General features: G+C 39.1%; 4 protein-coding genes across 5 annotated transcripts; 3 read left to right on the top strand and 1 right to left on the bottom strand.

The window, feature by feature from the left end:
• The first annotated feature begins 38,066 nt into the window (after positions 1-38,066).
• Positions 38,067-54,966, top strand: col8a1a (collagen, type VIII, alpha 1a). The gene is made up of 3 exons (XM_084724686.1): positions 38,067-38,205; positions 51,503-51,806; positions 52,535-54,966. Exons 2-3 carry the CDS (start codon positions 51,512-51,514, stop codon positions 54,469-54,471), a joined length of 2,232 nt encoding a protein of 743 aa, XP_084580812.1. The 5' UTR covers positions 38,067-38,205; positions 51,503-51,511; the 3' UTR covers positions 54,472-54,966.
• Positions 54,967-59,590: 4,624 nt separating this feature from the next.
• jagn1a (jagunal homolog 1a) lies at positions 59,591-62,575 on the top strand. Its single transcript, XM_084724025.1, has 3 exons — positions 59,591-59,680; positions 60,243-60,343; positions 61,534-62,575. Exons 2-3 carry the CDS (start codon positions 60,255-60,257, stop codon positions 61,994-61,996), a joined length of 552 nt encoding a protein of 183 aa, XP_084580151.1. The 5' UTR covers positions 59,591-59,680; positions 60,243-60,254; the 3' UTR covers positions 61,997-62,575.
• A 1,300-nt stretch (positions 62,576-63,875) lies between these two features.
• tfg (trafficking from ER to golgi regulator) lies at positions 63,876-89,031 on the top strand. Of its 2 annotated transcripts, none has more exons than XM_084724685.1 (8): positions 63,876-64,033; positions 66,685-66,898; positions 67,152-67,235; positions 71,082-71,228; positions 76,259-76,426; positions 76,567-76,713; positions 86,023-86,103; positions 87,665-89,031. In XM_084724685.1, the coding sequence occupies exons 2-8, from the start codon at positions 66,715-66,717 to the stop codon at positions 88,072-88,074; spliced, it is 1,221 nt and encodes a 406-aa protein (XP_084580811.1). In that variant the 5' UTR covers positions 63,876-64,033; positions 66,685-66,714; the 3' UTR covers positions 88,075-89,031. The 2 variants fall into 2 exon arrangements, with proteins under 2 accessions (XP_084580811.1, XP_084580810.1); XM_084724684.1 differs by having other exon boundaries at positions 86,023-86,118.
• A 2,197-nt stretch (positions 89,032-91,228) lies between these two features.
• abi3bpa (ABI family, member 3 (NESH) binding protein a) lies at positions 91,229-134,949 on the bottom strand. Its single transcript, XM_084724683.1, has 23 exons — positions 134,576-134,949; positions 123,956-124,135; positions 123,758-123,826; positions 123,503-123,635; positions 120,973-121,163; positions 119,650-119,693; positions 118,385-118,433; positions 115,641-115,706; positions 115,364-115,441; positions 110,033-112,438; positions 109,472-109,549; positions 108,892-109,080; positions 108,038-108,103; positions 104,788-104,844; positions 102,522-102,644; positions 101,302-101,391; positions 99,737-99,946; positions 98,899-99,004; positions 96,946-97,025; positions 96,325-96,354; positions 94,965-95,123; positions 93,913-94,035; positions 91,229-92,728 (listed from the first exon to the last, which is right to left on the bottom strand). The coding sequence occupies exons 1-23, from the start codon at positions 134,682-134,684 to the stop codon at positions 92,613-92,615; spliced, it is 4,752 nt and encodes a 1,583-aa protein (XP_084580809.1). The 5' UTR covers positions 134,685-134,949; the 3' UTR covers positions 91,229-92,612.
• Between the last annotated feature and the right edge of the window lie 5,243 nt (positions 134,950-140,192).

Below are 140,192 nucleotides of genomic sequence, written 5' to 3'. Positions count from 1 at the left end.
AAAAGTAGAAGTACAACAACATAAACAACATGGATGTGCTGTACTGAGTGAATAAAGTTACAGTTTATTTAAAGATACAGTTCATTATCATTTCCAGCACTGACCCCTTTCAAAATAAAGGTCTGATAACAGTTTAATTTTTGGTATTTCCATGATGACCTTGCAGGCCACATGAAACCTGTCAGTGTGCTGCATCCAACCCCCCTGACCACATTTTGCCCAGGTCTGCTTTAGTTTATTGATATGACAATATGTTTTACACACCATAACAAGATATATTCACATTATTACAACATCATGTTATAATGTTATAACATATTTTTCTAACATCACATTATGACATGAAAATCTTTACGTTTTAACAACATAAATAGTTAATTGTTACTGCCAGAATGTTTCTTGTAACAAAATATCAATACACATGAGTATCACAATTTTATGTTTTGTGATACTGTATTGATTCTCAAAAACACTATATATTGTATCTATACGTTATATCATAATACATGCAAATAGGGAATTAAAAAACAAATTGTATGCAATGTGCAGGTCAAAAAATCGTAGACAGATGCAACAGCTTCTAACTTTGTTCAACATTTGAAGTTTCACAAAGAACTGTAAGTTGAGGCTTTCTTTTTAACATTACACATCATGAAGAGTGCATTATGACTTGTTTAGGATATGAAACTCAAATTTCGTACTTGGGACTTGGCTCGTGACTTGCCTGTCTTGAGTTGGTACCCACCAGACTAACTCTAGGTAATTATTCTTACACATTTTCACATTAATGAGTCCCTGTAAATACCGGGGGTGGAAAATGAAAAGTCCTGCAAAGAGGACTTAAGTTTTAAAAGTGAAATGACTGTGAGCCTTTTTTTTACACAAGAGATTTTGACATGTCACAGTAAGAAAAGCACAGGTGTAAATAATGACATAATGACACTGAATTCCATTTAGCTAGTTTCAAGGTACTGGTGTTTTTTATGCTGTCTCACTGTCACACTGTCATGACTTATTGGGACACATAGAGCAGAGCCATTGTTAACACCTGCACTTTTCCTACTATGACTTGTCTCTGCATGTCTGCTGTGAAAAAAGGCCCATTGTCCCAAATCCTATTTAAACAGTATTTTAATGTTGTCTGTAGTCCAATGGGTGCAGGGTTTTATACATGACCATAAAATTCTAATATAATCCTATCATTCTTTATAAACGCAGTTCATCATTATTGTTATTGTTACTGAATGTTGTTTATTTTAATAATTCTGGAGTTTATTGTAGATTATTATGTGCATTGCCACTATCTATCTGTGATGAATGACATGGCAGTAAAATCACCCTCACCACTGTGTTTTTTGTCATTCACTTGGACTTATGTAATGGCTCCTGTGTGTTCCTGGAATTCAGCGCCTATAAAGCATAATGATCTGTGTGAGCTTATTAAACCTCTACCCACCCACCCTTCATCATTCCATTAATGTGTTGTTGTCCTTTCAGCTGTGAGCCTTTTGTCTGTGAGCCCAAATCTGGCTCAAGACATTCAATGTACCAGGATGTTCAGACAAACTGTGTCTGATGAATAGCTGGGTGGCACACCTCATAAACACCAAGGCTTCAGATGAACATTTCAGAACAGCCAAGCGGTACATTAATGGGAAGAAATATTCACTTATTATTGTTCAACAATACACCCTCACTTGGCAAAGAGCTTTGATGTGATGCAACTGTCAGAGTAACCAATGGTAACATGTAGCAACAAACACAGTTTTTAGCCTGTAGCCTCTGAGTAATATGTCGGGTGATTCAGAGATTTTTATTCTGGATGGATGGGCCAGCGTGTGTTTGTGTGCACTTCTACATCTCTGTGTGCAGACTGCAGGCAGATGTTCATGAGGGTGTAAGAAAGTGTAATGTTTGGAGAAGCAGCCAGATAGTCACTCATGCTGAAATTGTCCTACAGTTCTACATTCTCTCCCACACACACCCTCTGCCTCAATGTTTCTGTTTCACACTCTATCTGGATTTCTATGACACATTTGCATGAGGGGAACTCCAGTATATTCACACCAGCGTGCAGGCTGGCTTATCAAGATGTCCTGCAAGGGGACATTCTTGCAGAATCCATTAAAGGTCAAATATAGATAACATACTATTATGCAGGCTTGGGAAAAATAATATAAATGCATGTTTAAAGGGACAGTTCTACCCCCAAATAAAAAAAAAAAATACATGTTTTTCCTCTGGCCTGCAGTGCTGTTCATCCATCTAGATTGTTTTGGTGTGAGATGCCAAGATGTCTGCCTTCTTTCGAATATAATGAAACTAGATGGAAATCGGCTTGTGGTGCTCAGAGCAGGAAAAAGAAAAAAATATTTCAAAGCAGCAATGTCTCTTTGCAGTAATCATGACCTGATTACTCAAGATAATCCACAGACCTGGATGTGAGTGGTTACATGTATCAATTTATAAAGAAAAGAGGGTAGCACTCTGAGTAAAATCATTTACAATCATCATTAGCTTTTACTTAGTTATGTCTGACAGGACACAAAAACAGGTGAGTTACCAGACGCGAGCAGCTGTTGATCACTGTGACCTTAATGGAGTCACATATTCCAAACACAGATATTCTTCTGATTTTTTTCTGTCAGATATTGTTGATGAACACAATCACCAAATATAGTAAAACAACACAACGATGATGATCACTGTTGACATCAGGTTCTTCACTGTTCATAAATCAGGTCTGATCAATAGTTGGCCAACATCATATTGTTACAGACTCTTATAATTTCCAAATTCATTTTTTGTAATCTAAATATTTTTGTACAATTGATATTTTCAATAATTTAGACATTTCTGAAAATCATTTTTGTAATAATTTGTAAAGAATATTTTTAAATAATTTGTTAAAAAATAGATTTTAAGAAATATATATTCTAATGCCTTACATGTCGTTGCTGTGACAACCATGTTTGTTGATTATGTTCATTAACAATATCTGACAGAAAAAAGAAGAATATGTGTGTAGAGTTTCATGACTCCATGTGTGAGGTCACAATGATCAACGACTGCTCTCACCTGGTTACTCACCTGACTGAAGCAGTAACTGAAGGCTTGTGCAAACATTGATGAGGGCCAGATGGCCAAAATCCTTTTATGTGTTTTTCCTGCCAGACATGACCAAGTAAAAGCTTGTGCGATGATACCGCCTCTGAATGTGAACCTGTTTTCTTGATACATGGATATACACCATTAAGATAACGCACCAGACGACTGGAGTGCAGTGGGAACCCTGCAGATAAAGCAGCTTTTATGTAGAAACTACTTCCCTTTACTTGCTTAGAGTCCCATAGACCCCAGTGTTGTACTGTATGTGCAAAAAATCACCAAAATCAACCATTTTCTTTCCTTCAAATGTTTGTGCCAGCTGTGGGCAGCACTCTTGAATATAACCCACAGAGGGCGCTATATTGATACCTCAGGCTCCACACACATACATGTCCCAAAAAATGTAAAAAATATTCTAACAGTGATTAACATTAAGTGATAATATAACACATAATGTGAGTGTAGGGGATTAAATAATCACACTTGAGAAAATCACCTTTTTGGTGTAGAAATACTGCAACTTGTTGCTTTATTGTATTTTTTTTTTCTACAGATGTATATAGTCTTTTTGCTTAGTTTTCTTCAAGTGTGATTGGTTATCTGAGAGGTGGGACCATAGTTTGAACTGTTTAAATTAGTTTTAATGTTTTAAATTTGCATTTTTTTTGTATGTTAAGGTTAATTTGCCTAAATAATAAATAATAAAAATAAAAGCATTTTTCATGATGGAGTGTGCAGAATGAATTTTGTCTCGGTCTGAGGAAAGGGGTACAATGGCGGTACAATTTCTTTTTGAGGAAGTATGTAAGTTTAACATTATATTTGTCTGGTGTCATTCTGTTTTTTTTTGTGATTGGTTGGATTACTTATCTTTCGAAAACACAGGAATGTAGAAAAAAATTGTGAGATACTGTGATATTAGTAATTAAAGTAAACTAAAGAACACCTGTCAGACCAGCAATCCTAGCTCTGCAGTGCTTCCCTCTCCTATTATGAGCTTTCATGTTAAAGTTTTAATCAGACTGTATTCGTTTGTACAGATGTACCTAATAAAGTGACCACTAACTGTATATATTCTTTTTGATTACCAGAAAAGTCATTCATGGAAAAAGAAATGTACAGTAAATAATCCTACATAGATGATCAGTTTTTAATAATTGGGAAAAGCCTGAGGCATCAAGCTGATAAAACAATGATAATGTTTTTGAACTGTTAAAGAGAGTATAGGAAGCAGAACATTATGGTTAAAACTGTTGATTCAGCAATACTGTTACATTGTGTTGATTTTCTAATATTTTTCACAAATGAAGTTTAATCAGTACCTTTCTCAACAAATAGTGTAATCTTAGCAGGACTACTGTATTATGTTATATATAAACTGTTGATTAAATTAACATTATGTCCACACATTGTAATAGCAGATGAATGGAATTCTACCATTACTTCAGACCTCATCTTAACATTGTCATAATGGTTAAATCATTTTCATCCCTGGAGGTTTTGCCAATACAAGACTAGTCTTTGTCTGATACTATTTTACCATAATCCAGTTATTATTAATGGCCAGAGTTTTTCCTTTGTTTTGGTGCTACACAAAGGGATTACCGAACCGGTTAATTCAACAATACTAGCTGAGAAAGTTTTTAAACATTAATATTTTTTGCTGGTTGTCCTCATAAAGACTGTGACAAACTGCAACAGTGAGGACCTCTGCTGGAAAGCTGAATATTTTGTGAGGCACTGCTGAAACTAGATTTGGGCCACTCGGTGGTCACAAAGTATTATAACACGTTGCCAACAGCGGCCTGTTTGGTGTTACTCTTCCATGTGGCAGGGGTGCATTTGCTCTAATATCACTATTTCTATTTGCCTTTGTCACCTTCAGCAGATACAGACCATATTCTACCTGAACTGAGTGTTACTCATAATATATCTGTGTTAATGCATGTCTTGACACTATGTATGATTAAATGTGTTTGATAGGGATGGTTCATTGATTATGAAGAGATCTTTTCTTTCATTTCCCATGGCAGATGATTTGATAAGGGCTTGGTGCGGTCTTTTAGGGGAAAAAGACAGTTAGTGAGAGCTGAGTCATCACATGCCTGGATCATGTCTGTACCTGCTGTACAATCAACTCAGGAGGCAACACAGGAAAAAAAAAGGCACAACCAAGCTTCTTTACAGTGTATTTTAGGCGACACCACAAAATCTGGCTGTGATCAGGGCAATTATCACCACTATTTATACTAAAAGTTTTTATTATTAGAAGTACTCATGTACTTTCAAGTATAGAGGAGGACTGTGAGTACTTTATAAATGCCAGAGGGAAACTTACTTCAGCATCACTCATAAAAAATAAGGAGGTAGGTGAGAAAGGTGCTGTTAAAAGTAGGAGTGTCACAATTCATTAAATCGAAGAAATAAATGAAAATGAGCTTTCAATTTCAAGTATCAAAAGTATCAAAAAGAAAAATGGGCATTTCTCCCATTATTTGTGTGTCTCCTCACTGCCACCTAATTGTTGCATCCAGTTAGTGTTCAAAGAAAAAAAAAAAACAACACTTAAAGGTGACACAGCGTAACTTACCAGTTGTTATATCACAATTGATACATTAGACTAAAGAGCTATTTGAAAATGTAAATGCCACTTGTCAGGAGATAAAACCAGTGATCTCTTGATCTTTACAATAAAAACTCAATGGTCTAACAAAGGCACAGCCATCAGTGGAAAATAAAAAATGTTTAAACTGAAAAAGCAAATTGAATTGTGACCTTAAAATCAAAAGTCACATCAAGTCGTTGATCTTCAGAATCATGACACCCCAAATTAAAAGGCCAAAAATATACAACAACTAAAATAGACTAAATGAAATGTGAAATAGTAATAGAAAATAAATTGAGAATTCCGACTAAAGATAGGACTATAATATTACTGAGTCTCTACTGTGACACTGGTACTGCATATACACTGTGACAGTAATATACTGTAAGATAATCAGTGGTGGACAGTAGTGAAGTACATTTACTTGAGTACTGTACTTAAGTACATTTTTTGTGTATCTGTACTTTACTTGAGTATTTGTTTTTTGGAAACTTATTACTTTCACTGCACTACATTTCAAAGACAAATATTGTACTTTTGACTCCACTACATTTCTACGAAGGTTGTTGTTACTTTTCAACTATAAGCTTTGAAGTCAGCTGTTGCTGTTTTTTCTTTTCTAAAATGCAATTGGTCACAGGCTGTGTTCCTCACAGGAAGAAACCAATCACAGTCGCGCCTCTCAAATAGGATTGATGTAAAAGCAGAAATACGTCCAGGCGCTCTCTGTAACAAGAAAAAGCAAGCTCTCCCTCTTTCATTCAAACAAAAAGCGGTAATGGTGACAGCAGGAGAAAGACAAAATTAAATCTCAAGATGTTATTATAATTATTCATTATTCCAGGTAGCTTTTAAAGTTGGATTGTTTTTATTTGGGTGAAAAATACCACATATTTCATGTATATACTGCCTCTGAAGCCAGAAAGAAATCTCAGTTATTTAACAGACTTGGAGAACTCCTTACAGTTAACTTCAATCTAATTTTATGATGTGATTTTAATACAGTTATATCAGAAAATGACAATAGCTGTCCCTTTTGGTTTTGACTGTATTTTTTTTTTCTATCTAATAAAAATAAAATAATAATAATAATAATAATAATAACAACAACAATAATAATAATAATAATAACAATAATAATAATAATAATAATAATAATAATAATAATAATAATAATAATAATAATAATAATAATAACAATAATAACAATAATAATGAATAAATAAATAAATAAATAAAAGCGGTGCAGCAGGTCCCATCTTACCCTAAGACCCCCCCTTTGCAACCCGCCCTTGACCTTCATCCTGTAAGGGAACAGGTTGCGTTCAGCCAGAGGAAGGCTTAGACCTTCCTGGTGCAACAGGCCCCTATGAGTGTTCTACACGGAACACTCAGGCTACGAGTACGAACATCGTAGCCACGGGGCCTGTTGGCAACCCGCCCCCCAAGTCATCCTGTAAGGGAGCGGGTTGGCTTGAACTTAGTCCATAATCATCTGCTTGACCTATATATACTAACTTTTGCACCTGTGACATCACTGTGACGTCATCAGCTGTGACATCATCTGTGATGTCATCATCTGTGATGTCACAGCACATGCTGATGCTTTTGAACTGGTGAAATCATCTCTGAGCTCATATAACCTAAAAAAAAATAGGTGAACTGTAACGTCATCAGTGAGATAATAAAATAGGCCAACCATTTTATTTGGTTGGGCACCTTGTTCTGTATTAGGCACCCTGCAAAAAAATTAAATAAATAAATAAATAAAAATAAATAAATAAATAAAAGCTGCCTGTATGGCTGTTTCTGACTGGGCGTAGGATTCACACCTGGTCTAAGTTAGAGGAAGGAGAAAGATAAAATTAAATCTCAAGATGTTATTATAATTATTCATTTTTGAAGGTAGCTTTTAAAGTTGGATTGTTTTTATCAGGGTGAAAAATACAACATAATTCATGTATATACTGCCTCTGAAGACAGAAAGAAATCTCAGTTATTTATAAGACTTGGAGAACTCCTTACAGTTAACTTCAATCTAATTTTATGATGTGATTTTAATACAGTTACATCAGAAAATGACAATAGCTGTCCTTTTTGTTTTTGATTGCGTTTCTATGTTGAAGTTTTTATAGGTGTTTCTATAGGCTTTGTGTAGCAGAGTGGTTCTACAAGCAAGTCAGTGCATCATTAGATGGTTTCAGAGAGTTACAAGCTTCTGTAAATGCATCATGAAAACAATACAGCATGTATTGATATTAGAAAATGTACTTTGTAATTTGTACTTTTGAATACTTAAGTATGTTTTAAAACATGTACCTTTGAAAACTTAAGTATTTTTAAAAGCAAGAACTCTAGTACTTTAACTCAAGTAAAATTTTGACTGAGCAACTTTCACTTGTAGTTGAGTAATATTTGACCAGGAGTATACATACTTTGACTAAAGTACTGGGGTTGAGTACTTTGTCCACAACTGGACCTGCTGCACCAACAATGTTGAAGCCTTCCTCTAACTTAGACCAGGCGTGAATCCTACGCCCAGTCAGAAACAGCCATACAGGCCACTTTTATTTATTTATTTATTTATTTATTTATGTTTATTTATTTTATTTATTTTTTTTGCAGGGTGCCTAATACAGAACAAGGTGCCCAACCAAATAAAAGGGTTGGCCTGTTTTATTATCTCACTGATGATGTTACAGTTCACCTATTTTTTTTAGGTTATATGAGCTCAGAGATGATTTCACCAGTTCAAAAGCATCAGCATGTGCTGTGACATCACAGATGATGACATCACAGCTGATGACATCACAGATGATGTCACAGCTGATGACGTCACAGTGATGTCACAGGTGCAAAAGTTAGTATATATAGGTCAAGCACATGATTATAGACTAAGTTCAAGCCAACCCGCTCCCTTACAGGATGACTTGGGGGGCGGGTTGCCAACAGGCCCCGTGGCTACGATGTTCGTACTCGTAGCCTGAGTGTTCCGTGTAGAACACTCATAGGGGCCTGTTGCACCAGGAAGGTCTAAGCCTTCCTCTGGCTGAACGCAACCCGTTCCCTTACAGGATGATGGTCAAGGGCGGGTTGCAAAGGGGGGTCTTAGGGTAAGATGGGACCTGCTCAATGGTGGATAGTAGTGAAGTACATATACTTGAGTACTGTACTTAAGTACATTTTTTGAGTATTTGTACTTGAGTATTTGTTTTTTTGGAAACTTATTACTTTCACTCCACTACATTTCAAAGTCAAATATTGTACTCTTGACTCCACTACATTTCTACGAAGGTTGTTGTTACTTTTTGACTAAGCTTTGAAGTCAGTTATTCATGTTTTTTCTTTTCTAAAATGTGATTGGTCACATCCTGTGTTCCTCACAAAAGGAAACCAATCACAGTCGTGCCTCTCAAATAGGTTTGATGTAAAAGCAGAAATACGTCCAGGCGCTCTCTGTAACAAGAAAAAGCAAGCTCTCCCTCTTTTATTCAAACAAAAAGCGGTAATGGTGACAGCAGGAGAAAGACAAAATTAAATCTTAAGATGTTATTATAATTATTCATTATTGCAGGTAGCTTTTAAAGGTGGATTATATTTATTCGGGTGAAAAATACAACATAATTCATGTATATACTGCCTCTGAAGACAGAAAGAAATCTCAGTTATTTATAAGACTTGGAGAACTCCTTACAGTTAACCTCAATCTAATTTTATGATGTGATTTTAATACAGTTACATCAGAAAATGACAATAGCTGTCCTTTTTGTTTTTGATTGCGTTTCTATGTTGAAGTTTTTATAGGTGTTTCTATAGGCTTTGTGTAGCAGAGTGGTTCTAAAAGCAAGTCAGTGCATCATTAGATGGTTTCAGAGTTACAAGCTTCTGTAAATGCATCATGAAAACAATACAGCATGTATTGATATTAGAAAATGTACTTTGTAATTTGTACTTTTGAATACTTAAGTATGTTTTAAAACATGTACGTTTGAAAACTTAAGTATTTTTAAAAGCAAGAACTCTAGTACTTTAACTCAAGTAAAATTTTGACTGAGCAACTTTCACTTGTAGTTGAGTAATATTTGACCAGGAGTATACATACTTTGACTAAAGTACTGGGGTTGAGTACTTTGTCCACAACTGGACCTGCTGCACCAACAATGTTGAAGCCTTCCTCTAACTTAGACCAGGCGTGAATCCTACGCCCAGTCAGAAACAGCCATACAGGCCACTTTTATTTATTTATTTATTTATTTATTTATGTTTATTTATTTTATTATTTTTTTTGCAGGGTGCCTAATACAGAACAAGGTGCCCAACCAAATAAAAGGGTTGGCCTGTTTTATTATCTCACTGATGATGTTACAGTTCACATATTTTTTTTAGTTTATATGAGCTCAGAGATGATTTCACCAGTTCAAAAGCATCAGCATGTGCTGTGACATCACAGATGATGACATCACAGATGATGTCACAGCTGATGACGTCACAGTGATGTCACAGGTGCAAAAGTTAGCATATATAGGTCAAGCAGATGATTATAGACTAAGTTCAAGCCAACCCGCTCCCTTACAGGATGACTTGGGGGGCGGGTTGCCAACAGGCCCCGTGGCTACGATGTTCGTACTCGTAGCCTGAGTGTTCCGTGTAGAACACTCATAGGGGCCTGTTGCACCAGGAAGGTCTAAGCCTTCCTCTGGCTGAACGCAACCCGTTCCCTTACAGGATGACGGTCAAGGGCGGGTTGCAAAGGGGGGTCTTAGGGTAAGATGGGACCTGCTGCACCAACACTGTTGAAGCCTTCCTCTAACTTAGACCAGGCGTGAATCCTACGCCCAGTCAGAAACAGCCATACAGGCCACTTTTATTTATTTATTTATTTATTTATTTTATTTAATTTTTTTGCAGGGTGCCTAATACAGAACAAGGTGCCCAACCAAATAAAAGGGTTGGCCTGTTTTATTATCTCACTGATGATGTTACAGTTCACCTATTTTTTTTAGGTTATATGAGCTCAGAGATGATTTCACCAGTTCAAACGCATCAGCATGTGCTGTGACATCACAGATGATGACATCACAGCTGATGACATCACAGATGATGTCACAGCTGATGACGTCACAGTGATGTCACAGGTGCAAAAGTTAGTATATATAGGTCAAGCACATGATTATAGACTAAGTTCAAGCCAACCCGCTCCCTTACAGGATGACTTGGGGGGCGGGTTGCCAACAGGCCCCGTGGCTACGATGTTCGTACTCGTAGCCTGAGTGTTCCGTGTAGAACACTCATAGGGGCCTGTTGCACCAGGAAGGTCTAAGCCTTCCTCTGGCTGAACGCAACCCGTTCCCTTACAGGATGACGGTCAAGGGCGGGTTGCAAAGGGGGGTCTTAGGGTAGTATGGGACCTGCTCAGTGGTGGATAGTAGTGAAGTACATATACTTGAGTACTGTACTTAAGTACATTTTTTGAGTATTTGTACTTTACTTGAGTATTTGTTTTTTTGGAAACTTATTACTTTCACTCCACTACATTTCAAAGTCAAATATTGTACTCTTGACTCCACTACATTTCTACGAAGGTTGTTGTTACTTTTTGACTAAGCTTTGAAGTCAGTTATTCATGTTTTTTCTTTTCTAAAATGTGATTGGTCACATCCTGTGTTCCTCACAAAAGGAAACCAATCACAGTCGTGCCTCTCAAATAGGTTTGATGTAAAAGCAGAAATACGTCCAGGCGCTCTCTGTAACAAGAAAAAGCAAGCTCTCCCTCTTTTATTCAAACAAAAAGCGGTAATGGTGACAGCAGGAGAAAGATAAAATTAAATCTCAAGATGTTATTATAATTATTCATTTTTGAAGGTAGCTTTTAAAGTTGGATTGTTTTTATCAGGGTGAAAAATACAACATAATTCATGTATATACTGCCTCTGAAGACAGAAAGAAATCTCAGTTATTTATAAGACTTGGAGAACTCCTTACAGTTAACTTCAATCTAATTTTATGATGTGATTTTAATACAGTTACATCAGAAAATGACAATAGCTGTCCTTTTTGGTTTTGATTGCGTTTCTATGTTGAAGTTTTTATAGGTGTTTCTATAGGCTTTGTGTACCAGAGTGGTTCTACAAGCAAGTCAGTGCATCATTAGATGGTTTCAGAGAGTTACAAGCTTCTGTAAATGCATCATGAAAACAATACAGCATGTATTGATATTAGAAAATGTACTTTGTAATTTGTACTTTTGAATACTTAAGTATTTCTTAAAACATGTACCTTTGAAAACTTAAGTATTTTTAAAAGCAAGAACTCTAGTACTTTAACTCAAGTAAAATTTTGACTGAGCAACTTTCACTTGTAGTTGAGTAATATTTGACCAGGAGTATAGAAACTTTGACTAAAGTACTGGGGTTGAGTACTTTGTCCACAACTGGACCTGCTGCACCAACACTGTTGAAGCCTTCCTCTAACTTAGACCAGGCGTGAATCCTATGCCCAGTCAGAAACAGCCATACAGGTAGCTTTTATTTATTTATTTATTTATTTATGTTTATTTATTTTATTATTTTTTTTTGCAGGGTGCCTAATACAGAACAAGGTGCCCAACCAAATAAAAGGGTTGGCCTGTTTTATTATCTCACTGATGATGTTACAGTTCATATATTTTTTTTAGTTTATATGAGCTCAGAGATGATTTCACCAGTTCAAAAGCATCAGCATGTGCTGTGACATCACAGATGATGACATCACAGATGATGTCACAGCTGATGACGTCACAGTGATGTCACAGGTGCAAAAGTTAGCATATATAGGTCAAGCAGATGATTATAGACTAAGTTCAAGCCAACCCGCTCCCTTACAGGATGACTTGGGGGGCGGGTTGCCAACAGGCCCCGTGGCTACGATGTTCGTACTCGTAGCCTGAGTGTTCCGTGTAGAACACTCATAGGGGCCTGTTGCACCAGGAAGGTCTAAGCCTTCCTCTGGCTGAACGCAACCCGTTCCCTTACAGGATGACGGTCAAGGGCGGGTTGCAAAGGGGGGTCTTAGGGTAAGATGGGACCTGCTCAGTGGTGGATAGTAGTGAAGTACATATACTTGAGTACTGTACTTAAGTACATTTTTTGAGTATTTGTACTTTACTTGAGTATTTGTTTTTTTGGAAACTTATTACTTTCACTCCACTACATTTCAAAGTCAAATATTGTACTCTTGACTCCACTACATTTCTACGAAGGTTGTTGTTACTTTTTGACTAAGCTTTGAAGTCAGTTATTCATGTTTTTTCTTTTCTAAAATGTGATTGGTCACGTCCTGTGTTCCTCACAAAAGGAAACCAATCACAGTCGCGCCTCTCAAATGGGATTGATGTAAAAGCAGAAATACGTCCAGGCGCTCTCTGTAACAAGAAAAAGCAAGCTCTCCCTCTTTCATTCAAACAAAAAGCGGTAATGGTGACAGCAGGAGAAAGACAAAATTAAATCTCAAGGTGTTATTATAATTATTCATTATTGCAGGTAGCTTTTAAAGTTGGATTGTTTTTATTTGGGTGAAAAATACCACATATTTCATGTATATACTGCCTCTGAAGCCAGAAAGAAATCTCAGTTATTTAACAGACTTGGAGAACTCCTTACAGTTAACTTCAATCTAATTTTATGATGTGATTTTAATACAGTTATATCAGAAAATGACAATAGCTGTCCTTATTGTTTTTGACTGTATTTCTTTTTCTATCTAATAAAAATAAAATTAATAATAATAATAACAATAATAATAATAATAATACTAATAATAATAATAATAATAATAATAATAATAATAATAATAAAAATAATAATTAAGGCTTAGACCTTCCTGGTGCAACAGGCCCCTATGAGTGTTCTACACTTTGACTAAAGTACTGGGGTTGAGTACTTTGTCCACCACTGAAGATAATGTAGTTCAGTGCAAGTCAAGTGGAAATTGCTGAAAGCTCAAGAGTCAGGTGCAGAATTGTTTTATTTATAAGATGTACAGATATGAATAAAGATGGACAACACATCTCAACTACTCCCTCTGTACAATAATTAAGCCAAAATATCCCACGTATGAGCCTGCCATCTTGCACCCTTGACATCATTTGAAGCCAGAGTCTGTGCAGTAGTGACCTGTGTTGGAGCTACATTTTCAATTTCCCACCCATACAGGCATCCAATCTGGTGGCAAGCAGGTCTCAACTGTCAATCATGATATGAAACCCCCTTTGTAGAACATCAAATAACTTATTAAAATCAAACTGATCAGAAAATGAAAACTTGAACAAACATTAGCATGATATGAACTACCTAAAGTGACCAGAGTCCATCTTTCAGAAAAGTTTATTTATTTATTTTATGACCTGTGCTGCAGCCAGCCACAGTCAAGATGCTCTGGCTTCACTTTTGAGGAACTGTTTATGTTTACGTTATTTCTACATAGTATGTCAGTGATACTTATGATAATCTTGTGGGTCTGAAGAACAAAGAAAAATGGACAGTAATATTAGAGACTTGATGAATAAATGCATCAGTCCAAGTGAAAAGTCTGTCCTTGTTATATGACTGCAGCAAAGAATATTGCTCACAGACTGTTAAAAAAAAACTTAACAACATTTTGCGGTACAATTTAAAGGTGCTGTAGATGACATTCACTTCCACTAGAGGTCTCAGTGGACCACCAGCATGTCAGTAAAGTTGGGGGGGAAAGAAAGTGGCATCTGAACACACACTGCTCACAAAACTCAGGTTAAACTGTCAAAATAAGCAGTGCTGATCAAATATCACTCAGGATTCTGTTACTGCATTATTGCTTATTTCTTGTCTTTGTCATCTAATTATCTACTTTAAAATAAAGTGAAGCCTTAGATTGCATAATGTAATGTATACTAAAGTACAAGTTAAATTACAGACAACAAAATATTTATAAAACTACAAGTACATGCGCTCTTCCAGTGGACAAAACATGGTAAAAGTGCCCTCTGTGTTGCCCTTCTAGTAGACAAAATGTGGTCAAGTGCCCTCTAGGGTACATACTATAAAGCCTTTAAGTGCCTACATGCCTCTGTGTACAGATGGTACCCTTTTTATTTTTTTTGCCCCTGTCCCTCAGAAAGCCTGTCCACCTGTCCATCTGTCTACAGATGAACTTTTTGATGACATCTCTGTGGAAAAAAAATGAATGTTGCTAATTGTTTGCTTGAACGATTAATCACATAATTATGGAGTTAGATAACACTTGAAAATTAGCTTTATGTTCAACAGCAACCACTGAACAGCAATTAAAATCAGTTCAGTTAAATGTTTTAAAAATAAATAGTCTTCAGTTCTTTCAGTTGTTCAGTCTTCAGTTGTTTCCTGCTTGTTGTGATGATGAGTAATGCATTATATTAACAGTCTGCATGTATTAGAGGATGTGTGTCTGCCTTGTTGATAAAACCACTTTGATCTGTGTGGATTATGGATGCAATGACTTTTTCTATTCTACAAGCATGTGTCTCACTGATGATTTTCATATCCACATTTATGAGAGAAATTGGACGGTACCTTGACGGTAGGGTGGGGTCTTTATTAGGCTTTGGAGGGAATGAAGTTAGGGCTGTGTTCATGTTTGCTGGAAATCTTGGATTTTGTTTTTTTCCCAGTTATAATTTTGTTGAAGAGTGGGACTAGAATGGACCAGCATTGTTTGTAGAGCTCAGCAGGGAAGCCATCAGATCCTGGTGCTTTGTTATTAGGCATTAGAGAGAGAGTGATAGAGAGGTTATTGTGTGCAATTGGTAATTCATGTACGCTGGTTTGGTCTTCATTAAGCTGGTAAATTGAGGCTGTTGAGAAAGTTGATATCTCCTTGACTTGGGTCTTTTTCCGTTGAACATAGATTTGCATAAAAACTTCTTAAGATTTTGTTGATTTCCTCGGGTGAATTTGTGGGCTTCCCTGCTGAGTCTATAATCACAGTGATTGTTGTTTTTTCTTTATTAGGTTTAATTTGATTTGCTAGATATTTACCTGATTTATTGTCATGGTGGACATTTTCTTGACAGTCTATGTATCAGAAATGTATTATTTTTTATTTATAATTTAATTTAGTTGGAGTTTATGCTATATTTCAGAAGCAATTAAGAAATGGGTGTTTTCTGTTGGATTACTTGCATTAATATTTTTGAGTTGTTTGATTTTTTTGTTTAAGTTCAGCCTCTTGTTCCTTTTCCTTCCTTTTCTTGTAAATGGAGAATGAAATTATTTTACCTCTCAGTACAGCCTTTCCTGTTTCCCACAAAAGAGTTGGTGATGGCTCTGAGGAGTTTCTCTCTTGTGTTGCTTTATGTTGTCCTGTTAATGTTTTGTATGCTGGTATGAAGTCTTGCAATCAAAAAAAGAAAAAAGAAAAGAAATTGCAACCTGTGTGACGCAAAAACCAATAACCACACAAGGTCACAAGGTTATAAAAGACATTGATCTGTTGTTGGAAATTAATGGAATTTCCTGCCAACGTTTGAAGTCTCAGCATGTAGCTGTTCTTGACCGGTCAGCTTGAGAGGGTCAACAGAGGCAGGGGAAAGCTGATTGGTGTTTTAACACACTCAGTTGTAAAAAGAGGTTTAGACTTTGAAGAATTCAACCAAGGTCCTGTCAGTGACCACAGGGTCAACAGTTTCCATGCTGACTCAGATCAGCAGGTACTGTCTGGACCTTCATGAATCAGTGTAGCCTCCAGATCAGCTAATCTGCACAAAATCAATGAATTAGAATCAGTTATTATTATTAGTTTTCAATTCAGTTTAGTTTAAGTTTTAGTTTCCAGGGGAGAGCCATGAGTCCTGTACTTTTGCAGTGTTACAGCAGCTACTTCACATAAATCACAAAAACACTAAAGAAGTAGGTGAGAAACAAGTGCAAAAAAGACTAAATGAAATATAACATAGAGACTAGAACAGAGTGTTTGCAGTTGGGGCTCCGAGGCTCTGGAACAATGTGCCAGAGGAAGTCAGGCAGACCGAGTCAGTGATCTAATTTAAAAGTTATTTTGGGGGCTTTTTGCCTTTATTCAGACAGGACAGGTGAAGATATGACAGGAAGGGGGGCAGAGAAGGGATGACATGCAGCAAATGTGCTGCAGGCAGGAATTGAACTGGCAGCCGCTGCAGAGGACTGACAGTCTCAACACATGGTGCACACGCCCCACCAACTGAACTACAGGGACGCCCCAGTGATCTAATTTAAGTCCTTTATGAAATCATACCTTTATTGGAGGGCCTTTCCTAATTTTAACTAAGTTACCTGTTTTCCCTTGATTTTATTTTCCTATTCTTGCCTGTCACATTGTTTTTTTATATGCAAAATTATTTTTTTATCTGTTTTCATAGAAAACCTGATGATTTTACAACTTGTCTGATTTAATTTTCTGCCTCCTCGGAGTTGTTGTGTTGATAAATTTGATCAAATTGATAAAGACTAAACTTAAAAACATTTCATGCATATTTTTATTTTATTTTAGTCAGTTTTATAAGTACACTCATTTCAGTTTTTTTTCTAAAGTCTAGCTTTTATTTTCATTTCAATTAAGTAAAATGTTTGTTCCGCTACTATTAGTTTTTTAGTAATATTATAACTTTGCATGAAATAAATTATATATAGCGAGAGTGATGTTTTGGGTTGCATGACACCATTCAAGGATAGGACATGTTATGTGTTTAAAGGTATTGTTAGTCTAGTGGCTGAAAGACTGCAAGTAAAACCTCATGGTGTACAGTTTGAAATCAATAAAGAAAATTATACAAAAAAAGAAAGAAATTATATTTAATGTCTCGTTATGATCATTTTTGTTGTAAGCCACAACAGTTGTTCTGTTGGGAGAAATGTGTGTGTTACATAATATCTCCACTGGGAGTCAGTATAGGGCACAGATAAGTGCAAAGCAGTCACCTGAGCACAAAAAGAGAACTCCACAGGCATGTTCATCACTGGGTTCATCAGCATCATGTGTATGTGAACTATGTGTATGTGTGTGTGCACAGACATGTAAAGAAACAAAAAGAACATATAGGGCCTGTGCAAGTGTTCTACTCAGAGGTACAGTGAGCAATTCTAGAGAAAGATACTTGATTTGATGAGTCTCCTTCCCAGATTGTCAAAAACATTTTGGGAATGAGACTGAACCATCTTCTCAACCTGTGATTGGCCAAAGTCTCCTGTTACAGGCTAGATTTTCTAAAGCCTGAAAACAGAGCCAAGAGGAGGAGCAGAGGTCCAGTCTTCTCTTAGATCACTTGAATTACATTATGCTTAGAGGTTACTGTGGAACCTCTGCCAAGTGACACCAAAAATAAACTACCAACCTTTAAATCCAGTTTTGAAATACTTGTACATTACTGGGGTGTTTTACACTTTGAGCATCATTGTTTTCAGTATACTACATAAACTTCTTACTTATACACGTGTGAAAGGGAAGGTAGGTTGAGCAGGAAAAGTGACAGAGGTATAAAAGAGGGTGAGAAGCTCACCTGGGCCTTTCTTCTTGCACTGAGACGCACCTAAAAGAGCAGCTGAGACCAACCTTTGTTTGGTGTTTGATTTGGTAGAATCCCTTTCTAAAAAATCAGAAGAATCTGTGGAGCCATGAAATATTTATTTTAGCTCATAGTATTGAAGATTGGATAAATAATGGTTAAAAATTTCTCTTCATTTTCTTCATTCAACTGGATGAGGGGACAAAATAGTTTTCTCTTTTTAGTTGTTTCTTTAAGTTTGCAAACAAAGGCATTTCTTTTCACATTTTTTTTTCAGTTGTTTTTTCTGTTTGACAACTGGTTACCATTCACTTAAATTGTTTGGGTGATTCTGAGTGATTTTCCTGTTGAAACTCCAGCAGTGTTTTGTGGACTAACTAACTAAACCCAACCTTCAGCTGGCATGACAGTGAGTAGATAATGACAGAATTTTCATTTTCATTTTGGGGTGAACTATTCCATTAATCTAATCAAGAGTTACCATAGGATGCCCGGTGAAAGTACACCTTCTGCTTGACTTTGGTTTTGAATGCCTCGAGGGTGATATTGTATAGCAGCACTGATCATGTGTGTTCCAACTCTGATTAATGTGTGTGTGATTATTTTCCCCCCTCAGATTTATGTTCAACGTAATCAATGCTCAAACAGTAGAAGCTCTGTGTGTGTGTGTCCGTCATTGACTGAATCAGCAAGTGTTTTCCATGCGTGTACCTCTTGTTTGTGTGCATGTGTCTGAATATTCACATGAGAGCATGTGAGTTATGTGTCATCCTTCCATCCATCATCACAGACATTAGGCAGAAAAACAGCACAGTTTAAGTGTCTAAGGGTCTGCGGTTGTCTCTGGAAGGAAATGTGGTTTTCTGGTTACCGGTTTTTTAAATATATTTTTTGCTCCGTTAAATAAACACGTATGACTTGATGAGTCAGTCTCAGTATCCTGCCCAAAACCTTATGGAAGATCATGGCTGGTGGTCCACCACTGTATAACCATTAACCACAGTGTCTGTTCGCACCACAGCACTCTCCAGTGGGACAGTAGACATGTGAACATACATCACACACACAGCTTCCGACGTACCTCCTCACACAAATAGACATTTTACGGAAGACATACCGACAGCAGTAATCAGACCCGGACCCACACAGATGGTTGTCTTTTTACTGGGAGAATTAGCTGTAGTTTTCAATGGGGAACTTTGGGAACAAGCTCTTTTTTTTATCTGAAGACTAAATAATCAGCAGCAGACCCTCCAAACCAGGGGTGACTGTAAATGATGGGTGTCATTTTGCCTCATCTGGGATCTCATCTTCATTGGGAATACATGCTAATAAACAACTGAACAAGGACTTCATTCATTTAACATTATGTGCACACAAACACATGCAAAATCACAAAGGAGACATTATGGAATCATAAATGATGTACTATGGGCAGTGTTGTCAAAACAGGAATAAAATTATATGAATTTTATTATTTCATTCCCCGTCTTTTTAGTTAAAAACTGGAAAGTGGGGGAAACAACAGAGCATACTGTTGCAGCAGCTAATGCTACATATTATATATTGTTTGTGTAATTGTTGCAAAAAGCTAAAATGTATAATAGGTAAATGACAACGTGTTTATGTGCAGGACTTCCACAAGTCTTGCATTATGACAGAGACATCAGGAAGTCACTGCACCCAAAGAAAAAGTCCTGTATGTGATCTGATGTAAAAGTGCAAATCGTTGTTATTTCCCCCTGTTTACCAGCTTTATGCTAAGCTAAATGTCAAACAATTCCTTTAAGCTCAGTTTGATTCACCTGCATTAGAGAGTCATCTTGGCTCTGATTGGTTGTTTTCATTCAGGTGCAGTGGATTCTTGCAAATGCCTTTAGGAGCCCTAGAAGGAGCCAAAAGAAAATGATTTTTTCACATATTTTCTGTCTCATGTACTACTGTTAGGGAACAGAGACAGATTCAGCAAATATGACAAAAACTAATTTGTCATTACATTGGGTTCTGAAATCTATGCACTAGAATATCAAGATCTAAAAGCGTGTGCAAGTGCTTTAGTTTGGTTTGTTAAACACTTACCTGTCCTCTCTTATATCTGCTACTGGGTGTTTAACACAAAGTATTCCCCAGGTACACACACCTAGATAAATGTTACAGGAGAGACCAAGCAGGAGGATAACAGAGGGGGGATTTGGTAGTTCTGTGTATCTGCATATTTATTTATTGTAATTATTTTCGTGTGTTTATTTAGGGGTTAAAAAGCAGTCAGTATATTTTTGTAAATATTATGTTAAACATTTTCTTAACATGGTTTATGGTAATTCAGCCAGTGATAAAATTTTGATGCCTAGTGATGGAATCATCCAGTGTCACAGTGACACAGTAATGAATATGCCAGTTTCCATTTGTCTGTGTTCCTGGTAAGACCTCACCTGTGTTGCGGCCATGTTGTACTGCTGCTGTTATTTCTGTAAATAAACACCATATGACTTGGAACACCTTACCATCACCTTGGCATCTTTAACTGCATCAGACCAGAAAAATAGATGCAATCAAACGTTTCCTCTTGAATCCATGATTGGGCTGTTTTGGTGCCCCCTCCTGCACATGGTATCCTATGCACAGCACATGATATGCATATACATAGCATCGGCACTTGGTGTAATGATGGATTACATTACACACGTTTCTATGTTTCTGGTCTCTCAGTCTACAGTTATGTGTACATTTACAGCATGTGATTGTGGTAAAAGTTTTACAAGCTGTGGTCCTGGTTTGGATCCCAAAAAGGAGTTGAGCTTAAAGCATCTGAAACCAGGGCAGATTTTCTTAAACTGCAATGTGAACGCAATGTGTTCTGCAATATCTAGTCTTGGTTCAAGGGCCAGGGATTTTCTTGTGGCTGAGATAATTGGACTTGAGATGGACTTGCTCTGTCTGACTGCCCAGGATCCAGCCTCAGTCTTCTGGACACATTCCTTGTCCAGGTGCTGTGTATTTTCTTTTTCATTCTGCATGAGCACCCCATGTAAACTTTTCCAGGCCAAATTCATTCATTATTTAAACACACAATAAAAGGTTTCATCTCCCTGGCACCCAGCCCAAGTTTTTATCCTTTTAAAGATATTCTAGTCTAACCTTTAACGCTCCCCATTTAACCAGCCTCAGAAGAAGAATGCAATACTTCAGTTGAGGGAAAAATCGGTCGTATTATTTGTTCTGGTGCCAGTTTTTAATGGGGGGAAAGAAGCATATTTTTCATCTTCCACGACAGAGTAAATAAACTGCAATATCTGCACTTTTCTGAGGTTCAAAGGTCAACTTGTAGGAGGTCCGTCTGGCCACACTCAATTCCCTTGTACTGTATATGGAACATGTTTGCATGTGTATGTGTGTGTGGTCTAATGTTTGCATATATGTTTCACAGAGGCGCCACTATACATTATTTACAATGCAGGTTTTACTGTAAGGTCTCCCAAGTAGCAACTAGCAGTCAAAGAATACATGAGTGACTGATAGAGAATAAGGACAAAGAGGCAGTCAAACAGGACCCTGCTGCTCCTGGTATAGTGTTAAATTTTATGTCCAGTATAGCTCCATAACTTACCCCACACTTTCTCTCTCTACAGTAAATGTGTCAGTTGTGTCAGGAATAGAGTATCAACATGTAGATCTCAAATAACTTGAATTTAGCAGTAATCAACCTGACCTTTAAATATGTTGTAGAAAAGCAAGTGTATTAGTAAGGAAAACATGGAGAAGAGTCTTTTATATGGAAGACTTCAAAAGATCTGAAGTAAAACAAATATGTTTTCGTTTCGGCATTGACAATGCATTTCCATTTTTAGAAATAAAAATAAAAATAAAAAAGTTTATTTGCACGTCCAGTGATGATGGCGGTTTGCATTTAGACAGATGGAGATTCCTTGATAATGGTACCAAATGTGTCATGGTCAATCGGTCATCATATCTGCACATCACTGCTAAGAGTGGTTGAAAGACCACAAAGCGTTCAGGAAATATGCCCTTTTTTGTGATATAAGCTGAGCCCACAGCATTTGAGCAAACTTAAAGGTCCAACTGCAGCAAATTGTGCAGAATATCTAAAATCCAACAAAGTAACTTTTCCAGAAAGGTTATGTACCACATCTGGTGACAGTTTTTATGCATAGGAAAAAAAAAAATTGGACAAAATCAAAATGGCATAAATCAGTCAAGATGAAAATACAGTAGGCATGGCTTATTTGGATAGTTTGTTTTCAACCCACAGAATCAAGGGGAAAAAAAATGTTTGTTTGAGACTTGCATTTCAAAAGTTACAGGCCAAAATGTAAAGGTTTTTTGTTTCAGTACTGTCATGTGGTCAAACTGCACCAAACACTTCTTCTTCAGGAATACACCCACTAAGTGTGAAGTCAATCAGAAAACTGTCCTCAAGAAAATCAAAGGACATACATACATATAGACAGTGCATGAAAGATTCATGTCACAATTAAATACAGCTGATTCCATTATTCAAGTCAAAAAGCTAAATAACTGTTATTGACTTAATCTTTTTTATTATTATTATTATTTAATTATGACAGAGTAAATGCATGAATAAAAAGGAAATACATATAACAATATGTATATTTTTTTTATTCCAGAGAGTGAGACTTTAAAGGTCAGTCAGCTTTGCACATAAACAGCTCTCAAAAATGTTGTTCAGAGGACGATTTTTCACTTTTATACTTTCAGTACATTTCAGAGCCTGTACTTTTTCACTTTTACTTGAGTTGAGAAGTTGAATCAGTGCTTCCACTTTTACCAGAGTCTTTTTTTGTACACAAGTATCAGTACTTTTACTTGAGTACAGAATGTGTGTACTTTTGCCCACTTCTGATGCAGAGGTTGAAGGTGACAGCCTGCCATGACTTTATGAATATAACCAAACCGAAAAACTGAATCTTACTCTGACAGTGACCAAGATTTTGTCGCATGTGAATTGGTCTTGTCTGGAGGATGCCTGTCCATCTGGTCTAACTTGGTTTCTCCAAGCTAAGATGTCTATACAAAATAAATCAGGCCTAATGTTTTCCAGCTTTATCTCTGATGCTGTTGTGGTGAAGACAGCACCACTAGCATAATGTTTCTGTAACTTGGGCAATATTGTGGTTTACCTCTGTATGAGTGTGTTGATGCTTTCCAGAGGTAGAATCAGGCCGAAGAGACAGTTTGGTTTTGGTGGTGAGATTGCACTCTGAGGGAAAAGGACAGTTACAAGTGTTTACAGAACATGAGAACCAGAGAGCGTTTTTGGCACTGACATCGGTACATTTGGGATTGGTTTTGTTCAGTGTGGTCTTTTCTTATTATTCTTGACACCCGACAAAGATTTCAATAAGTCTCAAACTGATTTCATGCCTGCTTGACAAGCTCTTAACTGATAGTGCCTGAAGTGTTTGGCACAGTTCTATAGTTAAACTGCTACATCCACCATTTTGTCAGATGTGTGACCAAAGAAATAATGACAGGGATTGTTTATCTACTCCCCAAATTGACCAGTTGAATCCTTATTTGTTGGTACTCCATTTATTGCAGTTATTTGTGTTTGTTTCTATTAGTTTGATTAATTTTTCTGTGATCAGTTTAGTGCTAAACAAGCCATTAATTATGGCTTAGTGTAGTGCCATGCTGCCTTAAAATGGGGTTGTGTTTACTGACCTCCAATGTGGAAAGTTTCTGAAAGGTCACTAGTTGAGACGCATTTGCTGATGTTGTCAGAAATGGTTGAGGCCATGGAAGTTCATATTCAAGTGGATGCTAAGTGAAAATATTGTAATTTTAGTTGTATGTAGTTTCTCGTTGTAGTTTGATAATATGTTAGAGGAAGGGCCTCATCATTTCATAATTTTTTTCCTACATTTACTGCATTGCTTTACCTGTTCACTAGCTTGCAAAACTGTTAGACTAGGTAGCTTTTAGACGTCAGAGATTTTGGCATATATAAGCATATATTATATGTGGCTTTCCATGCTGTAAATGTAACAGGTGAGGTGTTCTTTGTTCTTCCTGCCCACTAAATTGTCACCAGACTGCAAGCAATTACACACCGGCACCCTAATTACAGGTTGGCACTGTTCAGCGCTTCATCTAGGCAGGTCACGGCTTCTTGGATGTGTATTTCCTACCTTCTCTTGGAACCTAGTTGGTAGTGATCTCTATAGTTTATATGCATTGTTATACATATATTCCTTCACTCCCTCACTTTGCAGCATAGTTTGCTTGTTACTTGGCTGCGGGTGTGGGGTGATGCTATTTGAGTCTTTGCTTAACATAACTTTGCTTTTGTTGATGTAGGCAGGCTCATTTTATTCCACACACTTTAGTTGTCAGTTGCTCAGTTGAATGTAACTCTTTCCCTTGGTCTCTGGTCTGTTGTTGATACTGAGCCTTGCAGCTCTGACCCTCCCGCTGTCTGGGAAGCTGCCCCTCTGCTCTGTGGTGTGAATATGCAAGTTAACATTGCATTACTGTGAAATATATGACGTGTAAAATGTGTGTGCATTAAATGTAAACAAGTAAACTGGCACAAGCTAACTATTTAAAAACAATTCCATGTCATGGTTTTGAAAATGAATCTGCTGCGTTTCTTCCGAGCATATTAGACCTGGCATGCTTGCCTGCCATGTCAGAGCCCATGGTTTGACATTTAATGATGGCAACAGAGTGTGTAGGGTGGAATAACAGAGGGTAGTGCGGTGGACTGCCTAATATATGGACCATTAGGGACTACGGACTGTACATGAACTGTTCTCCCCTGCTACCAGGAGTGCCAACATTTACAATCATTATACAGATTATTTCAATGTGCTTTCAGCCACAAAACAGGCATTAAATAGTGCTTTTGTGTAAGCATACCATCTGACAGAAACCCTGATGGGTGAGTTGATTTCACAGTATGAAATGTATCAAAGTGAAGCAGACTGTAAATTCACTTATTGTGTGTAGTTTTGTTGTATTGTCAACATGTGCCACTCTTTCTGAGTAAAAGTTGTTCTTGGGTACAGAACTTGCTTTATCTAACTTGGATCAGTCATCCAGATTAAGTCATTTGTCATCATGTTATGATGCTCTATCAGTAAGATTGATACATGTATTATTGTCCATTAATTCATCACTTACAGGATGTATCTCTTTTTTTGCACCAAATTCATAGATACTTGTTTTTTCTTAAGGTAATGATCCCGCTGTCTTAGAAAAACTCTCTTTCTGGCTTCATTTTGTCAGTGAGTACCACACAGGAGGCCATGACAAACTGCTGAAGCCAGAGCTGTCCTGTCCCCATATGCTGAATCCCAGCATGCTATCTGTTTGTCCCGGGTCAACATTGAGTCCTAAGAGCATTCCACACATACTAACACCTCACTGCAGAATACCCTACCCACAATGCCCTTCAGCAAGCACCTGTGTTTATGGCCCAATACCATACCCTTTCACCTAGTGAGGAATACAGCTTCATGTTTTTTAGAGGAGAGTCAGCATCATAAGAACAGCTTGTATCTTAGGACCAAACTCAGAGTGTATGTTCTGCAGAACGTTTACAAGACCCAAACAGGCATATGGAGATGTACAGAATATGTTCTGTGTGCCACTGTCTCTAACATCTGTAACAATCTGTTACATGGCAAGTCAAAACTAGCTGTTAACCCCAGACCTCTCAGTGCCTAAATACAATAATATAGCAGTGATCGCGGCAAATACAGTTAGAGATGCCAGGGTGCGTAATCGTCAGCATACTCCTACAGCATACTGTGTCTGTACTTGCACTTCAATAACATTGATGGACTCACAGAAGACATAAAGTGTGTCTCAATTCATCTGTGCATTTTCAATTTGAGTATAAAAACCAGTGTCACTACTGCATTATTATATGAGTACTCAGTGCTCATGTGTCAGGCCGCACCCATCTTCAAACTCTGCCTTATAAACACCCCTGTGGCTCAGTTGGTAGAGTGTACACCCCATATACCTCAGCCATCAATCCTCTGCAGCGGCCACAAGTTTGACTCCCACCTGCTGCCCATTTGCTGTGTGTCATGACCTCTCTCTTTACCCCATTTCCTGTCATATCTTCAACCATCCCTATCAAATACAGGCAAAATGCAAAGAAAAAATAACATTAAAAAAGAAAAAAACACACATAATAGTGCAACGGATACTACATGGGCTTGAAAATCATCATCAATATTTAGTTTGTTACCGTATCTACAAATGCAAGTTAAGTCTCAACCATGCACAGTGAAAGCCACATAGCAACAACATCCAGAAACACTGCTGACACAAAGTGTAAAAGTGTGCTGTGGTCTGACGAGTCCACATATCAGGTGGTTTTTGGAAATCATGGATGTTGTGTCCTCTGGGCTAAAGAGAAGGACTGTCCAGATTACCGGCACTAACCGGCCAGCACTATCAGCACTAACTTCAAAAGCCAACATCTGAGATGGAATGGGGATGTGTTAGCGCCCATGGCATCATGGGTAACTGTCATATCTGTGGAGGCTCCATTAATGCTGAACAGTACATACAGGATTTGGAGAAACATATGCTGCCATCCAGTCGACATCTTTTTCACAGATGTTCCTGCTTATTTTAGTAAGACAATGCCAAGACACATTCTGCATGTTACAACAGTATGGCTTCGTAGTAAAAGAGATCAGTTACTAGACTGACCTGCCTGCCCTGCCCTTTCCCCCTGAAAATGTGTGGTACACACAAATGTGTGAAGCACAAAATATGACAGAGATACCAGACTGTTCAGCTTGTAAAGTCATATATCAAGTAAAAATGACAAAGTTTCAAAACTTAAACAATTTGTATACTCGGTTCCCAAATGCTTCGTGAGTGTTATTAAAAGAAAAGGTGCTGTATCACAACAGCAAACATGCCCCTGACCCAACAGGCCATCAGGCATCAAATTCAGAATGAGTGTATATTTACAAAAAAACAATAAAGTTAATCACTTTGAACATTAAATATCTTGTCTTGGTACTGTATTAAATTAAATACAGCTTGACATTTTTTGCAAACCATTGCATTCTCTTTTTATTTATGTTTTACACAACTTTTTTTGGAACAGAGGTTGTAAATAAATGTGACTAAAATGTCTAGTGAGGCTTCTGCACCACTAAAGAGACAAAAAGAAATACAGCGGATGAAAACATCAGGTTTGTGAGGATCAAAGATGCTGTAACCTTCATCTAGTTTATTATACACTCAGATGGCATATTTCAATATTTTCCATTATTTGAGGTCTTAAAGGTGCTCTTTTAAACATGTCATCTCGTCACACACTCTTCTTCTGAAATTGTTTGCAAACAAACTATAGTATAAGACAATAAGTATGAAGAAGATCAGTTAATTACAAGCACCAAAGGAAAGAAGGACAGACAACAAGGCAACATCAGAGGACAGGGGCAGTGATCAGAAGAGAGGAAAAATAGTACAGGTTTTTTTCTGTCCATGTACGACATGTATGACCCTGTACTATACCATTTTATGCCTCATTCCCTCCTGTACCGCTGTAACTAAATATGTTTATCCATCACTCACTTATTTCTCCCACGCTTACCAGTAAATCAAATGTGACATGCATCTACAGACTGTCTGTCTCCCTCTGACATTTCTCACAGTATATCACTCATATGAGACCGTGTCTTTGCCAAGTTGTGCGTGCCACTCTATAGGAACGAGGCAGCAGTACAGTGTGATGAGGGAGTATGTGGGGTTCTGTACATTTGTGTGACTACAGGGTGTTTTGCATTACCCAGCAGGTGTGACTTTACACTCCCATAAAGAGTCCCTATGATAACAAAACTTGTTCACAGGGGTCACATAAGGAGGGACACATTATAGTTCACAGTATGGGACATATGCTTCTTTACTATTTTCCATCACAATGATTTTTTTTTTATGTCTTTTCATTAATGTTGCATTCACGTCATGTGGGATGGACAACACTTCTTTATGCCTAAACAACAGAAAAGGTTGATTTTTGATTACTACCAGATTTACTATATAAACAGTGGACACTACAGGCAGCAACAGGTGTACTGAACTGATGTTTAACACAGTGGAACAGTCATAGTTTGGTTATGTTTATACAAGAAAACTACTTGGTGAGGTTGAGGAAAAGATCATGGTTTGGGTTAAAATAAGTATGTTACATTACGCAAGTCACATGACTGAACTGACAGAAATCACAGAAGTCACATACTCAATATTATAACTTAAAAGTTCATGTTGACATTTGGTTTCACAGAAGATGCTAACTCCAGTCACCTGGGTGAAACTCCTGGTTTTGTTTGAGTTATCCATCCATTCCATCAGCGACATATATGGACTATCTCAGCTTAATATTCCTCATTCCTCATAATTATTATCCTCATGGCCACTAGAAGTCGCCACCTAAAAATAAACCAACATATGGGTCGTAATAAGCTACTCACACAGACGAGCTATACTGACATTTTTCTGTTAAGGATGGGATGGGGATGAAAGATAGAGATGACAAAGTATCATGTGACATCATCGAGCAACTCAACATGGTTGTATGGTTGCAGTGTTGGTCATGTGAAGGCTAAAAAATATTACCATGGTCAAAATGGAGCTGTATGTATTAAATCTGCATTTTAAGTACCTTGAGCATTGACAATTTTTAATTTTAGGTAAACTTACCTAAAATTAAAAATAGGGCTTTTAGAGCTGTAACAATGTCTTGATTTCACGATTTATCCAGCCACTCTCACATCTGTCTCCACAGGCACAATGGCAGAAAACCAGGCAATGACTTTGAGATGCCGATCACACAGTCAGTATGGGTTAAGAAAGTGAGATACAATATGCTAGTTTTTCATCATAATGATACACACAATCTTCTTGTCTTTTTCTCATCATAGGTTAACAAACATTTCGTAGAGGAGCCGAGTACATACGTAACCCACCACTGACTATGAGCGCAGCGTTTCACCTGATGCTGCCCAATCAGAATCTCAACAAAAGACACTGGTGTCAAAAAAATGTATTGAGAGGAAAGAGGCATGAGAGAAAAGGGCCAAATCAGCTGGGGGAGTGTGAGCGGAGCAACAAGGGCACTGTGGCCACACATTTAATTTTTTGAAGGGCAATGGCTCAGACTGAGGGGGGCACGGCAGCCATGGCTGTCTTGGCCACCGTGAAATTCCTGCCCTCATAGGTGCACTTTTTCTCTTTAGAGAGAACTAAGCTAGCCGTTTCTCACTGCCTAAGTTTAATGCTATGCTAGGCTAACCCCGTCCTGATTTCAGTATTGTGCTTGACTTACACATGAGATTGGTATCAATCTTTTCACCTCAATCTTAAAAAAACAATGTTTTAAAAAGTGTTCTTGTGAACGATTTCTATAAAATAGGCACTCCTTACGTACATCACACATGCTCACATTCCTCTCAGACAAGGGCAGATTCCTTTAACTGTTTGTTTTTGATGTCCTGTAAAATATTTCATTTGGATAAACTGCTGTTTTTATATGAGCCCATGAGAAAGAGAGCCTTTTGAATCAGACTTGACCCACCAAGCCACCTCATACCTTGTAAACGGTGTGCCCGTCTCTCTTGGTGGAGTGATGTCATCGTTGGACAGCCCCGGGTGAGAGAGTGGAATGTTACAGCCTGTTGATTGAGGGAAAGGACTGTGGGCCGGGTGCTGTGTATGTGTGTGTTTTTTAACGTGTGGAATGAAGAGACTGTGGAGGAGAGACTGTGCATGTGTTTGTGCATGTGTACGCCTATGGTGCCTGTATGGGGGCTTTGCTGCAATGCCGCTGTGTGAAGACTTGTCTCTGCACAGGCCAGCTGTGAGCGGGGGAGTGTGTGGACCTCCTGTACATTCACAGCAAACTCACAAAACTAAATAAGCCTACCACTCACTTCGAGGCACAGACACATGTCCAGAAGGATGAATACATCATTGTAGCCGGAGGGTTTGTGTTGCTTGTAATTCCCTGGGAGTGGAGACCGTGGTGTTTGGGGTCATAATGACTGGTCATGGTGGTTGGGCTCCAACCATGGGAGTCTCCAGTGAGGGATAAATTAGACATTTAGTTCTGCTTTGGGAGAGAATTAGCCAAAATATGTGATCAAGTAGTTTGTGTTGTCGTCAACCCAAATTCTGTAGTAGATACAAATACTGTACATATGACAGATGGCTGACAATTTTGAGATAAAGTAAAGGTTATGGGATTTTGACCTCATTGGAATGGCTCAGTTCTTAAACACCACAGAGTGCATTTGTTTCATGGAGTGGAGGTCTGTGAGAGAGGGAGGTGGTCATATAAGTCCTGGGAGCCCCACTGCGTGAGCAACAAAGTTGTTTTCTTAAAAAACTGAATAACAAACCTCTGGCCTTGTTGGTGTTGAGAGGGGCATTTTTGAAGTGACACAGGGGACTCTTAAACCCAGTGATTTATTGCTAGACCCACAGTAGGGGGCAAGAAATGAAAAGTACCCACCCTCAGTGTAGCAGGTGTGGGCTGAAGGCTGTGGCAGTATGGTCATCATAACCAATGATGAAAGGGACAGGACTGAACAAACTTAAAGCCAACTGTAGATCTACGTATCTGTTAACATACCATATATTTTATTGCTTGAATATGCAGTTTTATGTATATTTAAGATATCAAATAGTAGAAAGAAACAACCATTACCTTTCAGGAAATACCCCATCTGTGAATATGATGATGGTATTATCAATGGCCACGCTATGTGGTATTTGGCAGATACTAGATAAATAAATTAATTAATTGGAGTCCTTAAAGATAGATTGTTTTAAGTGAACATACCTTGCATTGAGATTATTTCAACTCATTGTTCATTTTTTAATTATGGTAACTCTTCCTAAGCCCCGCCCTTTTTTGCGCTGTGCTCCAACGACAGTTAAGCAGGCTTGGTACCCTGCAGAACCTCTGTCAACTTGGTCCTTTTCTCTCTCCTGTATGCTATGTTCTAGGCTGATCTATGTTGAAAAGAAAGCCAAGATGATGAAGATGGTTAAAAGATGTTGCTGGGGGACATGTAAAAGCAAAACTCTAGCAAACTAGCTTGCTAACAATTGATGTAGCATAGGTTAAAGCTCACTAGCTAACTAGCTATTGAATGATTGATAAAAAAAAAATGTTCACCAATTAACCAGTATTTAGCTTTGAGATGGAAATTCATGTAGATTAGCTAGATAGTTAATTAGAGTTTTGGTAACATTTAGCTAATGTGACTAGGCTTTTACAGACTCCACAGGTCTTCTATGATCTTCAAATTTTGTTTTTCTTTCGAACATAGATGAGCCAGAGTGCATCCATCAGGAAATTGGACAGGAGAAAGTTGACTGAGGTTCCAAAAGAGACGGGGCTTAGGGAGGGCCAATTAGCATTGCAATCTTGAAGAAGACAGAACAGTGCAAACTGAGGCATGAATGATTTTGATTCTTAAAAATTCTTTAAACAATTTTATTAGTATGATTCTGGGAAAATATAATTTTTAAGATTAATAACAGATGTGGAAACAATGGTCTACAACCATATAGTGGCTCTGTGAGACTGTACTGTACTGAGCTGAATGTTAATGTCAGCATGCTCACATTTTCTTGTACGCATTAAACACAAATTACAGCTGAGGCAGATGGGAAATAAAATCAAAGTCAAAGGATCCCCAAAGTAATTTGAATTCATCATTCTGGACATAGAGAATGACTGAACCTCATTTCATGGCAGTCCATCCAACAGTGGAGGACCAACCATCCTACATTGCCATCCCCAAAGCCATGAAAATGAAATGAATGAAAATTACTTGATAAAAGTGAGATTTATGAAGTGTTGCTGCTTTGTGCATGCAAGCATGATTTGTGCAGAATACTTTAAATACTCTTGACATAGTTTGGAGTTTTTGGTTTATTGCCTTCCATTGTTCATTTGTGGGGTTGGTTCAGTGTGACCCATGGGGTCAGAGAAGGAAGGTCAAGGTTCACGGTTGTGGGCACTGGGGCAAAAGTTCAAAATAGTAAAAGTCAAAAAAGAAAGAAGCTGATCACACACTTGTTGAAAAGCATTGTGGGTATAACCCTGATTTACTCTGCCGTAAGAATCTCCCAGCTGGGACACCCGTGGGTGACATCATGAAGAGGTAAATATTAACTCAGTTGAGATCAGAATCTGGCAAGAGGGACACAAATATTTTCAGGCTATATTTAGGTAATTATGAAGTGTATAGGAGTGCTCCTTAAAAATAGAGAAAAAGAAACAACTGGTTCCATTGCTGATGAGGTAAGTAATATAAAGCCTGTCATTCTTCTCCAGGAGACACTGATTGGTTAATAGATCACCAGTATTTTTGGTTTCTGCTTGGTGGTAGGTCTAAATTCCACAGCTCTCTGTCCCTATGGTCGAGGTGACATGGACACTTTCCGATGTTTACTCCTGTTTGCACTGCAAATTCCAAGATTGCCTCATAGTGAAGAGAGAAGGAGTAAGGAATGTGGAAGCCTTACAAACTCAGATGCCATAAACTCATCTGAATATGTGACAGGACTATGGGATAGCAACTCTTAAACTGTTAAAAACAGATTCTTAACAGCGAGTTACTGTGGTGACGGGCCGATTGTCTCTGCTTTATGACTGTAAAATGTAAACTCACAGCTGTGCAAATATTAAAAATGCATCTACAGTTGCTGTGAAGCGGAGACGTTGAGTTGCTGGGACCCTTTGAACGCCATGTGCATGCATTCACAACACAGACACACACAGTTTGAGGCCACAGAAAATGGTCCTTGAAAGTTTGAGACTTAATAGAAAGAGACAGACAGTGATAAATGGCAGAGTGGACGCAGATTGCTCTGTAAGTTACTGATACATCTAATTTATACACTCTGACATGCAGACTGCATCTTCTGTCTGAATGCCATTTTGCCTGCCATCTACTTGTTTTGATTATTGATAAGCAGCATTTATAGTACCAGCAAATGAGTGTTTTCAGACAGCCTCTAAGTAGTGCTCCACGGGAACTCTGAAGCAAAAACACAAATACCTAGTGTAACTGTCATCTGGGGTTCTGGACAATGTCATGCATAATACGCATCATAAACTTTCTCAAGTCACAGAGGAGGCGTGCCAGCTGGCGGGAAAACAAAGACACTCTATAGTATGTACTGCGTGCAATTCTGTATTTGGGTAAGAGCGCACAAATATGCGGGTGATAATTTATGTGTGTTTGTGTTTGTATGTGAATTCTGGGTTATTCATGCTCACTGTGAGCAGTGAGGAATCATAATCTTATTTTATTGTCATTTAGCGGGTAAGAGCATCATTTGTCTGCCTGCTTCTCTTGAGGACTCACTCATGCTTTTAATCCCCTGTCCAATGCAGCTATACAACAAAGTTATATACTAGCTGTGTATTTTTGAAAGTATTAGTTCAGTCCCTTATACTAATGTTTTTTTTCCATTAATCATTATGAAAATGACCATAATCAAATGACTCAAGATTCAAGATCAACTTTATTGTCCCACAGGTTGGGAAAATTGTGTATATTTGTCCTTATACAAGAACTATACGGTCCTGATACAAGAGTTTAATATTAAAACCTGCTGGCCAGTATTTTCCCATGCAACCAGAATTATCAAAACAGTACAAGCTAGTCATATAATACAGTATGTTAAATGTATTAAACCTAAGTAATACATTTTTTGTCATTTACTGGCAGTGCAGCAAGCAGTTCTCACAGAACTGATATATATAACTGGCAAGGACAGTAGATTTTCTTTTGGGGGGGGGGGGGGGGGGGGGTATAGTAAGCGGAGGTCCTCCCCCAGGAAATGAGCATCAAGCACTTCTTTTCCTGCATTCTGATAATTTTCCATCCATCCATCTGTCCATGGTTCACTGCAGGAAAATGATGTATTTCTCCCTCTGGATGGGGAGTGAGTTGCTGCCCCAAGTGAAGGAGTTCAAGTATCTCGGGGTCTCGTTCACAAGCAACAGTAAAATGAAGTGTGAGATCGATAGGTGGCTTAGAGCTGTGTACTTGTGAGTATCACCATGCCTGCCCAGCACCTCTTACCCTGGGCAACTCCAGAAAAGGAGAGTACTGCCCCTCTCCAGGAGTCTGGTTCCAGAGCTCACACTCTGAATAGAGATGAGCCCAGTTATATCTAGTTGGTATCGCTTCACCTCCAGCAACAGCTTTGGCTCCTTCCCCACTTGAGAGGTGACAATCCATGTCCCCAACTTTACGTAAGCAACTGGAAATGAATGTTAATTATTGCATTCTTACAACAAAACAAGTGTGCATTACCTCTTTAATGTAATAATAATGGTACAGCTTTAAAGGTCAACTATGCAGGAATTTTCCCAAAAAACGATCATAGACTCGACTAGACAAAAGTAATCTCTCTCAGTTATCACTCACAACCCACTAGAAGTGTGTGGCGACGCCTGCATCCACAGAGACCCTGCCCTCTGTCCATCCCCTCTTATTTTCTCATCATTTTGCTGTACTCAGGATGCTTCACCAACAAACTATCTTTATGTTGCATTTGCAAATAGAAACAGACGGATTCTACTTATTCTACCTTTTAGTTATCTAGAAGTTGTGATCCTCATTTGGCACAAGAACAAACTGAAGAGTGAGGTGGGTTGAGTCAAAGTCTAGGGTTTTAAAGTGGAAAATACAGGACTGAATCAGTGCATAGGGTCTACTTTGACATGCAACAGCATACAGTGAAACAGGTGCAGGCCGGATGGTGAGAGGTGGTTGCGAGGCCCATTGAGGCTTCATTAATGGAACAGGAAGAGAATTGAAGCACAAGGACAAACACACACAACTCATTACCCCCTGGCTATCGTGTACCTTTCACACCACAACTCAAAGTGTGTGCCCATGTGTGTGTGTTGCATTTATTGTATTTGTATGCGTTTTGTGTTTGAGTGGGCGGGTGGGACAATTACAACAATTACAAGCTGTGCTCCATAGAAATGAAAATTGCATTATAGTATTAGGTGGTAAGGTTGTGGGTTGCATTAGATGTACAAACACTGTAGCAACGAAGCTAACAGAAAGATGCTTTCAAAGGTCACTTCATTAATGAAGGATGATGTTGTTGCAGCTTTTTCACACAGATATAAGAAAATTAAGCAAAATGATTACTGTGCTACATACACTCGACATGGAAATAAAAAAATTGAGAGCATGATCACAAAAGACTGACAGTCCTCAGCTCGGTCGCACCAAGAGCAGTAAGCTGACTAAGCTGACACTTGGCTGTTGGAGATATGACAGGACATCCACCCTTTTACACCACTGTGTCACTTTGGAACTGTCCGCACCCACTATCCCTCATACACACACATATTATGCCACCCTAAACCTGGACACAGTGCTGGCCTCTGTTCTGTATCTAAAATCACAGGAACAAGGAGCAAAGCGATTGACGCAAAGGAAATAAAGGAGAAAACACACAGTCATAGCTGACATACAGTATAATGGCGTCATGCTGTATGTACATACTGTGTAATAGTTGAGGCTGGACATGTCAGAGTTACTAGGTGGGTGTAGACAGGTGTTAAAACTGCCCTGGAAAGTGTCTGTCATCACAGACCAACAGAGAACTGAGAAAAACAGAATCTTTAGTCAGTGGTTGTGAATGAATGCTTCCTCTGAGTGCTCATCAGACAGCTTTTCACCACATTTCATTTTGACTGAATGTTTCACACTGTCACTATGACAGGTGTAAATGTAAGGATAGACAAATGCAGATGTTGACCTTATACTGATGGAAGATGAACCTCAATTGAAAGAAAAAAAAACTGTTAAATTAACCTTGTATTTCAGTGTACACATATAGACAATGATAGAGGAAGCTCCCAAAGTAATACACTGAATCACAATGGAAAACAGAATATGCTACATTATAGTCTGACATTTGAACGTTTCTGTGCTACTAAATATTACAGAAGTATCAAAAGTAAATATGCTCATCTATCAAATTAAATACTATTGATGCACTGATGTATAATCAGTACACTAGGTGTTCAAAATGGCACCCATTCTGAATACATTATACTGTTAGATGTGATAAACTAGATAAAATGATTATGTGTCTTTAGATCACTGGTTCCCAATTGATGTGTGGTAAGGCAGTCCAGGTGTACCATGGAATTTTGTGACAACCATACGCTATTATTTCAACATACAATTATACAATTTTTTTAATGAATTTTTGATGTACTGTATCAATATTGTGTCAAATTCTAAACCCTGAAAAAAAAAGATCTTTAAAAACCTTGTCCCAAACTCAACCGCAGTTTCTGCTGTTCATGCAGTCTCCAGATAATGGGAATTATTACAGTGCCTGTTATTCTTGGAGAAGTACTACACTACCCACAGTCCTAAATTGTAACAGCGACATCTCTAATTGGTGGAGCTCGTTATTACCGTGGAAATGTGAACTGCCCCCACAAACAGGTAGTTCTACTGGCAGGCTGGGTAGTCAGCCTGATAGCTGAAATGAGTTTTAATAATGATGTTGTTTTGCTGTTGGGAGAATAATTCATATACATGGAAAACACAAACTGCAACATATTACAACACTGATTTTAACAATATAAACACTATAATAATGACAACAACTAAATTTAAAAAGCAGTATCATTCGCGATGGTTTATGGGATGTTCCTTCACTTCAATTTATATTTACACAGTTTTATACCTTTGTTTTTTTTAGTCGTTTTCCAATCTTTCTTCCTCCAAATCAAATTTTAGGGTCACGATTCATTTCATAGTTTGTTGGTTTGGTTCCAGGCTCAAAACTCTTAATATGAGGATTTTCTGAAATGTCAATGGAGTGAATGAACAGGGAATTAAGTGGGTGGTCGCTGTTGAGCTCTACATGGCAGAAACAGAATATAATTGTCACAAGTATGCTTTTATTACTGTATAATCACCTGAAAATAAGAATAAGTGATCCTTAGAATGATAAATCTATAGCTGCAGAGGCCAGAGGTCACACCAAACACTGGCTCTTGGTATGATCTTTTCATTTTTTTTGCAAGGTTCTCCTACAAGTTTGGAACAGAAGTATGAGACGAGGTGCTTGCAATCCACAAGCCCATCACTAGAAGCCACTAAATCCTACACACTAGTCCTTTAATTATTGCAAAACATTATATTATATTCATTTAGCTCATATTATTGATATTTAATTTATAATAGAATGGAATGGAAATAGTTTTAATCTATAAAGTATCTTAGAATTACAGCTGTCAGGAAAAAAATGCATTATTGAAATTGTATATGTACTTGACGCAAACTACAAGTCTCAAAAAACAGACATACCGAAGCATCACTAAGCATCATTACCCAAGAGGCAAATATATTTGGTTACTCCTCAGCTGTAAATATGTGTGTATGGGTGTGTGTTCATCCTTGGCCGTTTTAAAGTGTTTTTCCCAGGTGTGTGCCAGCAACAGGACAGGTGATCCTACACAAGCAGGTCCAGTGTGTCTGGGCTCAAACACCATAATAATGAATCACTCTGCTTTTTTTACTGCACACAGTGGCCACAGATCACAGTATTAATGAGGGAAACATTCCTGTTTATCATTGTCATCCACTGTGGGCACTCAGGAGGGGGATGTGAGCGTGTTTTGCCACTATAAATTATGGGTATAACTTTTGGGAGGTTATATTTACTCTCAGTCAAGTCTTCATCCCTCCCTTCCTCTCTCTCTCCCATCCACCCAAGTGGCTCCACCCTCCAGTAGATATAAGCTGTGTCCACAAGGTGTGCGTCTGTTATGAGCACATATCCCAGGGTTCCCTCTGTGTGGTTGTCTGTCTGCCTGCTATTCTGTCTGCTGGTCTGACGGCAGTGATTATTTCCTCATAAACGGCCACTCACAAAGGTAAGCACTGTCCTGTTCACACTATAGCCGGTGTTTCTTTTGATTTTAATCTCTATTGGCTCTTTATTTGTGCAATTTAAGTATTTTCTTGAGCATCTGCATGAAAGTTGTTGCCTTTATTGAACTGAACTCATTTCTCTAGTGTTACAAAATGACATTCAATTCATACAGTACATCTTTTAATGACTAAACTTTGACTATAATTTGTAATGTGGCAGGAATGCACGGTGAAAATAGTTGATAGGATGAATAGCTGATCACAGAGGGACCCATTACAATATTCAAAATAACTTTTTCCCCAATGTTTTGAAGTGGGATGCTTCATTTTAAAACAACATACCCAACTTCAGCATTGATTTATGCTTCACAGAGAAGCTCTTATTTAATTATATCACAATAAATTTGCTTGAGTGACAGAATTTAAATGTGATAGTCAGGAAGGCCTCATAAATGTGGCCTTTAGCTGTGGAGCATCATCTCTGCACGTCATCATCCTGAAGCAAGCAGAACATCTTAAGCTAGAGAGGTGTTTCCCAGGCTGCTGCATCCCCAGTTAGTCTGCTTTCTCCAGAGAAAGAAGTATGTGCTGTACATCCATCTGTGAGAGGATGCCTGTGCTGAAGGCAAATATGCATTCAAATGTTTTGTGTGCATGTGTGTGTGTGCATATATGCAGAAAGCTGAAGCCAAACTGTTAGATGAATGTGATGGGGGCAAGAACAGCAGTTTGGTGAGAAGAGACTGCAGAGCAAACACTGTCTTTTTCTCTGAGCAGCTCTGTCTCTCCGGCCTGAGTTGCTTTTTAATACTCTTCCTCTGACATTACACGTCAGTATGGTGCTGTGTCAGTCACAGCGATCGATCAGTGATTCATTCACTAAAGAATGAAATCTTCATGACTTGGACAAATTCAGAATTCATTCTTCTGATCAGATATTCAGATGGAGAATAGAAACCAAGGAACTGATCCTACAGTAAGTTTAGCCTGAGCAATGATAAATTTATGTTTTAGTAGGATGCTACAGCCGAAATTGTGTTTTACTGATCGGTAATACAACACGTCTTTATTAGACAATGAGAGATTTCAGCCATCCATACAATTGTGCCTGACATTTGTTTTAAATTTAAAAAGTTAGTGTCTGGGCTGCTGTGAAAACAAACAACTATGACTTATCTTAAAGTGAGTTAGAGAAACACAGCAACTTATCATCATATATTTTCTTATAAAATAATAATAATATGATAAATATTAAAAGGAGAGTCTCATGAGTGTTTTAATTCTCTAACAATACATGCTGGGAAGTCTGCTAGTATGCTTATCATGTTTCTTAAGAGACTTAAGTTCGAGAATAAATACTAGAAAATTTAGGTTTAGCTTGAATGAAGATTAGTTGATTCCACTAAATTCAAGCAAACTAATTTAAGGAAAAAATATTTTGATTAATTTTGGTCATGTGGATCGGGTATGGACATGTGGCATCAATACAGATCTTCCAGTGTCCTCAGAAAAATATAATTAGTAAGTATCCATGACGCTCTGTGCTGTTGTGGTACTGATGCTTTGTTAGGATGAAGATATTTTTTAATCTTGTTTAATTATTAATATATGGTTTTGTCTTTGCTATACTCTGATCTGATGTATTTGCATGATGTTCAGATACCTGTATAAAATACCTATTATTATACTGTGTGCAAATAAAACTATAAACAAGTTTCTAAGTAAGGGATAATGTACAGTAAACGGGTAATTATGGCAAAATAAACCCAGACAAAGAGACGCTGGGGTTTATTTTGCCATAATAACCCTCTCACTATATATTATCCTACTTATTGTGCAGCTACTTACTAAAGACATCAAAAATCAATAATTTGACAAAAACATTGACTTAAAAACACTTTTATTGATTTAAAAATTATTTTATTGCTCCTGCTAAGTTCTCCAAATTCTATCATCAGGCAGCAGAGGGCTGTAAGTGACCAATCAGAACTGAGTACTGAACAAAGTTATAATTTGTGATAAAGAGTTTCAATGTTCCCCATCTTTTTTTCAAACACCGATTAATTTTTTTCTCATTGTTTCACATAAAGATTCTTTCTTTCTCTCTCCCTGCATCGATCTATGCATTGGATCATAGTTAAAAAACAGTGTATGGCCACTGCAGTGACCTTTGTGTGTGAAAGGGCTTCAGGAGACCCTTAAATCTGGCTGTTACTGTGCACAAGAAGTAACATTTTGAATGGGGTGTGTGTTTATATTTGTGTGTGTGTGTGTGCTGGGCATACAACATTGTACACTCCCGTATGTATTATTTGACAAACTAAAGGAATAAACAGGACGAAAGGGCCCAGTGAAAACCAAGAATAATGGTAGAGGAAAAGAAGCAAACACTTTGGTCATTTAGCTGCACAGCTGTGGCAGTGTGTCTCTGTGTGTATGTGTGTATGTGTGTGTGTGTGTGTGTGTGTGTGTAGTGTAGCTGTATTCCTCCAGTTTGTGTACGAGGTTTGTTTGAACGAGGACGTTTGCAGCGCCGCTTGAAGAGGTGTTAATTTTACGAGGTGTGCTTTGTGATAAAAGCTGCGTTTAGGGAGCGAGGAGCTGCAAATGTTTTCCTCTTTCACTGAGAAACCACAATGTCAGGGCACTTACCAAGATTGAGTGCAAGAGCGCTCCTGGCTTATGGTTGAATTTGTAAATGGTTTGCGGTGCAGGGAGGAAGGCAGAGCGGTTTGCCAAACATGTTCAGCGGGATTTAAACACTAACTTTTGGTCAAGCTGCCTGGTAGATGCAGTTGGAGACACTCAAAGACCTAATATGGCAAAATGAGTGAATAGTTCAGGTGCTAAATGCTTCTATAATGCTTTCTTTCTACACACACATAAAGCACAAGCAAAGTGAGTATATATGCATGTGTGCTCATGTAAAAACACTTTAGGCTCAGCTGCACTAAGACAGATTCATTTTTAAGCCTGATTAAATCATGATGTAACTTAAATTATGTGGTGCTAAACTTTTAAACCATCTTAAAAATAAGAACAATTGGGGCACTCCTATTGCTCAGTTGCTAGAGCGTGCACACCATGCATTAAAGCTGTCAGTCCTCTGCAGCAGCAAGTCCGACTCCCACCTGTGGCCCATTTGCTGCGTGTCATTCCTTCTCTCTATCCCCTTTCCTGTCATATCTTTAAGACAATCCTTTATTGATTGATAAAGCAGCAAAGGATAGAAATGATACAGTTAAGTAAAGAAATGTGTGTGCCTATCTTGGTGTCTGCTGGTTGGGTCTAGAAGGGAACCCCAAATTTGTGAGATTCTCATGAGATTTTTCATGGTTTCTGTCAAAATGTTCATTCTCGCAAGATCTTGCACATCTAGGTTTCCCTTCTAGACACTGTGTCTACTGTTGCTTTAACAGTAACAGCACAGATAAATGGACAATGATGACAATTGAGAATGATAAACAGCGGCGCTCAGTAACTGATGAAGGTATCTTTTAGGATGCCAGTGTTAGTGTTCTTAAATTTTCATATAGTAGTTAGATGGTGGTAATGATAATAGCCAGAAATGGATAATGGAGAAGTGAAAAAACAGACCACCTCTGCCACATTTAAGTGATGATGTACTGTGTAATATATGTTTAAAAATACATATGTATTCACATTTTTCATCAGGTATTCAAGATTTTCAGGAACTAAGTTCCTTTCTGTTAAGATTTTTGATCCACTCTGACACATCATGGTCCTCTGTACACTCAGTGAATCTCTGTAGGTTAGAGTGTATGATCGCAGACAGCAGCACTTCTTCATGAACTAGAGGTTTGTGTATTTTGCAGTCTGTTTTTTTCAAAAGCTGAAGGTTGACACAGTTGTTGGAGCAGCCGAACTGCAGAGGTTCTTACCCGTTGCACATTGTTGTCCAAAGTAACATTATATAAACATTAAATCAGAAAATTGTAAACTAGACAGCTTGCATTCATTTGTGCTCATACTGTAGGGAGATGCCACCACAGAAATAGTGGCTCATTAACTTCCAGTACTTTGCTGGATTCGTCAATATACAATGAAAATTAGAAGAGATTAAATAGCAACAATCAAACTCAACTGACAGGTAATAGCAGTACACATATAACCAATTGTATACAGTCTTTAATCTGTCCAGAATGTGATTGATACAATTTGATCTATAACATCTCATCACTACAGGACTTTTCTGTAGTTCCTTCCCCTGCTCTGTTAGCAAGGTGGTTTAAAGAGACACACAGTCTCACCCTCTGACCTCCACCGCAGTCTGCAAGGTCACTGAGTGGCTTCAGGTCACTGAACCGGGATGTTTCCAAAGGGAAACAGGGGCCAGCAAGGCCAAACAGACACAAACGAGGCCGTGAGTGAAGATGGTGCAGAACAGGCGTTGCTCTGTTCACCCAGAGACACAGGAAGAAAAAGAGACGGTGAGAGGAGAGCTGTCTGTCTCTGACAGAGGACAGAGAATAGACAGATGTGTCTGGAGACACAGGGATAGTAGACACACAGCTAATATTTCCATCTCAGTCTAATGCATGAGAGGAGGGATTAAAGGTGCTTTTGAGAAGGAATGTTGCACACCAACTGTGTGCCGAACATCCCATCAGCTGAGCTGTGTGTGTGTGTGCGTGTGTGTGCGTGTGTGTGTGTGTGTGTGTGTGTGTGTGTGTGTGTGTGTGTAAGTGCCTGGTTTGGTACATAAATTCAGGACACTGGAGATAGGTGCGTCTCTATAAATGTGGAATCAGCCAGCAGACACTCTGCATCATTATCTTTATCTCTTCTTTATTCTTGTGCAACATTTATATCATTGGGTGTTGACATGATATTTTTGGCTTTAATTTGTTTTTCTTACCCCTTTTTTCCCCACAAAATAACAATATCTCAGCTTTTTTTGAAGAAATAGATAAAACAATTTCCTGTTTCACAATAAACCATAGAAACATCGTCTATGATTAGTATTGCTGTGCATTTTTTTTTATTATCATGAAAACCATGTTTGATTACTGCGCTCTGAAAAACTTCAGCTGTCAGAAGTCAATGACATCACAAAGGACATGATGCATTTCAAAGAGTTGGGAGGTTTTCAACATAAAACATGGTGAAATGATTGTGTATCAGCAAACTTTGAATATCTTCAGCCCGTTTTAACAATAACACAACAATGCTGATAACAGTGATAATTTTGGTCACTATAATTGTAAAATGAAGTTTTCATACTGCTTCATCTTTAAAATAGATAAACTCTTGAAACTAAAGTGAAGCTACACTTCAGAGCTCAGTAAAATATTGTAATGGCATCCTTATTATCATGTATAATGGTAGTGCTGACATCACAAAAATAACATCCTATGATATACGTATGTAAGTCTTTTTAAAGCATTTAAACTTTCTTCGATAACTTTATTGAATACAGCAAAAGTTAAATTTTTTTCATTTTTGAAGCTTGAATAATTTTGCAATGAGCCTCTTCTACATATACAAGCATCCATTAGGTTTCAGTCTGCCTAATGTAAATCTGTCTGTTTTAAAGGCTAAATTTAAAACAAATTTTAAAGTCCACTAAAGTGCTTGTTTTTGCCACTAACAGCTTAGATTGTTATTGAATGTGTCTGACAACATTATGGAAAGGACTGCTGCAGAGATAGACCTTTTTAAAGAATAACTGTACATTTTGTCTAACCAGAAACAGCTGTTTTAATGCTCTTGTCAAACTAACCAGACTCCCTTTACCAAACTGTAATTTTGACATCATGAAACACACTTCATTCAAACTCAACAGTAACAAAATAAAACTCACCAAAAACATCTCGGCTCATTTTTCCACTGTTCCACTAATCCTCATCTCTGGTTGTTTGTTAAAATAAGCCCTTTATTCAGGCTGTCTGTGTCGTTTCTCCATGCTGATTCTCCTTTCCTAAAATTTTCACATTGACCACCGTAAATTAAGGGTTTATTTTGACCAAACCAGAGCTGGTGATTGTTGCAACAGTGGAACGATGAGCCAAGACATTTTTGGTGAGTTTTATTTGTTTCTGTTGAGTCTCTATGACGATGACAATGTTAAAATGATAGTTTTGCAAGTTTGGCAAAGGTGATACGGCTGTTTCTGGCTAAAAATGTATCTTACTCTTTAAAAAAAAGTCTATCTCTGTAACAATGCTTTTCATAATACTAATGTACTAATGGACTAATGCACTTAGAATAACAATCTGAGCCTGTTAATGGCAAAAAAAACACTTTTAGTTGATATCCTTTGATGACGTGCAGTTGCCCAAAAGGATTATGTTTTAGCTCAGTTTATCTTCTGCCTGCTGCTGCACTCTGCCTCAATACTGGACCAATTTAAAAAACTGTTGTCTGTCCCTATTAGTCACTTCACCAACATGGGGAAATAGCATCCAGGTTGAAAAATACCAAAGTTACCATTTAATGTTCCCTCAGTACTTTCCTCTTTGCTTCTAACAGTAAATCAGAGTTGTAAAGGAAGCTGAGGTTCATTTCAACATACTGTGGTTTTGATAACCTTATTCTTTCTTTACACTACGTTTGTTCAGGAGGTTGCACAGCTGCTGTGGTTTTAATGAGATTCTGGAGATCGCAGCTTGTATAAAGTGCAGTAGCCAACACCTCAGCTTCCGCTGGGTGAAGGTTGACTCAGCAAAAACAACATCTTACAGACACACAATGCCCAGGAGTCCTCTCACGTCGCACACCTGACGGTCAATATACTGTAATACGTTTATGTAAGATGTCAAAAAGATGGACATCTGGAAGTAGTCGGGGAAACAGACGCGCACACACACACACGCACACACACGTTACATTCATTGTAGACTACTTTGAGGTTTGCTTATTTTTGAGACTGTCTGGACCAGCCAGGACATGCTGAGAGCTCAGTGGTGTATGACCAGCCACACATGATTTTGGCAGCAGATGTTGAAAAATTAGGGTCCGATCTGTAATTTGTAATTGTCCCCCTGGGCTGGTGTCTTATGGTTAATGTGTTGAATTAAAATTGAGTGACAGAACCCACTGAAGAGATGTGGAAAGTATGAAAAAAGTAAGGAATAATTCTGAAGATTTTTGTAGAACTTCTAAGCGACAGGAGTATAAAAATATGTTTACTGAAAAATCTATACATATTTTAGCAGTCATACACTGATGAAATTTGCAATTGTTGTAGATGGGTTTTTCTAGCCAAACTAGCAGTGTTGTTCTAGGGATGGAAATGTCAGTCTGGCTCTGTCTGTCAGCGGTTCATCTCTTTTTTCCAGACTGTTTCATGTTTCAACAACATTTGGATTGTCATGAAAGTTAGTACAGACATTCATGGTCTCCAGTGGAAATCTCCTGGGTTTTCCCTTAGCGCCACTATGAAGTTTACATTTGTGGTTTTGAGTGAAATAGCTCAACAACTATTTCATGGATTGCCATGAAATCTGTTTCAGACATTCGTGTTCCCCTTGGGATGAATTGTAAATCACTTTGGTGATTCTGTGACTTTTCCTCTGGTGCCATCATCTGGTCAAAATGTTGCTCTGTTCAATAATTTGGTTAATGACTACATACAAGGTAAGATGCCCCCCCTCCTTTCTTTTTAACATATATTTAATTTGAATATCAAATAAAATATAAACACAAGAAGTATGCATCTTCCCTCATGATCCAGTTTAAGGATAACGTTATTTTCAAATTAGTTACATAGCTAACACATTTGTTACATCAGTAACACTTTTGGAGCATTTTCAGCATATTAACATTGTCATTGTGAGCATGTCAGCATGCCGATGTTGGCATTTAGCTCAAAGCACCACTTTGCCTAAGCACAGCCTCACAAAAGCGCTAGCATGGCTTATTGTGCAATGTAGGCAATTATCGAAATCAAAATTATAACAAATATACCATCCATTCAAGGAAAGTCATGTGATTATTCATTTATACATGGCTGAACACACGTAAGAAAGTGTTCAACTAAGTCCCATCCCCTTTTGCTCTGTGCTCCAATAACAGATGAGCAAGCTTGTTACCAGGGGAACCTCGGTCAACTTTGTCCCCTTCCTGTTTCCAGCATTTAGATTGCTAACTTGCTGGCTGGATAATCTACATATATCATTAGCTTGCTAGTTACATCTGATAGCTAATGTTAGCAAAACTCTTGCTAACAAGATAGCTAACATATATCAGTTGTTAGCTAAGAGATGAGATGTGATACATGTTGTTTTCACAGGTCCCCCAGCAATATATTTCTTCAGAATTGGTTTTCTTTTCAATATGGACAGCTCCAGCACATAGCATATCAAAGTGTTAGGAACAGGAAAGGAGAAAGTTGACCGAGGTTCCACTGGATGCAAAGTTTACTCAACTGCTCTTGAAACACAGAGAAAAAAGGAGCTGGACTTAAGATAGGGTCAGTAGTACAAATGTATGTCCATTGCACTTGATGTTGTGTTTGTTCTGTTGTTTTTCCCCAATATATGAGCATGTGTGGCCTTTTGCTGCCTCATAAACAAACGGAAAGGGTGTGAACTGAATGAAACATAACATGGGTGACATCTGCCTGGTATAAAAATGTAGAACATGGTTGCTGTTCCTGTTAAGTCATTCATACAAATGTCAGAGAGTCATCACTGAGGGTGCCAGATTGTTTTACACCAGCGTGTGAAAAATTAAACTGTAAATCTTACAAATGTGAGAAACAGCTCACGACACATTTACTCACGCCATCACGACTTCTCACAGCTGCGGCACATTTATATGTGATTTCATGTCTAACATCTGTGTGGGTATAAATGGAGGGATGACACCGGTGTTTTAAAATAAAATCCTTCAGTATAATAGACGTCTTTATAGTCACCTTGTTAAGAACTGCAACCCCTCTCTCTGTCTGTTTTCTCTAGTAACAAGTTAAAATGTGGAAAGTGCTGGTTAATGTTTATGTCAGAGCCTGAAAGTGGTCCTCTGGAGGCAACACTTAAGCAGAATAATGTGTCGGAGAGAGGCACACCAGGTAAAGACAGGAGGTGTTTCCATCACCCTGTGGTCGCTATGGCAACATTTTGGTGTTGCTTTGTGACACTGAACAGACCCTCGTTGTACAGTCCCTCTGATCTGTAGTTGCAAGTTTTGTCAGAATTTTTCCACCCCTTTAGAAACACCTTTACCCACACACACACACACACACACACTGACACCGAGCTGGGACGTTCCTAAAAGGTAGTAAAAATGTCACACATATGTACCGTCACTGACAATAAGCCAGTTTTCTCTTTAGTTTGTTGCTAACAAACTTAATTTTGTAAATAAGCTTTCTGCAAGAGAAAAACCTGGTTGACCAGAATTTGTCATCTTATTTCTCCAAATGGAAAACTAAGACATTTAAAGGGACAGTTCATCAGCCACAAATCAAAAAGAGTGGTATAGTTTTCCTCTTTCCTGTAGCACTGTTTATCCATTTAGATAGTTTTGGTGTGAGTTTCTGAGTTTTGGAGATTTTGGTCTGCCTTCTCTTGAATATAATGGAATGGAACGCATCCTGTGGTGTTCAAAGTGCCCAAAAAAATGCATTTAATAAAACTCAATAGCAATGACTCTTTGCAGGAATCATGACACAGTTAGTCAAGCTAATCCACAGACCTTGTTGTGAGCTGTTTCATGTAGGAACTATTCTTCTACTAGTCTGCGAACTGTGTCACTGAGCAAAAGGAAGTGTGCATCTACTCACAGATGAGAGGTTTAGGATTAATGGGGTTCCTCGCTAAACTGTAACTTCATCTATGAGTAGATGTGCAGTGATACAGTTGGTGGGTGTAATTTGGTAGAAAGAAAATACTTCCTACATGAAACTGCTCACAAGTTCTGTGGACTGTCTTTAGTAACTGGGTCTTGATTTCTGGAAAGATACTGCTGTTAGGTTTTTTTTTTGTTGTTTGTTTGTTTTTTTATTATTATTATTGTTAATAGCACTACAAGTAAGAGTGTCCATTTAAGGTGTTCCTTAAAGTGTCCCATTCATTCGCTGAGTTTTCTGTTTGGAGAAATTAAGTTGATTGGTGATCTTGTATAAAATAGTGTCAAAAGTGTATCTTCTACAAGCTTCCTCTGTTCCCTCATTAGTTACTCACATTTATGTGCCCAGAACAGTAATAATTTCACCTACCAGATCTAAACAATATTTCAAAAAATAGATTTCTGTAAGGGAACAAACATGTGAGATTAAGCCCGAGTTGATCAAGTGTGTCAACACTGTTAATTTACTCTGAACGTGTATGTGTAATCACACATCTATGTGCACATTTCAATATTGTTTTGGAAAATTTCTTAGATCAAATCAATTTTTTAAACATCATATTATTGCCATCCTCTTATTAAGGGACCAGTGTGTAGGATGAAGTGGCATCTAGTGGTGAAGTTGGAAATTGCAAACAACTGAAATCTTCTGCCCTCACCTCCCCTTTAAAACTTGTACAAGTTCTTTTACACAAATAAAAGCATACTTAAAAATATTATGTTCCACATATGCCATATTCTGCCAACAGATCCCATTAAATCATACACACAGGACCTTTAAAAGTATCATTTAGTTGCTATAAAAGTTTCTGTTATGTTCTGGGAAATAAAGAAGAGCAACTGTGCCTCGTGTACCATAAGATAGTGGGTGAAAGATTGTACCTTTTTCACAAAACTTTAAAACACTTAAGGCTCTTGAAATATTTTAATCGAAGTACTTGACTCAGACTATTTGTTGGCAAAGGTGTGTCTGCATATTTTCACCTGACAAATGTCCTGGGATCAATCCACCTCTTTCTTCTAACCCCCTCATCCAGACCCCAGCTATTACAGGTCTTTCATTTGTACCCTACAGCAAACAGCATAGTAAAAGTATACAACAACCATTTGCTTATTTATGTCCTCAGGCCTTGTCTTGCCATTTTTCCTTTTGCATTCTCACATTAGACTCAGTATATTTCTGCCTGGCACCATCAACACAGCCTCACAGACACAATAGAAAAGGCTTGATGCTCATGTTAGTCTGTCACATGTTAATCTCAGATCAACTTTAGATCTCCCAGATTAGTACTGCTGATTAAGATATGGTTAACAGGCCACAGCTTCCACTCAGTAGGCAGAAACAGGCTCCAATTTTTGTTGGGAAAACTCAGTGGCATCTGTCTGGACTCCTTGGCATGTCTGGCTTCAGTCGCCGTGAAAACTAGATGAGCTGCTTTCAAAGGCCAGCACTCATCAGGAGAGACAGTGGCACAGCCATGTCAAAATCACCAGTCGACTGAGAAAAGGTCAAAGGGCGGAAGAGATCCAAAGAGCCGGTGATGAAGTGGACACTGAGGATGTGGTTTAGGATGTGAATTAGAACAACCACATATGATGTTGTTATAAAAATTTGGACTGGAATTGCTTTTGAACCTGGATGGGGAGTGTGGCAGGAGGTGAGTAGACTGAGACTGGATGGAAACAGCGCTCGTAAAGACAATGACTGAATAAAACAAGTAGACAAGTAGATTCATTGGCATGTGGAGCCAAAGAAAACCACTTTGCCTTGCTCTGTTACTGACCATTTAAAGAAAGGTTTGAGACATATGACATAAATAGGCGGCCTGAACTGCACAGCAGGACTTCAACTCTGTTTGTACTTGTTGGACCGGATGTCTGAATGCAGGCCAAAAGGAGGAAAAGACATCAGACAGGAACCATCAAATTAATGGATTCTTCTTCAGCAGTGTTAAACTGTTAAGACAAGTCCTCTTGGGCTTCTGTATGCCCTCCTGTGTCATCTTCTCACTTGTATTTTTATGTCAATAATGAGAATTTTTATTGGTTTAGGATTTTTTTTTATTCCTGGCTTAATATGTTGCAGTAATGCAGGAATGACAAGACTGCTCTTATTAATACTAGGAGTGGTGTGCACACCAGTGAGTTAACTGGGAGGTGGCAGAAATACTTCACACACTCGTAAAAAGACTTGAGTGTCAGGCAATGTTCATACAAATGTCACCACACATGTTGTTCATTTAGAGTTCAAAATCTTCTGACTGCAGTTTTGTATCGGTCTGAAACAACTGTATCATAGCGGTCAAAGCAGGATTTTGAAGATGTCCCATTTGTATTCAACTTTTTCTCGGTAGAAATAAACAGGAAAGGTCTACAAAGTTCAGTCAAAAATAGATTAAATTGAACTGTGAGTGTGAGCCCTGACAATTGTGCAACTGAAAATTTTCCAAGTTTGCTTTTGTTGTTTCTGCTGACATTCTGTTAGGCACTAATTCTGGTATTTTCAAACCTGGGCTCTATTTTTGACAAATTTTGGAGCTAAATGAATAGGAATAGACTAAGTATTAAAAGATTTGGAATTGGTCTAGTAGATCGCCTCTACCAGCAGCCACAAAATGGCTGCAATGGCTACAACATGATTTTGGGGGGCAAATGCACCTGTCAAAGTATTTTGTTTTTGATACTGACAAGCTCAGATTATTATTCTAAGCATCTGACAAAATTATGGAAAGGATTTCTACAGAGTTAGACCTCTGTCAAAGAGTAAGATCCATTGTTGTTTAAGCAAAAGAGCCATTATATTGCACTATTCAAAACCACCAGCCTCTATTGACAAAACAGTAATTTTACCATGCAGAACACAAGAGTTGCTAGATTTTCCCCCAAAGATTATGTTGCAGCCAATTACAAATCTGTTTGTACTTATTAGTCATTTAGACCCCAAAATTTGTAAAATAGATAAATAAATAAATAAAAAAAAGTACTGGAATTTTCCTTTATCTTTCTATTTATAATATTCTTAGAAAAGTACTTAAGAAAATAACAAAGTCAAGGCTGGCATGATTTAAAATATTGATAACAATTTGTTTAATGAAAATTGCTTAATGGTTTCCAGTCAGTGATACCATTTATGGTGGCTTTATAGAACACCAGAATAATGCCAGCTTAACTCAGTTGCAAACAGCATTAACTAAACCGCATTTACTCCAAAGCTGAGCATAAATTCTTGTCTGCTCATGACAACAGATGACGCTCACACACATTGTGTAGTTCCAATGTCTATCCAGGAGAGGGAGACAGAGTGTGGCCTCACATTGCTGCTCTTGAAAATAAGTGTCTCCACTTGACTTATACACTCCCAGGTTCATCATTTTTAAAAAATGCTAAACTGCTACCACATCAATATTTGATCTACTTACTATTGTACAGGTTATAAAAACAGATGCAGCCCTTTCTCATATCTTGTCTTTTCTGTCTGCAATACAGGCCTTGGCCATGCCTCCCCTCCCTGTCTCCCTCTTCCTTACACTGCTACAGCTTGCAGCACTTACTTGTGTGAGTGCTGGGGCATACTACGGGCACAAGCAACACCCTCAGCCATACCAGCCGATGCAACACCTCCAACACATGGGCGTGGGCAAAGAAGGCTTTCCCCAGCAACAGTACCTTGGAAAAGAGGTGCCCTATATGCAGTATCCCCATTACAGGAAGGAGCTACCCCAGATGCCCATGCATAAGGGCAAAGACAATGCTCGTAAAGGGGCTGGTTATAATGGTGGCCAAGACAAAGGTGAGAAAGTCAACAGTAGTTTCGTAACCAACAATCTTCCTAGGAGCATACATTTAGATCTTGAACACATGTGGCATGCCCTTATAAAATCACAGACTGTATATTAAACAGTGGGAGGAGCTTCTGGATCTTAAAAGTGAAGCCAAATGCCTTAAACTTGCATTCTTTTTAATGGCCAGCAGGAGACCACCCCACTGGCAGCAAAAAGAAGCCTAATTGTACCTTTATGACAAACTGACCCTCTGACTACTCATTTTATTTCTGACCTCTTTAGACAGTTTCTTAATGAGTTTATGGTTTCAATTGGGTTTTTTTTTTCATTTTGTAAATCATTGTCCCATTTAGAGTGTAGATGATAAGGCACGCTTTACTTTAGGGCGTGGCTACCATGTGATTGGGTGATTGTTTCAGGAGTCCTGGATGGACTCACTGACAAAGGTTAAACTGTAAAACTAGGCAGCATTCAAATATGGCTAAATATTTTGGTACTACACTGCCTATTTCTTGCCTAAAACGCTCTCAGAAACATATGGTGCATTGCTTAGTTGTAATACAACAAACCTCCTGCCAAGGCAGTCACCATTATTTCCTGCAAACTGATAAGCCATACTTTTATACTGTTTCTTCAAGTCCCAGAGAAGAAATATAAATGAGAGGTATATTTACATCCAACTGTGTTTGCACATGTGCATTCATAAGTGGTTAAATATTTATCTCAATCCTCACAGGCCAGACAGTCCCTAGTGGTGCTGAGGGAATTCCCCAAGGAGAACCAGGCCCAGCGGGGCCACCTGGACCAGAAGGACCACCAGGACCTCCTGGACCTCCAGGTAATGGACAGCCAGGACCTGTGGGACGACCTGGACCTCCTGGTCCACCAGGAGTGCCAGGAGTTGGCAAACCAGGCTTACCAGGACTTCCAGGCAAGCCAGGAGGAAATGGTGATGCTGGACCCCAAGGAGAAATGGGCCCTAGGGGTGAAGAAGGGCCTGCTGGACAACCAGGGCCTCAGGGTCCCCCAGGACCACCTGGGCTACCAGGAATAGGTAAACCAGGGGTGCAGGGATTACCAGGCCAACCAGGGCCCAAAGGAGAGCCAGGTCACAAAGGTCTACCAGGGCTTCCTGGATTACCAGGACCTAAAGGAGACAAGGGGATGGGCTTGCCAGGACAACCTGGACACAAAGGGCTCCCTGGGCTCCCAGGACCTGCTGGCCCAAGAGGGCTGCCTGGTTTTGGAAAACCTGGATTGAATGGTGCACCAGGACCACAAGGACCACCAGGAGACAAAGGGCATCCTGGAGAGCCAGGACCAGCTGGGCCACCTGGTGAAGGAGGACCACCTGGCCCACCAGGTGTACCTGGTCAAGGAAAGCCAGGCCAAAATGGCCTGCCAGGACAGCCAGGCACACCAGGTGTGAAAGGTCATCCAGGACCACCAGGTCTGCCAGGAAAACCAGGACTGCCTGGATTTGGTAAACCAGGACTCCCAGGACCAAAGGGTGATAAAGGCATGGGTGGCCCACCTGGACCTCCAGGACCAAAAGGAGATAAAGGCCATGGAGGTCTACCTGGTATGCTTGGACCCCCTGGTCCAAATGGTCCACCAGGTCCTCCAGGCCCTATGGGACCTCCAGGTGGTTTAGGTGCACCTGGTCCTAAAGGAGACTGTGGAGAAGGAGGACCTAAAGGACTTGATGGAGCCCAGGGTGACAGTGGTCCTCCTGGGATACCAGGAAAGGATGGCCTACCTGGGGAGCGTGGAGAGCCAGGACCAAGAGGTTCCCCAGGACCAAGTGGCCCCAAAGGAGATGGTGGCCACAAAGGTCTACCTGGTACCCCTGGTCCTCCAGGACTTCCTGGACAAAAAGGACAAGGTGGATTGCCTGGTGAAATGGGACCCCAAGGTCCTAAAGGAATCCCTGGAATGGATGGTGCAGCAGGACCAATTGGGCCTCCTGGTCTTCCAGGAACAAAAGGAGATATTGGTTCACCAGGTCCACCAGGCATTGCAGGTGAGGGGATTCCAGGTCTCATGGGCCCAATAGGACCCCCTGGAAAAGATGGCTCATCAGGACCCCCTGGACAACCAGGTCTGCCTGGCCCTCCAGGCCCACCAGGCCCACCAGGAGAATCTGGTCTGTCTCCTGACATGGCTGGAGTACTCTCTCAGATGGGCCCTGGACTTGATGGTGTGAAGGCTGGTAGTTATGGTAAGAAAGGCAAGTATGGAGGCAATGGGGCAGAAGTGATGGGTGCCAGTGGGTTGGAAATGCCAGCATTCACAGCTGTAGTAACGACTCCCTTTCCTCCTGTGGGCACTCCAGTCGTATTTGACAAGCTCCTGTACAATGGTCGCCAAAACTACAACCCCGAGACAGGAATTTTCACCTGTGACATGCCTGGCATTTATTACTTTGCCTACCAAGTTCATTGCAAAGGAGCTAATGTGTGGGTGGCTTTAATGAGGAACAATGAGCCAGTGATGTACACGTATGATGAATACAAAAAGGGTTTCCTAGATCAAGCATCAGGGAGCGCAGTATTACCTCTACAACCTGGGGACACTGTGTATATTCAGCTGCCCTCAGATCAAGCTGCAGGACTGTATGCAGGGCAGTATGTGCACTCCTCCTTTTCTGGGTATTTGTTATATCCAATGTAAAACCACAAACTCCAGGGAAAGAGAGGCTTCAGTGAGAACACAGTGGAAGCATATTTTTGTACAATATAAAACATGACCATAGACCACCTTAGACTGAGAAGTATTTGTAATGTAAAGTCAATAAACTATTGATCTTGTCAGCAGAGATGAGAAGACAAGGAAAAAAAAAAGTATGATGGTCTGTATACAGTTGGGTACCAAACTCAATACTATTAAAGCTACCAACCGAATCACCTTGGTACTATCAATTCACCTTAAACCAATCTGTACCAAGTATTTTTACCTGGGACCACATCTGGGCAAGAGAGTAATAGAAAGACTAGAGAAAGAGAGAGTGTGTCGTGCCCCTGCAGCCTTAGTATGAAACCAATATTTATGAAGTGCATACAATTACTATTAACAGGGAAATATTACAATATGTAAGCACTGCAGTATTAACAACAACATCATAACAGGGGGAGACACAAACAGCAGTGTTAATACCCTGCTGACAGACTGCAGGTTGTGTGGACAAGCGTGGGAGGGCAGAGTGAGGTAGGGAGAGATTTTATCATGTATGATGTGTAAATTGTTCAACGTAGATAACAAAATGTTCAAAGTAAATAACGTTGAAATTGAGAAGTTTGGACTTAATTCTTACAACATAAATTACTTTTTTTTATATATATAGAGAGAGTAAAATACCCCAAAAAGGTACAGTTGGGCATAGGTACTAAATTTCAGGTACTGGTACCATATTGTCTAAAGTGTGAGTGGTACCCAACCCTAATATACAGCACCTTGTATACTTTATATCCTTACATCCATGTATTTGGGAGAGCAAGACATGTTTACTTTTACAGCTTTGGAAATCTAAAAGAATGTATAAGGAAGCATTTAAAGAACACCTCAAAGATGTGTGCAGATGTATTTCAGTATTTTACAGAAAAGTGCCAAAAATCCATGAGTGTAATTTGTCATTTGGTACAAACATATGAAGGGAACATGTGAAGTGTATGCAAAAGAAGATAAAACAAACAATTTGGGTAACGTTGTTTCAGCAGTGTCAAATTTTGTCCCTGTACCTCTTCAAAACTGGCAGCTACCCCCTGTGGTGAAGAATGTGAAATACAGTAGAATAAATGAGGACATATTCATTTTGGTGGGAAATTAAATATTGTGCATGCAAACTTTTGTACAATTACAGGTTTTTGTCTCTCTATTAATAATGGCAAGCATGTAAAATGTCCTCATGAGACTGACATTAAAGGTTTGCAATACAGGAGTCTGTACACGTTTCAGAGGTAAATGCCCAATTTTTTGGGAAAAGGTTAATTGAATGCAATCCAATTGTGACCAAAACAAGAATTAAATTAGCAACAAACTGTGTCAGAACATCCTAAATGACTTCAGGTATCAGGTTTCTGGAATTGGTAGTGAACAATTAACGGCAATTAATCTGCTTACTTATATGAGCACAAAAAGAAGTTTAAACAAAATTAAATAACAAACAATATAAGTTGCTGACTGACAATTGCTCCTGTGAGTGAGATTAAAACAGTGAGAATGTAATATGAATTTTATGTTATAATATTTGCATATAGGACAGTGGGTGTAGAGCTATAAAGAAATAATTTTTTTGTGCAAAAATGCAAAGGTCAAACACACACCATATTGCCCTGAGCAATGAAAACCACTCCATAATGTCGGCCTACGTAAAAGTCCTCACAATATGTCTTTGTAACAGTAACTGAACCACAGCATTACACAGGTATAAGTGGTAAATATGAGAAAGCACAGACCCTGTCTGTCAATATGTGCAGCTGCATAAATGTAACTACAATTTAATACTCAACCTAGATTAAGCAGTGTTCAATTCAGTCCTGCTACCGGAAGAAAAGTCAAACAAATCTCTAAAATATATTCTTACTTACTGATTTTAATTCAAAATTCAGCCAGTTATATTCGATAACTGTTTTGTAATCCATTTTAGTTGGAATGGAAATATAATTATACATGAATGGATGTTGCATCTGGAAAATAAATTGCTGTTTTGCAATAAAATACTTTGGACCAGTTGGACTGACATGATTTGTTTAGACATTTGAAATCCACATTTAAGTTCCACAGCATCCTTAGTGTGCTATACTTATGTCTTGCTGCCAGGTTTTTGGGGAATACAAAACAGTTATGTCAATAATTTATTCTTGTATCTGCTAATTATTTACATGCAATGACAAGGACATAAAGCATGATAACTTTTTAAAGGAAAGTAAATGTATATTTCTCCCGTTAACCATGGTGCTAATATTGTCTTTGTAACCAAAGATTTTGTGTTGTAATGTTTCACGTTTGTTATTATTGTCCATGTTGTTTTTTCTAAATAAAAATTGTTTAATTAAAAAAGACTGCTGTTGAAATCTTTATTTCTAAGCTTACATTAGGTTGGAACTGGGGTAGAGATACATGCACAAAAGAAAATCTCACATTTGAAGAGAAAATAATTAAATTAGTATTACTCAGTGAAATTAATTATAAATTACTACATTTGATCAAATAAATTAAGAAAATTAAATGGAAACATTAATTTCATAAATAGGGTTTATAGGGATAGGGATTAGCAACACCATGAAGAACTGAGAACAAAGTTGGTGTATATTTAGAGAAACATTTTATTGACCCTCACTGCCCCAAGAGAAAATGTTCAGCAGCTTTAGGACAAACAGCACAGAGAGTCAGAACCAAACATGAAATCAATAGTGGTTATGAATTGAAAATAATATTATGTAAGGGAAGCTAAACTTGATAACTATTCAAGTAAAGTTCAAAAGTCAAACAATATACATAAATTACAGACTGAAAGTTAAATGATAGTGAGTAAAGTTGTAAAAAAATAATACACCTTAAAAACACAAGGTGGCACCAGAAGGATGATGTCAGATTTCATTCTATATTCTCAAGTTTCATTCCTTATATTGAGACTCATATATTCAAGTTGATTCATTCCATATGGTCAAGTTTCAAGCAATACATCAGCTAATATTCTTTGAATAGCTTACATACATAAACACAGATTTTTGCAATGATTTCTCAAAACTGGTTAACATTTGTTATAAGTAATGGAGCCATATATTTTAATTTATTGTCCCAAATGACATCAGGGCGATGGAACCATAAACTTTAACCAGTATTTTTAATCATTATCAATAACTATGCATTAAAAATGCAAATAGAACAAGCACATGTATATAATAAACCTGAATTAAAAAAATAAGAATTGACCATACACACAATGCACATATGGGTTTGAAAATGATGCAAACCACAAGAATGCTAATTATTTGCAGAAATGTCTCATGACCTCATGTATAGTATTAAAAATAGCTTACCTTGTGATTGTTGCTGGAAAAGAGAAGCAGCACAAAAAATTCTGAGTGATGAACTGAGCCGGGCCTCCAAGTTACTGACAACAGTCTGCAGCAAAGATCAACTGAAAGAACAGAAAATGTAGGTCAGCAGACTGGAATAATATAAGAAAACATGTCTAAAAAGATGGATGTGGGTAACTACATTTCAAAATGTGGCAAACGAGATGTGGCAGCATTAGAACTTTTTCTCTGTCAATATAATACACACTAAGGAATTTATTACTTCAACTGACCACATTTACCATCAATACTGACTAGATAAACACATGAAAAGTGCCAAAGTTGCCTTTTAAAGTAAGGAGTGGTTAATCTTTCTGATCTTTTGATTCAATGTGAAAAACATTAAAACAGCACATTGTGAAAGACTGTTATATGAGATATTTTAAAGCATTTTTTACAATCAGAACTTTAAAATTCATGCACTAATTGCTTGCAATTAAAATAAATGAGTTAAAGGAGTAATCTGTAATATGTTTGGTGTAATAAATCATAATATGACCATGATATGACATCAAAGATCATCAGATCAGAGATTCTGTGGTGGAAAAACTGTTTTGTTTGCCTGTTTCACAATAATGAGAGTTCAAATTATGCTGAATGTTCTCTGAATGAGTTAGTGTCTGTTGATGAGTCATAAGAAATCATTAATAATTTTGGAGAAGATGTTGATGTTCATTCATTTTCTGTAACCGCTTATTCCCAAAGGATGGCGGGGGGCTGGAGGCGGGGTTCACCCTGGACAAGTCGCCAGTTCATCACAGGGCTGACACATAGAGACAGACAACCACTCACACTCACACCTTCAGGCAATTTAGAGTCAGTTACAGAAATTGGTTACTGTGTGTGCAGAAGGGGTAGTATCTACAGAAGTAGCTCAACAGAAAAAAAATTATTTCCTACATGAAACTATACTCACAACAAGGTCTGGATTACCTTGAGTAATCAGGTCATGATTTCCTGAGACGTGGCTGTAAAGTTTTTAATAATCTAGTTCTGTTATATTTGAGAGAAGGCAGGCATACGACCTATATGTTGAAAACACTGAAACAAACATCTGAACAATCTACTTGAATAAAGAGCATTACCAGTAAGAGGAGAATATTTATTTTTGCTTTTGGGGTGAAGGTTCACCTTAAATCATGTTATATAGCCAGTATGATAAGAAGTGATTTTTAAATCAGATCATCCCTTTACCAGCCATGACTGCACGATTTCTGTCAGTTAAAATATTTCTGACAAGCAAGACTGGATCACTAACTAAGCATTAACTAACTTCAGGGGCCTAGAAAGCTATGATCTATGAGGGGAAAAATGCACCCCTAAGACACAACAACTGACATGATGAAAGTGGGAGTTCCAGTTCAAATCATGAAAGGGCGTCATCATGTCTCCAGCTGGGTGTGTGCTGTGCTAGTGTCTAGATGGGAACCCTAGATTTCCAAAGTTCTCACGAGATTCACATGCTTTGTTTCTCCAGTGTGCACGTTGAATAAATTAATTGTGTGTTTTAAGGTAACAACTCTGTGGTCAAGACCTTCGTATATTTGGGGACATAAACCACTTAGGGTTAGATGTTTTGTGTTAAAGGATAACTCCCGCGATCTCTTTCGCGGATCTGGAGTTACCATCAAGTTCTAGACACCTCTGTGTGCTGTGAGGAGAGATGCTGATGCTGCGGGAGGAGGGGTTTCCGTCTTGATTGTGCGCATGCGCATAGCTGTTTACAGCATCCATCTGTCACATCTTTTGTTAGTACAAACTCAAAACGGAGCTTCAGCCAAAGGTTTAGGAAGTACGCCACGGTAAGCACTGTTAACAATTAAAATTTTAGATGGTGTCACACTCATTTATAACTGCTATTAAATGACGTTAGTCCCAACATATAGTACGTGCGTGGTGAAAGGTAACGCTGGAAGAGGTTCATCTAGCTAGCAGCAGCAGCTAACATTCCTCCTGCTTCAAGCCGGTACAGCAGCCCAGTTAATATGCCTGAAATGAGCCATTTTCAATTAAAATAGTAGTTGCCACCTCGGTATCAGAATTACACAACGTTCTGTCTTATTGTTGTTGATTTCATGTCTTTTTTAAACTTTATTACCCGTCCCATCTGAATGCATCTGCTTTGAATTGTAACTTAAACACATATTTGAATATCTTGAATATATTAGGGCTTTGGACTGCTGACAAGGCAGGAAATTGTGATGGGCACTTTTCAAATTCAAAGGGACTTGATTGGCATGGCTAGTGAGAAATAAAAACAAAACAAAAAAAGTTCAAATTACTCAGTCTTTAAATTATTGGCCGCAGCCCTCATTCTGTCAAGTTTTTGGTTTCTGAAATGAGGTTTGTTTTTTGTGTTAGTAGGTTTCCACCAACATGACTTCACGTGTTGGCCTCAGAGCTGCTGCTTCCAGTGGAAATGACTTTAAACATAGAGAGAGGGTGGCTCCACATTACCAAATGAGGTAAGTACCTTTCATATATTTCTTATATTAGTCATTAATATGAATGTTATCCTTGAATAGCAAAGTCAGTAAGTGTAAATTATGATAGCATATTTTGATTTAGTTTTAGTCATAGTGTTTTGACTAAAATGCCATTTAGTTTTAGAATTTTTTTAGTCATCTGAATATAATATTCTTTGGGGAAACATCTTTTAACCTGTTATTAATATTAAGTATGGTCCAATTATTACATATTTACTCCTTTCTCCTATATGTCTAACATTAAGTACATTACATTTCATCAAACGTGTGTTGTTGTTGTTTTTTTCTTTACATAATTGTTTCAATTTGAGGTGAAACTTTACACTTATTATCCATAGTGTGTCAGTTATCTTTTACTTTACTAAGATGAGCAACTCTGGGCCATTCACAAATGTCGTCAGGTTTCTTTAGCAAGAATCTGTGGAATAAAGGTGCTTATTTCCAATGTGTTCATTAATCTATGGGCTATAATTATTTAATCCCAGTAAGACTTGTCTAAAAAGGCTAACTGCATATTAGACACAAAGCACTGTAAGATAGACATTGTCATATATGCTACAATGCCTTCTATCACCAGTTTTAATAATTTGTTTTTTTCACACAAATACGGGCATATATGTGAAATATCAGAAAGGTATGGAAACTAGCTAATAAAGTAATGTTATCTTGAAAAACAAAAACATAGTCTACAAATATTGCTTCAAGTTTGTTGCATTTTTTTCCAGTTGTTGTCACTCTTCTTTTGTCTTTACATCAAACATTAAATTTATCCATGTGTCTATTATTCTGTTTCTCTCAAATGTCGACAATTCTGCGCAGTTTATGAGACATGCAGTTAGTAGCAGCTATCATGCATACTAGTAGACTTGCTGGGCAGATCAGTACTGTCCAATAACATGCATCTAACCTCCCTACCTCACAGAGAGATCGGATCTCTCCCTCCATAACATTTTTTTCTCTTGTTTTTTAATTTATTCTTTGACAAAAGAGTTGTTAGAGTTTGTCATAGTTTTTGTTAGAATACATTTCTTTTTGTTTAGTTTTTGTCTTGTTTTGTCACTGAAAAAAGTGTTGTTGACCAAATCTATGGCAAAAAAAACCAACAAAATCAACACTGACATCAGCAAAGATCACTGATTCACCTTGCTTATCTATTATCTGTTTTACAGTGCTTCTCTGAAGTCAGAAATACGGAAGTTGAACCTGGTTAACCTTCTCATCTGGCTGCTGGTGGCGGCACAGGTGACTGTCAGCCACTTCAACCTGGTGTCACATGACACGGTGTCCATGCCCTACCAGTGGGAGTACCCCTACCTGCTGAGCCTCCTCCCTCTGCTCTGCAGCAGCCTGTCACTTCCAAAGAACAATATCAGTTACCTCGTCATATCCATGATCAGTGCAGGGCTCTTCTCTGTGGCACCTCTCATTTATGGTGGGATGGAGATGTTTCCTGTAGCGCAGCAGCTTTACCGCCATGGAAAGGCCTACCGCTTTATCTTTGGGTTTTCTGCAGTGACTGTTATGTACCTCATCATGGTGGTTGCGGTCCAAGTGCATGCCTGGCAGTTATATTACATGAAAAAGCTGTTAGACTCATGGTTCAACACCACCCAGGAAAAGAAGCAGAAATAATGGAGTGAAGAAAGGTGTGACTGCTTAAAATTGTGTTTTTATCTTAATTTATACATAAGTTATGGGTCTTATTCATGTCTACTTATACAGTCATTATTGTGTAATATCATGTTAGATACCAGTGTTCCCTGAGACATAAATGTAAAATAGATTAAGGTATACAGTTTATGCAGAAATCTGGATTTTTTTGTCATGATTATTTATTTAAAGTGGATGATAAATGTCTAGCACACAATCAGCAGTGGCATCTAAGTGACTTCCAGAAACATGGAGTTCAATCACTTTGCATGTGCTTCATCACTAAATCCAGACTAAAGCAGATGTTTATCAGTGATGGCATGAAAGTTCAACTATATACATTTTGCTGAGAAACTGCTGCTGTATGTGTTGCAGGAAGTAGGTTTGCCTCTGCTGCAGATGTGCTGATGTTGTCTTCTTCATTAGGTCTACCTCTCGCAATATCTGTTTTTCCCTTCAGATTACATCTAAGCCATTAAAAAGAAAGGTGGTAATCACAACAGCTGCCTGTGCTGTTATGTTCTGAGCAAAGTTGGATGTAATAAATTACAATTAATCACATTACTGTACTGTAATTAAGTAATTTTGGGGGGTACTTGTACTTTTATGTTTATTTGTTCCTCTGTAATTTTGCTCTTACATAAACAGGAATTACACTGTGTAATCTGTTTCACCACTTTTGAAATCATGATTTGCTACTGAGCAGGCCTACATTTTGAATTAATATCAGAACATTTCAGCTGCATTTTCATAGACAGTCTGATCACAAACCTTAACAGGTGGGGAAAAAATGCTGCAGCAGGCACAGGTCTGGAGAGGTGACTGTGACCTAGGGTGACCAGATGGAAATGGGTGAAACTGGGGACAGGGGACAGGGGTGGGCATGTCATTGTAGAAGGATTAAAGTGATCTAATCAGTGTAATAGACAACTTAAAAACACACCAGAAAACAAACAGAACATTTTTAATAAATAAAAGCAGGAATTATAGCCTACATAGGTGATTTTATCAGAATATTTTTACAGATTCAAAAGTTGTTCATACAATATATTACTATAACGCTTAAATTTTGGGACTCAGGCCAGAATTCGGATTGCTTAAAAATCCAGGACTGTCCTTAATTTTGCAGGACATCTGGCTATCCTACCATGACCACTGACCAGAATAGTGCAGGAGTTAGGAGTAATTTAGACCAAAGAGAAACAGAAACTCCTTTGATTGAATGCCTGGTATGGATAATGCATTAAACATAAACGGTTAAAAAGTAACCGCTCCGATTAGTTTTTGAGAAGAATACTTTATACTTTTACTTAAAGGTAGGATACTTAGGATATGCCTGTTACTGTTTGTAAGTGTGTCAGAAAGATAGTCGATAGGTGAGTCTCAATCTCAGACTGTCAAATATGGACACTTTGGGTTTAAAAAACATCCTGAGCACACCAAAATAATGAGAAAATGAGGAAATAAAGGCAGAGGGCAGTAATCTGCTGACACACTATCACTCCATTTCTAATGGGTCATAAGTGACAGGGATTCATTTTTGAGTCTATGCATTCTTTTGTTGTAGGAAAATCCTGCATAGAGTGCATTTAAGTATTTTAACACCAGTTTTAGTTGTGAAAGTGTAATATTTCAGTAACAGTGCCTCTACTTGTTAAATATAAATATACATTTTCTGTACTTTTTCAAGCGCTGGTTTTTAGGTATTGCCATTTAGTATCAGAAAGGCAATATGAATTGTAAACTAATTTAATAAAATTAGATGAATGCTGTTCAGCTTGTTACAACTGATGGTTGATCATCAACCTCTTCAATTAGGTGAGTCAATAATCACAACGCACTTTGTCCCAGATGCTCTGCGGCTGCGCGCAGTGAATGCCACGTACTGGTTGACGTTTACAGTTTGGAGGACACTTCCTGATGCTGGCACCCGGGTCTAGCTAGGCTAGCTAACAGATTTGATTTTTCACGGTTTGAGCAAACCAGTGAAATACAGCGTGGTCAAGTCGTCTGATTCAGGTAAAAACCCCTTCTTTGTTCGGGGTCCAACTGTAGCATGAGCAGCACTTTTTATGTTCCCCTTGGTTAAGTGGTATGTTGCTAGCTAGCAAGCTAACCACTTAGCCTAGCTTGTTAATGGTTACGTTCGCTACGCAGGGAGCTAATGCTACGCTAGCTCGCCCAAACAGGTGTCGAGACCGATTACTTAGAACTACTTTTAAAAACACTGGTTCCTAATCTATTCTGATTATGAGGAAGGCAAACTTAATATATTTCTAAGTGAAGAATATGCTGGTTTACCCAGGGTTAGTCCTGAATGTCTATTAAAGGTAGCTAATACAAGTTACACAGGAAACCGCTTTATGCTGACTGATTGCCATAAAGTGAAATTAAGGCCAAGTAATATTTATTATACAATAGAGGTTTAACTACATTACTGCCTTTTTTCTACATCCACGGACTATATTGTTGTTATTGACACAGCAGTGATGAATCGGCCTAACAAATGTTAGCAGTCACTATAGTGCTGTTTTTGGGCCACTGACAGATGACTCTGCGATTGAGCGTCTTTGACAATTAACATTAGCTACACTTGACATTTGACAACGCCATTTTAAACATTTAGTTTAAATTCCGATGCACCAAATGTTCATTTGGCAGTCCCAAACTCGATATAAATCATCTTCTTGTTGTTCTCATTTAACATATCAGTAACGTTATGCTAAACACGTTAGCTACCACACAATCCCTAGCATCCAGCCAATTATTCATCTGGCTAGGGCAGACAGAGCCGCAGCATATCTGGAATTAAATTCACTGTTATGTTACATTGTCCAGCCTATAACATCAGCCCGTAACGTCACGCTTAATCCAGCTAATAACTACACATGATCACTAAAACACGTTAATTTGTCATTGACTATTGAGGCTAACTTAACTGAATGAATGTAAGACATTACAGTTACAGTAACACTGCAGATATGTGATTACATACAAACCAAAATGTCTGTATGTTTGTTAGACACGTGACACAGATAGAGTTTCATTTGTGTAACATACACTGGTGACCCCTGACTGTATGTGTTATTGTGTTAGCTATTCAGATTTAGTGACTGTTAATTGTTCAAGTTTATGTGTTTTTTGTAGTCTTGCTCTGGATATAAAGTATTGTATAAATTAATCTAGCTAAATTAGAAAAAGGGAGCAAGGCCACAAGCTAAATTACGTCATGATGACATTGAGAAGAAGATTATCAGTGATGCTGTCATAGCACAGAATTGTTGCCACCTCACTGAGTGAAGATTGACCCTTAGACTCTACAGTTCAGGTGAACCTGTGTGATACTACATAGGCATAGCCTTGATAGGATTTTAGATTATAATCAATATACACCCTGCTGGGAGATAGACTCATTGTTAAAGGTTAAGCTAGACTGTTACATCAAATCGTTAGTAAAAAGAAGAAGCTCTGTCAGTGTTTTTAAGGAAGTCATTAGAACTCTGATACAGTAAAATCAGAGCTGCTAACTGAACATTGCTTGTTATGTAATAACCACATTTTAATCATAAGTAACAACTCCCACAGCAACATCCCCTGACCTGTTAACCTACTTACACAGACCCAGTCTTATCTGATGTCTCAATTTGAGTATAATGATGATTACATTTTGACATTATTATTTTATTGAATGTCTGAAGGCATTACATTTTATTCTCAGAGATGGATGTACATATAATTGTAAAAACTGAGATCTTTTGATACTGAGCAAGGTGATAATGTCATAATATTCCTAAGTGGTGCAGCACGTTGCTGGCATTAAACTTTGTCTGTTGCCTTGAGGTTGTTGATGACTTAGAGATTTTTTTTTTTCTCTTACCTGTAGTGCTACTTATCTATCTAGATATATCGGCCATAAACATGTCTTCCTCTGGAATATAATGGAACTAAATGGCACTCAGCTTGTCAAAGTGCCAAAAAAATACATTTGAAAAACTCAGCAACAATGTGAAGATAATCCACAGATCTTGTTGTGGCCATTTTCATGTAGGAACTATTTTCACCTGCCATATGTATTACCATGCAAAAGTCATGGGTGAGATGTTACAGCTCAGCCAAGAAGGATGCCAGTAATGTTTTCATCCTGCACCTTAATGAGCACAAGCCTCTCATCCATAAGTGGATGCACGCTTCCTTCCCTTCTGCACAGTGATATGGAGCAAGGAAAATGTTTCCGCCATGAAACTGCTCACAACAAGGTCTGTGGATTTTCTTGACTAAGCGAGTCATGATTTCTGGATATATACAAATCTATATATATATGCACCATGAGTGTCATTTTGCTTCATTATATTTGAGAGAAGGCAGTCATCTTTACAACCGATATCTCCAAAACCCGGCATCTCACCCCAAAAGAATCTAGTTGAATAAATATCACTACAGGTAAGAAGAGAAATATCCATTTTTGATTTGGGGTGAACTATTCCTTCAAGTTATTTGTGACCTCCCAAACCAATTTTTTGCCTGTCAAAACACTTTATAAAGCTTTCTTTTTAAATATGTCATATAAATAAAGTTAATATTATTATTAGCATTGAGGAGGAAAGCAGTTACAACAGGCATGTTGTTCAGTTGGTTATTTTTACATCTACTTTTCCCCTGATTTTGTTAAGTGGTGGGAGCAGAAGAGGTCGGACGGCACCATGAACGGCCAGCTGGACCTGAGCGGGAAGCTGATCATCAAAGCCCAGTTGGGCGATGACATCAGACGCATCCCTATCCATAACGAAGACATTACTTATGATGAGTTAGTGCTGATGATGCAGCGTGTTTTCAGGGGAAAGCTGCAGAGTAACGATGAGGTTACCATCAAATACAAGGATGAAGGTGAGTGAGGACACAGGTTGTCTGTCCTAATTGGTATGAATGTTGACAGTACGTTTTCCAGCTTATTCATTATAAACTAGTGTCTAGTATGTGATACTGATACTAATTACTTAATCAGGTCACTTTGTCACTGACCATGTAATTCCAATAACAGAATAAAGTTGATATTTCTTTTGGTATCTTGACATATTTTCTTTGGTAGACACAATTTCCCTTGCAGTAAAACATCTGGTCTCTCTTTCCCTTTTTCTAGATGATGACCTCATCACCATCTTTGACAGCTCCGACCTCTCCTTCGCCATCCAGTGCAGTAGAATACTCAAACTGACTTTGTTTGGTAAGATACTAAAGCATTTCCTATTTGTTGCCTCTTCATAGACATACACAATCATCAAGGTGAATTTTTTCCTTCAGGAATCTAAACTTAAAGTCTTAAAGTCATGTGATAGCCTCATCATAATAAACTCACATCAGCTGTTACAGCAACCCATCACTGGAGGGCAGTCCAGCTTATGTTTCACATAGCAAACCTCAGCTCTTCTCTCTCCGAATGAAAGTTGTCAGCACTCCCTTCTGACTAATTTGGGGTGGATTTTTTTTCTGTTTCATTGTGCTGGTTCAGCAAACAAACAAAGTGACAGGCAGTAGATGGATATATTCACAAAAGCCCTTCATGCCAGTTATACCTGTTCTTAATCGTAAATATATGCAAGGGCAGAGAGCTCAGTCATTCAGTGGCCTTGTAGCTTTGACACTTTAGGTGTAGGCCATAGAACACACATGTCAAACTCAAGGCCTGCGGGCCATATCCGGCCCATGATACAATTATATACGGTCCACGAAATAATTTCATGTGTCTATTATGAATGACCTGCCGGTAAATATCACTCTCACCACTCATACTACAAATCCCACAATACGCTGTAACAGCTGCCAATTTTGGTTTATGTTATTGTTGAAGAAAAAAAAGAAATAAAATTTGATTTATTTTATTGAGGAAAAAGTTGTTGCAGTCTAGCTGTTCAAATTCATATTTATGAATAAAACATAGTCAGTTTTAGACTGTTCAATAAATGTTAATTCTGTTTGGCCTGTAACTTAGACTGTGTTTTAAATTTTGGCCCCTTCTGTGATTGAGTTCGACACCCCTGCCATGAAAGAATTAATTACATTTCACAACCAACCAGTTAGCCTCACCCTAACATGTCAGATTGATGCCTGTTTTTGTTCGTAGTAAAAACATGTTACATAAAGTTGAGGTGAGCCTGGTTAATCACACGGTATATACATTCAGCTGTATGGGTGAAAGATTTTTTTTTTCTGGTTAAATTACTAAACCTCCACAGAAACAGAAATATTTCATGTAATAACAAACAATAAATATATACATGCTCTCTCAGTCTGTTTTTGTGAAAGCTGACAGAGATAGAAAAGAAACAAGCTGCCACCAATGTAAGTGTTTTGGCTTCACCTAACTGGGCAGATTTACTAAGAAAATAATAAAAGCAACATGGAGATGTACCATGACCTGCAGCAACAGCTTCTCTTTATTTCATATTTCTTGTGGCAGGTCTGAGGGGTCACACCCATACCTTAGATACAGAAAGCTTTTAAAATCACAAAGCTATGTGTCGTTGACTGTCAGGCATCATGATGGATGATGGTATCGTCCAGCAGCCCAACCCTATTGCAGAGCAGTCATTAATTCCAGACCACAATTCTCCGAAAATGAGTACTTATTGTGGTCATTAAAATCATTGAATATTGTGCAAAATATTGTCAATCAGCACCTTCCGTACAAATTAATCGATGTCAGACCTCTATCGTAAAACAATGTTGGTGGACCCCTGTTGCCAAGGCACTGCTAAAACTATTGTTCTGTAAATGGTATGTAAGGCAGGCAGTAACTTCACCTTCTTTATCATTACCCTTGTGTGTGGTGATGCCACCGTTACTACACAGGAGTGCAAATGTCTGGAAACTTCAAATAATTTGTTTTGATCTCAAAAAGTTGTTTGAATCATAAAGAAGCCATTCTTTTTTTGCAATGTAAATTTCACTCCTCAACACAAATTAGTAGTGGGAAAATGAGTTTTGAAAGAAGGTAGAGTAACCCGTGTGGTGCAGGTCACACAGGGTTGAAGAAATTTTGTCCTGTTTTTCCTGCAGATTGGCACCATAATAATGGACCTTTTGGCTTGATTGATGATTTTATTTCTTTAGGTAAGCATGACAAACCAGTGCCCTTTTGCCCAGCGTTCCTGAGCTCCATTGTTAGTAAAATGGCGAGCTGGCAGGGTGTGATGATGAAGCTCCCTCTGTCAGCCTGGCTGCTATTGTGAATGTCTCAGTGGATTCAGCCATGTGATAGATGATCTCTGTAATCCCAGGTATTCACAGTGTGGAGCCAACGGAAACAGGACAGATCATCATTCATAATATACTCATACTTAGTGTAGAATTAACAGCTTTTACAGACCAATGGACTGCAGAGTTCAAGTATCCACTGTTTATTTTACATTAGCCTTTTTCGCTGTGTAATACAGTGCTGTTTTGTGCTGATGACCTAATGTAGCATACATTTTAACTTTCCACTTAATGCTAAATCATAATTTACTTGTAAAAGAATTCAGTCCAATAAAGAGAATACAGTGAGTCTTTGGCATTTCAATATATATGTAACCAACAGTTTTTTTTGCCTCAGTGTAAAGTTGACATGCCTCTATATCAGGGCTCAACAGTAATGATAGCACGCTTGTAAAATGCTATGTTGTACAAATAAGTACATCTAGCAACTCACTTGATCAGGAAAGTGGTAAAAAATAAACTATTTTGATAATCAATTAATCATTAAAGTAACTTTTTATTCCATAGTGGGAGGAAATGCTGTTTTCAGCCTCTCAAATATGGAGAGTTCTTGTGTTTCTCTGTTTAGTAAACTGACTGTTTTTAAGTTTTGGACTGACAAAACAAGACATTTTAAGACATGAAATTGGACTTTTAGAAACTGGGATGGACATTTTTCACTATTTTCTCATATTTTCTAATCATTGCAGCCCTTGATTAAGCATGACAGTTAATGTAAGTCTTTTTTGTTATTTGTTAACCACTAATACATAAAACAGTTGTACAGGGGCAAATAAAAACCGACTTTGGGCAGGTAGATTTCTGATCCATTTGACTGGCTGGGCATGGGAAAGAAGAAGATGAGCATTGAACCCTGGCTATATTGTCAACTGTTTGTGTTCTACAATCACTTACTTTAATGTTTCTCAAATGGGGATACTCAAGTACTGCAGAAACGTTTAAAACATTAATTAAAAAAATATCAGTCATGCATGGTTCCTAAAATAATTATACTATAATAAGTTCAATAAAAATGTAAATGTAAGCTCGATTAAACCACATTTTATATAAAATATTGTTATTTTCATTGCAGTTGTTAACAGCCAAAAACTGACAGTTTTGGTAATAAATGACTGACAAAAATTGATCTGTGGTTGAAACGTAGCAGTAATACAACTGAAAACACAAAGTAAAACAGGGAAAAAAATTCCATCAATATCAGGAAGAATATGTTTTAATGGGATTTCCCTCAATGAGCTGACACTGATGCTGCAGAGCTGTACCATACCTCTTTATATGGGTTTCTTTCTAAACTTTTTCTTTTTTTCTGCCATAAATTATGTGCACTGGTCAGTGAAAAAATATTTCAGAAGGGGTACATTATTGAAAAAAATTTGAGCACCTGTGATTTACTTGATTTTCCTGCTCACTTTGCGTTTTGTTGAGTGTTGCCGACTCATTTCTGTGTAGTCTGACCCAAATATTCCTGGGAGCTCATGGCTATAAATCAGACCTAGACCATGATATATGTCAACCAGCAATTCAAGTTCAAGACAACAAAGTCTCATGCGAGAAACGATCAGAATTAATGAGATCCAGATTCAGTAATGTATTAAAAGGCACCATTAATAAAGGTAAGAACCAGGGGATTGTTGTCTTCTGTAAAAGCGATCAGGAGTCAAGTTCTATCCATCTCCCCTCCATCAGGTCTAACACACAAATGGAGTCAGCTGTGCTGAGATGGAGAAATGTTTGACTTTGCTCAATCACATTCCCAGAGCAAATAACACAGATTTGTCTTCATTTGCTCACTTGTGTCCTCTCTCATTATCTGCAGTGAATGGTCAGCCGCGGCCTTTGGAGTCTAGTCAGGTGAAGTACCTGCGCAGGGAGCTCATCGAGCTCAGGAATAAAGTCAACAACCTCCTGGACAGCCTGGAGCCCCCCACAGAGCCTGGCCTGGCTGCTACAGCACCAGACAGCGGTAAGCACTCTCACACATACGCAAGAGCTCGGCAGATAAATTAGGTGGTATATAGTGGTGCAGAAATGATGTACTTTTTTAGGCCCACATTGAAGTTAGCATTGCGCTAGTTCCCTAGACAAAACAACAATGTGATTTTTCCATTGGATTTTAGATTAGTGTAGAAAATAAACTCTGAGGCAAACAAACGTTTATGATACTGATGCCTTTTTTTCAGCAAGATAATCATCACACACAAACAGCAGTTGTATGATTTTTGAAGTGTAAATGCAATTACCAGAGGTAAAAAGCTAATGTAAGGCTATAAACAAACTACACCACACTAAATAAATAGTGTGCAGCAAGATGACGTTTAATGTTCCTGACAACCTCTGTGGTTTCATTTAGCCTCTTGTTAGCAACTGCACACCATAAAGCTTTAAAATTCACAAATGAGATATTCACTGACGTAGTTTATGTCATAAATCAAAACACTTAACCTTGTGTTAACTTAATTTCAGACATATAACCAATACCCCATTCAACAAACCCACTGACTTCTAGACACGGGAACCAGAGGTGGAAAAATGCGAACCAAATTCTAGGTTTTAAGATGCATTGCTGCAGTATTATATTAGCTTATTGCAGATATAGCTCTTTTATACAGTATGTCTCAAAAGTGAGTACACCCCTCACATTTCAGCAACCATTTTATTATAGCTTCTCAAGGGACAATACTATAGAAATGAAACTTGGATATATTTTAGAGTAGTCAGTGTACAGCTTGTATAGCAGTATAGATTTTCTATCCACTGAAAATTACTCAACACACAGCCATTATTGTCTAAATAGCTGGCAACACAAGTGAGTAACCCTTAGTGATACCTGTACATGTCGTTCAAACATGCAAAGCCACCTGTCCTATTCATCATGTTCATGTTTTTCCCTGTTTGACTGGACCATACAAATGTGTGTGTCATGGATTGGAGCTGTTAAATTTGGTGCTTTGGGTACAATTCTCTCATATTGGCCACTGGATGTTCAACATGGCACCTCATTGCAAAGAACTCTCTGAGGATGTGAGAAATAGAATTGTTGCTCTCCACGAAGATGGCCTAGGCTATAAGAAGACTGGTAACACCCTGAAGCTGAGCTACAGCACGGTGGCCAAGGTCATTCAGCAGTTTTCCAAGACAGGTTCCACTCTGAACAGGCCTCGCCAGGGTCCACCAAAGAAGTTGAGTCCTCGTGCTCTGTGTCATATCCAGAAGTTGGCTTCAAAAACAGATGTATGAGTGCTTCACACATTGCTGCAGAGGTTGAAGAAGTGGGAGGTCAGCCTGTCAGTGCTCAGACCATACGCCTCACACTGCATCAAGTCGGTCTGCATGGCCATCGTCCCAGAAGGAAGCCTCTTCTGAAGCTGGCTCACAAGAAAGCCCGCAAACAGTTTGCTGAAGACAAGCAGTCCAAGAGCATGAATTACTGGAACCATGTCCTGTGGTAAAGACAAACTTCAGATGGTGTCCAGCATGTGTGGCAGCGCCCTGGTGAGGAGTACCAAGATAATTGTGTCTTCCCTACAGTCAAGCATGGTGGTGGTAGCGTCATGGTCTGGGGCTGCATGAATGCTGCCGGCACTGGGGAGCTGCGGTTCTTTGAGGGAAACATGAATTCGAACATGTACTGTGACAGTCTGAAGCAGAGCATGATCCCCTCCCTTCGGAAACTCGGCCGCATGGCAGTTTTCCAACTTGATAACGACCACAAACACACCTCCAAGATGACAACCACCTTGCTGAGGAAGCTGAAGGTGATGGAGTGGCCAAGTCTGTCTCCAGACCTGAACCCATTTGAGCACCTGTGGGGCATCTTCAAGGGGAAGGTGGAGGAGCTCAAGGTGTCTAACATCCACCAGCTCTGTGATGTCATCATGGAGGAGTGGAAGAGGATTCCAGTAACAACCTGTGCAGCTCCATGCCAAAGGGGATTAAGGCAGTGCTAGATAAGTATTGACACTTTGGGCACAATTTGGACATGTTCACTGTGAGGTGTACTTACTTGTGTTGCCAGCTATTTAGACAATGATGGCTGTGTGTTGAGTTATTTTCAGAGGACAGTAAATCTATACTGCTATACAAACTGTACACTGACTTTGAGAAGATATAATAAAGTAGTTGCTGAAACGTTAGGGGTGTACTCACTTTTGTGGCATAATATATATGTAAACTGCAGCACAGAAATGCTGGTTTTAAGTCATTTTAAACCAGTTTCAGCATTACATAGTTTGTCCACTAGAGAGCACCGATATGTTGATTTTTCTTCTGCAAAATGTCATGCTCATTGTATCTTTGTCACAATTAAAAAAAATCTAAGGGATGTACATATATCAAGATAAGATTTCCAGAACAAGAGCTGAACAGCAGGGATAAAAAATAGATAGGTAAATAAATAAATACATAAGAAGCTAAAGTAATGAAAACAAACAAAAGACAAATTAATATATTAATAGCTAGAACTGTATTTGAACAAGAACTACAAAAAAAGAAAGCTGAGGGCCAATGCAAATGCACAGATAGACAAAACATAAGCACAAAGCAGAGCGAAATAATGAGTATTCAGCAGTATTGTGTGGTGATGCATTACTTGACAATAATTTGCAGTAATATTATTACTTTACTCAGCTATGTAAGGGGTCACAGATTCCAAAACTACTAATCCAAGTAGCTCATAGCCAACATCTGGGCACCAAACAACAAAAGCTGTCTGTTGACAACTCACTGAATCAGCTGTTCAACCTTGGAGTGCCAAAAACTGCACTTCAGCAATAACAACCTTATTCAAATACAGAATAACAATGTTACAAACCTAATATATTTAATATACATATATATATATGACTTAAGAAATGCAAGTTCATGACCCATAGTACTGAATACAAATGGTTGTAAAAAATAAAATGAGAAAAGGGGAAGAATTTAGGATTAGTTAAGGCCTTGAATAATCTCAATAACTTTAGACCAAGTAGTCACAGTATGAACACTTGTGTTATGTGTTTATGTTAAAGAAAAATACTATTGGCAGATTATTTATATATTTTAACTGTTAAATATTGACAGTATTGGCCTTAAATATCCAGGGCCTGTCACACCATTATAAATGGGTTTTTTTTAACCATTTGCAGTCTTTCCTACCAGTGCATGTCCCCAGAACTGCTCTTTTTGTCACATGAGAACTCATAACCTCTGCTTATTGATGGAAAAAGCCTACTATACTAATATTAAAAGATTAGACATAATAATATATTTTAAGTTGAAAATGACTCCTGCAACTTTAACATGTATATTCTAGACACTATATGCCACAGATAATATTATATATTTTCACACACAGACACACAGTCCAGCTGGTTTGATTTCTTTTTGGGGTTTTTTATTTCTTTGTTTTTTACATCTCAAGTTTGTCTCTTAATCCCACTGATGGGAATCACGCGGCCTCGTTAACAAATAACACTTGTTCAAATTCCACATGCTCACTGCCAGAATCGTAAGATCTGTAACCCACAGGGATGCTGGCACCAGACTGAGACAGTTTATAAGGGTCAGTTATTGTTGGAATAATTTAATAACTTTTCTTTCATATGAGGATTTGTCTGGAGTTACACTCTACATTTGTAGCTTTAATTATATCCTTCATGCGTACTGGTTCTGGCCAGTTTGATTGTGGACACACACACCCACACACGTGCTTTCTCGCACGTGTTTTGTCACAGTTGTCATTGTAACTGTGACAAAACCAGTTATGTGAGGAACATGTGCAGTCATTACAGGGTGGTGGTAGTTGAAGGCTGTTGTGCTACTGTTTGTAATTCACTATGACCTGTAACTTGACCTGTAAATTTGAAATTCCGCTCTCTCCTGAATTAGTAGGCTACATATTCATATATCATTTGTCTGCAATCTGGCACCATGAGACAAATGGGTGGATTTGTGTGCTGAATAAAATGCAGGAGTATAGTCAAGATTTTTTATGATGCTTGAGCAGTGTGAAGAACATTTAAAGCCCTAACCCCCTTGAAATTGTCACGATACCAGAATTTTAAACTTTGATATAAGTAAGGCTGTACATTTAATTGAAAAATTATCAAAATTGAATTATGACTGAGTGCAATCTCTAAATCACAGAAGCTGTAATTTTTTGATTAAGGTAAAATACGTGAAAAAACAGCATTATAAGGAAGAACTGTCTACAAGGGGCATGTTGTTTGATAGAGACCCCAGTGTCACATCATCAGTGCACACAGTTTCACTTTCAGGTTTTATAATGCTGCACGCTTATGAGTTCATTCACTGAACGTGCCCATGTTTTTGGTGAATGATGAACTGAAGGTATCACTTCACAGTAATGAATGTGAATGTTCTTAATAGATGATTAAATGTGTGATGCTCGCAGCATAGAGAGAGACAGAACAGAGAGCTGGACTGGAGATAGTCTGTCCTGCTATGCTACAAGCCAGATTTCAGGCAGGACAATTAGTACTTTTTGGTACTTTTTAGTTCTTTCAAATGTTTCTATTTCATTCAGGGTATTGAAAAAGTTTACTTACTTCATTACTTCTGCATTAGTTCCTGTGGCTCCTTTGATATACAGTAGCCTATGTTGATGTTCAATTGTGTTGTGTGCTACAGTGTAAAATGTTTTCAAATGGTTGTAACTTGTTTTTACGAACTACAGATATACATTATTCTGGCAATTCAAATTAATACAAAAATACATAAATATCACACAACATCTAATATGATGTCATTATATTTGATTTAATTTAGCTGCCAACTGTTTTAAAAAGATGGAAGAAAGGATTTGAACTATTTCATTTTTAGCTAGGTCTTGTGAAGCGTGAACTTGCACAACACTACTTGTGCTGCATCATTACGCTAATGGTGTATTAACAAATCTATTTTTATAGTGGATTTATCTGAGTGTAAAATGTTGTATCATTGCCACATTTTGTCTCTGCTGGTTCTTAAGCATTTCTGTGGTGGTGTTTGTAGAATCAGTGGATGGACGTGAAGGCAAAGTCGTGGCAGCAGATCCCACAGTGAAACAGGCCACTCCAGTCAGCGCAGCCAGTATGTCAGCCTTCGACCCGCTAAAAAACCAGGACGAGGTCAACAAGAATGTCATCTCCGCTTTTGGCCTGAGTGAGGATCAGGCTGCAGGTATTTTAATGCTATCCAACTGCAAAAAGTACAAGATGCTCTTTAGTTTTGTAAGTATTTGATTTGTCACAGTGTAAAGCTGTCATGTAAAGAATTAACATCCCCTCTGTTTGTCTGTCTCCCTCTGTTTGTCTGAGTAGCTCCCCCAGCTGTTGCACCAGAGGAGCGCTCAGGAACCCCTGACAGCATCGCCTCCTCCTCATCTGCGGCCCCTCAGCCAGGAGTGGCCCCACAACCACAGGCCCCCTATCCCAGTGTACAGCAGGGACCCCCAGCTGGCATGGATGGTGAGCCACATGCATCCCCAAGAAATCCCAAATACACACATACCACATTTAATACATAATGGGTGAATACACACACGTCCTCTGAGGCACGTAGGTTTCTGTGAAGGAATGCATACTGGGATAGTGTCCTAATGACGGCAGGGAGTTGGAGACCCTGCAATACGGGCGGTTAAGCGATTACACTTTATTTACAGTGGTGCTGTTATATGGGACATTTTTCCAACATTACCACCAACATAGCCTCATAAAAATGTCACTCCCTGTTGAGCAAGGTTGAATGTGTGGCCCTAAACTACCGACCCAAGCGCTTTTGTTTTCCAAAGATTATTTCTGCCTGCGATCTTACAAACTCCTCTGGTGTGCTTTAGTTGCTGGTATGATTTGATTTACAGACCAGGTAGTTAATCCTTAAAACAGTTAGAATCAGTATTATTTTCTTTTTCCTTTTTAGTTTTTATTGATGATTTCAACATTTAATATTTTAACATAAAACCCACAGATTCACTTTTCAGTTCTGCTTTATTGGCATAACAGTTCAGAGAGCACATCGCCAAAGCAGTCAATTGTAATAGTAATACAGTCAATAATACAAAAACATTTAAGGACACAGATAGCAGGTGACAGCAAAGTCAAACAAAAACAAAATAAGAAATAAAACAAGAAATAGAACAATTAAAAGAAAAACAAGTAAACAGATTTTGGATACATCTTAGGTGATTTTTGCAGGACGAGTTTGGTTTAGCATTATTAAGTCTTTCTCTTCATATACACTCATTCACATAAACACATACATATATAAATAGATATGTTTCGTTCTCTTTTTCCTTCTCTGCTTTCCTTTTTCCACCCTTTCTCAGTTACATGCCTGCATTTACATTCACTTGTGTTGTGGAATTAGTTCACAGGCATCTGAATAGGTTTTGATAAACTTATAAAAAAATCAAACAACAAAACAAAATATGACCAAAAAAAGGAAAAATATTTGTTTGGGAATAAATTTTTAGTAGTGCATCTAATCAGTTGTCCTTTCGATAATCTCGGTTGCTGTTTTGGGTTCTGAATAACGTCCATTTGTCCCACTTTTCTTCCAGTTGTGTCTTGCAATCTCAGATGATGTGCCACTTTTCCCATTATGTGTTCCTGCACTATCTTTATCCATTGTTCCTGGGTAGGAGTATCCACTTAACCCCATTTCCTTGTGATGGTGTTTTTACTAGCTATTAACAATATCCTGACGAGACACCTCTCCCTCATTCATATGTTCTCTTCTGTGAAATTAAACATATAAAGTATCATGTAGCTCACAGGGATATCATCACTTTGTACCTTTTGCAGAGTTCTGGATACAGTTTTCCAAAACATTGATAATTTGTGGTATTTCCAAAATATATGTAAGTGGTCTACATATATTTCTCCATACTCTTTCCAGCATGGTCATTTTGGATTTAAATATTTACTCTTGACCTTAGACATCATTTAAAAGAACAGATCAGATTTTTCCAAGAGAATTGTCTCCATATCTGTGAGTTGGTGGATGTCTGATTTATTTTCCATAAAGTATAGGCTTTTGCTGTAGATGTAATGGTCCACCATCCAGACAGATAGGTTTTTCCCCTCTCAAGTTTTTGCCCCAATTCATGAGTCTGTGTTGGAATAGTTTTTAATCTGAGGGTTTGTGTAGAACAAATCTGAATGTAATCAACTTGAGCTTTGTTATCCAAAGAAGGGTATCCATTGGTCGAAGGGGCAAAATATATATAGAAGCAGTAGGAAAAATACACAAAGTAAAATAAAGAAACAATCCCCAGAAGATTTCATACCAAAAAAGCTGTGCCGAGGTCCTCAGGGTCCTGTAACCCCCCCCCCCCATCCCTCTCACATTCCCACTGGGCCACTTACACTCACAGCACTGCAGTAAAAATCCTAAAAACTAATTCAAATTTATGAAAACTTATTAAATCATAATCACTTCAAACTGAAGTTTTTATTATTTATATTGTGTTTTTAATATGAGTTCAGTCCTGGTCATGCACTTACAGTGCGGTACCTTCACACAGGCCTGTTAATGCAGAACGACGCCCTTTCCTTTTCTTCATAAGTGTGACTAAAGGATTGACTGTGCAGCCACAGTCACCGTGTTTCTACTGTATGCAAGATTTAATTTCATGTCATGCTTAGAGTCCACTCTGAAAACAATAGTAATGCAATTTAGTATGTATGACAGAGTAGGATCAATGAATGCACTACACAGTATCATACTGCCTTATATTAGAGAGCTGTGTAGGTTAAATTCCACTTAATCTTTTTATTTCTCATTGGATTATAGACGGTCATTATCACTGTCACCCTGACTCTCACTAATAGAAAGCAACAATTGGAGATTTGTATAAGATTAGACTTTTTGGCAATTTGATGGTGAGTACTTCTGTTCTGGAAATTGCTCAGAAACCCCTTTACTGTCAATCCCCTTTACAAGGATGGGATACTCTCTATCTTTACAGTAAAGTAGCCTCAGTAAACCCCAGAATATTCAAGAAACCAGAAAAGAGACCACTGCGTTACATTTTTTTAGCTAACATTGGCTTAGCTTAGTGTTTCTGCTGGTAATATGTATCTGTGGTAATTGTTTCACACCACTCTGCTGTGAAGAATGCAGGAGAGCGCCCCTATAGTTCAGTTGGTAGAGCGTGCGCAACATGGATTGAGGCTGTCAGTCTTCTGCAGCGCCTGCAGCCCATTTGCTGCGTTTTCATCCCCACTCTCTCTCTGCCCCCTTTCCTGTCATATCTTCAGCTGTCCTATCACAATAAAGGCAAGAAGCCCAACAAATAATCTTAAAAAAAAAAAAAAAGAATGCAGGAGAACATTCAAAAAATCAGAATTGAGAATCGTTAAGAACCAAAATCAATAAACACAATCAAAGTCTTTAAAATCTAGTCAATACCCAAATTGTGATTATCCTAGAAGTTGTTATAGGTCATTTTACAAGTTAAATCAAGTTTAAAAAATGGTCTCAAAACAATGAAATGGCTACTATGGGCACTAACATCACCACATATGAATACAGTTGAGCCGCATTGAATCACAAGGGTCTCATCTCTCCATTCATACACATTCAGATATCTTGAGGTGAGAGGTCAAAGGACCCCTTTGAAAATGGTCATGACAATTTTCCCTCACCGAAATTTAGACTGAATCTGGAGTACTATTTAGCCCCCTTCCTGACAAGCTAGCAGGACTTGGTTGATAACAGTGGATTCCTTAGATCTAGTTTCATTTGGTATATTAGTTTATCTGTCCTTCAAACTGAGTTCTCTCCACCACGGTTGAAAACGTTAAAGGAACAAATTGAAGAGGATACAAGATAGAATGAATATACAGTATCCTTTTTAACCAGTTGACCGTTTACACATTTACAGTCACTGAATGTAGTGTAAGCAGATTCTTGTTTCTTGTTTTTGGAAATCAGACCCAATCCGATGTTGAAGCAGCAAGTTTCACTAAATGAGAAATGATCCTCAGGTTTTACCGCTGTGCAGTCTTAATCAATACTATGTAAACAAGAGTATCCATGGAATTTGAGTTTATCTTACTCAGCAGGATCCTTATCACAGCTCTCCCCTGTGTGAGATCTTAAGCATGCACATGTTGACCCAGACCCAAGGCCCAGATAAAGATAAATTAACAAAGGATTTGGCAGATGTTGGTAAAAACAAACAAAACTTATTTTACTCAATTTTCTCAGCACAGTACCACTCTGTGATCTAGTTTAACAGGGAAAATTGTCTTCTGTGCCAATCTTGCATGTCCATTTCCTTTATCCTGAGTATCTCACTTAACATTAGGGAATTATCTCGCTTGTTTCCCCTTTTGTTGCGAGAAAGCCCAGGCAGGTGCAGCCACAGAGGTGCATATCGTATTGTTTATCACATTACTTTAATTGGATTGGATTGTTCTCAGCTTGTGTTTTGGCTTCGCCGATGGGGAAGACCACTGGAGCAAAGGAGGTGTATTTTCTTTGCACCCAGTGAGAGCAGTAACTTGCTCTCAGAGCAGCCACGCTGCTGACTCCTCTCCTCACCGCACCTGCGGCACTGCACACATGTGGAATGACTACTTCCATTTAACTGGTGGTTTGTGGTTTGGCCTGGCGTTCCAAGACCTATCCAAAGGGCTCAATAAGAGTTGAGTTTATCCAGAAGGGAGACTTATTCAGTCACTGGGTTAGCCAGCACAAATGCAAACAGCCGGCTCAACTGCAAGCCTGTTGATGATTTTTTTCTATTCCCTCAATAACACAAGGACGAGGAGAAACAACAGACATTCTTTTCTAATAAGATTGTCTGAAGTATTGATACTTCAATAATTTTTCAAAACCACGTTTAAAACAATACAATACTAACATTCAATAGTAAAACTCTTATTCCAAAAATGTTGGGATGTTGTGTGAAACCTAAATAAAAACAGAATGCAATGATCTACAAAAACTTTTTGACCTACATTAAATTGAAAACAGTACAAGGACAAAATATTTAGTGTTTAAAATGATTAACTTTATTTTTTTTTTTAAATATGCACTCATTCTGAATTTGATGCCTGCAACATGTTCCAAAAATACAACAACAGTCCAAGGTCTCTGTTGTGTTTTACACTTCATAATGCACCGCACATTGTCAATGGGAGACAGGTCTGGACTGCAGACAGGCCAGTCTAGTACCTGAACTCCTTTAATTTGAAGCCAAGCTGTTGTAATAAGTGCAAAATGTGGCTTGGCTGAAATAAGCAGGGATGTCTTTAAAATAGACATTCACTGGATGGCAGCATGTGTTGCTCCAAAACCTGTGTCATCATTAATGGGGACTTCACAGATGTGACAGTTAGCCATGTCGTGGGTGCTAACACACACACACACACCATCACAGATGCTGGCTTTTGAAGTTAGTGCTGCTAACAATCCGGATAGTCCTTTTCCTCTTTAGCCTGGAGGTCATGATTTCCAAAAACAATCTGAAATGTGGACTCGTCAGATCACAGCACATTTTTACACTTTGCATCAGTTCAACTTAGATGGATGTTGTTGATATAGTTTTACATGGTAGAGTCTTAACTTACATTTGTAGTGATAGATGTTCACTGACTAGAATTTTTTAAAGTTTTCTCGATCACATGTAACACATAAAGAGAACCCTGCTAAAGCTCAGCAATCCTCTCTACCAAGAATTTTTCCCCACTCAGTGCTGCACTTTGACCTACCTGTGCAGGAAGACAAGTGTAAAGATCATTTCCCAACACAGATCAGTAAAGTATTGTTATTATACACATTGGCAGCTAATCCTTGATACTGTCTTGTAACCTTGTAGCAGGTTGTTAGATATATCTCCAGGCCCACGTGGCAACGAACAGTTGATCCTCTCCTTGCTGCAGATGGTTGGCACACAGACATTAAACTAGATCCTGCCCAGCCTTCTCTCCTCATTCCTCACTCTTCACTCTGTCCTCACATTATTCCTGTACTCTGGTTGCAGACTGTTTGTCAGTGTGACAGCCTCAAGGCAAATTAGAACAGCCAGTCACGGTAATGCATGAGATTGGATGCCAAATGAGCATGTGTGGCCTTTTAAAGGAGGCCTCAAGCTCACTTTTAATGTAAGCTTAGGTTACTTGTTACCATAAGAATGCTGCTAACAAGATCCATAAGAAGATGGTAAAGTAGTCTCTCAGATGGTGATAGACCCTTGGCAATAATTTACATCTGTGCAAGAACGAAAGAAACTGTAAACACATGTTGTAGCGACGGCTCAAATATTAGCATGAGGCACCTTATCAGATGGGCAGACGTGTGTTTGGTGTGAAATGTTTATTTAAAAATAGGACGTTGTTCTCATGACTCCGTCTTAAGGCATGCTGAGAGGTCAGCAGAGATACAGCCAACTGCGTCTTTGTTCCAGTGAACATCATTTTCCCAACGTGGGTTTATTTTTCTCTCAAAGAACTGTTGCTCTGTGTTCGGTGAGCCCCTAGTCATTTCTTTGTCCCATGAGCACTCTGCAGGTTCATAACTGACCTCTTGGCTCCACTGCAGTGAAATGAACTCTTCAGGCCAAAGGCCACAACATCCTTCAATCATTCTTACATAACACTGTGATGGATTACAGACCGAGGAGAACAGGAGAAGAAGCCAATTTAACACACATGCCTTTGCACACAATAAAGACCATGGTGTTCATGTTAAAGGTGCTGTCAGTGAGATAACAGATGGTTGCCACATCACTTCACTGCTTATAAAAACACACTAAAGAAGTACACTGTTTCTAGCAAAACATTTAGTTGTCAAGTGTCTCCCAAACCATCCAAAGTAATATGACTTGTTTTCTGCTGGTTCATTGAGCCTCAGCTGCTCAGACTATATATTTATTAGCAAATAATGAGAATAATTATAAATATAATAATAAACTTTATTTGTATAGCACCTTTCATGTAAGAAACACAAGCCAAAGTGCTTAACAAAGAAATTATGTGCACCAAGCACATAAAAACAAAGAAATAATGCTGTAATAAATGTAAAATAAATTATAAAGTAAAACCCTCTTGTTAATAACAGCAAAATAAGATTGAGAGAACTGAATAAATAGAATTAATCCTCACGTGCAAATAGACATGGAATAACCATAAAAAGCAGGGATAGAATGCCATAATTAAAATAAAATAGGATGGAGAATAAAACCTTCTTGATAATCCTAGTCAAGTAAAATACAACATTTTAAAAGAATATATTATGCTATTTTAGTCCGGTTATGTATCTATATATTATATTATGACTTTGTAATTTTGAATAATTCCTTGCTCTGAAAAGCACTGATACTCACTGTGTAATAGAGGATCTAATGTAGGAACTAAATACTGCTACAGACACACACAGACACAAATTTAAAACACACTGCAACACAAACACAGAGCTCATGCTCACTATTTTCTGCTCTTTAGTTCCCTTTTCTTTTTCTTTATAATATCATTATTACTAGACACTTTGGCAATATTGTCTTTCATAAATTCATGCCAATAAAGTATATTAAATTAAACTGAATTGCAGCAGTTTAAAGCAAAGTGGAAAAAACAGTTAAAAGCCTGTAACAAGAACGTCATAGCTCGTTAAATGCCCAAGTAAAGACATACTTTTTTAACTTTATTTAAAAATATTTGATGAGCTGGCTTCCCTGATATCTACAGGTGGTGTGCTCCACAGCTTTGGGGCATAACTGATAAAGGCTGCATCCCAATTTTCTTTTGGCTGTTTCTGGGAACCTCCAGTAAACCAGCAGCAGATGATCACAGTATTCTTGAAGGCAGGTAGTGAACAAGGGACTTGTAGTTGTAGAATGTAGTTAGATCTTAGCCCATGACGGGCTTTGTATTTGAGGAAGAGGACCTTAAAATCTAAATGTTGCAGGAAGCAAGTGCAGCACAGCTAAAAGTTGACAAATGTGCTCTCTCCTCTACTGGTTAATAACCAAGCTGCAGTTTGGGATAAGCTGAAGTCTCTGAGTGTTTTGTCGTTTTTTCTGTAAGACCAGTAGATACAAAATGAGTTATTTCTGAGTGCATTGAAGTTCTCTACACAGACCGTACAGAATAATGTGATAAGAGTTCATAATCTCTTTTCAGCCTTTGCTTTGTTAAAATTAAGTGTCACCATGTCAGCCCTCCCACACAGTGGAAAATCACCACCAGTTTTACCAGTGCTTGAAAGCCAGTGAACCCTCTTTTCATTATGCTTGCTCTCTTTGTGCTTTTCATGTGTCGTCACCCCAATTTATGTGCCAGGCAGGAGAAGAGTTGGGCCTTGTTAAGTGAGCACACTAGTTTGCCAAGTTTTTTGCATGTTTGTTGAAAATTGAGGCATTCATTGGAAAACCTGATGAGCAAATGTGAAATAACAAGGAAGAAAGTTTCCATGTTTTTGAAACCTGGGGGAAAAAAAGATGTTCAGTGACATCACTGTTGAGAAAGATATTACTGATTACATGATGCTCTTGGCTTCCTTGGTTATTCTAGGCTGGTAAAGAAGTACTGTTTAAGGAAGATCATTGAGACGATGGTGACCATCCTCCACGTGTGCACGTACGCAGTGTGGACTGGTGAAGTCATACTTAATAAAAGTTTAACAGGAAGTCACTGTCTGCAAACACAGACATGTCTAGAGGACAACTCCTTGTCCTGATGCAACAGGTTTGGCTGAATCATACTTGTCTGTGTGCCGATAGTATCTCGATGGTGGACACACACGTCAGCCTCAGTTTGACTTTGTGTGTCTGTGTGTTTATGTCTGCTCGGGCACCTACGTGCTGCTCTCTCCGTAGCTCGGAGCCATTTCTTACTGTAACGTGCCGTAGACAGGTATCTGTGGGTACTGGGCCTTTTTTTGCAACAAATACTTGTATCAAAGTGGTTACAGATGTTTTTGTTGAAGCATCTGCGTGTTATTCTGTCCAGATGCACAGGTGTTTTCATGAAAATAGAAACTCCACTTCCACTCATTTAGTTCATGCGTCTTGAATAGCTGTCTAATATAAAAAGAATAATTGCCTATAATTGTATTCTAGCCATATGTTAAAAAGGTGTAAAAGCATCTTTCTCCAAGACATGTACATATTCTTTAGTCCAACTGTAACTATATCCCTAAGAGATCTGTTGGAGGAGGACTGGCTTTGGTTAGCATGTAGCCTGGAAAGATTCTGCATTACAGTCAGATCTTTGGTCTGGCCAACGGACATGATGTATGTAAGAGTTTGTTCATTCCTGGTATTATTATGCATTCTGGGTGATCCAGTCACGTGGATGTAAATAAACACTAGGGCTACTTCCTCAATTGAATGTCTGTTACTGTCAATTTGGCCATTCAATCTTGAGATTCAACTTCTTGTTCTGTTTTCTTAATTTCTTTTTTTTGTGTGTTCAGTGCCACACTTAACTCCTATCAGCCCACTGTGAGCCTCATGTTTTACTTGTGCTGTCAGCAGCCCAGCAGAGATGCAATTGGCTGAGATCAACTGGATCTCAATGCATCCTCAATGCATATATTCACACCTGGACTTGGAACTATTTATTGTGATCTGATCACCCAGGACACGTGTTAATACCGGGTGTAAACAGATTTTAACATGCATGTTGCTAAGTGTAAATGAAAAGGTCTGCATTTGAATTTTATCTGGATATGGGTGTATAGGGGGGCACAGATGTAATGGATAGTGTGTCATATTTGAGATTTTTGTGATTCTTGTGTACTGATGATGCTTGTCCCCGTCTTTACAGGCCAGGTGTACCAACAGTACCAAGCTCCAGGTGGATACCCGCCGCAGCAACCAGGTGCCCCACCGCAGCAGCAGCAGTACGGTATGCAGTACTCTGGTAAGAGTAATGCTGGTCAGGAATTACAAACCCAAATCCCACAAAAGTTGGGATGTTGTGTAAAATGTAAATAAAAACAGAATACAGTGATTTGCAAAAACTTGCCAACATATATTTAATTACACAGAGTAAAAAGAGAAGATATTTAATGTTCAAACTGATTAATTTTATTGTTTTTTGTAAATATACACTCATTCTGAATTTGGTGTCTGCGATATGTTCCAAAAAGGTTCTAACAGGGGTGTGTTTTCCAACATGAGACATCAACTTTTCTCTTAACAACACTTTGGAAACTGAGGTCACCAATTGTTGAGGTTTTCAGAGTGAAATTCTTTCCCATTCTTACTTGATATACGACTTCGGGTACTGAACAGTCTGGGGTCTCTGTTGTATTTTGTGCCACACGTTTTCAATCGTATACAGGTCTGGACTACACACAGGCCAGTCTAATACCTGAAATCTTTTACTATGAAGTCACGCTGCTGTAACATTTTAAGAATGTCTTGGTATTGTCTTACCAAAATGAGCAGGGCTGTCTCTGAAAAAGATGTCATCTGGATGGTAGCATATGTTGCTTCAAAACCTGTATTACCTTTCAGCATTTATGGGCCCTTCACAGATGTGACAGGTGCCCATGGCATCATGGGTAACTGTCACATCTGTGAAGGGCCCGACACACCCCCGTATCATCACAGATGCTGGCTTTTGAAGTTGGCGCTGGTACATGTCTGAGTGGTCTTCCTCCTCCTCTGCAGCCTGATGTCACAATGTCCATGATTTCCTAAAACAATCTGAAATGTGGACACATCAGACAACAGAACACTTTTCCACTTTGTGTCAGTCCATCTTAGATGAGCTGTTGTTGATATGTGGCTTTTACTTTGCATGGTAGAGTCTTAACTTGCATTTGTAGATGCAGTAAAAAATTATGTTTACTGACAACAGTTTTCCTAAGTGTTCCTGAGCCCATATAGTATGCTTTATACAGTTCTGTGTGTTTTTTAATGCAGTTGCTGCCTGAGGGGTCAGTGATCACAGGCATTTAATGTAGTTTTTCGACCTTGCCCCTTGTGTGCAGAGAGTTCTCAGGATTCTCTTAATGATATTATGGATTGTAGATGGTGAAAACCCTAAGTTTCTTGCAGTTTCGTGTTGAGAAATGTTGTTTTCAAACTGTTGGACTTTTTGCCCAAGCAGTTTTCCATGAAGTGGTGAACCATGACCCATCCATGAACATCAGAGCTTTGAGGATGTCCCTTTCATATCTAGTCATGATGCTGTCATCTGTTACCAATTACAGTCATTTGTTGCCCCTGTCCCAAGTATTTGAAATGTGTTAGAGGCATCATATTAAGAATGAGTGTGTATTTACAAAAAACAAAGTGTATTAGTTTATTCAGTTGAGTTGAAAAGGATGCACGTATACACAACTTTTTTCGAATTGAGGTTTGTAAAACTGAAAAGGTAGCTGCTGTGTTGTGACGTAAGATAGCTTTCTTTCCTCGGCAGAGAGAATCAAAAAGACTCTGTCCTCTCCCTTCTGCAGGATACAGCACTCAGCCCGGAGCCCCTCAGCCTGGACCGCCACAGCCACCACAGCAGCAGCAGTTTCAGAACTACGCGCCTCCCTCCTCCCAGGCTCCGGCCCCCGGTGCGGCCCAGGCTCCAGCTCCAGGCTTCCAGGGTGGCCAGCAGCCACCTCATCCATCTCAAGGAGCCCAGCAGTATCCTCCAGGAACCTTCCCTCCCCAAAACTATACCTCCCAGGCCTCCCAGCCTGCCAACTACAGCCTGCCGCCCAGCTCCCAGCCCACCTCGGGGTACCAACCCCGCCCTGGATATACCCCACCTCCGGGCAGCACTGTCACCCCTCCGCCAGGAGCTGCTAACCCGTATGCCCGCAACCGCCCCCCTTATGGCCAGGGCTACACTCAGCCAGGCCCTGGATACCGGTAAAAGAGGATAGCAGGATGTCACTGATCCTCACACACCCTCTCAAACCCCCTACTACCCTCTATGTGGCTCCAACTGTTTGGCGTGGGTGCAGGAAATATGGTCTACTGCTCTGCAACCCCTCCCCTTGTACCAATATCAAGTCCAAATATGAAACAAGCAGCTCCCCCAGTCTGATGGTTAGTGTTTGTATGCCGTCTCTCCAACATACCGCTCTGTTCTGGCCCCAGTGTTTGTTCCTTGTGTTATTTTCCACCACTGTCCGCTCTGCCCTCTTGTATCCGTCATTGAAAAATGTAACCAGTCTGTATGCACACACCTGAAAGACCAAAACAGGCTGTTGCACAAACTGTTCAGTGTTTTGTTTTGTTTTTTCATGGTAACCTTTCATTTTGCGAGTGAGATCAGCATCAACATTCTGCATTTATAAGACACTATCTAAATGAAAAGTTACCCATTTGTGTCATTTGTTTTGTCTATTTTGTTTGTTTTTTCTTTTTTGTTTGTTTTTTGATCAATTTCACATGGAAGCCCTGAGAGGCAAGCGGGACAAAAAATCTGGTGATCCATTTTTCAACTCTGATCTAAATAGTTTTCTTTCCTGGTTTTATGACTTACAAACAGGTGAAAAAAAAGTTTTGCCAGATTTTTTTTCCACTTCTCTCAGGGACTCCGTAATTTCACCACCATGTCGGTATTAATGATGTGTCAATGAAACTGCCCCATGTTGGGAACACTAGCTAAGTGATGGCTCATGGGAGGTGTGGATCCCGGCATCATGAAGAAGGCTTTGTTTGTTTAGCTCGTTATATCACCTCCAGTAAAGCTCGCTAGTCCTCTTTCTCTTTCTCTTATCACTGGTTTTTACTAATAAATCAAATTCCACCTTCAAGTGAGATTAGTTGTTTATGTATAAACTGTAACATTTTTTTCTTGAACCTAATAAATGATTGAGACCCAGTACGAGTCCTTTTTTAATCTTTTGTTTTGGTATCGGGTTGCTCTTGGCCCAGTGCTGTCTTCTTGCTGTCTTTCTCTTAACACCCTGTCTCTCTCTGCGGTGTCTGAGTTCATGTCTCTGTTAAGTTTGGCCTCTACTCTTCCTCTGCTTCTCCACCCAGATTTGGAAAAGCGTGGTAATGCTGGTATTCCTATTTTGTTTTTCCTGCCTGTGGGTTGTGGTTGGCCAGGACATGTGGCATGCGAGTATGTGGTTGATCTTTCATGTCAAACTGTCTCACTGAGTGAGAAGAATTGAGCGCACAAGCTTTGTTGAGGATAATTTAGATGAGTGTATTAAGTGTTGCTCCTCACCTCGTCTGTGCCAAACTGAAATCACTCTTTTTAGATGTTAGTCCACTGTAAACTGTGCACAATATTGAATTGTTAGCAAAATGTTAGGAATTTCTATAAATCAGGTTAATATTTACCTCTCAAGTTGAAAAAAAAACAAAAACAGTGCCAAAAGACTATGTATCATCCCTTAAAGGGAAAATTCACCACTTTCCATGTGCATGTCCAGTTAGTTTAGATCATAAATGTAGTCAGTTTAAGCAATTAATTCATCAGTGCTGCTGTATTGAACAAGAAGGATGAGTTTTGCTACAAAACCACAGGTTAGTTAATCCTCTTACAGATTAAAGTACATGCTGATTGTAACTGTTGATTTAAATTAATCAAAAAAGATTCTTATTGATGGAGGAACTAAAGTTTTTTTCTCTGTGAAAAATATGGCCCATAAAAAACCTGCTTTTACAGTGGAGTTTGGTTCAACAGCACTAAAACAGCAAAATAAAGTGTCATTAGGATGAACTTCATTAACTGAAGATTCAGTAAGGTAGTTGTATGTCAGGTTTGATGGCAGCAGACTGAAAGGACCCCATTTCTTTAGTTTTTTCCCTCGTAACAATGTCAGTTGTTGATTAGCAAATACATAGCATAACTGCTCATCTGGATCGCCAGATGATACTGGCTCCTGATAGCTTGACAGTTTTGGTTTTCTTATTTTATGTGCTTTAAATGGCAGAGACCCGGGAGTTTGTATTAACTGCCAGTCAAATCAGAGTGGCTGTGTTCAACACACCACCAATTCAGCTGAAATAAATGTTTTGCTACAGCTTGTCAGAGAGCAGCCTTGTTGTTTTCTTGCACCAGTGATGTAGTTGGTTTAAAGAAGAACCACAGGGCTGCATTCAGCCCCAAGAAAATGTATCAAAACATTAATTTGAATGAAAACGGTGGTGCATTAAACACTGCTGTGCACACTTGTACTATGGTGGGTTTATATACAAATCATTGCTGATTGGGTAACACCTCTGACATGCCCACCAAATGAGAGGAAACATTAAAGCCTGTCGCACAACTTTTCGAGGAAACATGTCATTCAAACTGGAAAATGTTGCACATTGGTGCACACTGTTTTCAGACTGAACATGTTCCAGACTGTTTCAGCTTGGATTTGTGGCCTCTGGGTAGACAGGGGCCGTGCTAGATGAGTATTTTTGTTACCTAATGTCATGTTTTGGCTAAGGAAGTAAAATCTATAAGCTAGGGTGGTGGTACGCAGCAACATGGACATGGGCGTCAGAAGCTCAGGCACAATGCATCCTGGTATATGTAGGCACTGCCGACACAGAGCTGTGAGCAGGAGAACTCATCTTTCCTTGTCAGTAAAGTAGCACTGAGGAATTTAACTGACTAAAAGTGATTAATTTCCCTTTAAAGCAAAAGCACCATTTTTGAGAAATATGCATCCTAGTATCAGCTTTTTGCAGAGGGAGATCAATAGCTCTCATTCTGTATGCCACATATGAGGCTACCCACAGCAACCATGCTAATTATGCTATGCTAACTTAGCTTAGCATAAAGACTGGAAATGGGGAAAGAAAAGAGGTAGCCTGGTTCTGCCCAAAGGAAACAAAATTCGTCAACATGCGCTATTGAGCAACTTAACAAACTCAATATGTGTTAGTGACCCTTGGGATGCTGGGAGAGAGACTGTGTTGCTAGAGCCAGGCTAGCTGTTCCCAGTATTCGTGCTGAGATAAATTAGTCTGCTTCATATTTTCCAAGAGAGACTGACATGAGAGAGTGCATCAATCATTTCATCTATGAGAACTTTTAACAAAAAAAGGCACTGAAATAAAATAGAGATGAATATCAGTAAATATAAAAACAAGATTTATTGCTTAAAACATACATGATGCATCAAAATCAACTTGACAGATGTGGAAAAAAAATGGCAACTTCTCTCCAATCATTTATAGCTTTATGTACACATTGTGGCAAATTTGAATACAAAAACATAAATTATGTCATTTGTTTATGCCATTTCCACATTGAAGCTCAGTCTATTTCTTTATACATTTTTATATATATTTTATTCTTTTATAAAATATAAGTGCAGACGGCACAAGTATTACAAACAAATCTTTTGTTTCCAACTGAGCCCTTAGAAACAAGCTCAAGCTTTGGCTTTCTTACTATAGATAGATAGATATAGAATATAGCTAAAGCTTTTTTTATTTTAGTTTTTTACCTAAAATATATCAAACTATAAGATGCCTTGGTATACAAACTGTATTTCACACCATATACATATATGGACAGAAGTTTAATACTGTGCAAACTGCAACTGCTAATAATCCCTTGGGTCCAGCAGAAGGTCAATTCTGCATGTCTGTGTGTACTTTTATTTTACACAGTCCAAATATACAATTAGGGCTGCAACTGATGGTTATCTTCATTATCAATTAATCTGCCAATCATATTCATGATTAATCGATTAATCATTTGGCTGTAAAATGTCAAACAATTGTGTAAAATGCTCATCACAATTTCCCAGCACACAAAGACTCTACATTTACCATAAGAAATGACAAATAAAAACAGCAAATCGTTATGTCTAAGAAGCTGGAACCCACAAATGTTTGACATTTTTGCTTAAAAAATGACTCAAACAATTATTCAATTATCAAAAGAGTTGGTAAATTATTTTCTTTTGATCGACTAATTGATTAATCGACTAATAGTTGCTGCTCAGTGTACAATGAAAGTATGATTGGCATCTTTCTGTACACAAACAACCACTGTGTATGCTCACTGACATGCAAGTATTGGGCACATTTTTTACTTTCTCAACTCAACAGCACGAGCACACACAGATAATTCAGTAACGATCCCCTTGATAAATAATATCATACAAGTTATTACACTTTGGGAGCCAGCTTCCCAACATTTCTCTGTGATTACTGTATATTCAACACTTTGGTTCATTCAAACTCCTGCATTCTTCCGTCTGTTGTGTCATTTTTGATAAATACAGAAATTAGGACCAAAATTACAAATGCTGCACTCAACAGAGGTTGGTGACACCTAATAGTCCTGTACAGGTTCAAACCTGGGAGAGTAGGCCGAGTTCAAACAGACAGAGCCGCCTACAGTGTCCATGGTAACATGAAAGAAAGGCCCACCTCCCTTCAGACATCTTTGTCTCCGTCACCACCAAGGAAGTCTTCCCTCTTGGACAGCTTCATGGGGTCTTACCACTTTCCAGGGATGGGTGTGCCACACTCGTACCAGCCCACGTAAGTGATATGTGACTTCCCTCCGATCTCTCCAAATTTGACAGGTTCCTGTCTCATCGCTCTAAAAAACCCTGGGACACAGACACAGAGGAGGGGTATGAGTCTATAGAACTTAAAAGGATAGTTCAGACTTTTTTCAGGTTTCGGTATTTATCCATAGCTAGTTGTGTCTACCACTGCCTGGATCGGTTAGTTTGTTCGTGTTATTGTGTGATTTCAATGTTTTAAAAGTTTGTTTCAATCAAATCAAAATCAGTTTAAGTGTGCCCCATATTTTGAATGTTTTTCGCTGTCGGACATCCTTTTCCAATGGTAAACCACCTCAACATAAGCCAAATATTGCTCTCTCCACAGCAACCAGGCTCCCTTAGCAAAAACAGAAATTTTACCTCGCAGAACACAGGAATTGCTGATACACCACTGCCTCGATCGGCTAGCCTGTTTGTGTTACTGTGTGACTGTGGTGAATCCGAATTAACCCTTTAACATATCAAAGTTACACAAGAACACAAACAAACAGATCAAAGGAGCAGTAGAGACCAGCAACTCTTGCGTTCAGTGAGGTAAAAATACAGTTTTTCCCAATGGGGTCTGGTGGGTTTGGAGAGAGCGATATTTGGCTTATTATTTTTTTTAGATGACTAAAATATATTTTGCTGTCCACAGCAAGGTTACTATAGTAACCAAACTAAACTAAAGACTAAAACTAGGTGTGAAAAATATTTAAGGTATGAACAAAAAATAAATAAACTTTAGAAAGCGCTTAAAAAGCAGAAGCTAACTATACAGGAAAATATACAGGTCAAATTATAATAACATTTGTCAACACTTCAAGCATGACTGTGAGTCAACCGCCTTCACAAAGTGTTGTTTTTATTGTAATATCTATTCTGAACTTCTTAAATCTTTTTAAATCTTTCTCTTATGAGAAAAAATAAATATGTAAATAAATAAAATGTTAAAATGATAAAGAATAGTAAAATAATTAACTAATAAAAACTAAACAAAAACTAAACATTTTTAAACATTAAAAACTAAACTGAAACTAGCAAAGCAAGAAACTAAATGAAGTTGAATTGAAAATAAAACCAGTACTCCTGCTGCTTCTCCAAACTGGGGGCGTCCCGACCGCCGTCCACTGTAGGTAATATACTGAATATCTCTAAGAACCTCATACAACCCCAGTTCAAAAAATCTTAACTATCCCTTTAAAGCTTAAAAATAATTGGTTAAAGGTTATAGCTAACCAAAATACCTGGCCTGCTTGGTAGCTGGTCAGCAAACATCTGGCTGCCAGTGCGTCCATCCAGAAAGGAGTCCACAAATTGACAGTGGTCCTCACCGTGTCCCGTCTGATCCCCAACGTTGTAGAACTTCCCTACAGACAGAGAGGACAGAGGAGGAAAATAAATTAGACCACATTATAAATCTTACATCTGAGAGTTCATACTGATGTGGAACGGACCTTGGAATAGTCGCGCTGAAAAGACTGTTTCTCAGGAAACTCAAATCCTTAGAGGAAGATTTTAAATGTTCTCTATCACAGTTTTATGGCCAGTGTTTTGTTTTACGCTGCTGTGAGTTGGCTTAACAGCTTTACTGCCAATTACAGGAACAGGATTATAAAAAGGTTGGTTCTATCATTAGACTAACTCCTGTTTCATCCCTTGTTTGGTGTTTTTAGGAGTGCAAACGGTGTGTTGAGATACTGGTTAAGGCTGCCAACATGCTGAACAGAATTATTATTATTATTTTATTTATTTTATTTTTTTTGAAGGTCATTTGTGCCTACAGCTATGAAACTCTGGACTGATGCTTGTTTTCTGAGATATAGTTTGTATTCTTGACATATTTATCAAGTGGCACTTCATATGTATTGGCTGTTTTACTGGTCTCATTCTCAGGTGCTGTTGCACTTGGTGGCTAGATGAGCTCCAGAGCTAATGTCATCATGGAATATGGGTTACTACTGTAGTGGCAGTATGCTTTTCTCATGTTGTCTGCTGTGATGTGTCCTTTTATTATTTGTCATTGTGCATGTTTAACCAAACCAATTTGTCACCTGGATATTAATAAAGTTCTAATCTTCAAATCCTAAATTCAATAAAGGACACAGAGTTAGCCTGAACAAGTCCAACTATTTTGGAGCAAAAAAATCCCTTTAAAATAAATGAAGAATTACATGTTTGTGTCTGGCTTAAGGCCAATTTTACCTACTAATATTAAAAATAATAATACAAACAAATGCACTGTTAGCAACAGTGCTAAGCATCCGCACAGTTCACTGATGTTTCAACCTGTAGTTACCATTGAGAGAGTCACTCAGGTAGATCTTGTATCTCAGTGAGTTGCAGAGCTGGATGCCCACAAACTTTCGGTACCAAGTTCTCTTGACGTACTGCTTTCCACTGCATTCAGAGTAGGCATCAGTTTTAAACGGGAACTGAGTCCAGATGGCATCTTTGCCTGTGAGGAATTCATCAGAAGCAAATGGATTAATATCCTGTTTGTTAACAGCCCGTTCTCATTCCCAGCTCATCAAATCCCGTCCCCTCTGCATTTCATACAGATGCCAAGGTCCTCTGTAGTGTCTGTGTGAGGTGCACCAGGCTTTGAAGTAACTTAAACCTAATCTGCATCAGGTGACGTATAAGAGAGAGAAATTCTGCGAATGGAGGAGATGGAGTTAACGGTTACGTCAAACTGTCACCCAGGAGACCGTGGTTTGTGTCCCGAAACACGTGAAACCAAAAAGTCAATGTTATTTAAAGATTTAAGTCACATAATGTTATGTACGTGTCACGTGACTTACATAACATAACATATTTATTTTATCCCAAACCTAACCAAATAATTTTGTTGCCAAAATTGAACCAAACTGACCATTAACAACATTAAAAATGTGTTAAAAAAAGACTCTCTGACACAAAAGTTTCATATATCAGCAAGTTAACTGTAGGTTTTTTTTAAATTCCATTATTTAATTAAATTTAAGGCCAATTTTGCAATAAAACTAAACATCGAATGTGAAAATATAGGCATACTCTTCACCCTGAATAAATACATAAATTGTCAGTTCAAAATTATAAGGCAACATAACAGGATAACAGAGGCCTTTGAATCCAACTCTTAAGCTTGGGGTGAATTTTAGACCATTTTAGCTGGCCAGTACAGCATTCAATACATAAATATTTAAGGCCTGTTATTAGTAAATGTAAGGCTAAACTTAAGACCTACATGTTTTCTCACGTTATTGTAATGTCCTTAGGTTTTATATTTCACATTTTTTGATCTTCTGTGATTTATATTTTCTGTCTGTTCCTTTACTTACTTATTTGTGCATGGTTTGGTATTTTTATGTTATCTCTCCTGCTATTCTGCTGTTAGCGTGGTATTTAACTTTTTCTATGTCTTTGTGCAGCACTCTGGTAAACTTTGGTTGTTTGTAAATATGAATTTAACACTTTTAAGACTTTTTTAGGCCCTGTAGCCACCTTGGTACCTTGTGCATCTGTATGAGTGACAAAGCAGTATTGGTATTTGACAACCTGGGATGAGAAAGTGTTGGATTTCTGTAAAAACAAACAGGATCCAAAACTAGATTAAACATCAAAAATCTTAATTTTGCTGGAATACACTGATAAGAAGAGAGAAAGATGATATTCACCTGAAACATTTTCGCTCACTCTTGGATCCGCTACAAACATGAGAGAAAGTTGCAATGAATAACGTCATCAAAACAACTAAGAATCAGCTCACAGTCACAAGACATCTTGAACTATCATGCTAGACAAACCCAGACTTGCATCAGAGCCCATTTGGCGTAATATTTACAATGTTCAGCCCCGACAGGCTGCGCTTTGATTGCACGAGGGCAGGAAGCCAATTAAGCAAAGCATTCCCCTCTCAGTGCGTGTTGTCATTGTGAGTTTGAAAACACTGGATCAGCTCAGGGCTGCACTTCGGCTGCTTTGTGATTGGTGCAGATCTTGCTTTGTTCAGAGCACTCCGATCACCAGGTCGATGGTAAAAATGAGTCTCAGAGGACATCTGGTGAGCTGACAAGACCTTCGAGTTTTAATCAGTCAGACCCCAGACCCATGTTGAAATCATTAGACTGACTACTGCCCACATTCTGAGATTCAAAGCAACGCTAATTACTGTGTGATAATTAGCAGCATGTAAAGTGGCAATAACATGTAGCTTTTTAGTCTCTTCTATCAGAGCAAATATATCAAGAGTTTCCTCTAGTGTGACTTTAGTGGATTAGATGGTTTATGAAACTTGCCTGATTCTGTGCTGAAAGACACAGGATCACTGGACGGTCCTGTTCCCAGCTCGTTCTTTGGTGTTACTTTGAATTCATAACTGAAATAAAAGAGAAGAAAAGAGCATAAAAGGCACGATCCAAACTTCTTTTTCAATCTAAATTCCTCATAACTCCAGAACTGAGACGCATACAGTAATATTTTCATGCCTTTTCATGCCTCACACTCACACACTCTCACACACAGAGCTGATGGTTATTCCACGTGCTGCGTTCAGATGTCCTGGCAATAGTTGAGCCAGCAGACCCAGCCCAGGGGAGGGTTCTGGTAAGTTCTGAGACTCCAGATGCTGCTGAGATCTAATTAAAAACTCTGTGACCCTCTCCACCCAGATTTCCTCAGCTTTTTTGTGGCGCTTTGGCCATTTTGTAACACAATTCACTGCATGAGCTGCAGAGTTCAAGTGAAACTGAAGATACCTTTAAGCAAAGCACACTAACAGCTTTCCAGTGCTATTTAATACGCCTCTCTTGATGAGATCTACAGTGAACCGTACTAATACATTCAGCTCAGAGTTCAAGCATGCAGTATTTGTTGAAGGTGCCCAGGAGTTGTCTTGTAAACAAACAAAAGTAATGTTTGCTTTGAGTGTTGCACACCTAAATGCTTTGTGTGTATCCTTGAGGTCTAACAAACACGATGAAAACATTTCCTTCCTCATGAGACATTTTCAAAAACTAATTTTTCAGTTTCAGTTTGAAACTTCACTGCACCATATGTATGTATATGAATAAACATGTATGGCTTCACTCGATGTATATGGGCTCAGTGGCTCGCACCATCACCTCACAGATCCTGGTGCTGGCTCAGAACTGGAGTTGGTCCCCGGGTGCTGCCCACTGCTCCTAATACTAGGATGCAGAAACTGAATCTGACTGCATGTAAAATATTTTATGCATGACACAAACGAAATGGAGACCCACTCACAGAAAAACTGCTTCATGGCATTACAAGAATTCAAAAACCCCATAGGGAACCTCTACGTAACCCGGTGTTTTTTTTTTTTTTTTCTTTTTTCCTTTGCTCTTACCACAACAAACTGTCAAATCACTGGATGTTCAAGTCAACACCCCCGTTCAGATTTCTTCACTCGCCATTTGGCCTGGTTGATGAATGCTGGCAACTTAATAAGTGATTCCACAATGCAACTGACTGGAGATGATCCAGCTCTTGCAAACCAAACTCCTCCAGAGAGCTGCAACAGCTCTCACACTGCCATCAACAAGAAGCCTACATGCAGCCGCTACGTAAAGTTTTGTGACTGCATCTTGTGTTATGATGTTGTGACACTATCACACTGTAAAAATCTGTCCATGGTTAGACATGTAATTAACCCCTGGCAAAATACTCAAAACAGCTTCTGTGGTAGATCTTGCTGCAGTTTGTGTCTCCAGGACCATATTGTGCCATGATGACACACACACACACACACACACACACACACACATACACACACACACACACACACACACACACACACACACACACTCACACACACACAGGCTCTCAAGGTGAAAACAATACTATTCCCCCGTCAGGGCTTCTAAATATACACAGGTGTTAACGTGAAGCTTGACATTAGTGCTTTAGCGCTCAGCAGGTAGCAGGTAATTAGAGAGCTTGCTAGGTTTATAGTTTATGGGTTTTGGAGTCCACTATCTGGATCCCTCCTCTGTTGCTCCTCCTTAAGTCTCTTCAGGGTAGTTTTCTCTCACCTGAATCAAGGGTCTAATGACAGAGGGTATCATATGCTGTACAAATTTGTGATACTGAGCTATATAAATAAAACTTACTGGACAATACACAGTAAGACTATCCGACCAGTGGAAGACTAAGGGAAAAAATGTTAAGCCAGCGTGCCTCATCTTTCCGTGACATGATTTGTCCAACATAATATTCTCTGAGTCACGTACTTGCTCTCTGGTTTGAGATTCTCTACAGCTGTGTGTGTCTGGTTGGTCGTCAGTACGGACACCTCCTCTCCATTTGGTCCTTTAGCGGTGGAGACGACTTCATATTCTGACAAAGGAACAAGAATATTAGTTTGCTTTGATTGACACAGATTTCACATTTTCCAAAACAACAATGCACAATTAGTGGGAATGAAGGAAAATTTTTTTAAAAAAGCTTCCGTTCAAAACATTTATTACCAATAAATGTTATGAACAGGGTATTTTTTTAGCATGCAGAGTTTTTTCCCTCTCTATTCAGATTTTTGTGTGATCCAGCACCCAACCCATTAGGCTTGTGCATGTCTTTTTCACATTGTTTTTAATGATAATTTCTGCATCACAATTTTAATTTTCATTGAAAAAAAATGATTAAAGTCTGATTAAAGATGTAACATTTCTTGGGGTCTGTACCAAACAAACATCCTCTTACATCACGAGAACAACATCTGTAGGCCAGAGCATCACCACAGCACTGCAGTACTATATTATAAATGTTTTGTCATTTATTTTATATTGTATTGTATATATATATATATAGTCATTTTTTCTTTATCATATAATTTAATTTTCTGCAATTTGGATATTGCACTTCCGCATTTTGCAATTTTAATATTTCAAGTAATTGTCCAGCCCTACTTGCAAGCAAGTATAACAGAGGTCCTAAAACCGCCAGTGCAAACCCAAACACCGTGACAGAAGGTGACTGGGAAGCCGAGAGCCTTGCTGAATAAAGCTTTAAACCCCAGTTCTTTCATTCTGTAAATATATCAGCCTTTTCCTTTGTATTTATTTACTGTACCTCTGGTTTCATTGTCACTTTTCTGCCAGTCAAGAATGACGAAAGACGGGCAGCCCTCCACAGTCACCACAGTGAGGTTGGAGGGGGGTATGCGGGGAGGACCAGTCACATTCTGATCACTGCCCTCCTCATCAGGGAAGTAAGCGAGAGAAGAGGTGATGGAGCATGGCTCATCTGGCTTCTTATCTGTCTTGTAGACCACATGGGGAGCTGGAGACAGGAACAATAAAAGCAGCAGTTATCTATTTATACATGTTACCCTTTTCACACATTTATGCAGCTGTACCAAGTGGTGCTGATGATTTCAATGGCGAACCATTTAAAGGGATAGTTCAGCTTGTTTGAGGTGAGGCTGCGTGAGATACTCACCCATAGTCACTGTATTACCTACAGTCGATGGTGGTCAGCATGCCACCAGTTTTTCCTAGAGGCAGCAGGAGTATTGTTGTTGGGAGCTAAGCAATGTACTGCTGTGGACAGGGTCAGCAACAACACCCTAACAAAAGCCCACCTAACACAAATACAATATTATTTTAATTGTGTGTTATAATTAGGGGCGGCACAGTGGCGCATTGGTTAGCACTGCTGCCCCACAGCAAGAAAGTCCTGAGTTCGAATCTCCTAGCCAGCTGGGGTGCTGAGGAGTTTGTGGCTGGGGCCTTTCTGTGCAGAGTTTGCATGTTCTCCTCATGTCCATGTGGGTTCTTTCCGGGTACTCCAGCTTCCTCCCACAGTCCAAAGACATGTAGTATAATAGGTTAATTGGTGTCTCTAAATTGTCCGTAGGTCCGTAGGTGCGAATGTGAGTGTGAGTGGTTGTCTGTTTCTCTGTGTCAGCCCTGCGATGAACTGGCGACTTGTCCCCCGCCTCTCGCCCAATGTCAGCTGGGATAGACTCCAGCCCCACACAACCCATCAAGCATAAGCGATTACAGATGATGAGTGTTATATTTAGAATATTTTTGCATCTTAACCTTGCTGTTTGCCTTCCTTTCTGACAGTGAACCACTGTTAAATAAGCTAAATATCCCGCTCCAAAGTAACCAGGCTCCACTGGCAAAAACAGTAATTTTACCATGCAGAACACACAGAGATGCTGGTCTACCACTGGTTCAACTGGTTAGTGACTTTGGTGTTTAAAAGGGTCAGTCTGCATTCACAAAGGTCACAGAATAACACGTACAACGAACAGATCGAGGCAACAGTAGACCAACAACTTCTTATTTTACCTAAGCATTCTTCTATAATGGTGGTTTCCTGTCATATAACAGCAAGGTAAAGTGGTGAAAATATTATAGTGTAGTCTTAAAACTGAAATGATGATTTTTCTAGGTGGCTAAAATAAGTTTTTTCCTGCTAAACCTGTGCACAGCAGCACATTGCTTAGCTTGCTTGTGTACACCAGTGCTCCTGCTGCTCCTCCAAACTGACGGTGTGCTGACCTCCATCTACCTTCACCAACTATGGATAAGTACAATACACAACCCCACATTAAAAAAAGAATCCAAACTATCCGTTTAAATCTGCAATGTAGGAGATGTAAAATGGCCCTTATGAAGTCTTACCTACAAATCGCTTCCTGCCCATGATGTCATTCTCTGATGCAGGCAGGGGCCTGAATATGGAGGAGTTTTCACTTAGGTCAAAACGGCTGCCTGAAAAAGGAAACAGGATTTTGGGTTTGGTTTGATGTGCCAGCAGCCCCTGGCAGCTCGCTCTGTCCCCGCTTTTACAGCTCTGGCTCTGGCCAACTACCAGTCAGCCCAGCACTTGTTCTGGCCTGCAATCTGACTCTTTGTCTTAAAATATCGAAAATGTTCTCCTTTCTTTCTCTTTCCTACTACTATGCACACCTTCAAGCTGCATCACCAATATCACCAGATTGTTATTAGCAGTGGAGGAATTATTCAGACCCCTCACGTAAGCAAAAGTGCTCATACCACACTGTAAAAATACTTTTTAAAATAAAAGTACTGCTTTCAAAATGTTACTTCAATCAAAATCTGTAAGTATAATCAGGACAATGTACTTAAAAGGATTAAAAGTAAAAGCACTTAGTGCAGTGAAATGCCTGCAGTGATTGTTATATTATGACTCTGCATTCATATAAAAGCAGGATTTTATTGTTGTTGTCGGCTGAGGTGGAGCTCATTTTGAACTCATCTTTTGTAGGTGTCGTTATGGATTAATCTGCTGAATTTCTCTAGTTATTGATCGTTTGTTTTTAAAAATTCTGAAAAATCATTTCACAATGTTTGTTTTGTCCAACCAATACACTAAACTTCAGAATTATAAAAAAAAATGCAATTATTCAAATAATCCTCACATCTGAGAAGATGGAACCATGACATTTCCTTGCATTATAAATGACTTTGATGATTATCAAAATAATGATTTTTTTTTTTTTATGTCTAATCATTTCAGCTGGACACAAATTAATTTGTAAAGCAACTAGTAACTAAAAATAAAAAACATGAATATGCTGAAGCACAAAAGTGATTATTTTCTTCCAAATTATCTTAACATAGAGGAAAAAAGTATCATAAAATGAAATTACAGTACGAGCACCTTAAAATTGTACTTAGGTACAATAATTGATTAAATGTATTTGGTGGTATTCCATCACTGAGTGTGTGCATACATTGACCCAAAGTCAAAAAGCATTTTATCATTTATTTTTCTCCCATTAATAGATGTACTCAATTTTGCCTGTGGGGTACGAGAGCAGTGATGATAATGAATCATAACTTTCCTAAATATACATGAAAAGTCGTGTCAGTCATACTGTTTACAGCCGGGGCGGAGGTGGTTGTCTGCTGTCGGCGCTCTTGCTTGGGCTTGGCCGTGACCAAAGCGAATGGCTTCAAGATGGACTCCTTGTCTCCTTGTTTCAGGTCCATGAGTTTATCTAAGGACAGAGAGCAGGAAGAGGAGGAGGACAGATCAGTTCTTCAACCTCATCATCTGACTCACAGTCATACACAGTTGTGATCCATCTGCTCTGGCCATCCTCACTGAACAACTCAGTGGCCTTTTCCTGGCTGCTGAAACATCAGAGATCGCTTGTTTCAGTAATATCTCTTGTGCTCTTTAAAGGGGAAAAAGGTCGGCCAGAATACATCTGCTGAGACCATGGATGCCCAGATGCTCAGAATCACACACACACACACACACTCTGAGTTTGTGCACATAATGTGGAGACGACGAGAGGGAAAAACAAATCCAGAAAAAAGCAACAAGGCCACTGACATGAGCTGTTAAGTTAAATTAAAATGCTGTTTTGCTCATTAGGAAACACTGTGTATGTCAATGCATGCTTTTTTAGAGCGGTAAGCACTTTTATGTTTGCAGAAGATAAGACAGTGGTTCTCAAACTATATTAATGGAGGAGAGGCACTGCAGCCAAGACATGACCTTGTGTAAAAATGTGTAGTGGAACTAACACCGAATAAACTGGCTTCATGTGGAACTAATAAATAAACAAGGGTGCTTTCACGCTAGCAGGACTACGAAGATTGAATTTAGCAGGCTTCATTCAGGCAAAACAACATGTCAAATACCACAATGACCGATTTTTAACAGGGAAAACAACAAAAACAAGTGCTTATTGAGGAATAATGTCCTTGTTCTTTGCAGATATTCAGGCGGATATCAACCAAATCTTGGGCGCAGACGAACATCTAGAGCCAACACTCTTCATACTGGGGAAGATTTCCGAGGAGATATATATATATATATTCTAAAAACCAGACATATTTATTTGGGGTATTACTGCTTACTGCAAAAAAACAATAATTAAGTTGTCATGGAAAAATCTAAAGCTACAAACAGTACAACAGTGGAGGAGGGGGTTAAAAAGTGTGTACTTGATTGAAAGCAAAACAGCCAAACACCAACTAAGGGCTGATGTTTTCAACATTAAATGGACACAGGTAATACTTCAGCCAGCAAGTCTGACTAAGGGCACAAGCTCTCCATAATCATAGTGGAGACGAGTTGTTTGATCACGTAACTGTGGTCATGTTTCCTGAACAGGTCATATATTGGCTAGAATGACGCGAGCTGGGCGCCCATGTCTCTGATACCTCTATGAACAGAACTCAAATAAAATATGCTGATGCAAAGCTTATATTTGTTATGTGACATATGTATCATGTTTATATATTCACCTCTGTATGATTCCATGTGGAAATAAAGGTTAAGTGCAAAAAAATAAAAAATAAAAAACTAGAATGATGGCCTTGGAGTTGTATGTCTTCGCCAACCAGTGAAGTTTAAGTTTGTCTGTCAGTCCAGACTTATATAATTTATGCAGTGAAGGCTTTGAAATTATTGAATTCAAGTTTGTTTTCTGGCATTTTCATCCAAGCGTTACTGATATATCACATTCACAGGAATGAGATGGACTTGAGGTCACTGTGTCCAAAATCTAATCAGTTCATCCTGCAGTCCAAGTAGACGTCTGTATCAAATTTGAAGAAATTCCATTAAGGCATTCTTGAGATATCATATTCACAAGAATAAGATGGATGGACAGAAAACATAATGTCTAATGTCTGTGGCCATCACTGTCGCCGGCGCAGACACAACAAACAAAAGCAAACAAAGCCAGGCTAGCTGCTTCTCCTTGGTTCCAGTCTTTGTGCTAAGCTAACTTAACAGATGCCTGGCTGTAACTTCATATTTACCATACAGACATGAGTGGGGTCAATCTTTTCATCAAGCTTTCAACAAGACAGTCAACAAGCTTTTTGTCCAAGGTCCAAGGTGTCAGACTGTTCCAGATGAATATTCTTGATTATGCTCCTTGATATATTTTCATTAAAATCACCTTGACAACACCTCGCAAATACCAAATAGTTGAAAAAAAAAAAAAAAAGATAATCAAAATATTTTCAAAAAATCATCAGGATCAAAAGGAAAAGTTTGAGAACCACTGACTGAAGAAGCGGCTGAACCCTCCTGAGGCCTGGTGTTGTGTGTATAATGACAGCTTTACATAAGGTGCAGCAGTGTTCAGAGGTCAGTACAGCCGTCACTGTTGCCCTCACCATGGCCACTAGGTTCCCCCACCAGGTTGGGACTCTTGTTGACAGGGGGATGCAGAACTGCAGGGAATTCTAGGGAAAAAAAGAGTTCATTTAAGATTAAGAATCCCACTGAAACAGAACAGGTGGTTGGCACCACTGAAGATATATACAACTGAAAACAAGTGCTGTTGATTATTTTAATAGTGCAATAAGGATGAAAGACTGTCAAAGTTTATAGATTCAAAAAGATGGAGACATTAAGCAAAAGACTGTGTGCTGTAAAATGAGTACACAAACACAGGCATAATATGAGCAACAACGAAGCACATAAAAGCCAAGCAGATTGCATGTGAAATACTGAAAAGTCACTTTGTGAAGTGCTGCCACAGAGCACTGCCATGGTCTATGACTAATGAAAACCATGTCACGAGTTTAAGAACCATGAAACTATAAACTGGTGCTTTAAACATTCACCCTAAATGCCCAGAGGAATGACTGAGGAATTTAAAAATCCTTAGCGAATCCTAAACAGGAAAGTAAGATAGCAGGTCCAATAACTTTTTTCTATGATTTTCACTCTCTTCTATGAAAAATTATTTTGGATCTGATGTTGACCGCTCAGTTTTCCACAAAATTCCTGCAGCACAGAGAAAACAATAAAATAAAAGACCAAGCTGAGCTGTGAGACGAAGACCAGATCAGTTTCACTCTAAACTGCTTTAATGAACACAGGGAATTAGCTGGATTTTGTGAACTGGGTAAGTAATCACGAGGAAGGCCGAGGCTTTGTAATAAAAACACCTCAGTTTTTGTAACAAGAGGGTTCTGCCATGACTCAGTGTTGTTAAAAAAAGCATAATCTTCATAAATCTTTGTTGTGATATCTTAGAGGAGGTGGGGGAGGCTTGAGACATGACATTTCCTTTACACATTTCACATCTGACTTGCTTAGGGGTAATTGTTCATTTCCAGAGCATCTACTCCCTTCACCATTTGTCATTTCCTTATCTCCGATATCCTTTAATGGTCATTCTGCAGACAAGATTCTGTAATTGTCCAACTGTTGAGGCCAAAACTGCTCCTTAACATTTCTCTTGGATTTGTCTCCTGACTTTCCTGTGGACAGCGTAAATCAGTGATCTCCTAAGAGAAAAAACGTTGAGGCTATCGAAATGAACAGAAACAACATCTGCCAGCAGACAGGTCTCACTGATTAACACTGAGAATACGTCCTAAGAGGGCCTCTGACTCACACGTGGTATATCTGACGGCTAATGGCAAACATCTGTGCATATGTAAAGTCAGACAGTGTGATGATGCAGTAATTTAAATGTCAGTCTCAAGATAAACAAACACAAAAGACAAGGGGACATGAAGCGAAGGACGGACAGCTGATGTCAAGAGTTATGTCATTACTAGCGGGACAGAAAATGAGAACATGGCTATCATGATGTAATGTGATAAGACGTGATGTCAAGAATATGCATTTTTAAAATGTATGTAATGTGATCTGGTCAGTGTTGTAAAGCGTCCGGGTGTTTTTTTTTGTTTTTTTTTCCTGTCACACAGTAAAACCTTTAAACAGAAGGCCGAGTCTCTGATGTGCCAAAGGCCTCAGATTCAGATCTGTGATGTAAAACAGCAGCAGTGGTGTGAGCGCTGGTTTTTGTCAGATTACTTCCACTTCAGAATGAGAATGTGAAAAGTACAAGCAATCAAAACAAAGAGATTTACCTTCAGTCCAAAAAAATATTCCCACTGAAACACATACCGGTGTGTCACATCACTGGTGTTGCTGCTTTTGCAACACACACTCAGATTTCATGGATGAACTCTGTCCATCACACCCTTGTAGTCCAAGTCAAGCTGAAATGCCAATGTAAAACTGAGTGCTATAAAACTGTTGAGGACATGGTCTAATTCACGCCAAAAGCAAGGGGTGGGTGATAATAGACTTCTTTTTAAGGGACAATATGTAAATTCTGCCCCTTAGGGGTCTCACTCCCATTAAAATGATAACAAAAGACAGTTTGATGACATTGTCAAGTAGCGCGGGTTCAAGGAAGTTATTGTCTTCACAACCACCATAGCTGATTGAAATGTGTCTGTGGCAGAAATTATGTTCACAGACAAGGTAATATTATAGTTTCTTTCACGTTATGTTGAGTCACATTTGCCAACTTCCTTCCTTACTTTGACGTATCTGATATATCCTGTGAAATACTTTTATAAAACGATAACAAAATAAATAATTATCCTTTTTTTATGTTCAGCCTCCTTATAAATGTCAGACTGTGCTGTTTTTAATTGTTTGAAGAGGTTACTTGTATTGCTATATTGCTGTATTTTTACCAACAGGTGAAAAGTTGCACCACACCAGATACTATGGAACCTTTTTGCTTATGAGACTCGATGTATTGATCCCGCAGAATTGATCTGCCCATCCACACCAAAAGCAAACTCTGATACAGAGTGCTGTTTATAAGAGGAAATAATTATGTGTTTTGTTGCATGTCATTTACTCCGTGGGGGCAGGAAGGTTAACTAGGTGTAGGTTGCATCTTTTTAGAAAGTTACAAACAGTCATTAGGAGCTTTGCGTTTAAATGTGTTTGCAGGGTGGCAGGCAAAATGACTGTTCTTTTCTGTAGAGTTACCTTCAGGGAGCCTTGTGACTCCTTGAAGACCTCTGAAACCGTCAAAGTTTCCAGAAATAACACACGCCAGCTGTGACATGGGACTGAAGCACAACCTCTCTTCACAACTCCAAACAACAAGGAGTGAGTGGAGCGTCACCATTAATACATGTGGTCCAGACGTGGTTTGCATTACTACTTGAGATGGATTCAATTACTCTAATTAACTGAGCCTGCCTGGCAGAATGGAAACAATGTGATTGACCCAAAAAAGGGTAAACCACACTCACCTTTCACAACAAGCAGGATAAAACGATTCCCAAACTAATTCACACAAGGTTCTGATTAGAGGTCCATATGTGTGGTAGACTAAATAATGTGGAGAGGACAGGTATCGAAATAACGTATTGCTTCAGTCACAGTCAAGTGTACAGTAAGCGACTGAGACTACTGGACGACACAGACCACAACCAGACACAAAGCGTCGCACTGACAGACAAGCCGAAAATCACAAAGCATGAGAGGATTGTGACAAAAGCACAGATCAGCTGGGGCTGTGTGGGATGGGACATAACAGTGCCTCTGAGGTTAGTGAATGTGGAACACTGACAGGCAGTTATCTTGGTTTGTCTTTACCAGTTTTCTCTTTGGGCCACACCACAGGTTTAGGAAGAGCATTGCCCTTATGATGCGCCCCATCGGCTGTTGGAAGGAGAAAAAGGTCTGTTATAAAATATGTTGCTTCATTGTAGTAAACATACTAATAACAAAGAAGAAGAAAGTCAGAGCAGAAAAAATGCTTTTTGTCTTTCTTTCTCACTATTTTTCTACTTTTCTTACTGTGGAATGTCAGTGACCATAAAGACAGAGACTTGTTTGTGTTTTAAAGATGTTCTGGATATACAAATGACATTGCAATGACTTAAAAACATAAATTCTATGATTTGTCATTCTCTATTCTTCTCTAACTCTTTGGGGAGTGTGCGGGTGTGTTTGAGACACAGAGAGAAACAGAAAAAGAGAGTCTGGCTTGGGCAGCTGTACTGTCTACACAGCGCTTGGCTTGGCATGGTTGGTGTAAAATGTGGTGTGTCCTGGCCAGTGCTGTGGCCAGACTTCCCACCCGGCCAGCAAGAGGGGCTGTAAATCATGTTAACGATCCTGACCCCAGAGACGCCACTGCTGCTCGTGGTTGAGCTGTGAAATACACACCGAGCACATGTGGCAGAGCGTGGAGAACATATGGACTGTACAAGGAGGTGAAGCAGAAGATCCAGCAAGAGAGGGAGAAAGGCACAAGTATCCAAATGTCTTTTGTGCGCATTCAAACACAGATATGGTGCTAAATGAAGAGCCATGAGTTTGTTTTTCTTCTTCTGTAGATGCACAGCTGTAGAGGAGAGCATGAGAGAGTGCTGACAGGAGAGGATAACCTGAGGTAGCTACTTGGGAGGAGAGAATGAGAGGAAGGGTAGAGAGTACTCCATTACCGCCAGGTGTGCTGGAGCTGACAGAGATGGTGAATGGCTTGGATGGAGAAAACGGTCGGACACTATTACGAGTGGAATGGGAAGGAACCCGAGGTCGAGACAGCGTTGTGTTTCTTCCTGCTTCAGGAACTGCTGAGCTATTGGGTAAATGAGGAACTTCAGCAATGGATGGTCTGAGGATGCCAGTACCTAGATGAGCAGAAAGGCAATTTATGAGGTTAGGGATGATCCACTTCTGAGCTTGACAGCTTTACCTAGATGGAATAAATGATTACATGAGCACATCAGTGAAAAAGAATGGAGGAAAGTGGACAATGAATGAAATGACAGAGAGGCAGCTAGACAGACGGCTCTGGCTGTGAGTGGGCAAGGGTGAAGTGAGTGTGCTGGGCTGACAATGGAGGCACACATGGAGGCAGGGACAATGATGGGGAGGGGTGGTATAGGGTGGTAGGATGGACATGGAGATGGGGAAGCAGTGATATCATCCAATGGTTTGAAATACAACTGAAAGCACTGGGTTCCACGTGACTTGACGAAAGCAGAGATGGTGATGGGACAAACTTGTCATGGTGTTTACCCTCATTGTAACTACCAGCCTTCTCTGTAGCCAGGGCAGGTCTTGGTAGAGGCTTGCCCTCTTCTGGTGGACTAGGAGCTGTATGAAAAAAAACTCACTATTTATTTAAGGTAATATGTATATAAATATAATTTTGACTTTTAAAGGGGGCATATCCTACAGGGACATGACTGTGAGTTTTACATCAGTGAAGCTAGTATTTGTACTGATCATGATATCTATGAAGGGAGAACTCATACATGTAGTCAGACAATGTTAACTCTGACTGGAAGACTGCCAATTAGTAACATTTAATCACAGTTTTGAGGACTTTCTAAAGATAAAATCAATTGAAAGCACTGATATTTAGCAATTCATCAAGATTACTGAAAATCTGTGGCAATTAGCAATCAGACTTTGATAACAATATCTATCTGGTTTTGACAAGGACAAGTTCTTCTTACAAATAAATACAAATACTACTCAATTTCAAATGATATGCCCCCTTTTAATATATAATTTTAGATAAGGTCTTAATACTTGATTGTGTGGATTGCTGATGGCAAAAATTAGGGTCTTTACCCGTAGGAACAGCCTGCCTTGGGGTGACCTTGGTGGGATCAGAGTCGGTCCTGGTCTGAGACTGAAACTGAAGCCCAGGTTGAGGTTGTGGTTGGGGCCTAGATGCAGGGTGTGGCTTTGGTAGAGTTTCGTGTTGGGATGGAGTTTCTGTCTTAGGTGAAGGTTGTGGTAGGGGAGTGGATTGAAAATGAGTTACAGCATGAGCGTGGGTCTTTGTTGGTTGTGACTGGGGCCATGGCTGAATCTTTGGGTGAGGCGGCTGTTGGTCCTTTCTTTTGGGCTTTTGATTTGGCTGGTTATTTTGCTGAGGCTTTGACTGCTTTTTTGGCTGAGGTGATTGTTGGGACTTAGGTTGATTCTTTGGCTGAGGTGTTGGTTGGGGCTTAGGCTGATTGTTTGGTTGAGGTGGTGGTTGGGGCTTAGGCTGATTGTTTGGTTGAGGTGGTGGTTGGGATTTAGGCTGATTCTTTGGTTGAGGTGGTGGTTGGTGCTTAGGTTGACTCATTGGGTGAGGTGGTGGTTGGGGCTTGGGTTGATTCTGTGGTTGAGATGGAGGTTGGGGCTTAGGTTGATTCTTTGTCTGAGGTGGTAGGTGGGGCTTGGGACGAATCTTTGGTTGAGGTGGTCGTTGGGGCTTGGGTTCACTCATTGGTTGAGGTGGTGATTGGGGCTTGGGTTGATTCTGTGGTTGAGGTGGAGGTTGGGGCTTAGGTTGATTCTTTGTCTGAGGTGGTAGTTGGGGCTTGGGTTCACTCATTGGTTGAGGTGGTGGTTGGGGCTTGGGTTGATTTTTTGGTTGAGGTGGCAGTTGGGATTTTGGCTGAGAATGTTTTTTTGACTTAGGTTGGCTCTTCGGTTGAGATTTTATTTTCGAATTGGGTTGGCTCTCGGTTTGAGGTTGTATCTTGAGCTTGGGTTGGAAAAAATGTGGTTTTGGCGTTGACTGAGCCTTAGACTGTTGCTTGGTTGTTAGTTGAGACTCTGGGGTGAATTTCAGTTGAGGCTGTGTTTGGGTTTGTGGCAGAGTTGTAGATTGAGGTTGAGGTTGGGGTGGGATGTGTATCTTTGGTACTGCTTGTTGGGTCTGAGGTATGTGCTGGGGTGTTTGTTGAGGTGTTTGATGATGTGCCACAGTTGTGGGCTGGGGAGTTGGTTGAACTTGATGCTGGGTGTGGGTTTTTAGATGCGGTTTTGTTTGAGGTTGGGCATGGTGTTTAGGCTGGAGTGTTGGTTGAGGTTGTGGTTCGGCCTGGAGTTGGGTTGTGGTTTGAGGCTGTGATTGGGCAATGGCTTTTGGCTTTGGCCGAGATTCTGAATGAGGTTGGGTCTGGATGGGTTGGGATGTTGTTTGGGGTTGGGGTATGGGCTGGAGAGTTGATTGGGGTTGGTGATGAGGTTGTGATTGGGTCTGGAGAACAGGCTGGAATGTTGGCTGGTGTTGGGGCTGGGTCTGGAGTATGGGTTGGAGTGTTGGCTGTGGATTGGTCTTGAGCTTGGGCTTGAATTTTGATTGAGATTGTGGTTGGGTCTGGAATTTGGGCAAGAATGTTGGTTGTTGTTGAGGTTGGGCCTGGAGTTTGAGATGAAAGGTTGGTTGGGGTTGCGGTTGGGCCTGGAGTTTGGGTTGGGTAGTTGGTTGGAGTTGTGGTTGGGTCTGTAATTCGGGCTGGAATTTTGGTTGGGGTTGTCTTTGTGGTTGGGTCTGGGTTTTGGGCTGGATATTTGGTTTGGGCCGGGGTTGTGGTTGGGTCTGGACTTTGGGTTGGAAGGTTGTTTGGGGTTGTGGTTGTGGCTGGGTCTGGGTCTGGATTTCCAGCTGGAATTTTGGTTGGGGTTGGGCCTGTAAGGTTGACTGGGGTTGTGGTTGGGTCTGGATTTCAGGATGGAATTTTGGTTGGGGTTTGGCTTGTGGTTGGGTCTGAATTATGGACTGGAATGTGGATTGTGGTTGTGGTTGGGTCTGGAGTTTAGGCTGGAATGTTGGTTGGGGTAGTGGTCGAGGTTGTGGATGGATCTGGGGCATGGACTGGGATGTTGATTGGGGTTGTGGTTGAGTTTGGAATAGGGGTTTGGGTTGCGGTTGTGATTGTGACTGGGGCTGAACCTTCACCTTGGGCTTTAGTTGAGGCTGTTGGGTTTGGGGATTTGGTTGTGGTTGATACTGTGGCTGGAGCCGGGAGTTTGGTTTAGGATGTGACTGGGATTGAACCTTGCTGCTGGAGTTTGGTTGAGGTTGTGACTTTTTTTGTGGTTGACTCAGCGGATGACCTTCATGTTTCTCTACATTTGTCTGAAGGACTGGCACAGACGCCATGGTGGCTGGATTGGGTAGTGGAGGGTGGAGCTTGGGACCTAATGGAACCTCCAGGAAAGGAGGCAAGATAGATCTGGAGTGGTCTTCTCCTCCTGGGTTGTGTGAGAGAGAGAAAATATGGCCATGAAGCCACCACTGCTCTGTAAAATTCAATGTCAATACAATATTCTGTAGGGAAGATTATTTTACAAAATAAAAGAAAATAAAATGTTATTTTATTGTCTAGAAAATGACAAAAGCAGGACAAAAGGCAGTTAGAGGACAGCTGAAATTTAGATCAGAGGAAGTGTCAACAGCTACTGGCCTAAGAGCTCACAAAGCTAATCTTGGACTGAAGTACAGGTTATGCAATAACTTCTACCTGGCATGAATCTGATAGAGGGGCTCTAATTTCAAAGGCAGACAGACCATATGGAGGTATTTGCAATGTAACAGCCATGTTACTACAGACAGATCCAGCTACCAGGCCTAGAATGCCTGTGAGTGACGGCCATCCAAATCCATTTTCTGTGCCTCTAAGAGGCTTTGACACATGAGGGTTTAATAGTTGCTGATTGATGGCTTGCTGTGGGATTCTCATGGACCATTCTAAATTGATTGTTCAATCTGATCAGATATTCACCTCAGTGAAAGAGAAAGAGAATGAGAGAGAAAAAGAGAAGAAGTTAGAAAATACAAAAGAGAGAGCAAAACAAAAAATCAGCGGAGACAAAGCAAATATTCCAGACATTTAATACCTCTGTTCAACTTCATTACCATGTTGTTTAAAATACCTCTATTTTTGTGGTTATTGGCTAATTAAAACCAACCAACCAAGAACAGGGATCACAACATTGACCAAATGATTAATTCCTGGAATCACATCCTGGATATTAAAAAGAACACTGACAAAGAGTCACTGACACCTAAACTATGGTGTGTACAAGTACACCTTGTTTCTATTCTTATTTTAAATACACTCATACTTATTAATTTTGTACCTTCTGCATTTACCCTCGCACATTCCTCCAACACAAATTTCCCCTCTGAGGACCAATAAAGGCTTAGCTTAGTTTATTTTTACGTCAGTTACCTTCGATTTCATCGCTATTAAGATGCCTTCAAATGCTCACCAACGCAAACAAAGAATTAAATTGGTTTCATGATTCCTAAGCTTAGAGTTTGACTTCAACTCATGATAAACAACTTGTAACCTGTTATTACACTTTAACCAGTGCTTAATCACTACCTTAATCTAAATAACTGTTATATATTTGGCCCCATGATATTTTCTCACATAATGAGTTGATGAGGATCGTCTGAATGCTACAACTGACTAGTGTAATATGGGATGTGGGATAATGACAGTTGGAAATAATACAACCGTTGCAGAAAAGAGCCTTTGAAACTGAACAGATCTATTTGGTCATATTAAGATGTTTCCAGGCCCTGAAATGAGGCATAGCATTTGTATGACTAAACTCAAGCTTTACTGACTAAGAATGCAGGTAACTTGCCAATATAACAAAAGATAAATGCTGGAGAAGGGGATACAGAAGGACAGAGAATAAAAAGAAAAAGTACAAGAGAGTAATAAGATTAAAAGTCTGCTCGAGTTCCTGCTGGAGAGAGTAATGTCCGGTTCATGCAGTTCTGTCATGCAGACTTCACACCATCACCTGCGCTGCACTGAAAGCAAAAGCTTCAAGTTTTTAATCAGTAAAAATAGTGCTGAATAATTATACTGTAAATACTGAAAGAAAAAATGTAGTAGTGAAATTATACATCATATTATCTTTCATAGTGTCACTGACTGATGCAAGATTGCAACAAGTTGGTAATGATGGATTTACAAAAGGAGAATGAAAATTAAGAAATGCTGTCTGTATATTTGAGACATGACTGATCTTAAATGCACTGTAACTGAGTAGCACCTGACAAAGTTCTCAGTGCTGGTCAAAGGTCACCTTTTTCTCAAGGACTGCGAATGGTTCTCAGTAGTACTTAAGGGGCTGTGTCCACCAAAGAGTTTTTTTTTTCTAAGGGCAGTGTATTTTTTGAATTGCTTTAAATGGGAGCGGTGTGTCATTGCAGTCGGGTACGTATGCCAGCAACATGATGAGGCACTGGGAGGCGCTGTTCTGCACTGAGCGTTTGGTGTTATTTCTGGTCACAGAGTTGAAAAATGTTTAACACTGGGTAAACTGCTACCCTCATTACTGTTGCTTTTTACTCAGCCGTCAACTCACAGCAGGGAGGGGTTGGTACAAAGACCAAATTGGGTCTTGAACTGGGCTCCATCCATCTTCACGTCTTGAACCAAACAATGGTACACACCAAGATGTTTTCTCATCGACAAAATCTCATGAACCCAAATAGATCAATGGGTCTGTCCTCTCTCCCAAAGCAAGTAGGCTACTCTACCATGTACTGCCATTTTTACATACACTTATGTTTTTGTGAAATTAGGTACTTGCAAACATAAATTAACCGTTACTTTCACAGATATTCCATATCGTAACAACCAGAGCATCTCAGCTCAAATAGTGCAAATATTTCCAGAAAGCCATCATGCAGTTCCAACTGGGTTTTTAAAGGTGTTTCACTTTGAAAAAGACGCTTTGGTGGACACAAGGCGGTGGGCTTGTTTTAAATGATTTTCAATCCAAGTGACGAACAGTGACTAAATTTGGCCGATTAAATCTTGCAAATCAGTCACTGTAAAAATAACTGGGTCACACGACACAACCTTGAAACCATCATTAAGAATCCCTGCAAGGTTTGTTGCTTTGCTAAAATGCCATGCAGCCAAGGCCACCTACCTTATCCCTCAAACAGCTGATACCATCGGTTTCCACAGGGAAGGTCCAGTGACTGTTCTCACTCAGAGCATGCTACTCTTGCTCATGCAGATAATTACAAAGGACGCTGTACAGCATTGGCAGCCTCTAAATTACAGTCTACAAACTCTATCACTTCATACAGCCGGAATGAGAGCCATGAAGCTTTTTCAAAAAGAATCATGATTCACTGTTTACCGATTGGCTGTTTGGTGACCACAGGCAGTGTGGGTCCAGGTGTCGACAAAGATTCCTGTCTAGTAGTTGTGGTTGGAGCTGAGAAATATAGTGTACGTTAGTTGACCTGGGAGAAAGGTTATTACTGTATGTCCAAAAAACTGTGTAAACTAATGTACACTAAACAAGGAGCTAAGAGGTGCAGGACAGTGACAGAGATGTCAAGTTGAATTGTCAGATGTAAGGTCAAGAGTTTTTCTGACCTCTGAACTCAGCTTTAGGTCAGAAAAGTCATTACCAAGTGTTGTCTTTGGGGATATGTTCCGTGGGAGGGGCACTCTGCCCCGGGTCTTGTTATGGTGAACTGACAAGGACAAGGGAGGAAAGATTTAAGTCAAAAAGTTAAACATATGATGTCCTCAAAGTCCTGAAAAGAAGAATTATGTATGAAGAATTATGCTCATGAACCTGTTTCTCAGCAGCAAAAAGTTCCCTGCATTCTATTTTTGCGTTGTAACCCATCAGCAAAATGTTCAATGTCAATTAGGGCTACCCCCTAAAAATCAATGATTTGCGTCATGAGTCAAGAAGACCCCAAGTTGACTCGCATTTTGTCAGTCAAATTTCTCCCCTTTTGTTTTTAGCTACTTTACCTTACACAGAGTAATGCAGGAGCCACAGCATGGCAACCAGTAAACTTTAAAAACCAAGTCTCAAAATCACCAGAAACCACAACACTAACTGTAATGGACGCAGAGAAGGGTGATGGAAATGGAGGGCAGTGTGAAGCCGAGCTAGGATTTTATAACTGTAAGCACGATGCACACCACACTACTTTCTCTGACTGTGTAGAAATGTGATATTTTCACATCACAGATGACATAGAAAGGTATTAAAGCATGATGTAGGCTAAACTGAAACTGAAACTGAAACTGAAAGGAGGGGGGGGCATCCATCCATTTTTTTTTCTGCTAATCCAGGATCACAGTGGCAGCAGGCTAAACAGGGTGTTCCAGTTGTCCCAAACCCAAGAAATGCTTTCCAGGTCTTCCTGGGGGATCCTGAGACATTTCCAGGCCAGATAAGATATGCAATCCCTCCAGCAAGTTTTGGGTCAATCCCGGAATCTCCTCACTTTTGGATGTGCCCAGAAATCCTCCAAAGAGAGGCATCCATAAGGCATCCTAATGCCCAAACCACCTGGTTCCTTTCAACACAAAGGAACAACACTTCCACTCTAAGCTTCCTCCAGATGGCAGAGTTCCTCACTCTATCACTAAGAGTGGGTTCACACCAGCCTTTTTTGTCCAGCTGAAACAAACCCTGGTGCATTTACGCCCTTGGTGTGGTTTGTCTGGTTTGGTATGAACACTGGACTTAAACTCCAGTGCGGACCAAAAAACCTCTGGGCCACTATACAGTGAAATCTGGAGCATCCCATTTCTTGTGTGAGCACCATTCAAATCAATCACAGCAGTGTACCACCATGTGTGTCATGTCATTGGCTAAAAAACCTTTTTCTCTTTCTGGTTTAGTAACTGGTGAAATAGTAGCATGCATGCTATTAAATATGGACAGGCAAGTGATAAACCATGAGAAATGCCTGCATCTTTAAATTATTCAATACCCACTGTCTTACGTCTTACATGAATAGAATGGTGCTCCTTCATGTGCGATATCCAGCCAACGGTATGACCAGTAATCAAACGACATTTCCACAATATGACTTGTGTTAAAATTTCTGCACCAGCTGGAAAACTGAAACAATGTATCATCCTTTCATTGGTTCTCAGGGACCAGAAACTACAGAGCAAACTCATTTCATCTGATTGTATCTGTAACTTCATCCTTTCATACACTACCCAAAACTCATGACCACAAGTCAGGGTTGGGAGGCAGACTGCCAGACTGGCTGTTTAATCGAAAGCTTAGTTCAACGCATCAATCAAAAAGAGTGAGCAAATAGTCGAATCTTTGTATGGAACAGTTAAATTAAATTTGACTGACAAAATTCTCAGTCGGAAACAGCCTTATGCCAATGATCATCAATTTCTTATTCCTGCAATATGTGAACCTGACATCTTAGGTTCTTTGGCCACATGGGGGCAGTTGAAATGTGCTGTAAACACAACACTGACATATCATCGCCTTGTAAGTTGATATGGCAAGGAGTCTGGTTTGGCCACCAAGGAAAATAAGTACTACTCATTTTCACTTAAGCTGTTTTGGGTTACCAGCTCCTGAGGGAAACATCTGGCTTAGGTACACAGCTGTATAAATAGGTTTTTGTTTTTTCACTGAAATGACAATGATGAGAAGGATGAGAGCAGATATGTACTTGTACCTTTACTTAGATATGCTATGACTCATCTATGTTGAAAACAAAACTAAATTTTGAAGATGGATTTAAGTCATTGCTGGGGGACCTGTAAAAGCAACATATTCACATCTGTATTTAGCTATGTCAGTAAAACACTAGCTAACTAATGTGAATCAATCATTAGCAAGCTAGTTAGCCAGTGTTTTGGCAACATAAGTTGATTTACATATAAATAGAAATGTGACTCTATGTGTCGCTTTTACAGCAAAAGGAGAAAGTTGGCTGAGGTACCAAGTTTGCTCAATTGTTATTGGACCACAGAGCAAAAGGGGGCGGGATTTATGAATGGTCATTTGTCTGTGGGTTCAGCACTACAAATGTCACTCACATTATACCTAGTCATTTGAGCTATTCGTGCTCAGCCTGTGAACATGGACACAGTTTCAAAATAGCTTTACTGTGGATGGCATCTGCAACAAACCAGCAAAATGAAAGTTGTGAATTTATAAAAGTGGGACTGGATATGATGAAGTCCTATCTGCAAAACAATAAATCATCTTTCTAGTTAAAATTCTTCCAGTGCTGAGTCTTAAAGCGGGGGTCAGTGAAAAGGGTTGAAACAGACATTTCTGAGCTGTGATAAATCATAGTGTGTTATAAAAATTCTGCTGCTGTATTAAAAAAAGGGTTCAGTGGGTTTTACAAAAGCACTATTGTCTTACCATGGCGAGAAGCAAAGGGGAAGGTGTGTGGACCTGGTGTTAAAGGTTTCTGAAGGGCAAAAGACAAAAAGACAAGGGGAAGAATTAGTCCTTGTGATGATCACAACAAGTTCAACTATGAGTGTTTGACCTCAATGCTATCTCTTCTGTGGTTTCCTAATTCTTAGGCTCTCCACTCCATGTCAAATTGGTTAAATCCCTAGTGAGAAGCTTGTTATTCGAAGATTCCCTCTGGAAGTCCAAGTGTTGTGGCTGATTCTCAACAGCTGTGATGTTTTATGAGTACGCAGCCAGGAGCACGTGACACATAAGCCCTGCATTCTCCCAAATCAGTGCCACCTTTCTCATCTCAACTCAATTCCACACCGGTATCCTTCCTTCTCATCTCCTCTTTTTTTTTCTTCTATTTTGTTCCACTTCAGAAGTTAGCTAGCTACAGACTGCTCTCTTGGCTTGGCTCTCTTGGCTGGTCCTGGCTGCTCTGGTGCTGTTTCCATTCGGCAGTTGGATGGAAAATTAATGAGGCAAACAACCCTGAGAATAGCAAAAGCTCACTAAAGTGTACAACATGGACTCCAAAGCATAGTGCCTTTTCCAAATATACACCCTGTTCCCAAAAAATATTAATTTGGAGCAGAGGAAGTGTACCTGTGCCGCCTTGGTACTCTCACTACACTCTTAGAAATTAGGGTTCTTCCTGAAAGGCTGAGATTCTTCAGAACTATTTGTTTTTTTTTGAAGAAATGGATTACCAAGGGTTCTTTGTACAACCTAGGGTTCAATTAAGAACCCCTTTCGTCCAGGGAACCCCCTGAGTGTCTTAGAATATAAAAAGGTTCTTGGTGGAAACTGCTTGGTGGGTTCATGTCAACACCCTAAGAAGGTGGAAAGGTTTCTGGACAGAACTCCTAGAGAGGGTTCTGAATGGAAACATTAGACCATAAAAAGGTTCTCCGTAGAACCTCGCATAGGGGATTCTTGGAGAAACCTTTCACAGATGGTTCTAGATACACTTTGTGTTGGAACCTTTTTAGAGGTTATAGCTGTAACCAAGAAGGGTTCTCATATGGAGACAAGTTGAAGAACTCTTCATGGTTCTAGTTAGTACCTATATTTCTGAGGTGTAGTTTATATATCGTTTTCTACAATGACTTGTATCTGTATACATATTTATACAACGAGACACTCATGATGTACAAAAATAGCTTTAAAATATTAGTTACAATGTTTAGGTAAGAAATTCAAAAAGTGTGTTCAACACATACCCCAGGGTGGATGGAAGGTTTAAAGATTTTCCTGATGGCCTTCTCTGGAAAAATGACACAAGATAAAAGTCAGTACAGCAATCAGCACACTGGAACTAATAGAGAGTGAGGGAACTAAATAAAACCACATTACAAACATTCTGTGCTCAAGATGCAATTCATCATGGCAGATTGATGAGAGAGCTCCTCAGTCGTGGCTTAAAGGGATAGTTTGGATTATTTGAAGTGGTGTATGAGGTACTTATCCAATAACGTATTACCTACAGTAGATGGCGGTCAACACACTCCCAGTTTGGAGTGCAGGGAGGAACACCAGTGGACGAAGCTAAGCACTGTACTGCTGTGGACAGGGTCAGCAGCAAAAGTTATTTTAATCACCTAAAAAGATTTATATCAGTGTACATTATATTTTGAATATTTTCACCACTTCACCTTGCTATCAGAAGGCCTTTCTGATGGGAAACCACTGCCAAATAAGCCAATTATCACTCTCTCTAAAGCAACCGGACTCCAGTGGCAAAATCAGTCATTTTACCTCACAGAACATGGGAGCTGCTGGTCTACCACTGCCTTGATGTGTTAGTTTGTTTCTGTCATTGTGTGACTTCAGTATTTTAAAAGGTTAGTTTGCATTCAGTGAAGTAATAGAACACAAAGTAACAGATTGAGGCAGTGGTGAAACAGCAACTCCTGTGTTCTGTGAGGTAAAACTAACATTTTTGCAAAAGGAGTTTTGTTAAATGAGAGAGAAAGAGCAATATTTAGCGTATATACTGGCAATTCCCTCTCTGACAGCAAAGTAAAGCAGTGAAAATATTCTAAATATAACATACATTTAAACTGTTATTGATTTTTTGGCTAAAATATCTGACCCTGTGCACACCAGTGAATAGCTTACCTTTCATGTGTATCCCTGTGTATTCCTCTCTGCTTCTCCAAACTAGGTGCATGTTGAGCAGATGCATGCACATGGAGTAATACTTCCTCAGGAGCTCTGTAACACTGAATATTAAAGCACAGCGTTTTTTAATGAAACATGTAATGGAAATCTTAATAATTTTGTCAATAGATAACAAGAAATCCAGGTGATCAGACAGACAAATTCTGCTGTAAAATACGACCTTCTGGCTTTGTGTCAAAGCTCAGGGAGCAGCAAGAAACTCAATTTTAGTTTATGTCCAGGCATGACTAACAATACATTGATCTTTGTTGATTCTGATTGCTTCTGATTACTTTTTAAAGACAATTTAACAGCCACAGCATGAAAACCATTGTGACTGGGGTGAGGGTGATGATTGTCTGAAGACCTGTAATCAAACATACCATCTAAGACCCCTGTGCTGATGTTGTGAATGACAGGCTTGCTCCATGATCCAGTGCCACCCTTCGAATTGGGCTGGACACCAAACTCATACACTGTGTTGGGCTTTAGATTGTCGATGACCGTGTCACTGGTAGGGCAGGTCTGGTAGTTCCACTTCCTGTTCTTCTCACGATAACGCACCGTGTAGTGTCTGAGCCAAAGACAGGGCAAAACAAACGTGAAGACAAAAAGTACATCCTATGTCTGTTAAAAAACTCAGAGATACAGATGGCAGAATATTTAGAGGAAGTAAAAGGAAAAAGCAATTGCCGTATTTCTCACTCATTAAAGAGGCCTTTAGCTGTGTTTACACTTAAATATCACATAGAGCTGTAACAATTAATTGGTTAGTGGATGTAAAGAAAGTTAATTGCCATTGCGATTTTGGTAATCGATTAATTCTTTCAGTAATTTTTCAAGCAGTAATGTCAAACATTTTGCTAGTTTAGCTTTTTAAATTTAAGGATTTGCTGCTTTTCTTTGTAATTTATGACAGTAAATGAAGAGCCTTCAGGTTTTGAACAAAAGAACCAATTTGAAGATGTCACTTTGGCCCAGGGACATTGTGATGAGCATATTTTTGTAATTTTACAGATCTAAATAATTAATCATGTTATGCAAATTAATCAGTAACAAAAATAATCCTTATTTGCAGCCCTAATGTCACAGTATAACTGTGGTTTTAGATGCCAAAACTCTATTTTTCTTATCTTAGTCAGTATTGCAACAATGCTGATGATGTCCTAGCAACTCCCTTTGAAAGAAACATATGTACTCCTTGCAAAAATGTCAATCTCAAGTTTTCCAGCATATTTTAACTCTTTATTCCTGCACAGTCACAATACCATGTTTTGATGCTGTGACAGAAATGTACTATCCTTTCTTCCCACAAAAGGGTTGATATATGCCTCTGCCCCTTTATTCAGAAAATAGCTATTAAATCAAGAAGAGATTTGTTCTACGAGGCAAAGCAGAAGTTTTTCATCAGATGCTTCCAAAATGACCTTTAGATTTCTTTATGAGAAGGAAATCTGTGTCACGTACGTTGTGTGGGTGGACTCCTCTCCTAAACACCTGTGTGCACAAGCTGTCCTGGATCCACTGCTCAGTAACGTGAGAGACTTGAGGGATTCATTTACTGTTTGTACAGTTCTACCAGATACCATGTGTGTGTGTGAGAGAGAGAGAGTATGAGTAATTTATCCTTCCACCATCTGTTTCTATACTTACCAAAACTACAATACAGCCAGCGTACATGAAATGAAAAGGCTGAAAGTGGGACTATCTTTTTCCAGTACACCTGTGCGGCTGTACCTGTACTTTCCTCTGTGGCAGTAGAGGTGTTCAGCACAAGTTCAAACTGAACTTAATCAACACATTTTTAAACTAAACTGACTATACTGAATCACCATTGTCACTGAATAAATCAACAGTTTTTGCAGTGGAGCTTCTCCCTGGTGTCAGTGTTTGTATTAGCTCGCTTTGTCCGCTTGGTCTACCAACACACTGAACATGATGGTGACCTGAAAACAAAGTGAAGTTAGTTAGTGCAGCTTTTCTTGTTGTTTTGGGTGCAGTAGTAGAAGTCGTTGTGTCCAGATGGTAACCCAAGATCTGTGAAACTCTTGCGAGATTAGTAAGCATTGTTTCGTCATTGTTCATGTCGTAAACACTAATTATGTTTTATGATGTGACAAAACTGTGGTTAAGATCTGCTTACGTTTAGGGACAAAAAAACTCCTAAGGTTAGGGACTCTCACAAGATCTTTCACAACCAAACTGAATCTATTGCAACACTCTACTTCCTGTTTACATCCCACAAAGCATTATAACAAAATCCACTTTTAAACTTTTAAGACTTTTAAAAACACCTGTTCTGCAGCATGAAAATCAAGTTCTTGAAATTGGTAAATGTGGAGGTGCATGATAAGGAATTTTTTCAGCCGATAGTCATAACTCATTATTACCTGCTTTTTAGATCTTCATGTAAGATAACTTCACATTTTTGTATTTTACAAATAGGTTCATAACCTATAGTCTATCCACACTCATGTTGCGAGCAAAGATGGATGATTTAATATTCCCTAACTCTGGTCTGACCAAATGTAACTCACTATCACAACAAAAACAACGACTACTTCTTTTTTCCTCTTCAAAACTCTTCTGCAAACTCAATATAGAAAGACAGGGCTGGCAGCAGCAGCCCTGCAGCAGAAACAATGTCTGTATGACACAACAGCTGTGCAAGCAGCTGCAGTTCAGCAAAGTCACCGTCTCACAGACTGGTACACAGTCACAGTGTGGCTTAAGTGTTAGAATTGAAATAAAATGACATAATCTGTCAAATCAGATATTATTATAGCCAATATTAACTGTAATTGAATTAATAATAAATAATACTGTGCGTTTCCTTGTGTCAGCCAATAATTTATAGGCCACAATGTTTATTGTGCAATACGTGAGTGTGTGCATGTCAGTGTGTAAGCTCACCCATCCTCAAGACAGTCATTCATGACGTTGCCTTCATAGGGGGTTTTCAGCAGAGTCCCCCAGGACAGGAGGACTGAAGTGGGTGTTACCGACCCAATGACCAAGTGTAGTGGCTTCTCCAGTTCCACTTTACCTGAAAACAAATTCATTTTTATCTGTTACTTTTACCTCCCAATGTTCACGTCCACGCCAAAATGCTCTGAATACCACTTTTATCATGTCACCTTGATGGTAAAATCCTTATACAAGCATTACCTGTGCACTGCTTTTTCACCTCATTGACTGGGATGGGCTGGACGGCAATGAGGTACTTTGGCTCAGCATCTAAACACAGAGGTAGAACAAACTAGAGGTTATAGATCCTCAAACTCATCTCTTTCTTTTAGTCATAACATTCATTCGTGCATCATAGAAGTGACAACAACAAGCACACTTCTCAACAGCCTTACGTACCAAACTCAGTTTCATACGGCTGTCCGTTCTCAGGCAGCTGAATGAACTGTTTGGAGAACATGCTGCTGCCGTAGCCCAGGATGTAACCCTCAAGCTTGGTGTCAGCGTTAGGACGCAAAAATTTCATCACAATGGTGTCTCCTGTGGCGTTGATACGGACTTTCATGTTCTGACGTCTCACTGGAGAGGCAAAATGGACACAAATATTCCATTAAACATTCAAATGTTTTCGTACCACTACATCCATGACATTCAGTAGTAACTGTGCATTTTAACTGGGTATTTGGACTGTTACGGTGTATTTATGTCTTATATTTTAAATTAGCTGATTGCTAAGACAATTGAATCTCCCTGCAGGTATTGTTAAAGTCAGCTATCTTTTTATCTATGGTGCAAGAAGGCCAGAAAAGTCTTACATGGAAGGAAAGAGGTTCTGCGCACTTCAATCCAATGCAAGTATTTAAAGATAAAACCAAGCATTCAGTTATTATAGACCTTCATCGTGGCAAATGAAAACAATGCCACAAATACAACATATCATAAAAAGTGAGAATAAATCCACAGACATGACAATTGTGAAATCAATATAATTAAAATATTTATCAGAAGTGAGAAAAAATAAGAAAAGAATCCACAAAAATTGGAAAGTGCAGTATCAACATCCCTCCCTTTTCTTCTTCTTTCCAGATTAGTCTTGTGTTGCAAAACCAGAATAAAAAGCTTGCGAGGAAGAGTTCACAAAGTTACATAAATGCTTCCATTTTAACAACCTGCACTTCCCGGATTCAACGCTTCTGTTCTCCATCACTTCACACGAACACTCAAAGAGCACACGCAGGCAAAGCAAAACTTGCTGCTGGTTCAAATTCCACTGAGGTGTAAGTTTTACTGAAAGTTAATAATGGTGATTTTATAAAGCAGGCCCAGTGCTAGGAGAAATAACACTTTTTACTAGGTGTTCTCTACCTGGACAAGAACATTACTTTTGCAGAGTACAGACATGAAGGGTCAGACATTTAAAAGTATCATAAACTATATACATTGAAGCTTCTTTAGTATGAAGTTATCTTTAGTATGGGCTTCTGAAATGCATACACCTACACTGTAAATTAAAATCTGTGAACATGTGCTACTAAAACTTGAGGCCAGCATTTTCTGTCTTTCTCCCTCTCTCTCTCTCTCTCTCTCTCTCTCTCTCTCTCTCTCTCACACACACACACACACACACACACACACACACACACACACACACACACACACACGTATTTACAAGAAACTGCACTTTTTCCTGCCAGAGCTGACTTCTACAGAGCACAGTCATAATCAGCAGAGCTTGGGGACAGATATGAGGACAGGCATCAAAGGGCGGGTCGCAGTAAACCAGAGCCAAGAGAGTTTGCAGATGATCTGGTTTTTACTGGTCAAAGCAACCATGAAAACTTGGTCAGAGATGAGGTCATAGCTTGCTGAGAGCCATTTGGCAAAATACTAAGGTGAAAAACAGAAAGTACATTAGAGGATCTTTGATAACAAACAAGAAAGAGTAAGAGTGTTTATGTTTCTGTTAGTGGGTTTTTGTCATATTTTTAACATCATTTTGCAGTTCTTTTATGTCTAAGGTAAATCGCTTTGAATTGCCTTGTAGTTGAAGGGTGCCATACAATAAACCTGCCATGATTTGCCTTGCCTAATGTATGTATGTGATAGAGTGGTGTATGTGCACACTGACACTGATAGTCAAAATCATTCCTTTTGATAGAAATACAAATGTTACAGATGAAGATCCCCTTAACTCTTCTTCTTATGTATATGTCTTATGTTTAGGTCCTACACTAGAACTAGGATTATACTGATTTGTATCTGTGCAACATTTGTCACTAAAGAGGTGTTTTCACATTCCTCTACTGAAGTGGGTGATGTCAGTGTGTTTCCCTAAAATCTGAGAATCAAGTGTACCCTGGGCAAGCTAGATTTGGTACATAACAAATTTGAAAGCTGGTCACTGAAGTGCAAACCAAAAAAACCTGAACCCTCCAACGCAGAGTGAACTGCAGAGTGCAGAGAGCGAGAGTTAGCATTTTCTGTGTCGCAAGCTAACAAACAGCATAAACAAATAGAATATGCTAACTACACTTAGCCTTCTGATACATCTGCTTGTGACAGATTTGGGTGACTCCTCCTGAGTCTGGGTATGACTGGGGCTCAGACATGTATGGCTGAATCTCTCTGATGTTTCCTCTAATGCTAACGCGAGGTATCACGATGTGCACTGCTCTGTCACTGGTCAACTTAGTGCAAGCAGTGGTGTTAGGTGGGGCATGATGCCAGATCCAGAATTTTTCAGAGAGAGAGAAAGAGTAGATGAGCTACCTTGTTTTTTGTGTTTATTTTATTTTAATTTTTTACCTTTTATGTAGAAAACTATTTTGGACAAGATATTATTCAGAGCAGAATGTGTCTGGAGGGGAACTTTTCAGAAAGCTGACTTAAATAGTGATAATAGAATTTCTTTTGTATTGTTATTATTATTAAATTATTATTTTGATTTATTATTTTTAGAGTCTTATAAAAGGTAGGTAAGTGAGTTAAAGAAACATCCGTCCAATGGGTATATTTTATGTTTCTGTAGATTTTACTTTAAATTTTTTTTGCTGTTTTTTCTTTTAGGGTTTAAAGGACAAATTTGCAGAATTTAGTGGCATCTAGCGGCGATCTTGCAGATTGCAAACACCTTGTTTCACTCCCACCTTCCAAGTGTGTCTGAAAACCTACGTTGGCTATGAAACTTACGCAGAATGCAAAAGGCCGTGTCTAGAGGTGATGCAATATGGCAGACTCTGTGGAAGAGGACCTCTGTAGATATAAATGGCTCATTCTAAGGCAATGAAAATGCAAACTTTCAAGTGATTATACATTAATGAAAACATACTTATGAATAGTATATTCCATGTCTTCCAATAGATCTTAACAAATCTTACACAGTGAACCTTTAAACTTGCTGAGGTCATGAGGAGGAAGGTATGAGGATCAAGGGGAACACTTGGGCCCATATTAGTAGGAAAACCTGGTGTGACCTGGGTCCAAAATTGTGACTAAGGGGTACAGTTGCATAAAGCATGCATATTATTATTATCATCATCATCAGGTACTTGCATGGTGCTGTAAAGGCAGCAGTAGTGTCTGTAAGACCCAAGAGAAATAATATTCTGTTGTTATGATGGATGCATTGGATGTGTATTGGAAGAAACTTTGACTGTATTTAAACATTAAGAACTGAATGTCTCATGGGACACACACAAAGCATGTTAGAGACAGAGATATCACAGCTTTGTATGTCATTTAAAAATTTCAGTTGTGTAAGAGGCAAGTTTCAGTATAGTGAAACATAGCTAGTGACTCTAGGATCTAGGACAAACTGATGAATTAGCTTATTTTTTCTCATCACTTGTCTCTGTTATGTGACCAAGAACTGGGCATGTTAACAGTGAGCCAGTTTGTAATAGACATGCTAATAAACATCAGAAAACTCAGATGAGTGCAGCTGGGCCAGAAGTATGAATTATGACTGACAGTTGACTGACGTTGACAAGCCGATGCAGACTTGGATGATAATTGGTGAACAGTGGTAATAGAAAAAATACACAGGTTGCTCAAATTAAGACTGTTTTTATTAAATTGTGGTTCTGTTTTTATCATATTAAGTGTGTGTAATCCAATGAGTCATGCCCTTAAATAAAGTTGGAATTAATTAATTAGAGCAAATTCATAAATTGGAAATCACAAATGAATCTATGGGGCTCAATCTTCAACTTCTCATAGCTTACAAGGCTTAAGACAACAGACTTTCTGCTTAGATTATGGCTTGTACTATACTCTCCACAGCATGTCCCTGGCTCATATTGCAGCATTAAATGAAATAATGGAACTTTGCATGAGGAATAATGCCAGTAGTCACCAGACACCAAAACAGACACTGACAGTGAAAGAGGGGGGAAGCCCTGGATTTGAAAAATACCCTCATGCTTTTCCAGCTATGTGTTTCCTATCAAAACGGCATTTGTTTTGATTCTCCCATCAATATTTCCGATAAAACACAAGTAAGATTGGCTCAGGGGGAAAGGGGCTCAGGGTGTATGAAACATTAGGAAACTTCTGGCAGTGTGTCTTAAACTCCAGTACAAGCAAACACTGGCTCAGTCCCATGACAACCCATCCAAAACTCAGCCATTTGGCCCACACACCGCTTAGGGACTGTTAGGACTTATCAGTATTTCCAGAGTAAAATGAATAAAGCTTTAGGAACGAATCCAGTCACAGTCCAGATAATCAATCAACTACATCACAAAGGAAAACAATTGACAATTTGGCTACCCCCAAAAAAACCTGCTAAGCCACAATGTCATGTTGTGTGGGTTTATGTCAATGAAAAATGAGGCTAATAATGATTTATTATTTGAATTTGAATTCCTCCTGAGGGCAGCTCTGCTGGTGACTCTGACCCTGTCAGACACATTGGATCACTGAAGATTTACAATCTCACCAAAAGCGATGTAACCAAAGTATAATTAAATCCATAACCTCACCCTGAATAACCATGGATGGGTTACTGAATAGGCCAACTAGGCAGCAAAAGAGCCACAGTTTGAAGTCACTTTCACCATTTCTTACTGAAAGGTCAATCGAATTACTACACGGAGACACAAAACAGAATACAATAGGAGATACAAAACAACTACAAAGACATGAAACAACTGGCACAAAATGAGAAGTAAACAGATGCAAAATGATCACAAAGTGATGTCAAAGAGATGCAAAATAGCCACTTAGAGACCCCAAACTATAACAAAGATGCACAGAGCAGCCACAGAGATGTTAAGCAACCTTTAAGAGATGTAAAACAACCACAAGAAGATGCAAAGCAACCACAAAGAGACAAATAACAACTAAACACACACAAAGGGGCCACGAAGAGATGTAAAGTGACCTAAAAGAGATGCAAAATGACCACATAGAGATGTACCAGGACCTCAAGGTGATGCAAAGTGGCCACAAAACTACCACAAAGCCAGGCACAGCAGCCACAAAAAGATGCAAAACAACCACAAAGAGATGCATAATGGCCAGAAAGAGACACTAAACTATGATTGAAGAAACCCACGGTGACAAAGAGACTTAAAGTAACCTCAGAGACCCACAAAACTACGACAACGAAATTAAAAATGGCCCCAAAGAGATGCAAAATGATAATGATTCAATAAATATCAGCTATGTTATGGAGAGTTGGTCAAAGATTTTGGAGACAGTTTCATGAATGCCATTCCCTCTCTCAATGTTGATGACAGTCTATTATATAATATCCTGTTAATCTTATAGTGAATACTAATCCCCAATTAAAACATCACGACATAGCCTCAGCAGTCCGCCCCACTCGTGCAGAGAACAAAACCAATTCATCATTACTGTACGAGCAAATCCATCATAAAGCTGGGAGTCAGCCAATAAACAGGTCACATTAGGCAATAAACAATGCCACATCATTTCAAAAACACTTCACCATTATATTCATCCAGAGGATGTAATCCTGCTGGACTGAAAAGAAGAAACACCCTCAAACTGGAAACTCAATCTTGGCTCAGTGGAGCAACTATCTTGGATCATCGGCAGTGATGGACGATCCTCCGGGAAAGGGAGTAGGTTAATGGGGTTGTTAGCATAACACGCTCTCTTCACTTTAAACTGCAGTGCAACATGATATGTTTATATGCGTTTGGTGTTGGAAAATAAATATTAAAACATGCCTCTGTACAGTATGTGCAGTTTTGGCATCAGCTCGTCCTGATTTACTATCTGACACGACCAAACCACAGATTTCCACCACTGGCAGCTCTCTAATACTCCACTGTCTCTCTCCTCTTTGGGTTCAGATGGAGGAGGACTTAAAGTAAACGCTTGGAGAATAAATACACTGAGATCATCACAAGACTTTTCCACTCATGCTGATGTGTGAACTAATGAACTATAAATATCTGAAGCAAAGCCTCAACAAAAAAAAAAAAAAAACTTGGAACAGGACTACAAGGCTTGTTTTGTTTTCTAAATATGCAATGGAAAAGAACTTTTCCGTTCTTTGTTGAAATGAATGTGGAAGTTTTGGTGGATGGAAGTGACACAGAATAATGAAGTCATGTAAGTTTGCCTTGAGCAGCTGGGCATCACAGCTGAGCTCTACACAAACTGTAAAATGCTCCACAAACCCCATAGGTCACACACTTTCACATCTATAGAATCAATTAACCTGACTGTAGGTGACACCTTTTGCATGCACGGTGCCCTGAGTGGTTTCACACAGCTCTGGCATACGGTATTTCAGCCTTTCAGGTTTTTGTCCTGCAAGCTGGAGATGAGACTTGGCTTCCAGCACTGTGGAGACAGAGACAGATGTTTTATGGCCCCTTGGTGAAACAGTCACCTTCATTTAAGGCAATGAAGTGTGGAAATCACTCTGAGCCTTGTGCCAGCCAAAACACAGAGGGTTTGAAATAATTTAGCGACAGCTGAACTGACCTATATTAGCTGTAATGGGAATATCCCGAGCCTGCAGACTGGGGTAATCGAGGTAATATTGACTGTAATTCAGGAGAAGCCTCTTTGATCCGCCGCCTTCACTTTGGTTCACAAGAGGCCTCACCTTGTGGGGATTATACTCCCAGATTTTCCCCCCTGCTTTGGTGGCTTCCATGCTGGTCCCTCCGCTCCCACACTATATATCCCCGCTGTCAGATTCGACGGAGCAACAGCTGTTTTCCCTTCCCCTGTGGCGCTGCTCCATCCAATCCTTCAGCTCCTTCACTCAATCTCTGCCGTCCTATATGTGTCAGTGGCCATCTTTCTTTCCACAGACTTGATCTTATTTCAACTTCCTCGAGTGCTTCACATTCATCTCGTCCCCTGCTTTCCTCTCTTCCTTCATATTTCCTTCTCATTAATCTTTACATGACATGTGGCCATGTTTTGTCTGGCTCAGCAGAAGTATCTTGGCTATATATTGTCCTGAAGTGGGGTAGTGGTAAATAATTTCTTGTATTACAGTAGACTGAAGTCACTCGGATACAGAACAGGTCATATATACCTACTCAGCTTATCTACACTCAACAGAAATATGAACCTGTTGCTCCCATTTTTCATCAGTTGAAGAAAAAGATTTAAGACTTCCTCTGTGCAGACAAAAGCTTTATTTTTCTCAAACTGAGTTGTCAATTTTTTTAAAAATCTGTGTAAGTGAGGACTTCTCTTTTACCAAGATGATTCAGGTGTGCCTTAGACTGGTTTCAATAAAAGGGCACTCTAAAATGTAGTTTTATTGAGAAAGAAAAGCATGATTAGGAACTTTTGACATATGGCCACAGATTCTGTACGAAGGAAGGCAAAGTCATGACCCGCTGTACTCTGCCTCTGATTGGCTTACCCTAATATTCCTATCCTACCACTAACCAATCATTCTTCATGCGTAAGCTTAACCAACCCAACCAATGAAGGCAAAGAGTACTAGCTAATTAGAGGCAGAATGGGGAGGGTCATGACTTTGCCCTCCTGCGAATAAAATGGTATCTGTAGTCCTATGAAAATAGCCATAGTTCAGTGCCTAATGATTTTTTTAAAGATAAAACTGCACATTTTAGAGTGTCCTTTCAATGTGACCAGTCCAAGGCACACTTGTGCAGTCATGTTATTAATGAGCATCTCTATATGCCACACCTGTCAGGCAAATGGATTATCTTTGCAAAAAAGAAGTTCTCACTAACGAAGTACAAATATTAACAAATTTGTCACCAAAATTTGAGAGAAATAAACCTCTTGTGAGCATGACTAAGACCTTTAATTTCAACACATGAAAAATAGGAGCAAAAACAAAAGTGTTGTGTTCATATTTATGTTGAGTATAAATCCTGAAAAATACATATAATCAGGAATCAAAAGCATTTGGAAGAACAGGTCATCTAGCAGTGCCTAGCTCTGTCAACTCTGATGCCTGAGTATTATGCTATAATATCTGTGACACAAGAAAGCAATTACTTCATTGTGTAACATGCTTCACTCTGAAACCGGGGGCTTGATCCAAGAAGAACACAGATACAGACGTTTAACTCTCATCTCAAAGCAAAAACAGACACACGGCCCCTTTCATCTAGCTCCCAAAGCTGCACATTGAGATTTGTCTGGAAGCCAGGTTACGCACTGGAAGCAACCTTTTCCACTGTGCTGCTTACCTCTTCATACCGACTCCAGCCTGCTCACCTCAAATCACTTTTACTACCATCAAAGTCTTCAAATGGCGCCCATGTTTAACTAGCAAAATTGAGCATGGCAGCAAAGCATCCAGTCAGAAAGCCAGTGTGTTTGCAAGTCTGTGTGCGTGACTTGAGCTATTTTTGGGGACATATTTCAGACTGAAGACCAGTTAATTGGGGAGGGCTGGTACAACTGGGGACAAAAGCCTGGTCTTCAATTGGAAACATTTGGGGTCAGTGGTTAGGGTTAGGGTAAGGCATTAAGTAAACAGTGTGTACACTGATACAGAAGTGAGAAAATGACACAATATGGAAAGCATTGGTGGAATTTTTTCCATCATGAGAATCTTAATCAGCTATCATCTACTTATTAAATGGAATCTGTTTTATGCTATCATTTATGGCATGTTGGAAAGGAAAACACTGCACATGGAGGTGAGGGGTTTGGGAGCTCTGACACACTGGTTATCTTCACTTTACTGATAAAAGCCTCTACACAGTTATACAGTGCAAAGATGTTGCATGTTGCTGTTGATAGTTCGGAAACATTTTGTACACGTGCTTTGCTCTGGCCAAAACTGAGACATTGACTGCACGGTGTGTTTAATTTTACAGACTCTTCAGGTGGTTTGATAAAATCCCTTAATAGTAGCTGTAATACATTTGAAACAACAAATGAAACAATAAAAAGATGTTTTACCTGAAGCAATGAAGAAAGCTAATTAGCCAGCTTATAAAGTCATGAGATCTTGTGCTGGGTGGGCACAGTTCCAGGAAAGCCATCCTGTCTGGTTGTCTACAAATCTAAGCCCTGACCCCCAACCTGGAAACACTTTCATTAAAACCTGTGAGCAGTAACAGACCTATTTTACTGTGTCTGCTCACCTCATTTCAGGGAAATGTGGATAAACCACAGGCATCATAAAAACGGTGCTTTCTAATCAAACCAGTTTGAAAGCCCGACAGGTGACTCCACAGAGGAGAGATGGTTTACTTTTTAGGTTTGGGGTTCAACAGCAGTTTAGAGAATCAAAGGTCAGTATCAAATCCATTTACTGGATATGAAAATATGATAACACTGTTTTACACTGTTTTCTTTTTAACAGGATAAAATGTTTTAAGGACTATTTTTTTTAGATATGATGAAGGGTCCTGTCATTGTTGTTATTATCGTCATTAGTGGTTCTACCGGTGTTCATTCATTGTTGTTTGGTTTTTGTAGGATATTTTTGTTGTTTTGTCTCCTTTTGCCTTGGTTTTTTAATTGCTTTACATTATGATATGATTTTTAGGCTACTTGTGTGGACCATAGGAAGAGTAATTGCTACCTTGGTAGTGGCTAATGGGGATCCATATAAATAAATGAAATAAAAAATCCTTTCAAATCCCCCACTGAATCTATTTAGGTGCCTTGTGTAGGTAGACACAGTATGTATTGCTTTTATTGCAGTCAGAGGAGACGAAAGTTTCAACAATTTAAAGTCAGAAAATACATTAATAACTTTATATTTAAGAACTATAACTGTAAGACTGACATTCAAAACATTAAATTGCAGAAATTGGTTTAATTTTGCAATTTGGCAAAGTGACCAACATGAAAAACCTCCAGTTTCTCTTTACTTATGCAATACATTAAAGACACTTGTGAACCATAACAACAGGACACAGCTTGCTTTGTTTTTAGACACAGAAAACAAGTCTGTGATGAACACATGCAGAGCTACATCAAATGTGGTAATCAGGGTTCCACTTAATCATAACTATGCAAAAGCAGATAGCGACATAAAACAAAGAAGAGAGGTGTCTGAGAAAAAGCACTTATTGCCTTTACTTATCTGCATAGTTTAGCCACATTTGTCTTTATTTGTCTTTTACTCTGTATTTGAGGATTTTTGCAATCAACAGCTTCCATAAATTTCTTTTTTCTCAATTTCCTCCATGATTTTACAAATGATGTGTCAAATGGTATCCATCACTCAACATACTTTGCAGTAAATGGTTGTCTCAATATGGTTACAAAACATTTTCTCTTGTCATTTATCCTTGAAACAAATATCCATCTTACTAACTATGACATATTGTCCTTCCAAGCGTATCCCAGCATGCATTGGCAGAAGGCAGAGAAACAAGCCCATGGAAAAACCATCAGTGCATCACAGGGCTAACATAGATAGACAGTCATAATGATGTTCACTTTCACTTGCATGGATCTTGGACAGCTACAAGGAGAGATATTGAGCAAACACTGCTCCACTCAACAAATACATCACTTCACAGGCAATCACCAGTGTCTCAGAGGAAGGACAACAAGACTGATGAAAGTTTCACCTACCTCTGCTCCTGCGGGGAGTTGAGGGGCCAGACAGAACTATCCCAGAGATGAAGACCATGAGGAGAAGGGCCAGAAAGCTGTGTGAGTGCTGCTGCATCCCCATCATCATCTGTGCTGCTGAACCTCAGAGGTAACAAACTGCTGTGATCTGAAAGAGCTCAGAAGTCTCACAACAAGAGTGAGACACAGAAATGAGAGGCTGTCACTCAGCTTCACCTCGCTGACTGAATGAGTCTTTGGCAGCAGGTTGAGTTAAATGTGTGTGCTGCAGCTGCAAGAGTCAGGCTGGAGGTCTCTGGAGTGGCTGGACTACTTCTCTGAGCTGGTGACTCTCAGGACTAGTGCAGCTCACTGGACTGGACTTCTGGGTGCAGCTGCACCATCTATACCTCAATAATGGAGGGAGGGGACAGACTGATTTGACACACCCACCCCATTACCCTCCCTCATCTCTCCTTTTCTTTCTCTCTCTCTCTCTTTATCTCACACTGTTTCTCTGGAAAAGGAGTGAAAGCTTTCTCCAAGCTTCCCACCCTCCTCTGTCTCTCTTGCTGTTCTCTTTTTTCTTTGCTTGGTCTGATTTGTCCACAGTAATCCTACTTTCCATCTGCAGAGGCCTTTTGACACTTTTTATTGTTCATATTCTCTCTGCCTATCCCCCTTTCTGCCTGTCCTTTAATTAACATGTCTTGCTCTATGCACATATGCACTAAACTGATATCTCACACAGTATGTCTGCATGCACTCTAAGATTAAGTTTCTGATATTCTGGATATGACATTCACAAGTAAGATATGTTTAGAAATCTGGTAATTCATATCCATGTATACACAACTGTAACAGAGTGCTGCAGGAATGAGTCCTTAAACCCCCAAACCCTGAAATATTTGCACCTCTGCATCCTTTATCTCAAAGTCAGTGGGTTTTTAGAATGGGTTTTTGGTTGAATGCCTGAAATAAGGTTTGTGGTTGACACAAGCTTCAGAGATTTACATGTTTTGTTCCACGTTATATATATAGGAAATATCCTACTCTTAAATTTTTAAGCTCTTACATATCTTAAAAAAGGCAATTCAATTTTTCAATTCAGCATGTGGTTAAATGAGACTACAGAGGTTATTGGGAGCATTAACGTAATCACACCAAAGTCATGCAACCATGGTGTGATTCATTTCCAGCCTGATATTGGTTTAAAATTTCTGGTGACTGGATTTATACCTCAAAATCAGAAATTCTAAGCAGCAAAGACACATTTTCAGTGGGCGTTGCCAGGGTTTCTCCTTGTCTCCGATCAAGGCGCAACCCAGGTGAGGAGAGTATCCAGTTTGGGAACCTTTGAATGGTGTCTTTGCTTTTTGCAGATGATGCAGTTCTGTTGGCTTCCTCAGATCATATTGGCCATTTGTGGGTGTGAAGCGGCCAAGGTGAGAGTCAGCACCTCCAAGTCTGAGACCATGGTTCTCTGCTGGAAAACGGTGGATTTCTCAAGCCAGGTGGGGAGTGAGTTACTGCCCAATGTGAAAGAGTTCAAATATTTCAGGGTCTTGTTCACAAGTGATGGTAAAATGAAGCGTAAGATCAACAGGTGGCTTAGCGCAGCATCTGCAGTAATGCAAGCCTTGTATCAAACCGTTGTGGTGAAGACAGTGCTGGGCCAGAAGGCACAGGTTTCAATTTACTAGTCGATACGTTTGGACCCTCACCAAACTGGTCATGAGCTTTAAGTAGCGACTAAAAGAAAAAGACTGCCAATACAACTGGCTAAAATTAGTTTGTTTTTGTAAGGCAGTTGGGCTTAGCCTTAGAGATGGTGTGAGGAACTCAGAAATCAGATGGCGTTCAGAGTAGAAGTGCTGTTTCTTTGCATCCTAAGAAGCCAATTTAGGTGGATGCCTCCTGGACCACTTCCTTTGGAAGTTTTCCACTCGAGCCTGCTGGAGGGATTACATATCTCATCTGGCCTTGGACCACCTCAGGATCCCCCAGGAGGATCTGTTCTTGCTGGAGAAAGGGATGTCTGGAATACCCTGCTTGTGTCATCTGCTGCCACAGTGACCCAACCATGGATATGTGGAATAAAACAGATGGATGAATGGATGGATGAAACCTTCGTGCAAGTATCAAAAACTGCATCCACCTCAGACCTGTTTCTCCCCCACTGCCTCTGTTGTCTCTCAAACCACCGCTTCTCTCTGGTTAAATGAAATGAGTCAGATGTGCTACACACCCATCCTCCATTTCCACACTCTTAATCTCTGTCTGGCTACATGAAGGGCACAAACTTTCTTGCATTGGCACTGAATGTCATTGACATTGGATGTACATCATGAAGTGCAGAATTGTTATTATGAGTGTAACTGCTAGGATACTGGGCTGCTGCATGCACGTGTGTATTTGATTCCATGATATTTCATCCACTTTTCTGCATTGAGTCACCTCAACAGTTGAGGATAAATCCAGTTTGGTTTCAGGCTGTCTGCACAGCTGTAGTTACCATCTCCATCTGAACACCAGTAATGTGTCCAAGAGCGTCAATATAATTTGTCCTCCTGTGTTAGTTTTTCACTTTTATTTGCTTCACTGGCACAACAAACTTTTGCTTTCATTTCAAAATAGGTCATTACACTGTTTGTCATCATATTAACTATCTGTTCCCAGCCTCAAGGACACATCTGCACATGTGGCAGACAGAGATGACAAACCAGAAAAAGGTGTTTTTATACAAATTATCCCTGTATATCCAGGAGAACTACAGCTATGCATCTGAAAACCAGAATAAGTTGTTTTATTTGCACAGCACACAATCAGAAAAGGATTTACTATTTGTATAACATATGACATCCTCTGTCTTCAGACTCTTGCAATGGAAAAAGAAAATAGTCCAAAAAACCTTCTGATGGGAATACAAGGGTAAAACAGAGAAACAGAGGTATCCCTTTTCTAAGATGGACAAAGCTGTGCTGTGCTCTGCACCTTATAGGATATTATATTCCATTACTGCCATATTCTGCCAATAAATCCCCATAAATCTTACACAGACCTATAAAGACCTGGATAGATGAAAGACTAAACACTCACACATAAGCAAGATGCAAGATTCAAGGATACCATTCACACAGAGGGAAACACAAAATGCTAGAAGAAGATAGGATAATTAATTGCAGACTACATATAACAGGAGTTTTCCAAGTTTGAGACTGTGTGCTTCCCCTCAGACAAAGCTTGGAAAAAGGCACCCCCTCACCCCTCTTAGTTTACCTGCTTAGTTCTCTCAAATCCTGTTTATGTTATTTGATCCCATAGACACCTAACGATTGAGCCAAGATAGCCTAATAAAACAAAATGAGGCTATCTTGGTATATCTTTGACATTACTTCAAACTACATAAAAAAGGTCTTCCCAGAGGTATTAATTCATTTCAGACTCTGAGAAAGTTGGAAAACAAGTTAAGTTGCCCGGTACTGTATCCCATTAACCAAATCACACACATTTAGACTAGTCCATGTGATCTCCATTTAAAACCTCTGACATATAATATTCTATGTCCCAAAGATGTTTAAGTGATGTAATGAAGCCTTATCTGCTTTTCTGACACCATGATACAATGTTTATACACACAAACCCTGGAATACTGCATGTATAAGGGTTTTATAATTTGTAATGTGTGTGCTTACTTAAATACATGCTTTGTCTTGTTTTTTTTACACACACACACACACACACACACACACACACACACACACACACACACACACACACACACACGCAGCCATGTCTTCAATTTCCTACCACCTTATCCTGACCTTGATTTAAGCCTGATTCTAAACTTAGTCTGGGTCATTGGTGAGTCATTTTGCCTGTTAAATGCAAATATGTATATATACGCTTCCATACTTGGGTACCCACAGTGCCATATGGACATGAACATGCAGTTCAGTCAAGAAACTTTGAGGGGTAATTGAAACAGTCATATAAGCTGTGTCTAACTAAAAGATTATGAGTACAAGGGGGTACATTCTGTGGAAACAGTGTGTCTCATCATCCTTTCTATAAATATATTCTCTAACAATAATAAAAAAAAAAGAATAATAACATCACATGCATGACAGACCAGCTATCAGCCATGTGTCACACATTCAGACATGATTTTCTGGTGCATCTCAAACACATGGTGACAGCATTGCATCATGGGCTTTCTTTGAAGTCAAACTCATAGTATATCATTGTTTACAACCAATGAGTTTGTGTGTTTGTTTGTATGCAAAGTTGTGAGTGTGTGTGATTTCTAGAGACACTTTTTGTCCCGGTCAGCCAAAACTCTCAGCCAGAACTGGGCCTCAAGGACAAGGAATGTGCACAGTTCTGCAAAGCGCACACATGTCTGCTCACACGTGTGCGTGTGTGTGTTTGTGTGTGTGTGTGTGTGTGTATAGTCCAACATCTCCACCTTCCAATGCAATTCATTATATCCCACATGTCATCACACGAGATGGGAAATGATGTCGCCCGCCAGAGGAGGTGTGTCTTCTGAGGAAGTTCCTGAACAGAGGGCTGCAGTGGAACCCCAGCCTTCATCACGCCAGAACCCATTAAACACAGATGAATCATAGACTGCACTCTGTGGAAATTACTAAAAAAACATTTGGGGTGAAATCATCTTGAACTAGCCTGCTTTGCTGATGGGATTTGTTTGTCCTTTAGGTTACAGCGAAAACACAGTAGCAGTGGCAGCTGGTCAATAGAGGGCGCTAGGGCTCAGCCCAACCTCTCCTTACATCCTAAAACTTCAGTGGAGAAGACTTAATTACTTTTAAATATATACTGTATATTTCTTTAAATGAGCAGCAACAATAATGAGTAGTTAGTGAGTAAAATGTATAATCTGCACTAAAATGTGCTGTTAAAAATGTTTTATCATTACGTCCAAAGTTACGGATAGGTCATGTGTTTCCAGCTTGGGGCACAATATTTTCACCCATTTACTCTCACTACAAGTTGTACATGTGCAGTCCAATCCCCAATACAAAAGACAAGAGCTACATCTGACAATTAATACAGCAGAGTGAGATGTGTTGATAGTTGGAAGAGTCTAGCGCATCAGCTGCTAGAATGAAGTTATAAAATCTGCAAAGTCAATATAAACGTGTTTTGAGAGGAGAACGTTAGAAGAGAAGCTCAGAGTCAAAGAACCTGATCAGCCAACATCATAAAACAACAACAATCAGTATGTAAACATTATCAGCTGTTATCATTATGAAAAGTAAAAGTAACCACTGTACAGTAAAATGTTCTCTGACAGTAACTTGTACCTGTACCTGCCAGACAAATGTAGTGGAGTAAAAAAGTTAAGTAGGACTATAAAGTAATATGGATGTAATTCAAAACTGGACTTAGGTAAAGTACCTGAGTAAATGTACTTAGTTACATTCCCCCACTGCACTCCACTGATAATACTTACATACTTTTACTCAAGGTTTTAAATGCAGGACTTTTTCTTGTAGTGAAGTATTTTCACAGTGTCTATTAGTGTTTTTACTGAAGTAAATGATGTGAATACTTTCTCCAGCAAAACTCACCTCTATGAAGATCACCTGGTCCCAGTGTGAGACTGAGTTAC

The sequence above is a fragment of the Lutjanus erythropterus genome, chromosome 8, assembly GCF_056507025.1.
Source record: "Lutjanus erythropterus isolate fLutEry1 chromosome 8, fLutEry1.hap2, whole genome shotgun sequence".
In the NCBI taxonomy this organism is placed as follows: Eukaryota; Metazoa; Chordata; class Actinopteri; order Lutjaniformes; family Lutjanidae; genus Lutjanus; species Lutjanus erythropterus.
The sequence above is the reverse complement of the archived record's forward strand: the minus strand, read 5'-3'. Positions and strand labels throughout refer to the sequence as shown.

Bases quoted from the DNA above. Each gene is read 5' to 3' on its own strand.
- col8a1a (XM_084724686.1), top strand. From the start codon at position 51,512: ATGCCTCCCCTCCCTGTCTCCCTCTTCCTTACACTGCTACAGCTTGCA. The intron at 51,807-52,534 runs GTGAGAAAGTCA...CAATCCTCACAG, and splicing joins TAATGGTGGCCAAGACAAAG to GCCAGACAGTCCCTAGTGGT.
- jagn1a (XM_084724025.1), top strand. From the start codon at position 60,255: ATGACTTCACGTGTTGGCCTCAGAGCTGCTGCTTCCAGTGGAAATGAC. The intron at 60,344-61,533 runs GTAAGTACCTTT...TCTGTTTTACAG, and splicing joins GCTCCACATTACCAAATGAG to TGCTTCTCTGAAGTCAGAAA.
- tfg (XM_084724684.1), top strand. From the start codon at position 66,715: ATGAACGGCCAGCTGGACCTGAGCGGGAAGCTGATCATCAAAGCCCAG. The intron at 66,899-67,151 runs GTGAGTGAGGAC...CCCTTTTTCTAG, and splicing joins CATCAAATACAAGGATGAAG to ATGATGACCTCATCACCATC. The intron at 76,427-76,566 runs GTATTTTAATGC...TTGTCTGAGTAG, and splicing joins GAGTGAGGATCAGGCTGCAG to CTCCCCCAGCTGTTGCACCA.
- abi3bpa (XM_084724683.1), bottom strand. From the start codon at position 134,684: ATGATGATGGGGATGCAGCAGCACTCACACAGCTTTCTGGCCCTTCTC. The intron at 101,392-102,521 runs GTATGACTGACA...TTCCTTTTTCAG, and splicing joins CTCCGCCCCGGCTGTAAACA to GCAGCCGTTTTGACCTAAGT. The intron at 95,124-96,324 runs GTGAATATCATC...AATTCCTCACAG, and splicing joins AGTGAGCGAAAATGTTTCAG to GCAAAGATGCCATCTGGACT.